Source organism: Phoenix dactylifera, chromosome 2 (assembly GCF_051530095.1).
Source record: "Phoenix dactylifera cultivar Ajwa chromosome 2, Ajwa_hap1_PhDact_Kaust_v1.1, whole genome shotgun sequence".
In the NCBI taxonomy this organism is placed as follows: domain Eukaryota; kingdom Viridiplantae; phylum Streptophyta; class Magnoliopsida; order Arecales; family Arecaceae; genus Phoenix; species Phoenix dactylifera.
Window position 1 is genome coordinate 37397246 of NC_143191.1, and position 121098 is coordinate 37518343.

Here is a 121098-nt window from a genome sequence, read left to right on the forward strand (position 1 = left end):
CACCACCCTCTCTTCTTTTTTTTTTTTTTTTTTTTTGAAGTCGGAGTATGAATGAAATTATTTTTAACCAAATGGCTGAAATGAAGTCACCCATTTTCATTTTTATTTTCAATTTAGGACTCAACTTCCTCCAACAAAATATGTTTATAGTTTATACATAAAAATATGTAGCATGTAAGTGCATCATAGGAGAACACGTGCGATTACTTATATAAACTACTATCTACAATGCACGCAAAAGAAGATATTGACTGATATTGCTTCAAGGTGACATAAAGTGGATAACGGTCGTTTGCATAAGCCGGAGCTTGCAAAAAATTATACTCAGAGAGGCAGGCTTCAAACAAAGAGATCAGACACATGAGGCTTCTCCATAAGGATAAGAAAAGTAGTCACCAAAGTAGTAGCCTGATGATAAGAGGGCGATAATTCCGCCCAAGTTGCCCGAATTCGAAATACGGGCGTTGATTAAATTAGAGGACCGGATGCCCCACACCCGAATGGCTCGTTGGCGGTTATACTTTCCTTCCACTTATACCAAGGTGGCGCTGGGATGACGTACCCACACATGAAGACGATGAGCCCAGTGGGGTGAGCCCACGGGTCGGGGAAGACATGCGAAACCTGCGACCTGTATCGAACATTTCCTGATAGAAAGAAGGCCCAGTGGAAGCTGCTACGCGGGTGGGCTAGTCTCTCCTCTCCCCCCTCTTCTATTTTTCAACCAAAAAAAAAAAAAAAAAAGGATAAAGAGAGTACCAGCCTACTTTATGTACAACGAATAGATGAGAAATACTAATGCGACACAAAAATCTCGTACCACATGTAGCATTTACGTTTCTTCCCTCAATGACAACTTGTACGACGCCATATTCCAGTTGCCGGCAAAAGCTGCAATGAACGAGTCGATCACATATGTGTAACTCTTTGCATGAGATTTGTACCTACTTAATTTCAAATGAGCGCAGAGTATGCTAAATTCGTGGCAAATAAATTATCCCAAGAAACCTGCTTTGTGGTATTATAACATGAACCACCTCCCCAGAAAAAAAAAAAATAAAAAAAAATGACACGACCAGAATTAAATTATTCAATAAGCCATAGCTGTATAGGCCAAGCGTGCATGTGACTCTTCGAAGTACAGTAAAAGGTGGGCAAATGGGATACTACTCAAATGGTTCGACTCCTGGGATAATGGATTAGGCTTGGACCAAGAAGCAAAAGCTGAAAAGGGCTCATCTTAAGCGAAGCTCCTCGCCCGAGATGTCTTCACTTTCGAGAAGACCCTGTCGCTACCAAACAGAAGTAGGGGAACCTTTAACTAGCTTACTGTACAAACGCAAAGGCATGTGGTGTCTATGATTATTAGGAGCAATCAGGAGAGGATATCCTGGATTTTACCTTAAAAAGAGGGTCGATCTTGCCTTTCGCCGCCCATGCATGCTTCATGATTTGGCGTGATGGTGGCTGAAAGAAATCCGTTATGGGGCCTTGTGAAAGCGACTAGAGAGAGAACGAGAGAGATGGGTCCTCTAGAGTCCAGACCCTGCATCACGTGGTACTCGTAAATCTCACATGAGATCGCTTTCACAAACCTTTTCCAAATTTTGCAGCTCTTCTGCGTAATGAGATCTATTCTTTTTAGAAGTGTGACTTCTTTAACTTCCTGAAATAGGTAGCCTGTTGGATGCAGTACATTAAATGATGATAATTACTAAAGCGAAGAACCAACGCAAGAGAGAGAGTGCAAGTGTTTGGTGCTCGCTTCGACATGATTCTTGCGAGTTTCCCCTGTCGCAGATTGACACCAGTGAAGCTCATGGCGCACGCATATCACTTCCAAGATATTGGCTTTATGTAGGACCCAAATGGCACAAATCTGGTGGGTTGCTCATCTCGTTTACGGTCGACAAAAAGCTCTTCTTCTGACTAGCAACAATGAGGGCAAAAGTTTTTTGAACCACTGGGTTAAAAAGATTAACAATGTTGAAATGAATTTTAAGGACAAAAGAAGGTTTTCTAAGAGGGCTGGAAAAAAAAAAATCATGAACTTTACAGAACTGAGTACTTCAGAGCGACGCTGCCTTTAGGGTTCAATCCGGTGCAGCATGTACAGTGTTTGGCAAATGCGGCTTCAAGGTGCGACCTGCACTCACAAATCAAGCACAAAGGGAACGGGTTTATCGCCGTAAAAAAATACATTATAATCAAGAATTCTAAGATACAGGTTGTTAGAAAATATAAAATATACAAATAAATCTACCTCATCCTATAAGCTTAAGCTTTTAGGATAAGTGGTGATTTTAACATGGTATCAGAGCAGAGGTCCTGAGTTCGAACCTTGTCTCCGCACTCTTTAACCCCATTATTAAAAATTTCACATGTTGGGCTCGCCCATTAAAAAAAAAAAAGTCCGGCCCACATGTGAGTGAGAGTGTTAGAAAATATAAAATATATAGATAAATCTACCTCATCCTATAAGCTTAAGCTTTTAGGACAAGTGGTGATTTTAACACAGGTACACCTAAATCTACCCTTTGCCAAGGAAACTCTTTCAAGACCTACAGAATTTGCGAGAGAGGCATTTATATTTTACAATGACTGGATCTGTGTTCACTTTTCTTAATGCTGCAAACCCACAAAATTCATTTTAATCCAACTAGCCTAAGGTTCGCTCTCGGTGATCTACTGAGATGTTGAGCATGCGTATGTATATGCATACATGCACACGCACATACAAAAAGGATTAAGTGTTGATTGGTAGTAAAAGCTAAAATAATTGGCACGAAAGTGATTTAAGATGTTCTTTAACAGAAAGAGAAAAAGAATTTACTAACGTTTACTCTAAAACATAGGTAGGCTAGGATAAACTTGATATGCTCATAATAGGAAGAGCATACAATGTCATTTTTACACACAAAGAAACTATCTATCAATTATTTAACCAAAAAATGCATGAGATAATAACACATGTTTCTCCAAACAGTCTTGACCTTACTTTTACCTTAAGCTAAGTTATTCCTAAACACCCATAGAAAGTTAATTGATGGTGATGAAGACAATAGGCTGTTTTATCTGGATTGAGTTTGATTTCTCAGTTGCATGATTTTTTTGCATTTATCAGCCTTGCAGAACCTATGCAGTAGAAAGTAGAAGTGCAAAGGAAAGATAATCATACAATTGAAGCATGATCCCCATCCAGTAATTCCCAAGATGAGGAAAAATGTTCCATGAAAAGCTTCACTAGTGCCGCTTCATTTCCTGTAAGATATTTGTTACATTTGGAGACAGCTTTGGAAGGAATTTGAATAACTGCAAAACAAAGAAAACTGTGAGGATAAATAATATTATAATTAAGACTCGTACTGATCATGATATTGCAGATAGCACTGGAATGTCAGAAAGTGACTCCCTAGACCAGTATCAAGGAATTTTAAAGTACCATGTCTTTGACCATAGAGCCTTGATGGATTATTTTGTCACTAACAAACTTAAATCATAACAAAAGGGGATCCCGTTGTGAAAGTAGAAATGTCCAGCTAGATTGCATTGTGGTTACAATTATTGATATCAAGGAGTTTTTGGCACTTTCACTTAATACGAGAGCAATTAGGACTTCAAAAACTTGATGATATGGAGTTGTACAATTTTGTGCAAGAGTAATGAGAGATACCAAGAGAAATCCTCTAAATGATCCTTTTACTGGATGATTGCAAATGCATTTTTGTTGAGCAGGTGGGGGAGGGAAGGGAGGCAATCAGTGAATATCATTTCTTTCTTTCTTTTTTTCCTTTTTTGTTGTTCTTGGAAAGTTTGAGAATTGAACAGGCTTGACAAAGAAAGGCTAAAGAAGATACTAGGGAATAAGGTCAGCGGTAGTAAACCAAACCATCTACATAAAGCATATAACTCCTAAGGAATCCTTCTCCTGCTACTATACCTGCTTATGTCATACTTCCAGCAACATCTCACACGAAGGAACTTCTGTTATTTCTGCATGCTTTCAAGATCAAGTTCTGATTTCTGAATATTTCATCTGTATAACATGAAAAAAAGAGAAGAAAATTTCAATATTTTCATTACCTCATCAGATCTGGTGCTCAATTATATATTACAGATCATTTCCTAGCACTCTAGCTTCCCAGAGTGACCAAGAGAACTGCTACCCCACTCTCACACCTGAATTCCTTCTTCACGCTGCTGCAAGCTACAAATTATTAGCTTTCTGTATTAGTTGACGGTTATTATATAACATTTCTTGGTTGCAATATGGACTTGGGACTTTCAATGAAGGCAAGGATCAAGTTGTGGCACAAATAGAAGAGCAAGGCAAAAAAAAAAAATCAGACTGAACGACACCAGTGTATGTAGACAAACTTTTGATTTATGAGAATAGTCCACTGAAGTTGAACAGTTTCGAAATTCATTTGACAACTTATAAGTTAAGGTCTAATTATTTGATTTGCTTGAAACAAAATTGGAGAGAGCAGGTTAGTTTTTAGGGCCAGCAAATGAACTCTTCTAATTAAGTTAAGATTAGACGAGCAGATCTCATATTCCACATGGAGGAGAGTTTTGATGAATGCCTAGCATGGAGGAAGCGAGAAAGAACTCTGGGGGAAGTTTCTTGGGATCAAGATCTGCAAAACCGATATGGGGAACCATGCCAACACGTTACTGGTTTGGTATAGTAGGCTTGGTATCGTACGGTACACATCCTATATTGACACCGGGTACTGCCAGAAACCGGGTGGTATAGGTCGGTGCCAGGCTGTGCGGAGCAATTTTGCTTGTTTCAAATCTGTATGGATTGGTTCGGCTCGTATGCAAAACCAAACCTCGGTATTGTACCAGTGCCTTACTGGCACAGTAGGGTGCAGTCAAGTACAGGGTGGTATGGGTTGGTACGACAGACCTTGCTTGAGATTGTTGAATTCTTCCAAGTTTCCAAGGTATATGTTAGTAATCAGTGCTCTGACATTTGTATTAGATAATCCTAAAGTATATAAAAAAGCTTTCTTGTTGAGGAGTGGCATGGGAGGGAGAAGTAAAAGTTTAATCACTACATGACTCAAAAGAGAAGTAGGATGTGTTAAAGGAGACATATAATTCTTATGGCTAAACACTTGCCTGCTAGCACAGAAAAAAAAAAAAAACATAATTTTGAGGCCTTGCAAAAAGGACTATTAAATAAAGTTGCTATCAGGGAAAAGATGAGAAAATTGGTAGAGGATTTCTAATGTCTATGCAGTTACAAAAAGATACTGCTGAAATTGGTGCTTCTGTTGAGGTACACCATGGATATAAGGCTGAGAGTAAGACCACAGTCTGATTCTTGAAAGACTAATGACAGGGAATTTGTAGTAAGAGACAAGTATATAGAGCCTTGATGCTTAATACAGGAGTGATCATTGGATGATCAAGGGTTGACAAACTATTAAAAGGAATGCAGATAATAAGAAAATTAAGGCGAAACTCTAATTGAATCATGCAGGGATTAGAACAACTGAATATAAGAAACTGTACGCATTGAATAAGAGAATACTGAACCTATTTATTCCTTTTGGATGTTCAAGCTTTACAAGTTAGTTGCGGCAAATCTTGACAAGGGGCTCAGCTGTGACAACAGGTGCCTGTTCTTTTAGAAAAGATGTTCTGCATCTCATGCTTCATTATATGTACACCTAAACATCCAATTTCAGTGTCTTAGGCAAGTCCCTCTCTTCAATTGAGAAGGTGGAATGTTGGATGCTGTCCAAAGTTTAACTATGTGGAGAATCACCCTAATGTGATACGGTAAACAATTTCGAGGATATAAATTGTAAGTTTCATGCATTGCAATTTGCATCACTTCAGCATCCTGTTCAATGAGGGAAAATCATTGCATTGTGTATCCTCTCTATAGAGTCTTTTATCTCCCTTTGATGGATTTTATTTCTTTTGTCCAGCAAGTTACCTGTAGGACTAACATCCTTTAGGTTTTGGCGTAACAATTGCCTTTACAGTATGATATAATTTCATTTCTGTTAGAGAAAAGTATGAAAAATATAGACACTGCGACCTACCCAAAGCTTCACACAAGCATCAACAGCTACCGGAAAGGAGCAGATAAAAATAGTTATTGCAGCTTGGTCAACTTCAAGCCCATAATGTTCAAGAATTATTTCTATCAAAGCCTGCCAGCCTGATTCAGAATGATACCTGCACTTCAATAAAATGATGAGCATCTCAAATATATGACATATTAACTATGAGATTCTTATTATCAGTTAGCATGGTTTGCACCTTGCACCAAGAAATTTCCATAAATAGTTAAATGTGCATTATGCAAAATATGTAAATAGACTGTAGCATTTGAATAAGAAAAACAACCAAATCCACACCAGAGTAACAAGTCCCAAAGTAGTCAATCAATTTGCAATCTTGCATAAATAGAAGAAAACTTCTATAATCAATAAATGTATTTAAATAGAAGACAAAAGAATCAAATAACAAATAATCTCTAATGGATATCATCTATGGGATAAAATTTCAACATATAAAGTTACTTTTCATTTCCAATTCTAGCTTATCAGGGTTTTTTTTAAAAACCATGAATGTGATAGCAGACTCATCATTAGAGAAGAGGATGATTCTTGGTGCACAAGTCTCATCATTTCCAAGCATACAAAAAACAATAGCAACAAAACGTGCATTATTCTATTTCCAATCATATGTAAAAAAGTGAAATTTAAGATAGTACAGATAATTGAAATATCTTACCCCAAGAAAATATCTGTAACTAGAATAACAAGAAATGCCCTCCCAGTGTCTGAGGTATCATTTAATAACTTATATCCTGTAAACTTCAGCAATGCAACCTAAGACAATTACTTGCAAACTAGAATAACAAGAAATGCCCTCCCAGTGTCTGAGGTATCATTAGAGAAGAGGATGATTCTTGGACACAAAAAGCAGTCAACACAAAATATGCATCTAAGACAATTACTTGCAAACTCTTGCATTACCATATAAAAATAGGCATACAAAGTTGCCATCAAGAAGATTGTGAACTCTATTGGCATAAGGCATGGGAACCTGGAGAAATTATCTTTTACAACTTATAGTCAATGTACCCAACCAGTTACAAGAGCACTGTAACCTCAAGAAATTATCGTTTAAAATTTATAGTTAATCTATACCTAGTTACAAGAGCACGAAAATCGAGCAAAGTTATCCAACATACCAGTAACCAATGATCAATTACTGAAGCAAGGGTGGGGTTAGCTTGCTGTGACCTCAGCTCGATAGTTGTTGGCCAAAGACATAAGGTTGTCAACCAATCAGGGTGTCAAGTTCAATTCAGATCAAAAGTTTTAGATTCAGCCACTATCTTTACTTGAATACTGATTTCATGTGCATAATGTTTGTCATTCCAATAAGTTTGGATGTATAACTGAATTCTATACTCTACCAGGTTCTCAACTTGCACTATATATTTTGGTTGTCTTTTCAAATTTGAGTTCATGAAGTTTACATAATTCAGATATCCATTATAAAATCCCCTTCTGCAGGGTCCATTTCAATTTCAGGAGTTATGATATAAATTGTGTTCCAGTTTCTTCATATGTTAGTAAGTGGAGTTATTAAAGTTCATGAACATGGTTATTGGTTATCATCATTTTATGATGAATTCCATCAAAAATGTTTTTCTAACTCTTCCTATCTGTTAATCTATATTTCCTGCATGCAAATCACTCCTACACATGATGTGATACTTGACCCATGTTACTTGGCATCACATGCAGAAAAATTAGCAAGCATGAACCAACAGAATAGCATGCACAAATTCTGGGCTTGATATGATGCACATGAACACGTTTGCGTGCGCACATGCACACACGGAGAGAAGGAGGAGGGTGAGATTTGACAAAAAGAAGCAAAATTTAACATGATGATTGCATCATAGAAAATGTCTTTCCCAATAAAAACCCCAAATAAAATGGGAATTGCAAATTTCTTTCATTGTCAATCAAGACATAGAAGAGGGCTACTCAACACAATGGACAATGAAGATCGATAATGAGGATCGCATAGACAATGAGGATCTCTACAGTCCGCAGTTCCATGACAATCATCGAGCATCTGAGTGTGAGGAATTCAAAGAATACATAGAGGTTGTAGTTGCAATTATCTTATCGCATCCACAAGAGATCATGTATCAAATACATGAAGATCATGTAGTGATGAACTTAACAGGGTACCCATGATTGGTGCAATAAACAGTCATTTAGTGATACATGCGAAACAAAAAATGCATTTAAAAAGGTATGTCAAGTTTTACCACCTTACTTTACTTTGGTAGCAGGATGCAGTCAACAGCATCATGACATAGAGAAAACACATAATGCTTAGAGTGTCAAGACCTGAACTGTGCACAGAACACATCATCTGTAATTTTAGGTCTCAGATCCTTACTTGTCCATCACTCCATATATTATCATATATAAGATTAGAAATTTTTGCAGGACAAAATTTGCACTGTTCTGGTACCTGATTCTAGTTGCTTCTGCCAAAGGATTCATTAAATACTTATTTGTCATAACAGAAAGATTAGGCAAAGCAACATAGTTTAACACAATAATTCCATATTTCCCATCCAAAGCTATTACTTGATTCTCTTCATCATTTTGTCAATTTTTCCACCATAAGAGAAGAATTCTTCCATCAATTAGAATGATTTAGTTATTATAAAAAAGGTACAAGTGTTAATAAAATATGTGATCCCAAGTCAAATAATGAGAAACAAGGATAAACCCATCATAGGTTTTGCATCCACATGTAAACTACTGAAACCCTAAAACCAATAAGAAAACATTTGTTAAGAAATATCTTCTTATAATATGAGATTGTATTAAATATTTAAAGCAAGAATAAGATAGGATCATCTAAAGACCATAAAAATTCAAATACAATGAATGCAAATTATTGATATAATAGAATATACCAATTTTCTGAAAGCAAATAAAGAATAGATTAGTAAGGTATTAGATAGCAAACTCACTTTGCACTTATTAAAATAGATAAGAATAAATAATGCAATCCCATACACCATATCTGACCAGATATTTGCAAATGTTTTCCGGTTCTCCAATCTCCATTCATCTCTTAATTCTATCCTGATAAAGCAGCACAATAGAAGCACCAAGATTATAGTAGATTTGGAAAGAATTTTGTTTTGTAACTTGTCTAAAACCATCTTCTAAGTCATTTTAAATATTTTAGAATAATCCATGAAGGAGTTAATCATGGAAGCTTTAACATCGTAGAATATCAAATGACATTTAAACCAAATTTAGAGTAACTGTTATAGTCCACAACCTTTATAATGGTTTTGACACACTGCACTAAGTTAGAACACATATGACATAATAAAGAGGAACAACCTAGGGCAGGTCAGGTTTGGAAATCTATAGCTGGGTTGGGTCCCAAACATAGTTTGCAAGGTTCTAACCATAGATCGCTAAACTGGCTAGTTTGGGATACTAAACCATGCCAAACCGGCTAGTTCGGGATACCAATTGTGCCAAACTAGCTTGTTCGGGATACCAAACTGGACTGATCGATTACCAACACAGTTCCGAGCCTCTTTTTTGAAACGTTCAATCACCCCCCCCCCCCCCCCGTTCGCTGAAATAACAATCGAATCAAAGCCTCCATGACTTCACGACTTCACATCCTTCTAAAGGGTTTGTCTCCTCCGACTCCCTTACCTCCTCCTCCACTCCCCTCCCTCTCTCTGCCCCACATTTGAATCGAAGCCTCTCTGTGACTCGTTGTCCGTTTCAGAAACTCCTACAACCCCTTTGCCTCCTCCTCCACCCCCCCCCTCCCCGAATCGAAGCCTCTTCATGACTCCATGTCCCTTCAAAAGCTCTTTCGGTCCCTTTGCCTCCTCTAGCCTCTCTCTCTCACTCACTCTCTCCCTCCCCCCTCCCTTTTCCGCATGGACCCGAAACCCTTGCCTCTCTAATTCGAGCCTGGAGCTGGACGATGGCCCCGATTTCTTCACAGATGAGTCCCCGATCTCTCTCTCCCTCCCTCTCCTTCCTCTCCCCTCTCTCCCCCTTCCTCTCTGGGCCCTCACTCTCCCTTCTCGTGGTTCTGGTACGCTACAATTCGATACAGCACATATCGGTGCCATACTGTAATGAGCACCAGCCGGCACACCTGCAAGCACCGATTCCGCCATCCATAGTTCTATCCAAGTCCTACTGTGCAAACAAAGGCAAAATGACCAAGTCCTACTGTATGCAGACAAAGGTAAACAATAACCAAGTCAGGTCCAATATCAACTTGAAATGCACACCCTCACACGCAAAATCACCCATAGGCTACTACTTTCTCAAATTACCCTCAACTCAAGGTGAGACATACAATGAGCTTGTTAAGAATAGAAGAGCCATAAGGTGTATAATATTGCCTATCGATTATTTCTGAGAAAAAAGTTGAGCCAAGCACAACAGTTTTTCTACTAACTCTAGATTATATATCATATGCTTCAATGACGAAAAAGTAGAAATATCCTTTTGGTAATGAGCAGGTTTATTTGCTTCTGTAATGCTATTGCCATTCACTCAAATGTTCACATTTCCTTAATATGACCAACTCCAAATCTTTCACTCTGTAAGACTACACATTCCAAGAATCCAAATTTTATGCAATTAAAGAAAGAGCAAAAGCCATCATGAATACAAGAAGAGTGATTTTCTGATGCAAAGTAATACGACTTATACGTAATTCTTTTAACAACAAAGGTGGGAGTAAGGACATAATATAGAGGAACATATATGCACTCATGCACATGCTTGCACACATAGAAATATGTTAAAATTATGATAGACAAGCTGAACAAAGAAAAAAAAAAGATGGAACTTACGCCTTGCGCCGCAACTCCAACCAGACTTCTTCATCAGAAAGTCGAGGAGAATTACCAATCTCTACTTCTAAGCACAATCTTGCATTCTCTACTTTAATAGTTTTCATCTCAAGTTTTTGATGTCTTCGTACATCAAGCAACTCAGCAGCAAGCAGTACAGTCTTCACATACCTATTGTACATAAAAGATTGGTATCTGAAAGCTCATAACAAAAGCAGCGGTCATATCTACATCATTGTCAATGGACCAAATGCAATCAACCAATTGCAGCATTAAGGAGAAGTTCATCAATCACATTATCCTCGTAAGCTGACCATGCTCATAGAAATTCAGGTACTATCTTGGGAACAAGGTAAAGAAATCGCAGTCTATTCATAGTGAAATGCTGCACCAATTAACAATTGGACAAGTATTTCACTTTCTTCTGTTTTTCCTAAAAGAGAGCAAAGATTTTCTTATTTTTTCGTAAAAACGAAAAGATCAAGGAGTAAGTTTATGTTCACTTAAATCAAAATGTGGACCGGCTTACATATAAGATGCTATGACATAACAATTGCACCATGATGGAGACATGATTACAAATGTGTGATGAGAAAATAGCTATAACAGAGCCATGACATTATAATTGCAACTCTGGTAGATAACAGAGCAGATTAGAATGTGAGAACAGAGAGACATGCATAAAGCTTTTTTGGAATTTCCTACGCATCAGCTTACAAGATATATCAGCATCGATAAACTTTGAGATTTAACTACCCTTATTTTATTTTTTTTTTTTGCTTAGGCGGGTTCTTCATACAGTGCATGTACGAATACACCCAATAAAATCAAAATACACTAGCTCGCGGAGTGCCAGTGACAGCTCCCCCTCCTCTGACCACAGGGTGTACCCTGAGTGGTGGGCCACGTAGGCAACCACCTAGTCGGCCGCCCCATTGGCTTCTCTGAATACATACTTGGCCTGGAAGGTCACCCCATCCCTCATCATACCAGAACTACCCTTATTTAATCTTCATTTTCTTTTCTTTTTTAGTGAGTCATGTTGAATAGAATTAGAGATACATGGAATGCTCCTTCAAAAATCAATTTGCAGCTCACATATTGGCGAGAACTTCCATTGACAGGGAAAGCAGCGCCTCCTCTGTTTCTAATATTTTGTAGAAATTTCTTTTCTAGTAAGACGACTAAATTACATAGCCCTTATAGATACATGCATTAGCATCGGTATACAAAATGTTGCGAAGCTGAAGAGGCATGGATGCACTATATCTCCAAAGCATCGATCCAGAATGATGGGCAACATGTGAAGTATCCAATTTGCGGCGCTATTAGCTTTTCTATAATTATGAAAAGCTTCAAATGCTACCAACGTAGAAATCATCTCCCTCAAATCCACCAAAATAGGATGAGAAGTATCACCCATATCAACCGGACTAGATAACTAATTAATTACTACCTCGGAATCTCCTTCTAACACAATGTTGGGTGCCTTGAGGACCATGATGGCAAATGCAAATCCTTCCCAGGCCCCTCTCAGCTCTGCCAAAGGGACCATGGAATCATAAAGATGACATCCTCCAATTGCCACTAAGTTTGAGCTAGGGTTAGAAAAACGAACCCCACCCCACCATTAGCACCACCATCCAATACGCTGCCACCGGAGTTGATCTTGAGGAAGCTAGGTGGTGGAGGCTCTCTGGTGATGAACATCATCCTTGAAGGCGCAAAAACTACTAAAAGGGAGACCCAATTTTTCCCAGCTATCTAATACCACCGAGAGGCAATTGCATGGTTGAACTCAGCATCTTACATTTGAGCATTTGATTTCTTTAAGGAATGTAATCAGAAGATCAATCGGCAAGAGTGAAAGATGTAGGTTCTTGACAAGATCTCTTAGTAACTGATAAGCGGACAAGAAATTTGGATATGAATGATGCTAATATTGTATAGTAGGTTCTTTCAAGGTTCGCCGTCTTGGTACGGTACGGTACGCGGTTCTTTTGACGTACCAAGTGTCGATACGCTAGCGGTACTGATACCGGTTCCGAACCGGTGCAGTACGGTATGCCCGGTACCATCCGGTTTGGTACGGTATGGCATACCATGGGTTCTTTTAAAGACCAATCTTTTTGAATATTTTCTCAATATATCTATTTGTTGTCCTTTAGTTTGCCTTTCAGAATTTCACTTCTTTTTTCTTGAGAATGAAGAAAGGAAAAATTAATTCCTTATCTTTCATTATCAAAATACGGAAACTTATCATTTTACCTCATTTTAACTACTCGTATTGGACTCGGCGAACATCATAATACATTTTTTTACTAATGCACCATGTATTACCCTTGTGCTCTATTTTCCTAATAGAGAACTTGTAAAATCATTAGAGTCTCGTATGACTAACAGATAACCATGCAAACAATTATCAGATCATTTTCTAAGAAAGAATTCTAGGGAAGCAATGATCATGAATAAAAACCACCATCCAGCATTTCTATGTTGGCGATTATAAATGGGTCCTCAATGGGTCCATGAAAAAGCAGATAATTCTCAGTCTGATAAATGGTTTTGTTGATATCCTACAAGCATCATGTAAGGGTCATACTTGTTATCCCCAGTTCAATAATGTTGAAAAGCACCATCCTCACGAGCATAGCACCTTAGAATGTCATCAGTGTGTGCTTTCTAACATCACTTCAGGAATGGTGGCAATGATTCTATCACAGTTCTGAACAATGTTGTCCTTTTAAACTTTTAGGATATCTAATACCACACAAGATTGTGAAAATGGATCATATCATAGATTCTAGATTTTATGTTTTAATGTTTTTCCGTTTCTTAATAATTTACAATGTTGTGAAGATTCAGCAAGAACATGAGGATAGTGTAAGTAGGTACATTTAAGTCATAAGAAATAAGTAAACGATTACCTGTCCAAAAATGGCATGAGAACATAGTCGTGCACCAGAAAGTCTAATGCCCATGGAACAAGGATCAACAAAACAATAAATTTTGCCTGAAAAAAGTTTATTTCAATCAGTGAATAACTGCAACAATTGTATGGGCATATCAATAATCTACTCATATGCATAATATATAGAAGGAAGAATTAGTCCAACAACAAACCAAATGGCAATTTGATAAAAATATCGGTCTTTGAAGTAGCAATTGTTCTCATTTAAAGAAAAATGCACAATATGCATACAGTTCTTGGTAGGAAACCAATTAATAAATTATGTTATAAGTAAATGATTATTAAGTGTCAAACGAGACATAGTGTATGGATGCATGTGCGTGGTCTGCATCTTTTTTTGCCAGTATTCTACAGGTTTTATTTCAACAAAGAAGCAATGCTTCTTATTTCGTCTTTCTTACTGTAGTCCGCATTAGCTTAGGAAAAAAATTACATAATTTTTGATTTTAATGTAATTTCCACGTTAAACTTTAGGATTATTTCTTCTTTTAGGAGTGGTTTAGAAGTTTTGTTTTGAATAGGATTAGTGAATTCAAGCCTTACATTAGGTATAGTAAGGTTAGGATTAGGAATGTCTAAAATCATTAACAACATGTTTCGAAAGATTATTGATATATTTAAATTTCAGATTCTATGGAAATCTGAACTTTAGAATTTTTGAAATTTTGGTTGTATTTGTTACACAAAGAACTTAGCTAAGCTAAAAGGTTAAGAATAGGTTTGAAGTTTGTAAAGGAGATGGTCGCTTGTTAATGTCGTATGCAGAAATTAAATCAGCTTCTTAGTTTCTTTTCTCCTGTGTGGTGCCATATAATAAGCATGTGGCTTGCAACCTTGGATGTAAGGCCAAGGTTCACAGTGACCTGAGGCCACCAGATACCTCTTCTTTATTTTTTCTGTTCTTGGATTTTTCTCTTAGTTCTTTAAGGTTTTCTTATTCTTCTTCTTTCCTAAAATCTAAATCTAGTTTATTGCAATTAATTGCAGGAGACCTACAATCCCCGTTCCCCTCTTCTTTTTCTCGAATAGTAGTTTCAAATCCCATTTAAAGCCTAGAACAAAAACAATAGACAACCATGAACTGGATTCGCAGAAAAATTAGCTCTCTTGATTGACTTCTTTCAAAATTCTGGTCCAAACCTGAAATGCAAACCAAAGGTTCAGCTATAAGCATCTAAAAGACCTTGTGCTATCCCACATTATTTTCCTTCTTAGGTTTCTATCTTCTGCGCATCTATGTAGAGAACAAGTCTTTGATATTTTTATCCATGTTACTGCACTCTAGGCACAGTTGCACTCAGTTCTCACAGCCAACTGATCACAACAATGGTGCTGAGGCAATATCTAGATGCCCCCAGTTAAGCAATGGCTGAGCCTGATAGATATCTAGGAATCTATCATTGTAGGCAGGCTTGGATTTCAGCTACCAATGTAGCAGTCCTTACATTAACCAGAAAATCATATTTGTTATTTAAAATTCTCGAGTCATCCACCTATTTGCGCTTTCAGGGACCAATGGGCAAACTTGCTCCAACTATGAGGGCCCCTAGCAAGCTGCTCAGATATCTAGATATTCCAGCGAACCTACTCAGATATGTAAGAGCCCAGACATGTCATTAATGCATGTCTCTGGCCCTTTCATATATAAGTTTGGACATACATGGCAAAACCCAAGCACAGGCAGACATACTGATGTACCTTTACATTGAAGGGGAGTGTAAGCATGCCCAATGAGTCTAAAGAGTACCATGTATCAGCTTATCGTAGCAGGCTGAGACTCGTGCATGCAGTGACAAAGACCAGAATTCATGCAAAGCAGGACATCTGCAAACACCAAACTTGACCAACAAAGTAAATGAACTCCTTTACACTAATCTGCATCATCTAAAATAGACGCAACTTTATTTTGAAATGCCAAGCGCTAATTCACCATTGCAAGTTTCAAAAAAAGAAACAACTATATCCAGATGTTCAATAAGGATGTAATTTGCTGTTTGAATTCCATCCCATGAAAATATGAATGATTTAATGGCTACACGCATCCTTTATGAACCATATACAATAAATCAAATCAAACCAGTTGAAGGGATGAGGTTGCCAATAGGTGCTTGAGTTAAGCAAAAAAGCTAATTAGGCTCAGACAGACATTATGAGTCCATTGCTGCCAAAGAACTAAGATAGCCTTTCAAAGTCCCAAAAAGAAGTTAACTAGTTCGCATGCTAACATGATATAGTAACATCCCCCTATTTAAAGATGAATATTTTGTAACAACCATGATAATTTGTAGAATGGCAGCTCAAGCATAACAAATCAAGAAAAGTCTATGAAGTGGATAGACGGGGCTTTTGGATGCCCGAGTAAGATATGTGTGGAATAAATCATATATCAATGGGCAATGAATCTGAGAATGGTAAATCAGGTTTATATAATTAATTAGTGGGAGCTGGGAGTCTACAACCACATTGGTATACAGAAATTCGCAATCCATTCAAAAGGTGATTTATGAAATCTCAAAAATCTTATGGTTGCAAACTCATCTGTCCCTCTAATTCTACCTGCTTAATTTCTAACTTCTCCTCTCAACTAACAAAAAAGAGGACTTCAAGATAGTGCAGCACCCATATGTGGGGAACCATTTAAATTATTTGGGCATTAAAATATCACCTGAGGAGAACTGTTTAATCTAAGAGTAAGTGCTAATGAAATTCAATGCAGGTGTCATGGTTCAGATGGCTTATCTACGTACCGAGCTTGTTGAAGCATGTTGGAAGACCATGTCCTCAAACAACAACTCATCATCACTTTCACCCACTGAATCTTTGTTGGCCTTAACAAGACCATTCTCCCGCATTATCACATTTGGATCATCAGATACCTCGCTGAGTGTTTCTGCTCCTGCATCCCATTCTTGATCCGTAGATGATGTATTTAGATTGGATGCCCCATTTCCCCCGAGCCAAACTTCCGATGCCCGTCCCTCTGCATTCCTTGCATCTCCTTGTGCTTCACGCAGCTCAGATATCGCCTCAGCTCTCCTCTTCCACGCTTCAAACTTTTCATCCTCTGACATCTCTTCTTCCCCATCATCTCCATCGGAGCCATAAGCATCACCAAGCACATCCTCCGCGCTCCAGCAAACCAACTGCCATCACCATCATCCGAAAAGAACTTCTGCCACCAGGTTCTCTTCCTAGTGTGTTCATGTTTCGCACAAGGAACCAAGCGGAGAACATGGTTTCTCTCAGGAGCAAAGGCAACCATGTCACAGACAAAAGATTTCCGGCGAAGTCCACCCCTTTTGAAACAGATACCACTCCCGTGGCACAAAACCATTGAAGTGCTCATCAAAATCCTGAACGAAACGCCACATTTTCAGTCTTTCCAGACTCCTAGAGTATTCGCATGCTAGAACTCGGCACCGGTGAACTCCACTGCAAGAATCTCCAAAGAGCGCAGTTGCTGCAATCCAAAACTCGAGGGGGAAATCGGATTGCTCGTCAGAAATCCTTTAAGTCCAAAAAAAAAAAAAAAAAAAAAAAACAGCTGATCTTGAACCCTAACCCCATCAAGAAGCCATCAAAGAACAAGCGGAGGATCCTGTCCCTTCAGGGAGAGTAACGTGGGTGCTGCTGGAAATTGGACCGCGGGCTGAGGAGGAGGAGCTTCGGCAGGTGGTGCGTCGGCGGACCGCCTTCTCCGGAGGATCTGCAAGAAGCCGGCGGCCGGGATTTCTGGCGTCGGCCCTCCGATGCTTAAGTCAGAGGAGGTTTTTGTGGAGAAAGAGAGAGATTGTATGTAAAGTTCTCTCTTTTAGAAGAAGAAGTTTCTCTTTTTATAGGAGTGTCAGGACCTGTGATGTGACTGTGCAAATTAATGAGTTATCGTAATAATTGGACGTGATCGTGTGAATTAATGAGTTGCCGTGGATGACTAGATGCGATCGTGTGAGTCAACGAGTTGCCGTAGATGGTCTGAAATTTTGGGCTGGCTGGAGGTTTGTTGAGATCGTGCGACAGTCGCTCAGGCGGAGATCGCGTGATTGGATCCCGGATGAGGAGGAGAGGGGCTTGATTTTCGATGGAGTGGAGGGGTATGCTTCATCTTTTGATTGAGTCTTCTTCGGACTTGAGGTTGATTGGGCTCAGCTTAGCCGAGATCAAGGCCGCAAAGCCGCGAGCTCTGAGGTTGGGCATGCTGAGGTCGGGCGCCTCGAGGTCGGGTGCCTCGAGGTCGGACGTCTTGAGGTCGGACGTCTTGAGGGTTGCTACCGCTGTACTCGTCATCATGTGCCGGCGATGTACCCATGTATTTTGGGCAATCCATTTTTCCTCCAACGGTGGGGACCTCTATACTCCATGTAACCCTAGAAAAAGCCGTGAAAACAAGGACATGGACGAGGAGATAGATAAAAGAGAAGGGAACGCGGGGTTTGGGTTCTCTTGCCTCATCTAAGACTCTTCTTTGATTCCTCCATTTCTCTCGCTCTCTGCCTCTTTCCTTGGAGCTCTCGCAGAGCGTGGAACAGACGGACGAGGGAGGGCGGGAGGGGATAGATAATGTAACGGCAGCGGGCTTGGCTTCAGGCTTCTGCCAACGTCACCGCAGTCGAGGATAGCCGATTCACGCGGGCCGTGGACAAAACCGGTTGAAGAATGATGGATTTGTGTATCCAACGGTCACGGATTGGAGTTTCTTCCCCGATCGCCGAGTTCAAATATAGATATTGAAGCCCCAAAGTAGTCATTCAATGCATCAGCCCAATTTGGCCCTCAATTTGGAACATGGGACAGATACTAAAGAAAAAAGATAGGGCAGGTATTATACTTTGCTATATTTTTGTTAATAAAAATTATATATAGCAGGCACCGGAGGAAAAAAAAGATGGGCATTATACTTTGCTGTATTTTCTTTAATATCTATTTTAAAAAAGAAATCTAAAAGTTAAAGACTCATCCTACTAACAAAGTTATTAGTTCTATAATTTAAAAAAAAAATACCGTATCCTTTTTCTTCTTCATTTTCAGAATATTTTTTTTTATGGGTACATACTACATGACTTGATAATATACACTAAATAAATTAATTATTTAGCAGATCAATATACATCTCTAGATAAATCGATAAACATTTTTCAGAACACGATGTTTATTAGTACACGGTACACGGTCAGGTGATATATATTTAGCAAATTAAACGAAGTTAGATAGCTATGTACTGTGTATTGGTACTGTAAATATCATGTTTTGGAAACTATATATCAATTTACTAAAAAAATGTGTATTGGCTTGCTAAATGACTAATTTGTTTGATGTACATCATATGGCTATGTAGTGTATATTAATAAAGGTTGTGTTCTAGAAATTATGTATCGATTTACCTAAAGGTGTGTATTGGATTACTGCTATGTGTGTATCAAAGAAGTTTGCAGTATATATCAGAAAATTGTTGAGAGTGTATCATCCAACCATATAGTATATACTGATGAATATGATGTTTCAAAAACTCTGTATCAATTTGTGTGGAGATACGTATTGGTTACTACATGACAACTTTGCGAAATATGTATCATTTGGTCGTATATTATGTACTGACGAATATCATGTTCTAGAAATTATATATAAATTTATCTAGATATATGTATTAACTTACTAGATAATCAATTTGTTTGGCTTGTATAGCTTGGGCATGTAATATGTACTGGTAGAAGCATATTCTAAATACTAAGAAGAAAGAGAATGCCGTGTTTTTTTTTTTTTGAAAGCACGAGACCTACAACTCCGTTGGCAAGAGGAGCCTTTTAATTTTTAAATTTTTTCTTTAAGATGGATACTAGAAAAAAGGTGGTAAAATAGAAAACCTATCATATATTTTTTTTATAGTGCCCATCCCATATGATTTTTACTCCTCAATTTGGACATTATAGGTAGTCATGTATGACGCATCAAGCCAGCTTCGCCCTCAATTTGGGTATTATCGGATAGTCCATAAATTCATAAAGGAGCATACTAGACTCCTTTATTAATTTTTATCTAAAATAAACTATGTTGTGAGTTTTGTATAATTTATTTATCTCTTAGAATGCATAAATGAAAAGCTTGTCGACGCGGGGTATAGAAAATATTTTTCTTAAGTGTTTGGAAGCGGCAAAAGAGACACAGGATCACCTTTGCTTATTGTTTTTATCTTAAAAATATTATCGGTAGTTGAAAAAAATACCTGATATGTTGTTTTTCTAATAGACTTTAGAAACCAAGATTCTGGCATTGCTAAAAGATTGAGTAGAATTAGAGAACAATTGATTCTATTAGAATACCTTCTTGGCATCTCAACAAAAGCGGCAACTTTTTGGAATGCGTGTAACTTTATGTTCAATATAATTATTATACCAATTTTAAAATATTTAAGGATTAGATTAAAGCCTTTCTTAAGAAATAAAAGAATGTAGCTACAAATTACCACGAGACTAAGAAGCAAAAAGTTTACAAACTATCAACCCCCTAAGAAGGTTCAGATAGTAAGAGTATTTAACCGCCTGTGTGTGTGTGTGAGAGAGAGAGAGAGAGACTTTAGACTTTTTCCGAAAGTGTGTATATTAATATTCTAGCAATCTTTGTCAACCTCCAAAATACATTTATGTCAAAGAATCTATTATACTTCAAGCTTGACTTTTAGTTCGACTCCATGCAAAACTTTCCTTAACAGCTATTTTTAAGCATAACTTTTATTTATAGTTATTTCAACTAGCTAACTTTCCTTGCATGATTTTCTTTAAACGAATGACACCTATCATGTTCTAAGTTCTAACCATGCAAACTACGGTTGTCATGCTTGAAGTTTATTAGTTATTATATCAACTCCACTTGCCTATAAACTATAAACGGCTTTTGATTTTTTTAGCCAGTGACTTAAAAATATTTGAATATTAAGCCAATAACCTTCAAATGAATGCTATGGGAATTGTTGAAATCACCACTTATTCCAAACGCTTAAACTGATAGGATGAAGTAGATTTATTTATATATTTTATATTTTCTAACACTCCTCCTCATATGTGGGTTGGATTTTTCTTAATGGACGAGCCCAACATGTAAAATGCTCTGATACCATATTGAAATCACCACTTGTCTCAAAAGCTTAAGCTGATAGAATGAAGTAGATTTATTTATATATTTTATATTTTCTAACAGAAATGATTACAAGCCTAAGCTAAAGTTAATTATAGATTATTTGAATGTCAATGGAGAAAATTAAGGATCCATGTACAGATCTACGAAGAATTCTATATCACATTTTTTTTCATCTAGAATTAAACAATAGCAGTCTCCCTGTGAAAACGTCGAAATGTTTTTATTCTGATGTAGAACATTGAAAGAAAAAATAGTAATGACCTAACTAACACCATTATTATCATTTAACATCAACCAAGTCTATGCATAATTTTTTTTTTTGATGAAGTGGGAGACAAAGCTATCCGATCTTTCTTAGAAAACTAGAGTTTACAGAAACTATTTATAAAAGGCCTATGCATAATTTTTATTTTGATCTTTTGTTGTTTTGCTAATGCTCTAGGTATTTGCTTTTATTGCTCGTAAATGGGCTATGACCCTTTTATATTAAAACAAAAAAAAAGGGCTAATCTTCTCGAGGAAATAGCTTTGTAAATAAATTATTGATCATATTTGAAAATATAAGTATGATTGAAGAGATGCAATGAGTGTTCTTTTTATTGAATTTTGATTTGCCACTAGAAATAGAATCCTGAATTTCTTGCAAATTCTTACATATTTAAAGTTTAAATGAATATTGGCATGATGGCAAGCTCCACAAGTGTAGTCCGTTCACGGTACTGTCAATCCATGCACGTTTCTAACCACCTTAGATGGATCCGGTCCTGTGGACCGGGCCAAATCCCAGACACGTGTACGGTGGATATCACGATGAATTTTTACATCTGTTTTGATCTTAAATAGTTTAAATAAAGAGGGGATAACGTCTAATGATTTCTCCCTCAGGGCCATGGTCCCGGTCCACAGGACCGGGTTCATCGAATAATTTCTCCCCAGAAGCCCCCTTCTCTCTCTCTCTACATCTCGAGGAATTATATCCTACAAAGCGGGCCCCACGAGGGTATAATTTCTCCCCTCTGCGTCTCTTCTCACCGCCGAGACCCGATACTCCCTTCCTCCTCTGCGGACGAAATCGCCGCGCTTCACCACTCGACGGAGACCCCCGGCTGTCGCACCGGCGTCGGGACCCCTCCGAGCCCTCCGACGCCACCCGGTCGAGTTCCCACCTGGCAGTCCGACGCCCCCCGGTCGAGACGCCCCATCTTTCCTTTAGGTACTCTGATAAATTTCGCCTCCCGTCTCCCCTTTGGAAATCGACAGCGTCAGGGTCTCCTACGTTGCTTTCATTTCTCTCTCAAACTTATAATAATTTCTAATCTTTAGAAAACGATCGCTTGTTTTCTTTCTGTTTCTTTATTTTGTTTTTGTTCATTCTACCAATTGCCCATTTTTGATGATCTGTTCGCAACCCTAGCAGAACGGCTTCATTAAATAAAGGGCGCAGATGATCGTTGTTTAGCATTGACAAGATGCATATGGCCAGGGGCGGCCCAATGCGTTTGGGGGCCTAAGGCGAACTCAGTAAGAGGGGCCTTTTTTTTTTTAATTATGAATTTTTTTAATAAATGCAATGAAACCCAAAGACCTCAATCTTTGATCAAAAAAGTCAAATCTTTAAAGAAACTCATCAAGAGTAAGCAACAAAAATTGCAAGCAAAAATTGCTTGTTGGAACTTGGAAGTGCCCAATATGGTGTGGCTACATCCAGCAACTATGACTCCTTTGTCCACCTAATGATAGACTTCATAGTGAAGAGGCTCGAAGTCATCATGATGCAGAAAAGGTTTAGCCAGCTGGGTGGCCTTCAACACGATAGGGAGGTGAGGGCATTGGTCAATTATTTCTTTGAGATGTAGAGACCTGTGCGAAACAAATTTGCCCGGCCCTAGCTCTCTCAGATGACAACCATTCTAAACTTTGAAAGGATGTCTGAGAGTTTGGACTTCTGGGGAGAGAATGACTTTTAAAAAAAAGCCAGCCTCAACTCAATCCAAAGCGTGATCAAAACCGTGAAGAACCCCAAAACTCTCCAGAAAAAATCAGATACAGGAAAAAAGATTCAATCTTTATCATATGAACGCCAAAAAGAAGAACAAAAAGATAACCCTGAATGTCAAAAACAAGGTATGAGAACTAAATGCTCTTACTGACCTCAAATGAAACTATTCTCTCCTTCAGCGGCCCCTGCCCCCTGGTATCTCATTCCTCCAAATCTAATATAGTTGAGAGAAGTCAGAGAAAGAAAGCATTAAAAAAATTAGATTTTTAAGACTCTCGCAGCAGAAAGAGGGGGATTTGATGGCTAAAAGATTAATGTGTGGACTGTGGACAACCCAAACAAAACCCGGATCAGAGACTTAGAGCGACGGGTATAAATTTCAATAAAGAAGGAAGGATTCAGTAGGATTAGCAAGCATAGGAAGAGGCGAAGAGCTCAACTATTTAACATTTAATAAGCACAAATTAGGGTCTCACGGTCTCACCTTCCCTGTCAAAATTGAAAATCCAGTGGAGTGGACTTTAGAGCGGAGCCGACGAGGCCGGAGCTGCGGAGCGGCGGAGCCGACGAGACCGGAAGCCGTGGAGCTCGGAATCGGAAGTCGGGACTCGGAAGGCCTCGCCACCTCGGTCGCCGCGGAGTTGGAGGTCGGAGGAGCCGAGGACGGCGACTCGGAGTCGGCGAGGAGAGGACGGGACTCTGCACGGACGCACGGTGGACCGGAGCTCGGAGCTCGGAGTCGGAGGCCGGAGCTCGGAGCCGAGGACGGCGACGTCGGCGAGGAGAGCTGGAGAGGGTTTTGCGCTCGCCGCTCTGCATCTTTGCAAGCCAATTCTGCCGACTGCCGAGTGCCAAGAATGAAGAACCGGAGAAGGTTCCGACATTAAAAAGGCAGAGAAGGGGGGAGAGAAGGGGGGAGCCGGGGAGGAAATAGCCGTTACGTTGCCCATCGCCACGTCGCCCGTCGCCATCGCCCGTCGCCCGTCGCCAGTCCCCGTCGCTCGACCACGCCATCGCCCGTCGCCAGTCCCCGTCTGCCGACTGCCGTCGCCCATTGCCAGTCCCAGCTCAGTCTCAGCCTTTCATGTCGCCGCCCAAACCCACACCCCGTCTCATCTGCGGTCTGCCATAGCGCCATGGTGGAATAAAAAAAACAAATGGCTGGGTGGGGGCCTTCCCTGGGCCGGGGGCCTTAGGCGACCGCCTCGGTCGCCTAAGGCTCGAGCCGGCACTGCATATGGCTAAAGCATGCCTCTGATGCATGCTTGTTTCATGCAATTTTAGATGAAATAAACTTATAATGGTTGATGGGCAAGAACCATCATTAATAGCTTTTTTGCCCCATATGGCCCTTAAAATTGGTACCTGTACTTCACGCCATTTCTATTGACTTAATCTCCAGTAGATGCAAGTATTGTTTCATTTTAAATGCATAATTTTGCAAGTTCAAATCCTGCATTTCTCTCAATCTCCTCTCCTCCAATTCTTCCTGTTTTATTGTAAGATGATATATTTACCGTTTTAGTCATACCTCAGTCTCTGTTAAATTGGATTTCAAAATTCTTGTTGCAGGAGGAGCCTAAATCTGATAGTGTTTTCCTTCTTGTGTGGTAAAATTCTCGTGCCATTTGACAAATCTTGGTGGCAGATGATTCAGTTAGATTATTTATATAGGAAAAAGTTACAAACAGAGGATTCAATTAGATTATTTATGTAGGCATGCTACTCGATTCTATGATACCTTATTGAATTAAACTCTCACAAGCCATGTTTCTAATTGCAGTTATGGACAGCTCTGAATATGGTGATAGCAGTTGTGGGGGCAGTCATAGGGAAGCTATTTGTCTTGACAATGGTGGAGAAGGGGAAGTTATACATGCTAACTCTAATGGCAAAGAAGCAGACAAACATGAGGAGTCTTCTGATGTTCTAAGACATGAGGAGGTGACTAAAGAATTATTGGGGCAGGTTGTGCATAGTGAGGAGGAGGCTTACAGCTTATATCGTGACTATGGGCATCGCATGGGTTTTAGTGTGCGAAAGGGAAAGCAATATTACTGGATAGGGACCAAAAAAATTCGCACAAAGGACTATTACTGCTCAAAAGAAGGGCTTAAGAATGATGAATTTCTTGATGAGTCAAACTATAACAAGCCAGATACAAGAACTGGTTGTAAAGCCATGATCCGCTTCACGGTTGATGAGGATGGGCAATGGAAGGTGACAAAGTTGGTCGATGAGCATAATCATGACTTGGCCAAGCCTGAAGAGAGGCATTTGTTGAGATCTATGAGGTCACTTATAGCTGCAAAAGCTAGTGTACTAGATTCAATGGTGAATGCTGGAATTCGAATGGTCAATACATATTCCTATATGGTTGAAGAAAGCAGCAGTGCTGAAAACTTGGAATTCACTAAACAGAATTGTGATGACTATATTAACAAGCATAAGCTAATGCTAATCGATGCAAAAGACTCTCAAAGCTTAGTAAGGCATTTCAAGCATAGGGCTAATCAAGAAGGCATGTTTTATTGGGATGTGCAGCTTAATCAAGAGGGTCGGCCTTGCAATTTTTTTTGGAGAGATGGTAGATCGAGAGTTGATTATGATTGTTTTGGTGATGTTGTTGTGTTTGACACTACTTATCGCACAAATAGATATAATCTTATCTGTGCACCATTTGTTGGAGTTAATCATCATTGGCAGAATGTGATGTTTGGATGTGCCTTTTTGTTTGATGAGACAATGACATCCTTTATATGGCTTTTTAAGTCATTTTTGGAGTCAATGGGTGATCAACCTCCTAAAACAATCTTTACCGATCAAGATCAAGCCATGGTAAATGCAATTGCAGAGGTGTTTCCCAATACACAACATTGCTTATGCTTGTGGCACATTTGTAAGAATGCTCCCTCTCATTTGGGTAGTCTCAATTCTGATCAGAATTTTCATAAATTGTTTAACAAATGTTTGCAAGGGTGTGATTCTGAAGAAGAGTTTGAAGAAACATGGGGCAAGATGATTTCTGAGTTCGATGCTCAAGAAAACAAATGGCTTCATAATCTATATAAGTTCCGTCATAAGTGGTGTACAGCTCTTAACAAAGACACTTTTGATGGTGGGATTAAATCATCTCAAAGGGGTGATTTGACAAACAATGTTTTGAATGGACTAGCCGACAAATCAACTTCTCTCACAAAGTTTGTAGTTGCATTGGAGAAATTGGTTAATGGTTGGCGAAGAAACGAATCTGAAGAGGACTTCCGTTGTAATCAGGGTGCTCCTACCTGTACTGTTGAACATAGTGGAATTTTTAAGCAATGTTCCAAAATGTTTACACACAAGATTTACAAATTAATTGAGGAAGAGTATCTTGATGAGTGTGGTGCGACATCATTATCCCAAGAAATTTCACTTGGCGCAACTTTGTACAAATTTGAGTTGATGATGCACGGAAGGGGTTCAAAAGTTTGGACAGTCCTACTTGACACATCTACAATGGAGGTCAGTTGCAGTTGTAGAAAATTCGAGAGAATGGGTTTACTTTGTTCACATGTACTAAAAGCCTTTAGCATTAAGAATGTGCAAAGAATCCCCGAACAGTACATTTTGAAACGGTGGACAAAAGATGCGAGAAAAAGAGTGTACAGGCTCAATGAAGAGGGGTCATCAAAAAAGAAGTGGACTGTTGAGTTAATTTATCATAATCAAGCAATGCGATATGCATATAACCTTGTTATGAAAAGCCAAGGGCATGAGGGAGCTAGGAAAATTCTGTGGGATACTTTTGACATGGGAGATGCAAAACTTGAAAAATTCTTTGATAAGTTAAGCTTGGACGCCCATTCAGCAGTCCAAACAAATGATTATGATGAGGCTGAAATGGTTGATGATGATGATGATGATGATGAAGAAGAAGAAGAAGAATACCCTGTGTTAGACCCTCCTCATGTGAGTACCTAAAGGAGTATCTACAAAGAAGCTTAAAGGGGATTATGAATAGGTGCTTATCATGTGTAATTTATATGTAATTTTTTACTAACTCTATGTAGCACACCCAGTAAGAATGACCTCATTTGCATAGTACTTTTCTTCCTGCATATTTGGTGATAGAGATGTCCTTTTTGTTCTGTTTGTGAATTCTTTTAATATGAACAAATGATTAGTTGTCTAGCTTGTGAATTCTTTTCTTTTTTCTTACCTTTTGATTTTTGTCCTGTTAATGAATGATATCACAATCATGTAAATGATTTCAATATCTTATATCCATGAGCATCATGATGGGGATGCAAATATAGTACCTGTAGTTGGAAATATAAATGATTTCCATATCTTAAATGATTTCCTTTTCACTCAACCGCAGCTGAGGTTCAATGGGCAGATTTAATCCAGAGGGTTATATTTCAAGCAATGTTAGCACTCCTCAGCTAGAAGCTTCACCATCTGGTGTTATCAATTATAACTCACATGAAGCAGACATCAGAATTATGTTTAAGTTCTCACATTTATGTAGTTTATTGTATTTCTTCCATGTACAAGATGCTATGACATTTTTTCTTTTCAATTATAACTCTTCTCAAAGATAAAGATGCTATAACATCAGCTTATATTTTCTATGTCATTATATTTGTGACAGTTGCTTGCTTATATTTGCAATTTACTTCTAAGCCAAGAAGTATGGCCAACATCGACTTGTGTCTCTCATTCATCTGCTACCAATGTTAGCAATATTTTAATACCGATATTAGCAAGAGAGGCTACTAATTAGCAAGCAATAATGAAATATAGGAACATGATGGTCAGCATAATTGTTTACAATTACTACATAGATAAGATTTTAACATGCTTCACATTACCAAAATGCTATTGCAATAAGTAGTACTATAATTCCAACCAAAAGCGTATATGTCATAGCACTACTCTCAGTTGATTCTTTTTAATCCTATAATACATTTTTTTGATTCTAACCTTAAATAACTAATCTCTCTTCTTATCTCCATAAGTAAATCTTCAACCACTAGAGGAGAGTGACTTCTAGATTGATTATTTATAGGCAAATACCAATCTACCAAGCGATGTTCTTCACAACTGTAGTACAATTTATTTGGATTTTTTGTGAATTTGAGACTTTGATTGAAGCCACATGACCACAATGACACTTCTTGTCGCAATAATCCAGCCAAGATGGACCACTTTGAGAACCAACACTGTTTTGAGACATTAGCGCCTTCTGCCAAAGAAGACAAAAATATATGAGATATGGTGTACGACCCAATATAAAACCAAAATACATATCATAGGTAAGGAATTAGTATTTTGATATGTTAGGGCCTCCTTGCAAATAAAAAATGTGAAGGAAAGATTCAAAAATCAAAACTAAATAGGGAAAACACATATTTACTTGACTGGATATAGCATCACCACATGACTATTGTTTGAGCTTGGTCAGACATGTAGGTGGGCTAGGTCTAGATCCAGTCCATCTCTTATGTTCACACTTTCGACATCATTTGGCTCAACCCCCCTCCCCGTGTGCTAGCATAATGCATTAAGGATGACTTAGGCCCTGTTTGGGGGAGCTTTTGGAGGGCCAGAAAGCACTTTCTGGCCCTCCAAAAGTACTTTTAGATGAAAAACTGTGTTTGGTAAATTTTTCAAAAAGCTGTTTCAGCTTTTGCGGGAAGCTGAAAACAGCTTTTGGGAGGAAGCTCTAATTTGGAGCTTTTGGAAGGAAGCTGTTTCAGCTTTTTCGGAAAGCTGTATTTTTGACAAAAATGCTCATATTAAAATAACATAATTACATAGTTTGTCCCTTTATAAACCTAAAAATCTGCTGGAGCCAAGAATCCTAGCCGTCAGACTCCCTTCCATAAGAAAAGGTATTTTTCTTTTCAATTTTTGTATGCATCTCTTGAACCACATTTTAGAAGAAAAAAATTTTAATCCTTTTCCATACCTTCCAAAATCAATCTATTGTTTTTTTTTTATCATCAACTTCGCGGCCTACGCTGAGGTCCTCCTCGAGCATGGACCACGAAGAAGAGCCCCTGGACCACGAAAAATTATTTTATGAGAAATTATTTTATACTAATAATTATAATATTTTATACTTTTATTTTTGTGTTATACTATAAATATAATATCATATTATATTATATCATAATACATTAATATGTTATGTTAAATAATTTAATATTATATTATATTATGGAAAATTATTTTATACTAATAATTATAATATGTTATACCTTTATTTTTGTGTTATACTATAAATATAATATCATATTATATTATATCATAATACATTAATATGTTATGTTAAATAATTTAATATTATGTTATATTATGGAAAATTAATTTATAATAATAATTATAATATTTATACCTTTATTATTGTATTATACTATAAATATTGTAATATATTACATTACATTATAATACATTAATATGTTATTTTAAATAATTTAATATTATGTTATATTATGAGAAATTAATTTATACTAATAATTATAATATTTTATACTTGTATTATTGTATTATACTATAAATATAATATATATTACATTATATCATAATACATTAATATGTTATGTTAAATAATTTAATATTATGTTATATTACCAAATATTAATTTACTCTAATAATTATATTACTATTATGCTATATTAACATAATATTATTTTATATTACAATAATATTATACTATATCGTATATTTATGTATTAATTTATGTTATGTTTTATTATGTTCTGTTGTATAATACTATGCAATATCCTTTATGGTAATTTTGTCATACAAAAGTACTTTCTCAGTTTGTTTACCAAACACAAAACAAAGTACCACAGCACTTTACGAATGTAGTTACCAAACAGCAAACAGCTTTTTATAACAGCTCTACTTCAGACAGCTCTACTTCCAACAGCTCTACTGCCAACAGCTCTCCCAAACAGGGCCTTAAGCTATACTTGATTAATCCCTCGATTTCTTCTTTTATATAACAACAGTGCCACTTTATTTTCCTATCAAACAGAGCTTGAGTGGGACAGCATGAGTCCAAGTCCAAAATGTTCATGAATACATGTGATGCAAATGTGATAGCTTATGCTTGCAAAGGGATCGGATTTGGATCAATTAAAAGGACACTTCAAATAAGATGAGAGCACTTGATTAAAGTATCCTGACAAGGAGCCATAAATATAGCTTTACTGTGATCTAAAATTATAGCAAAATTTCTAAATATTATCATTAATAAGCATCAAGAATTAAGTAATTATAAGGAAATGATGCAGGCATGTTTGTAGGAAATGAAACAAGCAGTAAAGTTTCAGGCTTTCAGCTGAATAAAATGGCAACCAAATGGAGATATAAAGTTCCTAGTAGCTTGAAATTGAACATGCTTAGTGTGGGATTCAATGCAAAGTTAAATTGAGCAAAGGAAATCACACAAGTAAATTGGACTGCGTTCTGAAGAGGAAAACAAGAGGGCAAGAAAGTAAATGAAGTACTATCTCTATCTTTCTCACTCGGCAGCCACATTTCTACACTATACATATATAGCACTTCCATGTAACATTGTAGGTCAATCAAACTTTCAAGCAAAAGAAGAACCAAACAAAGCTTCCCTCCATTAAATCCAGCAAAATCATTTCTTATGGATCCGGTCCATCTCTCTGGAAATATTAAAATATCTGGTGGACTATGAGACTTTGCCAGCATCCATACAGGCTCTAATGAAAGGATGATACTTCAACAAATTGTGGTCTGTCTAGAGAAGGGGAGGGGGGAGGAGGAGAGGGAGAGAGAAGGGGAGCAGAAGAGAGAGAGAGAGAGAGAAAGGAGGAGAGACAGGGGTCGGTGAGGGGAGAAAAACAAGGGACGGCCTTGGGCCATCCACCGAGCAATAGGGAGAGAGAGAGAAGGGAAGAAAAGGAAGGGAGAGAGAGAGAAGGGAAGAAAAGGAAGGGAGAGAAGAGAAGGTAGTTGGGTCCTTGGCCCCTGCTGGCGGCTTGGCCATCGGCCATGGAGAGAGAAAGAAGGGAGGGAGACGTAGAGGGAGAAACAATGGAGGTTTGGTGCCCATCCACATAGTAGAGAGAGAGAGAGAAAGAGAAAGGAAAAGGTGTCGGGTCGGTTAGATGCAGTTGGTCCGGTGCGAGGGTCTCCATCGAGCGGTGAAGTGCAGGGTCTCTACTAAGTGGTGAAGCACAGTTATTTCAACCACAGGGGAGGAGGGAAAATAGGGGGAGGGGAGTCTCGGGTCTCGGCTGTGAGGAGACATGCAAAGAGAGAAATGGAGAGAGGGAGCAGGGGGTGTGGTGGTGGTCTTTAGGCAGAGAGAGGGTTAGAGGGAGATTTGAATTTCTAATCTCCCACCGAAATTGTCGGCTTGTTTTTTTTTTCTTTTATTCTGTGGAAAGCTCAGTTGACGTGGCGGCATATTATTGGCTCGGTCTGCAGCCGGGCTGTTTGACTGGATCTACCAAATAATTTCTCCTGCTTGCCATCCCTATTGAAGACTTCCTGAAATCCTAATAAATCTCTGCCATGAAACCCTAGACCATCCTCCTCCTCCCTTGGCTGACTACGTTCGAAACAAGTAGACTCTGGCATGAACCACTGAAAATTCTTCATAATTTTTCCCAAGTCTAGTACTTTTCTTTTCCATATTTGGTTATTTTTCAGCATGCCAGGTACAGTACAAGTGCATTGCTATTTTTTTTCTTGCAAAATTTTGATGGCTAGTCATCAAATTTTTATAGGCAGGAGGCAAGGCACTTTGATATTCAACAAGTTTGGTGCTGCAAGTGCACTTTCTCATGTCGATTTGAGCTTCTATGTGTAATAAGCTTTACCTTCTTTTGTGGTTGTTTTGTGTGCACTCAACAAATGGAAGCAACAACTGACAGATATTATACATCAAAACTACATTAGCTTGGTTCTGTGCCTTCAAGTCACCATCTTGGAGGCCACTTTGATGCTGCCGTACAAGTTTTAGCTTACATATTTCACATGAATTAGGAAGTGCTGCATGGATGTTTATTTTCATAAATTCATGAAAGAGATCGTATCCTTGCTGTGCAAAATGGAGTGTTGGTCTATGCAACTGAGAGAAGTTAAATCTACTTGTTTTGTTTTGTTTTGTTTAAACCTCGTTGAAATTTTGCATGTTACGTTGATGAATGAGAATGTTAGATTTTTCAGTTACCAATTGAGTTGAAGAGTTGAAAGGAACACTATCTGTTATGTGAACAGAATCCTAGCTAACGTCTGGTACTATAGGTTTTTGTGCAGAAAGAAAGAACTATAATCTATGAGCACAGAAATCTTCAAAAATGGGCAGGTTGCGTATGAAATTGAAGTCCAGATCATTTTCCCATCAAATGATTGATACTTTCATTTTTAAATAATATTTTGTTTATAAAGCAATGTGCATTGCTATTTTTTATTTATTTATTTATTTATTTTAGAAATTTGAGATCTAGTTGCGATCTTATTAGAAAGTAGAAGATAAACTCAGGAAAATGAATGCATGTGTAGGGGAATGCAAGTTATCTGAATGGGATCTTGACATAGCAGTTTATTAGACAATCCAATCTGTCTTTGCAGGTTACTCTATGCAGTTAAACAATCAAAGTATATTGGGATGCACGAATGGATGATCCTTCTATTCGTGAAAATGGACAGCATATTTTCATTGTGCCAACAGGATTGGATTGAGTATGCCTTTGCTTTCAATTCCCAACCTAACAGTATTGAGGAATTGGTGGTGCTCTTGTTGGAGCAAGGATCTGCAGAACTTGCTCTTTTTTTTTTTTTGTTTTTTTGACAAGTTACTTGGCATGCAGAGCACAGGATCTGCTAAAGAGGAAACTGATTGTTGAAGTGGATTTCACATGGACAATATCATGGGATGACTCAAGTTCATATGAAGGTTTTAAAACAGAGAAGGTCAAGTGTATTGGTGGGGTTGATATGAGCTTCTTAATAGGGGACCCTTCTACATCATGTGCTGCTCTTGTAATTCTGGGTTCTGGTACCCCAAATGTTGTCCATGAAGAGAGTGATGTTACCAAAATGCAAATTCGTATGTTGCTGGTTTTCTTGCTTTTAGAGAGGTATGAGTTTCATGAATCTTTCCTAAAGTATTTCTTTTCTTCCAATTAGCTTTACTAATTATCTAATTTATGTTTTTCTCCCCACATGACCAAATTTATATCGTACTCAGTCTTTTTGTATTTCTTTCATCATGCGTATGAATAGCCAACAAGACTTGGGTGAGATGGATGCTGCCTTTCCCCTCGGTGTTTGCATTGGGAGATATTCCAAGTTTAAATCCTCATGGAGTTAGGTCCGGACATAGAATCTTCATGGTTTATAATCATTCTCAAGATAGTCATGCATATGCACAAGCAAGCAATGAAAACAGATTTTCCTCTATTATGCAGGAAAAGTATTGACAATGCAGAAATTGCTTGGAAAATTTTGTTGCTTGTTCTGGGATCGATAATTTTTTTGTGATGTAGTCTCTATTGCACATGGTGCAGTGAAATGCATGTCTCTAAATCCGGTTATAAAGTGATACGAATGACCTGCCTAACCAACTCTACAACTTTTGTTGGTTTTGTACCTGCAATATCTTTTGTATCTTAACCTGTGCATCATTGTTATATTATAAGCTTTATCCTGCAGTCTTAGGGACATGAGGTGGTTATAGAATGTCCTAGTAGCAGCTTTCTGGTTCATCCAAATTACCTAGTTCTAATGGGCTAATTTATTGGCCTACATGATTATTTTATAGATATGATAGCCAAAATGGTCTTGTAAGGCACTCTAAAAAATGCTCTTGTAACTTGTAAGGCACTCTAAAAAATGCTCTTGTAACTTGTAAGGCATCTTCTCCAATAAGCATAACATGCTTCTCACTTTTATTACTAAAATTAAATTGTGTATATTATGATTCAGTCCTTTCCAGGTCCTTATCTTCCAAAAACTTCCTTTGGGGCACCATTAATCAATTCATCCGGAGAAGTGGAAAGAAATAATGGCTTTCTGTTGACCCTTGGTGGGGGTCCATCACAAATATAAACTCCATGGTCAGCCCACAAATATTTCATACGTGTTGTGTGATGTCATGCTTGTATTCATGTCTTTTGTGTATAATAAACTTACTCCAAATTAAAACTTGTCATGCATAAGTTTTTCTCTTCTATAAAATTATTGTTAACCCGGGGAAGAAAATTGCCTAAATAGGCTACCTGTGTAGTAACCATTGATTGTAGCTTTTTGTTTGCTTTGTGGCTCAAGTGTTTGGTGATCAAGTAGATGATGGCATATTTTCTATGAGGTTGTGGATGATTTGGTCACTGGCCAAGTTATTATTACATGACTCTAAATGACAAACTCAGTGCATTTGTGTTGAGCGTTTACCTTGCTTGCTACTAGGGGAAGGTGGTTATGATCATGCTAAGTTGTAAACCTTAAAAGCATTATCTGCCAAACAGCATTTTATAAATTTTAAAAGGTCAGCTGTTTAACTAGACACACTTCTATGTTCCAATCTGGAGTTTTTAATGATTGAAGTTGCTAATACCACGAGAAAGAGTGAGTTAATATTACTAGAAGTATTAATGGTTTTGATCATTGTAAAGTTTGAAAGTTTGACTCTTTTGATGTCTTCAACGAATTGCTCAAGGTTGGATATATGTCTATACCTTATGTGCAAGGTTTGTAATCTCGGTACTAGACCAAGTACCGGTAACTTGCTGATACAATGTCAAGATGCCCAGTACAGCGGTTAGTTCGGCATACCGAGACTCGATATGCCGTCATGCCGAGTCTCGGTTCGGTACCAATATAGTATGATACGCCCAATGTGGGACAGTACACATTGATATGATGAACCTTTCTTGTATTTTTTCTTTTAATATATGGAATAAAAACTGGATACTTTTTCTTAACTTAGTGAAGGCATAAATTATACTGAATGAAATTAGAAAAGAACCCATTTATCCTTGTAAGCCAATCAAGGTTCCCAACAAGCTTTGGAAACTTCTTGAATCATGCCTCCTTATGACTATGAGAGCTTTTTACTTTATAAATGTGACTACTTTCATCATTTGTGATTGTTTGTTCAAAAGCTATATGGCTCTTGCTAGGTTTATTATCATGATATATTGTTGTAGGCTCCAATTCTTCTAGGACTCTTAGGTTTGAAGCATAATGCTTATCATGATATATTGTTGTAGGCTCCAATTCTTCTAGGACTCTTAGGTTTGAAGCATAATGCTTATCCTTTCTACCCCAAAGGTGAAATTCCATCTTCTTGTGATGTACTAACCTCAGCAGTCATAGTGATGCATGAATTAATTGTTTGGTTTTAGTGTAGATGTGCAAACGTATGGATCTTGCACTGAAGCTTGTTTTGATAAAGCAAGGGTTTGTAAAATTATAATAAAAGAAACGGATAGATGCAGAGAGACTCAATGGAGTTGACTACATTGTGGGTATCTGGAATCCCTCTTTTAAACTTACAGAAAGAATGGCCTTATATACCTAAAGCATACATATCTACATATCAAATGATTAATCATGACCCGGATCCATTGAATCTATAAAAATATGATGTTTATAAAAAAATAGAGTTGTTGCAAAACAAAAAAGATAGATCCTTTATCCCATTGCAATATGATCAAGAAGAAGACGAGGAATGAATACCTTGTTTTGGTATTTTGGTTTAAATATCTATACCTGGTATTTTACATATAAATAGCATTCTTTCTTCTTTTGATGACCCAAATTCAAGAACAAAAATATAGATATGCTGCATGTACAGACATCTGCTTGTTTGCGTGTGTGCGTGCCTGTGTGTGTATGGGCAAGTGTGGTTCCATACGTGCATGCATGTGTTGGAGGGGGTTGACACATACATGCTATGTATATCTGTTATACAACTTTTACATAGCATGTGATATTAATCCACGCACATTTATGCAGTTGATTTCATCTCTCTTTGACAACTATTTCTTCTTCAAACAGAATAAATGCATTCTAATAGGTTAGACTTAACTGAAATTTTAAGTTACAAATACCAAATAATGTTACTTTGATGTTATCTTTTTAGTAATGTTTTACTGCTTTAGATTTCCATCTTCAACATAATTGGTTTGGAAACTTTAGTTATACAGCTAACCCATTAGATACTGCTTATGAAGGTTTGCTTTATAGGGCCACTATTCTATAAGAAATAAATGAAAGAAATTTAACCTTTCTTTGTTTATGAAGGATGAAGACGTCACTGGAGGAACATAATCATACTTTTGTGCCCCAATCAGACATTTACTTCATAAGCAAGTTGGACTTTGTTTGAACAAAGTTCTCTTGTTGGATTAATGAACCATCATCTCGAACAATTTCTTTTTCCATGTAGTAAGTAGTCAATTAGTTATAACCATTTAATTGAACTACAATCTGGAGATTATATTTTCATGTAAATTAGTGACTATTTTGTTAAGGTTGACCTTGTAGCTAGTGAAGGTACTTCTTTGACCGATAAAGTGATACCTCCAATGTGCTATTTTGCTTGTCAGTGAAGTTGATGACTGTTTATATATCCTATATTTCTTAACATGGTAAATTGAGATTTAACCCTATTAATGTTCTTAGGGAGTCCAAAATTCAAGATGTCAAGCTGTGTACCAATTAGCAATCATTGACCCACCGGCATGCCTGTGGGAGATCTAAAAGATGATAGCAGCATTATATTGTTTTCTTATCTGTTGCTGAAGCTAAAGGATCACTTTGCCATCCTTATATGTTTCGCAGTTGGGGATTATACACTAAGCTTTAGACTTGAAATGAAGCTCTCTCATGGATGTTGAATTTTATGCATGACCAAGCTTTGATTCTCAACTTCGTGATACGAACATTTGTCTTTCTTAGCCTTTCATTCTCCATTTTTCATTTTATTATCTCATCCCAATTCAATGGAATTTAGAATGTCATACGTTCTCTTCATCACTAGTTTAAAGAGTAGAGAATGTGAATATTAAAAAAATGATTTGACAGATTGGTAAAAAGAGTACCTGATTATAGGAGCATGCTAAACTTATGGTTCTGTTGAATGCAAGTCATGCTCCTGGTGTGAAGGAAGAGCCCAAAGGGAACATCTCTCTTCTCAGCGTTAGTTGGTTCAAGATCATGGTACTGAGCGAGGACATTATTTATGGACGAATGATCTAGTGATTTATTAGGTTTCTGCAGAAAGCCTTTTGAATGCTTAAGAGGGGCACTCAGATGGTGTGAGTTGAAGTTGCAAAGTTTCAGCCATGAAAGCACCTTTTCTCCTGCTGCTGCTTCTGTTTATGGTGATGTTAGCAATCACACCTGTCTTTAGCTCATCAAGGGGGGCATCACAGTTGTCGTTTGCACCAGCACCTCAAGCATCTTTTGATGTTGACCTGCCTCAAGATGGAGAGGCTTTGATGCAGGAATATAGCTGGGAAGTTGATTTATTCGCCCAGGAGGGAGACTATGGATTCATGGATCCGGTGCCGGTTTGGTATCCTGGTGAACACGCTGCTCCTATACCCCATTTCTGACCTTGCTTGATCTCTTGGTCTTGTTTTACTGAATATTCATGCTTCACGAGTAAAGTAAACATATCTTCTAACAGTCCGTACATGAATCATGTTATTTCCAATATCTTGTATTGAATAATTACATATCCACAGTATAAAAAGATCATGCGAAGTTAAACACAGTATTGTACCTTTGCTCATGCCATTGCTGAAGGTCCTGGTAGGATTGTTCTGTAACCATGAGAACCTCCTTCGGGATAGAGGAACAGTTAACCTTTTCATGCTGCAGAAGGTTGTTGTTTTGAACGAATGGGTTTGTTTCGTATCATTATATAGATAATTCATGATAACAGAATTTGGATGCTTTAGAAAATAATTGGGAATGGCTTCTGAATCAGTGCTGTACTGCTTTCAAGATGACGAGTGCATTGAAGTTGAAGCAGGCTTTTTTCCTGAATTCTTATGTTCAAATTTTCCCATGGTTTTGATATCACAGTTGCATGGAAATTGTTTGTCAGTTGACTGCTTTCATGGTTGCAACAGATAATCGAAAATCTAAAGAAAGTGAAAAATGATATTGTATGCAACGCACCACCAAACCTTGGTATCAGCCGTATGACCCCTTGCCCAAAGGTGGGGTTTTGTTTGCAAAGGGTTACACGAAGCTTCTCAATTCCGTGGGCAGTGGCTTTGCATGGGAGCTTGGGCTCCACCTTAGATGAGGTGGAGTAGGTAGAGACTAGGGTATGTTTGGTTCACTATTGGAATCGGAATGAAAATCGGATGTTTAGTTTGTGACTGGAATTGGAAACGAAATTGGAATGAAATTTGAATATCAAAAAAGTCTTGATTGGATTTTGGAGGATTGGAGCATTCGATTCTCCTCTAGATAGAGTCGGGATGGGAATAGAACACCTTATTTTTTTTAAAAAAAACTGTAAAAAAATTGTTTGCAAGATCCATATCAGAATCATCATATTAGCCTGCAACTCTGTGTGCTGAAAATATGAGGGAGCTGCGGTGGAACCAAATCAATGGCTCACTTAAAACCGTAATCCGCAGCTGTCAGTATTCAACTACAGATCCAAATCAAGTTGATTTAGTATGAGCAATGGCTCTGGAGACCCATGCACACACCTTAGAGGGTCCGGTAGTTTGCAAAGTCTTGAGATTTTTAGAGCAGGATCTTTTCGCATATTGCACAATCATCTTAGAGGTTCAAGTAGTTGGCAAAATTTTGAGATTTTTAGAATGGAAGTGGCTTATACTTTATGGTGTGGAAATACTGGTGCCAAAGACCCGAGTCCTATTTTGATAATAAATATCATAGTCCTGTCATCGTTCCAGATTTTTGGTTGGACGAAGAAATGGAAGTGTAATTATATAATTCTGGCTTCATCATAAAAAAGAATATGATTGGTTGGTTAAGATACATTTGGTAAAGAAATGAAATAGTAATTGTGTGCTGATTCTAAAAGAAAAAAAAATCAATTCATACAAACACAACAATACTTCCATGCAGATTCTGTCATGACACTTCTTCAGAGGACAGTTTCTTTTGATTGCTTGTTCGTAGCAAACAGCATCTCTGCCTAATATAAGCATTCGAATATCTGCACATTAGGATCCATCTTATAAGTAATTTATCTTTTACTTTCTTTTCTTTTCTTATTTTTTTTTAGGATAAAAAGGTGGTGGTCCATCCAATTTGCTCCTTCATTTACCATTCTGTATGGACTCATCTTCTATGGCAGTTCCCGTAGGAAGCAGCAGCAGTTAGTTGAGTCAGCAGCACTCACCTGGCTGTCCTTGAGGGATTTACCAACTAAAATACAAAGGCATAATGTTGAAATTTTCTCCTCTTTTGATGAAAATAACAAAACTTGCTGGCTATTGCTAAAAAAGATCAAAAAAAACTTTGAAAGACTTTAGTAGTTTAAACAACTTTACATGCCCACTGAAAGACCATAAACGCCTTTAATGACACTAAAACAGTTTTATCATCTGCTAAACCACAATGAAGGAGAGAGTTTCTCATCTAAACTTGCTGTCAGAGTTTTCTTTTGCCCCTTCTTTTTGACATAAACAATGAGAAAACCCACCATCCTGTTCACTTGCTCTCAGGTTTGCAAAATAAGAAGATTTTACAAATACCACTTAACAAATAAGAAACAAGATCAACAATTCAAGGTTGAGAATAGCTTTTCTATTCCTCGCATTAAGTTGTCATTTAGATGGATCGAATATAGTTTCCAACATGATGTCTGTAGTCAGCCTGCACACTTTGTTTTTCATTTTTTCCATGGCACGTTTGTGTTCAAATCAGATCTGAAAGCCTGTATCAACAGATCAAATTCTCCTGTACTGAGCTTTCCTTTTTCAAAAAAAAATTAAGCAGCTGTACCGAGTGCTATATACTGGTACTTAACAGACACAGAACAATGAAGCCACATCATAAACACAGTATAGAAGTATCAAGATATGATCACAGTAATGTCAACAAAAGTGGAAGAAATGCATAGAACACCAGACCAACTCCCTGTCCCCCGACCGCCGCTAATCTCCAGGATGTTGCAGAACCAGCTTCAATCATGATCTCAAACCTACAAGTGGAAGTAGATGGATCTCTGTCGGTGGTCGTAGCTGTGCCTTGAAAATCACAGGCCCTGCCATCCTGATCATTTATCTGGTAGTAGCTGTTGAATGCATATGAAATATTCCCTCGTGCATCGAGATCGCTGCATGATGTCTTGTACCCAAGGCTTGTGCAGTCAGCTTTGGCACAAGCATAGCTCGCAGCCGATGCCACTCTTGAATCATCGAGGCTGACAGAAGGCGTGAACACACACCACTTCTTATCCAAGTACTTGACATTCTTAGCTCCAACCAATGTTCCAGTTTTTGATGTGGAGATATTAAGCTGATATTTCGGCTGCCCATCATAGTAGAAGACGCCCCAGTGTCTCTCAAAGTTCCCTGGCTGGATGCTCTTTTGATCTTCATCTATCAAACTAAACAGATATGCATCAATAGCTCCTGGTCTCAGGGGCGTGCCCTGCCCTGATGAGACGCGTTGCATGAAACCCTGATTAAATCTTTGAGCATACTGAATGTTTGCACTCATGTCTCCATCAGTGGGCCAACCGATCTCGCCGACGATGATGGAAAGATTTCCAAAGCCACTCTTCTGCAGGGCCCATACGAGAGTGTCATGGTTTGCGTCGAATACATTGGTGTACGTGATCGAACCATCAACCACGGGGGATGCAGTTGGTCCGTAAAGGAAAGCATAGTCCACAGGGAAGTTGGGATCATTGTAGAGACTGATGAAGGGGTAGATGTTCACAGTGAAGGGAGCGCCATTGTCGCTGAGGAATTTAACGATGGCAACCATGAGGTCGTGGATGTTTGCGCGGAAATCCCCGTCAGAAGGCTTGCCGCTTGATGATTCATAGACATCAGCATTGAGGGGCACGGTGACTTTGACCTGGCTGCTCACCCCGGCTTTTATGAGAGCACTTTGGATGTTTTGGAGGGCTGGAAAGGTGGTTTGGAGAAAGCTCCCGTTATAAGTCTCCAGGAATGGCTCGTTTCCAACAGCAACATACCTGTGGACACAGAAGCACGAGAGAAGCAACAAATCAAATCATATGACTGGTGCAGCACTGCACTGTGAATGGAAGGCTAAGGAGATGGAAACCATTTTGGTCATCGCAAGTCATGTTTATTGAACTGTAATAGAAGGCGAGTTACATTGGATTGGTCCATTACATGCAGCTTTCACCACACACACAAAAAAAAACTAATGAAACATTTCAAATTGTTCCAGGGAATGTAGAGCTATGCAAGAAATTCTCTGTCCTAAAGGCAGGACTCTAGGTTCTTGTTTATTTGTATACATTGATGAAAAGAGATTTTATTCCCCAAAGCAGATATCAAGTTACAAAAGCAGTGAGGAAAGTAGAGGAGAAGGTATGGGATGTCACACAAAACTCTAAACTTGAACCCCAATTAGAGCATCAACCAATGTTTTCTAGTCTTGGAAAAGGTGGTATCAGCAGAAATTATCGAAATAACTTAGTTGCAGAAGGTATACATTTCTGCTTGATTGTTTCCATTTTGGTTTTGACGACAGCCTTGTTGATGGAAGAGCGAGAAAAGATGTAAATAAGGAACAGCCAAGCTTGTAAAGTCAACTAGCTAGGTAGGAGAAAGAGCATCACTCTTGGTCAACAACCGGTTAAGCTTTGTCCTTAGGAATTTGTGATTAAATTAAAAAATATATGAGCCTGGTAATTCGCTTGACTCCATGTTACTTTTCTTGGATTATGCCAGTTCTAGGGATAGATGCTTCTATGTGCATCTACCTCGACCTCTTTAAAGAGACATAGAAGAAGTTAAATATATCAAACAAAAGTTTAGCTGTGGCACCTCAAGATCGAGAAATTGATTTACCTATCCAGACCAAGTTAAACATAAGATAAAATCTTATTAGAATCCTTGGTGAAGTCAACTATTGATATCAAATTTACAGACTATAACATGATTTAAAACTAGTGGTGCTCGACAAAGATTATATATACAAGGCCAGTCATATTCAGATCCTTAGTTCCGGCAGTACTCTTAATTGTTGGAGGTCCGATCGTTCCTCAGTCCTTGTGGTGTAGATGGAGTGTTGCTAGAAGTGTTGTCAGAATGTGAGATTGAAGATCATGATGAAAATGTACTAAGGAAACACTTTTGATACAATAAACATAATGCTAAAGTTGTTGAATAAACATCTTCAGTTATTATTACATGTTCTAATTGAAAAATTTTTGCACGATGCTTTTGGCTGCTAGAATCACTACCATCTCCAGCGCGACACTGTTTTGCATTTTTTTTAAAATTAGATAGAAGAACTGTTTAATAAAGATGTCATGCGAAACAGGGAAACTAACTTGCCTAGCTTAAAGACAATAGAAAAGATCAAAATTGAGATGAAAAAATAAACTGATGGTTATAATGATATTACAGACAGGAAATTAACTATGGAGAGACAAACATGTAAGCAGTGAGATATTGCATGAAAAATAAGGAACATGCGCATACAAATTCAAATAAAATAAAAAAAGAGAAAGAAAACAAATCACCAGTTGGGTGATGATTTTATAATGACCGGGAAATTACAAAGATTTGTATTTTTATTGGTATATTTGATTTTGTTTTGAAGAAACGCTTCCAAGCTCGCCAACAGTTTCTGCTTCCCCTCTCCTTATGCAAAGCAAGCACATAGTAAAAGTGAGGAAGATCTACTGTTCAGTATCTATAATTTTTGCCTTTATTTGTTTATTTATTTGCTCATTTTATTTGATGCAACAATTAGTCTCCTTATGGCACATAAAGGACAGAGCATCCTTAAAAAACATGTCCTGCTTCCTTTTGGAGGAGTTGAAATCCATTGTTGAGCTAGCGACGAATTGAATTTTGAGAAATGGAGAAAAACCAACTTCAGAATCAACAGCATTTAGCTCAAAAATCCTATCATGAAACTCAACGATTTGAGTGTGAAGAGGCAGGGCCTCACAATTTCCTGCATTTACTTGCCCATGATATCTCTGAGCCACCAAGAAATTATTTAAGATGCAAACAAACTGAAAAGAAATGGAAGTAGAGACAAAACGAAGCCATGAGAGAACCATAGCAAATTACTGCCTTCTCAGTCATAATAATAGGATGATTTTTATAGTTCGCAATTCGTGAGTTGAGTAAAGTAATAGTAATAAGAACTGTGTCGCGTAAGTTCATCCAAAATTAAATTATATCTAAGTAATTTTAGAAGAAAAATAAAAAAATTGGATTTGAAAAGAACTTCAATTTTGATCCTTTTTTTTCTTTTTCAATAAAAAAGATCTAATCCATTTTGGGGCGAACGACCTGATATTACCTTTTATTTTTTATTTTTTAACTCATTAGATTCAATACATCAATAGGTTGGTTAATAGCCCATAATAACTCAAACTTGCACAGAAACAACTATCTTTTGCCAAGCTTCCTCTCTATGAATTTGTATTAATATTTGCAATTCAAGTGATCGAAGTCAAAGTATACTGAATTAGATACTAGCAAAACAAAGAAAGGAATGATCACACAATTTCAAAACGATTAAAGTTTTGAGAGGTCTGTAAGATAACCTGATATCCACTCCATCTTTGATGTAACTGGAGATATTCTTGGACACCCAATTCTCCGCCACCTTCATACTCGACGCCAGGCCGGCGAGCATCTCGTTCGGAATCCCGACCATCACCTGAATCTGAGATTTGCTGAGGGCACTCATGGCACTATCCTCTGGATCAAACAACTTCACCTTTTGGAACCCGTTGTCGCGGAGCATCTGAACCACCGTGTTCGGCGGCAGGGGGTGGCTCGCCTGCGTCCCCCAGTTCGCGCCAATACCACTCACAAAACCCACCAAACACAGCCAAGAAACCACCTTCAGAAGCCCGGAAGACCACCGCCCCATCATTCCCCACCACCACCGGTGGAATTCTACTCCCACCCTCAACAACTTCACTTGTGGATCCGAAAATAATTCAAAACAAGTGGAATTTAGCTTAAAGTGAAGAATATTTGCAGCCTAACAAGTCCAGTGAAACTTGGCAAAAAAGAGCACTATGAAAAATACTGGAGCTTGGCAAGAGCCAAGAATATATGGGTTGCCGGCGTCGTTTTAGTAAAGCAACAACTGCGATGTGTCGCACACAAGAAACTCAAAAAGAAGTAATTATGACAAGATGAGGGAATTAAGAAGACAGATGCAGGACCATTCGAGAAGCAACGCACGCAGTACTCAACTTTGGATTTGATTCCTCCTCTATTCCGAAACTAAAACGAGACCATAGAATTGAAAGCCTTCCCAGAACGATAGTATGAAAACTACCGGTTAGTGTCTTTTGTTACAGCTTAGAATCTCATCTTAAAAAAACACGAATTCTGGCTATATGGATTCAAACCTAATCATAAACACCACGATCAGTCCGTAATCAGCCTCTATAAATCAGTATTGCAGTGTCCCTCAGTTCACATAAGCTGCGACCGAAACTCAAAGAAATTGACGGGGGCCTGCACAAGCAGTGGAGCATGTGGTTTAATTCGATACAATGAGCAAAATCTGTCCTTAACGAGATGGTACTGACTTTCATACATATGCTGCATAGCTGTCGTCAGCTCGTGTCGTGAGATGTTTGGTCAAGTCTTATAACGAGCGAAACCTTCGTTTTGTGTGGTTGATCAAGCTTGATGGATTCACCCTCTGAAACAAGAAGTTCTGGTCCTGAAGATATAATATCAATTACTTGATGTCCATCTGATATATCAACTATGCGCTGATTTTGCCCTGATACTATTTGTTATAACTCAGAACTTTATCCAAATAACCGATATAGAACTAAACAAACGCATGTACGAATTCTTATATGTTTAAATAAAAATAAATAAAGATAGAAAATAAGGGTCAGAAAAGATTATAGAACTTCGGGTTTTCCCACCACAGATGAGGTGTAAAAAAAAATATATATACACAGTAAAAAAACATGAGAAAGAAGAAAGAATTCAATAAAAACAGAAGGTCGTAGAAAAAGGAAGAAATGCGGCGCAGGAAGGGATAGAACGAGGAGATAACAGCCTTTGAGGACAAGGTAAAGCAAGGATCTTGTTCTGGAGTGCAAGTAGAGCTCAGGTATCTAAATGGTAGGTTGTTAATCTAAAGTAACGTGGGATTAAGCAACCAAGTAATCAGCCTGGCTTTTTGAGAAGGAATTTATTCATAGCTTTTCTGGATTCCCACTGGAAGAAAGAGAGAGATGGATGAGAGGCGGTGTTCGGTGAAGGATTTTATTCGGGAGCAGAGGAGCGGCCAAAAGATAGACCCAATCCACAAAGGAGGTACCGGCCTGACCCCGCGTGACGTCGCCCGATGCCTTTTGTCTGTGATCTTGTGTGCTCGTTTTCCGGTGAAAGTATCGTTTCATTCATTTGTTTCTGCTGTCCTCATCCAGACTGAAGTCTCCAGTTTTTGGACAGGCCGGATTAACGGCGGCGTTAAGAGGTTCTTGGGGCGGGAACAAAACCGTTGGCTCTCGGATTTGAACGTGGCGGTTAGGGAGCACCTGATGTGACGTGGAGATTTGCCAGGACTGCAACACGTCATCGTCGGGATAGATGTTGCCAGATGGCAATCATATTTCAATAATTTACTCAGACAAAATTTAATTAATTTTTTTTATTTAACACAGAATTTTTTTTTTAAGTACTAGATATGGACATGAATTGCACGAACAACAATCCAATCCAAGATGAGATAAAATAAGATACGATAATCAATAATTTATTCAACCAAAATTTAATTGAAAATATTTTTTTATTAAGTACAATATTTTTTTAAAAGCATTAGATAGGAGCATGAATTGCACGAGCAACAATCCAATCCAAGATAGGATGAGATAAGTGTCAATTTGATGAATCAAACTCATAAAAATGAAAATTTTGATTAGCATGATGCACCGCTGATGTGGTTCACCTGATATAGAGTATAATTTCCCAGCAAAAAGGATGTGAATTTAGTTGTGGCAAGATCTGTATGGTATTATTATTTTTTAATTTGATGAATGGTGAGTACACCGCTATATACAATGCTGCTTGATCACTTTGTCGATATGAAATTGGAAGTATATCAAAAGGCTAGTTTATAGTAAGAATGTGATGTAAAAACATCCATTCTAATACAATGATAATATACACATCAACAGAATAAGCTAGGAACAGAGAAAAAATTCAGAATACATAATTTCTGATATTTGATATTTAATTCTAGCTAATTTTAAATTTCAAGTTTTAATTTCGATACAAATGATTCGAATGGAAAGAGGAAGGTATATAATGTATAAAGTGAGAACCGTGGGCGGGCTGCTCGGGAGACTTGCAAACCGGGGAATATATAAAAGCTTAAGAAATATGTGCATTATTTTATCTAGAGATGCCTAGAAAAGAAGATAAATCTTAGAAGCTAGCTCTCCCTACTGGAAAAGGGTGGTTTTGCTGGGATTCCTTTGGAAAGTGCACGGCTGGATCATCATTATTCCAGGTAACCTTTTCAAAGAAAGCCTCTTTTATATAAATATATATAAATACAAGTAAGATTAGTATTAATAGATTAATAAGATTAGTTTGGCCGAGGCCTCCGCCATCCACACCAGCATCGGCCTTCTTCCCTCTCCCTCTTCCCCCCTTCTTCACTCGCTCTCTCTTTTTTCCTCTCCCATGATCTCTTGTGTCGGTACAGGCTCGACCCGACACAACGAGAGCTCGCACCAACTTGTGCTGTCGAATAATTAGTACGGTGTCCGGTACCGATATAACAGACCTTGATTAGTATTAATATGAGGAAAGTTAAGTGCATCCCACTTGAGAGGCAACCGATCCTACTCAATAAGGTCTGGAAGTTGTGGAAAAGTTTTGACAGCTAGGGCAAACCTACCTGAACAAAAGGAAGCACATTCTAAGATTGGTTTGACAAATACCACCGAACATATATATATTCCATAAGCGTTTGTACAAGAAGATAATAGACGAACTTTGATCCAACAAAGTCAAGAAGGATCACCAAACAAGGAAATTCAGGAACGCACGGGGTCTCCTTCTAAATTCCAGAAACCAAGAGAATTATGTGGAGCAGTTAATTATTTCATCAGAGCGAAATCAGTTGTGGAGTGGAGATTGGGGACACAACCTCCCTGATGTCATCCCAAAGGATCCGTAATATATACTTGCAAGCCATGGAAGTGATTTTCTTCAAAATGTTAAGCTATGATGATCTTGATGTTTTCCTAAGAAAAAGCATGTGTGTCATGACCAGATCGGTCCCAAGCCAGGATAGATGCAAGTTTTTTTTTTCTTTTTTCTTTTAAAAAAAAAGATTGGATAACACCATTAGGTACTCATGCAGTCTACAGTCTATTATTCGCAAGAGTAGAAGAGTTCATCATGCATCGGACTTAGGCATCAAAATATCAAATTTTAAATAAGCCCAATCCAAAATCCGACTAAAAATAAATATAGTTTAGACTTGAGGTCCAGCTCATGATCAACTCTACGCGAGACTTAAGATCTTTTTACTCTAGAAAATCACTCAAGACTCAAGACTCAACTCCTAACCTCTTGCTTGAAAGCAAGGGGATAAACCAATAAGCCAATGCTTAGGTACACTAAAACATGTAAGTTAAAATCCATTTTAGCCTTGAAATGCCAAGTTATGTTTTTTTTTTTTTGATTTTCTTATTTGATGAGCGCCAAGTTGTTGGAAGAGCTTGTATGTTATTCCTAAAACCTTACCAGTGTTTTCATTTCCAAAAATAGCTTTAGTTAAATTATTCCATAAGAGATTTAAAAACTCTATAATAATCTTAATTAGATTTCTCTATTAGAAAACAATGCTAGACTTTCAAGTGCGGAAAAAAAAAAGATACTTTTCAACCGAGAGATAAAGATGAGATATAGTACATTAGAAAAAAAGTCAATTAGAAGTTAACTATTCTCTCTTTGGAGGATTTAGAATTTAGTTATGTTATCCCAAAAATCTAGAATGTTGAGTAAGCAACTACATGTACACTGTAACTATTTAAGCAAAAGTTTAATAATATATCTATTTACAGAACAATTATGTTTTGGTTACGACAAGCTCAGCATTAGTTATATATTCCATGAAAATCCTTTTCTTCAAATTGGCTAAAACACTAGTCGTATGCTGAAATATCACCTATTTATAGGAGAGGACACTAAATGTCCCAAGCTCAAATTTGTGATTGAATCACTTTGTTTGCCATCTTGAAAAAAATAATGAGATTGACAACTTTCCATGTATCATTCTGAAAGCTTTTTGACAATAACTTTCTTTTCCAATGCAGCACAAGCGTAGAAGCAATAAAATAAAATCAAGTCGAGAAACTAGGAACAAAATCCAGATCGCCACTATTATAACCTAAATCTTTCAAAATCACAACAAAGAAAAGAAGCAAGAGTAAATATTTTACCTCATGTTCTTTCACCATAGAAACAAATTTTCTACCACCAGCCATCCCCTGAAGGATCTCACCGAACACCATTTTTAGTGACTCATAGTCCCTCCCTCCCCACCTTTAGCTTCTCCTCTCAATCTACGTACACTAGCCGTTGAACCCGATTATACACCACGATTCCTACCGGGGCTTAATTTGGGCCGGCCCACAGGATCCTAACAAAAACTTGGCCGGACCTTTGGGGGGAGGGGGGCTGTTCAGCAAAAGCTTGAAGCGGGTTAGCGGGCCCGCCAACTAGGCCCAGCTCGAAACGAAAGTGTCCATTCAATTCATCATTTTTTTTTTCCGGTACGGCCGTTTCTACTGCTCTAGAATGAGCACAATCAATAGAGTCGATAGAAAGGATGTAGCATAAGAATGAATGGGCAGCTACAAAATACGTCCAACAGACCTCTCTCAAGTGGTGAGCAGCGAAAAAGGTAACACAGTCTGCAGTCCTGTTCGTCTCCCGATATATATAAGCAATCAAAAATAAGTCATAGTCTCTCCCTATCCTACAGATATTTTTGAGCAGTAGATCACCATTGCCCTTCGGCTCTTCATCTCGAATTTACTTTGACCATCGCCGAGTTTTTTCTTGGATTATGTTGCTAGCCCCTATAATAATCCATCAGATATATAAACATCTATTTATTAGCAATAGACTTGCAGTCGACAACGGCTCCAATATATTCCTCGTCCTCTTGTTTTGCTCGATCCTAAGGGTTCGTTCCCGCTCGTCCCTCTCTTTCCAGCTTGTTGTCTTCCAACCCTAGGATTCGTTTCGAAGGAGGAAGCCAATAAGTTCTTCGTCAAGCCCAAGGCCGCCCCAGCCAGGGCTGATCCCCCTCCGTCGTCGCCGGCGGCGGTCAATCGGAGGGCGCCGTCCAGAAGCCCAACGAAGGCATCCTCGAGCACGAACGCAAGCGCCAAATCCAGCTCCGCCTCCTCGTCCTCCAGAAAACCCTAGCCGACCAGGGATACACGGAGGCCGAGATGGCCGAGAAGCTCTAGGAAGGCCGGAGGACCCTCGAGGCTGAACCGGCCGCCACCGCTGCTTCTGAGGAATGTAGCGCTTCTCCTCCTCTCTCCAGCAAGAGGTTTTGGTCGCTCTCCTCTTTGTTGCTTTCTTGTTTATATTGCCGTCTTTAATTGTCCATGAAATTTCCGTATCATCTCTTGATTACAACCCTCTGCTCTTTCATGTTTTATTGGTTTCCACCAAGATCCCGTTTTGCTTAGAAAACAAAGATTTTTTTAGGATTCTATTGAGTTTCATTTATTGGCTCCGCGGTGCTGGTTATCGAGTTTATGGCGCCGCCCACCATCCAAAAAGTCAAAGATGGAACGATTCTTGTTTCGGTCTCTATATCTTCAGTTCAATGGATGACGAGTCAATTATTGAGTCAGTGATGGCAATCAAATAGCCGATTATCGAGTCCCCCGGTCCATGTCTTAGAATGTGTCGAAAGGCAACGTCATAATTTTTTTTCTGGTTTAATTTGATGCTGACAAGCCCTATTCTGGCTATTTTTGGTTGACATTTAATAGTACTATTTCTGAGGCTGTATCTCAACATCTATGTCTGTTTTTAGGGAAATAATTCTAGATTGTGGATTGGTTTCGTATTGCAATTCTATTATATTTACATTTTGTTGACATGGGTTAAATATGTCTTCCATCAGCAGGACGGATCCGTAAGTTGTTTGTGGGACTGCTGGGTCACAGTTTAGGTCATATGGTACATGCATATGATAGACAGAGTATGATGACAATATGCCCATAGGTGAATGGACAATCCTTAGATACAGAGAGATCGTGCTATTTATCCTCTTTTGTATATATGGTTGCAAAAGGGGGAGAGAGAGAGAGAGAGAGAGAGAGAGAGAGAGAGAGAGAGAGAGAGAGAGAGAGATGGCTATTGCTCGAATTTGGATGGGTGGGAATAGTTAAGACCTATGCTTAGCTGCAGGTTAGCGTGGGTTAAGGACTATGGGTACCTAATTGAGCAAGCAGAAATTAGACCACATGATAGAAGGGCAAGTTGCTTATGGACATTGGTGGAGCTATTAAACAAAGCTATATTTCAGGTCATGCATAGCTATGTGCTAATGTCATGGAAAATAATGAGATCTTTTCTATGAGAGGAGTGATCAATTTCATTGTGGTTAGAGCATGTGGAGGCCAAGTGGTTCGGTCAGTGTCATGGAGTAAGGGCAATTGACATCTAGAGTTGCACAGGGATGCATTATGACTAGAGCTTTGGCAAAACTTGTGCATGATATTCAGAGTTAAAATACTACAAATAAAAAGACTTCAAGAGGGTTCTGGGTCCTTGGAGAGGCATTATGAATGTATCTAAGAAGTGGAAGGTGGATATCAGTGGCTTGCTGGTGAAGGCAATAATACCACCTTGCTGGATGATGTTGACATTGAATTTCAGATGGGTAATTCTGGATCCTATATTGAGATATGCAAAACATTGATCAATGCATACTTATGCTCTATTGTACCTTTTCTTTTATTTTTAAACACTGATTCATTTTGCACTTGGCTTGTTCTTTGTTGCTAATGCATTGATATTGCTGACGGCAATATGCTAAAAGCAATACTTGATTGATTGATTCTGATCATACATATATTGCTTTACCTTTATATTCGATTCCCATCCTCTTTCTTTTGCCCCTCACATTCTTGTTATTTTTTTTAAAAGTTTGTCTTATTTTCATCTGCTTCTACCTCCTTATCTGAAACAGGCTCCAAAATGATAATCTTGAATCCTAATATTTGCATTTGACAAGATGACAAATGAAAGGAAAGAAAAACGCCTCAACTTTGCACAGTAGAGGGTCTTGTTTCATATGGTCTGAATTTACATTCCTAGGATTTTTAAAGCATTAATGATTTATTTCAGAGAAGTGGTTTTGTTTGTCTTCAACTTGGTTTACTGAGAGTTACTCGAGATTATGATATTCTATGGTAATGATTTTGATCCATAAAATGATTTTAGAATGTCTTTGACTATTAAAATGATGAAGCAACTTTCTCATCAAGGTCAATGCTGTGGTAGGGTTAGCTTAACTCTGTAATTTTACATAAGCTCTATGGCAAAAGTTAGATAACATTAAGGATCCAAATACCAGTGCATAACCAGTCAAGTAAGGTACTCATACCAGTATGCCCCATACCAGTACTGTATCGACACATGTATAATGCCCTCCTTTGTGCTTCATCGGCACATGGAGGTATATTGTATGTTGGTATGGAAGTGTATCGGTCATTAACATACTGGTAGGGCACCGATACAATCATAGATGATGAGAACTGTGTAAAGTGTGTTTTGGGAAACTGATCTGAGAAACTGGTGTAAAGTGTGTTTTATGAAATGCAGAATTCGAGTTTCCCACTATTGTATTCCATGCAAATGAGAACACATACAAAAGACCTCTTGGAAAAGGGATTTTTCCCTATATTATTGCAAGCCAGAATCGATGAGAAAGAGAAAGTTAAAAGGTTCTTGATAATAACACCCCAAAAGTATTATTTTGTACTCTTCTTTTCTCACATAGGATTATGTTGGGAATGCTAATATAAAGAGGAGTTACCTTGCCAATCTCCATATAAATTGTAAATGTGAATTTTTCCAACCTGCCTTCTGCGCAAGGAAACAATGAGAAACTGATATATACTAGAATCTTCATTTTTTCCTATAATCACAATGATTTTTTCCATATGCTTCATACAATTTTCTGCCTTTATTAACGTAGGGCTTTTCATTTCCATATGAGTTTCTTCTTATCATTGTTTATCATTTCTCACTTTCGTATTCTTTCCTATACCAGTTTCTGTTATGGTAACTATGGGTATGCATACCAGTACTCTAAACCTTAGTTAGTACAGCAGAAAAGAGCACAAAGTATGAAAAGTTAATGTATCATAAGTGTAATTTATACTTTACTTATAGGCTGTTTGTTTTGAGTTTCTGAATGTTTATGTGTGCCCTGAGTTCTTTTGAAGCTTCTGTTTCAGTAGTTACTTCTCAATGTTCCTTGAAAGGAAGAAGAGGGCTGGATAGACTAAAAGTTTCTAGTTGGGCATTGCATTGTGGGTGTTAACAATATCTTAAGGTTTAATTAGTTTTACTTATGGAGCTACTATATTTTAGATTTACAGATACACAGACTCATCGTATTGCTGCTCATAAAAAGAAATAACTTGAAACTTTGAGAGCAGCCCTTAAGATAGAAGACAGGAAGAAATCATCGGAACATGAACAACAGGAGCAAAATCTGCAGGACAAAGAAAGTGAATTAGAGCCTGGAGAACTTGATGAGAAATATTGAGAGCATAAAGGAATCAGAAGGACTCTGACAGGCAACAGGAAAAATATGATGATACACATGTGGATGGTAAGAGGAAAAAACAGATGGTGGGAAGATTTGGAAGTAAAAAAAGTCTGGAGGACATAAATAAGCAGGAAAAGAACAATGTAGGCAGGAGGTCTACTAGTGGTGAGCCAAAGCAACATGATAAAGATACCAGAAAGGTAAAATACAAGGATAGTTCTGACAGTGAGCAGGAATGTTGAATTGGAAAAGAAAAAACATGGGAAAAGTGTACACAGACATGATTCTGAAGACGATTCTGATGTCCAGAACAAGAAGAAACATGGAAAAAAGTTCTTGCAGACATGATTCTGATGAAAAAATATGAAAATCGGGAAACTGGTGATTCAGATTCTGGTGACTCTGATGAGGAAAATGCCAGAAGAGAACCAGAGAAATATGTTAAGAAAACATAGGAGGCATGATACTGATTCAGATTCAGACAGAAATGCTGAGGACAAAAAAAAACATGTTGGAACCAGTGGACAAGAAATCAGAGGCATGACTCTGATGAGTCAGAACCAGAAAGTGATGATGAAAAGAAAAGCAGAAAGCAAGCAGAGTAACATCACAGACCCAGCAGAGGGCACAAGAGCAGTGACTCTGAGTCTAACGTCGGAAAGGAAAATGCCATCGGTTACAGGAAACATGGAAAAAGCAGCAGAAGGCATGATTTTGAAGATTCAGAATACGAAACTGATGATGAAAAGACAAAGAGAACAAAGGGGATGGAGAAACACAGAAAATCCAGCAAAAGGCACAAGACCAGTGATTCTGACACTGACAGTGAAAAGAAGAACGCCATCAATCTTAAGAAACATGAGAAAAGTAGAAGGCAACATGATTCTGAGGATTCAGATTATGATATTTATGAAGAAAAAAACATGAAAAAAGGGTTGGAGAGTAGCAAACCAAGAAGAAGGCATATGCATTATGAATTTGACTCCGATAATGAAAAGAAAAATAAAAGCAGAAAACCGAGTGCTGCTCATGAATCTCATCATTTTAGACGAAGAAAGGTTGCTGAAGAGAAAACTAATGATACTAATGATGAGAGCTCTGATACTGATAGTGGTAAGGAAACTACTGGCATTCAAGTTGTGAATACAATAAATCTAAAAAGAAGCAAGATCCAACGACTGATGGTAGTAGAAGCCAGAGCTCTGACTGTAGTAGTGATACAAACTATGATAACAGCAGTAGTCCAGAGAAGCAGGATAGGAGGAAGACACGCAAGGATGATTGTAAAACAGAGGACAAGAGCACCAAGAAGCACAGATCTGCTGCACAAGAACAAGACTTCCATTTTAGGGCAGACAGGTGGGATAATAACAACAATGCTGGAAGTGGCCATCAAAATGGTACTGACATTGTTAGGAGAGAACACTTCGATGCCCCAAAGAAGGCTGAAAAAACTGAGCAATTTGAATCAAGGGGAGATAGGAAGGACATGGATGATCATGGAAGCCAAGAAGGAAGGAAAAGGAGAGAGGCTGAACATGATGGCGCATCTGCTGGTGTACAAAATTCAAACTCTAGAAATGTTGGTTTAGTAGAAGAGAAGGAAAAAGAGTGAGAGCAGAGGTCATCAGAACTTCAATGGAAGCCGAGAGGACCGGAAGAGGGAGGACAACCCTTGTATGCAGAAACTTGGTGACAAACAGGCACTAGAAAAATATGTAAATGAAGATGATAAATATGGTAGCAGAAGGTACGGTAAAGATGAGAAGAGCTATGATGATGCTAATAGGAGAAGATATGAAGATTCTCGGCAGCTTCAAGGGCAGGATAGGTATGACATCCTGAAGATGCTAGCCGACGCAGGTGCTGCTGTGGCTGTTAGTGTTCCTGAAATTGTGAGTATTATTTGCTTACACTTCCAAGAAAATCTAATGTGGTCTGACCTGGATTTCCCCCATTTCAAATGGTTACACCCTTTCAAGCACAACTAAGCAAATAGGAATCAGTTGTCTATGGCATGGAAAATGAAGTGCAAGTCTATCATTCAGGAAAAAAAGGAAAGAAGTGCAACTTTATCATGAGCACTCGAAGTAGTGCATCCACATGTAGACGCTGTTTTATCATAAGTAGAAATGTTTCTTTTTGCTTGGTCCTCTTTTACACTGACAAGCTGGTCGCCATCTTGATATAATGTATGATCTGCAAATGCATTATGTACAGTTTTGCTTGAAATAGTGGATGGAGCTTCTTCTACAGCATATTTTTTAAGATAGGAGAGAACAGCTATATGATTTATGAGAAACATCTTCTGGGAGCCACGGGAATTTACTTGCTGGTTTAGCTTTCTTGTATTCTGAATCTGAAGACTCAGCTGTTTTGGCAAAGGCAGCCCCAGGAAGCTATATTTACAGGTTTCCCTCTTATCTACAATATGATTGTTCTGGCCAAGTATCTAACTTGTTATTTTTTTTTTCGCTTGTAGCTAAGGCATGGTTTGTTGTAGAGAATGCGATTTGAAGAGGACATTCCCATGGCAGTCCTCAGCTATGTACTTGATGTTGTAGTTGCTGCAAACCTGTTCCTGGCAGCTAAGAACTTTCCAAAACTTGATCAGGGTGTTCCATAAACGTTTGCACTTGCAACAATTTAATGGTCAACTTGATGGTCTTACATAAACGTTTGCACTTGCTAGCATTGGCTGTTCTTGTTTGGAATTTTTTGGGGGGTGTATGAGTTTTTGTTAAATGGAGACGTAGGTTTTGGTGCTTTCAGCTAACAATTTTAATTGCTGGTGCAAGAGAAATGAAGGTTTCACTGGTTTGATCCACCTCATTTACAACATGATGGATGCTAATAAACTCAAGATATTGGAAAATGACATTGATGCTAGAGAAGATTCTGAATTACCATGGGATTGAACCAACAACCAAGAATTGCCTATGTAAGAGAAGCATTCTATTGCCATGGATCCTAACAACAATCAAGAAATGCCTTAAAACCATGTTGTAGTGGTCCAAAGCTATCAGCGTGATATCGGTTTGAATGGCAAACGATTGTGATTACATAAATCCTGGGATTCAAGAACTATTAGCCACATGCATGAACACAGAGACTCATCTCAGGCAAAATGTTTTGAACAAACTGGTGGTTAATGCAAACAGAGACTATTAGAGTCATTAATGAATTATTGTTTCATGTGAGATAGGATTATGCTTTCAGTCATGGTTCTTTACTTAATTCAATTACTGCCTTGGCCACATCAATCCTTGTTTAGCTAAAGTTTTTTTTTTTTTTTTTCATTCATCATTATTGTATTTACTAACGAGATATTGGACACAAAGTGCCAATCTTTAAAATGTAAAAAAAAAAAAATTCAGCCATGGCACATTCACGAAAAAAAAAACAATTTGTGTCTAAATTTATAACCCATGCTGCAGTCCTTTACAAATTACAAGCATCCAGTAGATAAAAAAACATACCTGAATCTGGTATACTTTGAGGAGAGCAAAAGAAGACAAAATCTATTCTGACAGTATAGATGAAGAAATGACGTTATCAGCAGTTTACTTACTTCGAACTTGCAAACAATCACTCGAGTATGCGGCCACTGGTTTCAAAAGGGAAGAAACACACAGCCAGTCCTGAAAGGAATATTACAACTTCAAATAAAATAATTGCTGCCATCTGATGGCAGGCATGTAGCATACCAACAGCCACAAGCGGACACATAATGCCACCAATTCTTCCCACTGAACTTGCAGTTCCTATGCCAGTAGTCCTGACTGAGGTCGGGTATATCTGATAAAAGAAAAATAACAGTCGTAAGGCCGGTTCAGATCCTGCAAAAGTCTTCTACCTAGACTAATGCATATGGCATGCGATCGCAGTACAGACACACCTGGTGGCTGAAGCTTGATGAAATTTATGAAATTCCATGATCATTCAACAGTTGAGCAATTAGAAATTTTTTGGCAGTGTATACATGCCAATAAAGAAGCAGATGTTTCTATTAATCTGTTTAGAATGAGGAAGAAAAGGTAAAAATCAGAAGTTACTGGGTTTGTCGATGAATTCCCAGGAGCTGCAATACACTGGCTCATGATGTTTTTGTTTTCACTTTACCAAACAAGTAAGAGTCGCTTGGTGACAGCATTATGGAAACCAGATCATGCTGAGTAGCCAAACACAGTGGCAACGGAAGCTACATTTAAGCCATTGGATTTTTTTTCTTCCAATTTCTCTCAAGTCTCAAACAGAATAAAGGGTAGGTCAGTGTAATATAAAAGAGGAAGAATATGAATTTTTTGATTCAATTATTGTGAAAGGATTTTATGAGCATAGAATATCATCAAGATCACAAAGAACTTTGTTTATTGCATGGATTGCAGACCATGAAAATCAAATATCATGAAGCAGAGTTTTTAGTTTATACCGCTATTAAAAAAAAAATGTCAATGAACATGTTAAGGCCCATCGGGAGCCTGCACAAAATAGCAAAATTGTTTTACGGTATTCAGTAATGGTACTGAATAGCGTAACGCTATCAAAAGCATAGTATGCCGTACCGTACCAGATGGTACCGGATGTACCGTACTAGTTCGATACCGGTACCGGTGGCGTACCGACGGACCGTACTGATACTATGCTAGTGTGGCACCGGTACGGGGTCCGGTATCGGTACAGCGAACCTTAATCAAAAGATAAACAAAATGCACTCAATGCTATTCTATTAAGTCCCATTTTAGGTTATGCTAAAGAAGCTGTATTTTTGTTAATATTTATGTTAAATTGCCCGAATTACCAAAATAAATCTCTTCTCAAAACGTGCATAAGTGCTGTATTTATGGATCCATTCTTGCAATTCTTTATGCGGGACCATAAGTCCATCACCACAGTATAACAAGCTTCTTAAAATACATGTTTGCGTCATTAAAGATTGAAGAACTAAGATCTGAATTCCTGACACTAACCTCTGGAGCATAGATGTATACGACTATGAAGCTCCCTGAGATACAAATTCGAGCACCAAATGGAAGGGCTGTTGTTAATGCTTCTGTCTGATGAAACGCCAGTGGGAATACGAAAAAACAACTTAGGAAAAGAATGGCGGACATTGTAAGCTTGCGACCAATCCTATCTACAATTGCAGCTGATAAAATAAGTCCAGGAATCTCTGCGAAAAAAGGAAAAGAAAAAAGAAACCTTTCAGACAGACAAACAAGCAGGCATATTTCAAATATATATATATATATATATATATATATATATATATATATATATATATATATATATATATATATATATATATATATATATATATATATATATAAAATAAAACAGAAGCTGAAACAAATCCTACCAGCAAAGCTAGCAAGAAATACGTCTTTGTAGAGGCTGGCATCATTCGAGTGACTTGATTGCATCTCATTTGATGTGCATATCCTCTTTCCATTACTTAACTCAGAGGTCAGCAAGATGATGCCATAATATGAAAATGCATTACCAAAGAAAGCCATCCAAAGAAGAAGGGTTGATATGATAAGTTTTTGTGAAAGAAGCATAAAAAATGCACTGATGCCACCTTTTTTCGAATCCACATGCTCCTCACTGGAGTTTTGCTTCCTAACTGTAACTAATTGTGTGACTTCAGAAGGATTGGGATTTTCATCAAGCTCAAAGCCAGAAGGATTGGGTTTTTCATCAAGCTCAATTTTGTGATCAGAAATAAGCATGCCAGAAGGGAGTTTCGCATGGTTCAGCATAGCCACCTTCTCTAAGACATGCATTGCATCAGCCATTCGGCCTTTCATGCAGAGATACCTTGGCGACTCAGGTGTGACAGCATAAAATACTAGCAGAAGAAATGATGGGAAAGAAGACAATGCTAGCAACCACCTCCAGCCAAATTTTGGCATAACAGCCTGCAAATTGGAGAGCAGAACAATTATTCTTCTAGATGTTATGAAGTAACTTCTAGCTTTAAAGAGCAACCTTGATGTTCTACAACTACGAATAATTTGAACATTTAAACCAAACCTCAAATTTCTCATATGGCCAGATTTCAACATAGGTGGAAAATAACCACCAAGCAACAGAAATGCCACATGTGGTAGAAAAGTCTCATGTTTCAAGGTCTGATATATGTAAATGGGAAACTGTATATTCATATTGCATTTGAAAAGATTAAGGAAATAATTCAAATAACCTCAACCGTATTGCTTAAAAAGGAAGGCAACAAATTTGATAACTAAACTTAAATGAAGTTGTTGAAACAATTAGCAGAAAAGTCTTATAAAAGAGCTTATTGAGTGGATATCCAACTCATATCCTATGTCATTTGTTCACTAACGTGTATGATTTTAGAACTGCAAATCCATATAGGACTTATTCTTTCCAATAACAGTAAAAGAATGTGCTTACAGCAAATATTAAATTGCAAGGAAGTGTATGTAAGAGAAAATTAAAGTACAAAGAAAATTTGGCGTACCCATGCAAGTGATGCCTCCAGTAGTGTGCCAACAGTCCAAAAGGCTTGAAAAATGACCATCCAAAAGCCTCGATTTGGAGCTGGAATGAACTCCAAAAACCAAGAACAAAGCACAGGACCACCTCCCAATCCAATACCAACCATAAATCGTAGAATAATTAATGATAAATAATTGGGAGCAAAAGAACTGAGAAAACCAGCTCCAGTGGTTACTAGAGCTGTAAAAAGGAACCCATTCCTGAGAAAAGTTAAAAAGGACCGAGATATGCAAAATTATCAGAAGCATGACACATTTGGGGCTCATGTAAAATAGCAAAAAAACCATTAACAAATTAATTAAATTTAATTTTAGAGTTTCCATTTTTGCTATATGGATAAAAGTATCATTTGTTTTCTAGATTCTTAATAAGGTGCAGGCCCATTTTATTAGGCTCAGATTTATCAAAAAGGAAATAATGGAGTGAGTAGGGCTATCAACAACAATTTGCACATACTTGAACATTTGACTTGCACAATAAAGTAATCCATAAGCAAGCATCATATTACTAGAGCTAAAAAAATAGTTGGAACATTATTTGCACAAATTATCTTGGCCTAATTTTGATTCTTATAATAATCTTTTTTTTCTTCAGACACACGTAAAACCTATCTGATGGAATGGGAAAAGTGTAGTAATTGCACATATAATATAAACCAGCATATTCCAACATGGATACCTGGAAATTGTTGCACTTAAATTTTATTTTAATTGCACACCAAAATCAAGGGATTTCTGAATATATACCCTTGCACACCAAAATCAATTGCTTTCCCTGCCATCTCATTAATATGCATGTATTCCAACAACTTGGCTCATCCAACAAGTCTCCCTTTTTACCTTATTGCCCCACACCAAATCTATTAGCTAACCAATTTTGGACTAGCATCCAATTCACTTGGAAAGCTGGCTTTGACCTGATTAAAGAAATCCATCCAAATCATCTAATAGACATCTAAAACTAGTTTCATGTATCTATGTAGCAAGGAGGTTGTGAAACTTCAATTGCAGAGGATCCACCACGCCCTAGCCTTGACCATCTGAACTGAGCTATGCCCAAAGAGAAGTTTCTAGGGTTCGAGTTGCATCTTTTGCATGAAAGAATGATTGAACTTTTTTCAATCATTGGATCCCTCTCATAGATCTCAAAGCACTATGAACTCATTAATTCATCTTTTGCACTGATCTCAAAGTGACCATTGTGCAATCTGATGGTGGATTCATGCAAAGGAAGATGAATCCTTCTTTCGCATGAAAGATACAGCCCCTGTCCGTCAAACATGACCTAAATGCAAACCAATTACCCAAGGTCAAGATTGAGTCGGGTCTAGGTTTAGGTCTAGTAGAAGATACACAAGAAAGTAGACAATGGAAAACAATGAACTTTGGAGAAGCTGGTTCATAAACTCGCCTATTTGATGTTGGGTGCATTGGGTGCTACAATTGTTGATTGGTACCAAAGCCGATAATGGACCCAACTTGGGCCAGTAACTTGAACCAGTACAACTGCCCCTCAAGGCTGGCATGAGTCTAGATTGAAAATTTGGACGTGACGGCCGGCTAAGTCACATTATACTAGTTTTCTAAATCTTGGCACAAACTCGGATTAATGTTCAAGCATTAGACAAGTAGAAGAGTCGTAAGGTGGGATGCTCCATGTATTTTGGACTCGCAATAGGATTTAAGTTTTATAAATAGGTATTAATCATCTACCCGTCTTGCACGCGTTTTATGCTTCGGCAATTCAAGTATTTCAAGGCAAGGACTTCAAATTTGTTTCATCCAATGTGCGTCAATTAATCATATTATTATAGAAGTCAATGGTGTTAGCAGGCTGAGTGTGCCATACTAACACTAGTGCTATTGAGGGTGCACAAAAAACTAGCCAAACCGCAAACCCAATCCGATTCGGTATTTTTGATTCAATTTATATCATTTTTTTTATAATTCATATTGGTTTCGGCTTGAGAAAGTTTTGAATCGAAAAAATTTGGTTTATTCTTGATTTAAATATATATATATATATATATATATATATATATATTAATTTTATATTTTTTCCTTATAATTTTTTATATGTAAAATAAAATATCAATCTAATAAATCAAACCGAATTGAACCAATTTTTTTTGGATCAGTTTTAAGTAGTTTTTGGGGATGGTTGATTTAGTTTCAGTTTCGATTTTAAGAACTGGTTTAAATCAGTTCGATTTTGAGTTTCGCTCCAAACTGGCCCAATCCGATCTGTGCACATCCCAAAGTTATGCACATGCTAAATTTTAATAAAATAATAAGAAAAAACTTAGGGCATATTTGGTACTTTTTTTTTTCAATTTCTAGAAATACAGAAACCAATGTAGAAAATATAATTATTTATTATTTTTTTAACAACATCCATTATTTCTAGAAAGAGTGAAAGTGATAAATTTTTACTTCTTGTTTTTTCAAGAAATAGATTGTCACCCTCTTGGTTTCAACCCCTCTTCTTTCGCTCTCAGCCTTGTTGCCCCGGCCCAGCTACACCAACTGTCCGAAATTCATTGGCCATCTCTCCGCTTGATACTGACTCATCCCTCATCCCCGTTCGCATCCCACTTTTTTTTTCTCCTCTTCGCTCGACGTCGAGCTCTCTCTTCCCCTCAACTACGGTGTCGTCCCTATCCTCCCTCCCTCTCTTTATTGTCAACCACACGGTCATCCCTTCTATACAAAAGAAAAAAAACAAACCAAATGTATATTTAGTTATCAAAAATCAACAAAAAGTAAATATAAAATTTTTATTTTTATTTTTATTTTAAAAAATAACAATGATGCAAACCTTGCCTTTAGCATCGTTCTCAATTAGAAAATAATTTAAAAAATAATTAATAGATTTTGTGCCAATTGGCGTATCATGTTTGTGTTGGTACCAGTCCGATAGAATACCTCCATTGGCCGGCACATAAAAGCTTAACTAGTAAGTGTGTATTAATTACCACAACTAAAATCCTACCAATAAAAAAAATGTCGCATAAAATATAGGATATGCAATATAAGGGCCGAGTAATTTAGGTGGGGAGTGCTTTTTGGAGGAGTGGGTGCTAAAAAATTTAAATTTCAAAAAAAAAATAATCCTTACCCATATTTTTTTATGATAAAAGAGGCAAAAAAAGCTACCTGGCTTTTATTGAAGATTAATTATATTTACAACAAAGACGAGGGGCAGAGATGAGTTACATCGTCAAGAGAGGAGAGGAACAAATGCGAAAAAAAGAAACTAAACTGACTCCAAACCAAATATCTGATAATGAGGACAGAAAATGTTGATGCTTGTAAGAAGAAGTAGTGGAGGAAAAGATCTCATACAGGCCTACAAGCAGAAGCATTCATTGCCTAAAAGTTACAAGTAATTTTACAAAAATTTCTAAGCCAATATTTTCTTGCTATACCAGCCTCTTTTGAACATGAAGAGTTCTGTATTGTTGATTTCAAAAGACTAAGGCTCTGTTTGGGGGATCTGTTAGCGGTACAGCTTTTGAAAGTAGAGCTGTTGGAAGTAGAGCTATTTGAAGTAGAGCATTTATAAAAAATTGTTTGCTGTTTGGTAATTACATTTCTAAAATGCTGTGACACTTTAACATGTGTTTGATAAACAAACTGAGAAAGTACTTTTGTGTGACAAAATGACCATAAAGGACATTACAAATTATACAACAGAGCATAATAAAATATAATATGTATTAATACATAAATACATAATATAATATAATATTAATGTAATGTAATATAATATTATTATAATATAGTACTATAACATTGTGTACTATAGAATAATAATTTAATATAATATTAAATTATTTAATATAAAATATCAATGTATTATGATATAATGTAATATAATATTATATTTATAGTATAATATAATAATAAATGTACAAAATATTATAATTATTAGTGTAAACTAATTTTTCACCCTTCTGATTACCATTTATCTCTCTAACAAATTTTCTAGTTAGGTGGTAAAATTAGTTAAATAATTACTAATATTTTTATTTATTTATTTATTTATTTATTTATTTATTTAGATCAGATTATTTGCTAGTCACTCATTATTTTTCTATTTATTTATTTTATTTAGTTATTTATTTATTATTTTATTTCATTGAAATATATTTATTTATTATCTTATTTATTTATTTATTCGTTCATTCGTATATATATTTATTTATGCATTTATTTTTTCTTTTCTTTTATTTCCTTTTCTTTTTTTTCTCTTCTTTTTCTTTCCTTTTCTTCTTTTTCTTTCCTTTTCTTTTTTTTTTTTCTTTTTTCTTCTCTTCTTCTCCTTCCTTCCTCTCTTCCCCTATTTATTTATTTATTTTATGTATTTATTTATTTGTTTATTTTTTTTTCTTTTTATTTTTTTTTATTTTTTTTTTCTTCTCTTCTTCTCCTTCCTTCCTTTCTTCCTTTCTTCTTCTTTCTTATCCTCCCGCGAGGCCGGCGGCGCCGGAAGGGGGCCAGGCCGTGATGGCCATGGGAGGGGCGTGAGAGGGGGCCCGGGAGGGAGCCAAGCCGCGGCGGCCATGGGAGGGGGCCTGGCCGTGGCTGCGGCTCGCCATAGCCGGCGGCTGGCCATGGCGCAGCGAAGCCCCACGACCGGCCGCCATAGGGGCTTCGCTGCGGCTCGCCTCCCCGGTCCCGCGGATGGCGGAGGCCCGGCCACCCCACGGCTGAGCCCGACCGCTCCACAGGCCGGCCGCGCGCCATGGGTAGCGTCGCGATCGCCTGCGGAGGGGTCACCGGCGATGGGTGGTGGCTGCCACCATGGGCAGCCACAAGCTCCCAAAATATTTTAAAAAAAAAGAAGATGAAGGAGCAGAGGGGTGGCGTTGAGAGGAAGAAGAAGATAGGGAGAGGGAGGGGGATGGGTGAGAGAGGAAGAGGCAGGATGAGAGTTTTGGAAAAAAAAGGTGAGATTTAAATGAGGGTATTTTGGTCAAAAATACAGCTTCCTGACAAAGCTGAAAACAGTATTTTTAGAAAGCTCCAAAATGAAGTTTCTTCCAAAAAGCTGTTTTCAGCTTTCTAGAGAAGCTGAAAGAGCTTACCAAACACATTTTTTCATCCAAAATTATTTTTGGAGAGCTAGAAAGTACTTTTTAGCCCTCTAAAAGCTTCTCCAAACGGGCCTTAAATTGTTGTACCTCTTTCCACGTCCAAACCAGACTAAAAAAAAAAAAAAAGAAAGAAAGAAATTGAGGTCGGCAGCTTATCCTCTGCTTTTTAACTAACGAAAGTAGGCGCGAGCGCTGGGCTGGACCGGCCGTGCCATGCGCGTCGCGTATCCCACTTTGCCAAGCAAGACAGAGAAAGCTCTCTGAGATAGCGGCGGAGTCCGCACATGCTGTGTCCGGAAAGAATGAGAATAACGGAGGGGTGCACGAAGTCGCGGGAATCCATCAGTCGCCAACGAAATCACTCGGCAATAAAAATACGTGTCGTTTTCTTCAGCAAACAGGTGGCTGCATGCAGTATCTTACGAAAAAATCAAGGTGTCGACAATAGATGACCGACGCAAGAATAAGCCTTAGCCATGCAGTTGGATGGCTGCTATCCCTAGTTCTCCAAACGTTAGGCCTCTTTCAGGACATCGGTAGTTGGATGTACGATTCATCAATCTTGGCCACAGACGGGAGTGATGCATATTTTCCATGGTTTTTGGGCGTTGGTTTTGGTGACAACCACACCTACGAACGGGAACGATGGCTTCTTTTTCTCCATGTTTGACGACAGCTTTGGCTGTCACTTTTTATCGAGCGAGTGATTAACATCTTATAGTGCTTCAACGACCCCACTAATGGCGTGTTAGTTGAACTATGGAGGTACAAAGTTGGCAGGAGGAAAGGGATATATGTTAGAAAATTTTGCTTGCAGACTTATCTTTGAGGACTGAAGATTGGAGTTGGTGAAGAAATACTAGAGATTAGATTAGGCCTGATTAGTGGGGAGTTTGGCTTGGTTTGTGTACCTTTTCGAAGGTCAGCAAGACTGGTTTTTGTCCTTGCAAGTTGCAACTTGCAAGTCAGATGAAAATACCGAAACATGCTAGGTTTTTCTCGACTGAAAAAAGACTGCGGCATTAATAACCTTTCAGCTTCACCTCGTACATATTGGAAATTTGGAACTGGTTTAATTAGGTTGTAATATATTGCAATTGCAATATGTTTAGGGATCAAATGTGATGTATGGAATTGAGATATCACGATGCTCCCCATCTTTCTGAATCTTGCTTCAGAGATGTGCCACCAAAGTGTTCACAAAGGAGTCAAATCTTATCTCGCACTTTCATTTAGGGTCCCACATTCACCGGAATAAACCGGTATATATTAAGCTCAATTTTGAAATTTCATTACCAATGACTTGCAAAAATATATACAAAGCTTGGTGGAACCGAACTTGTTCCCTTCTATCTAAAAGACTAATTTTTGAAGTAAAATGAAAGGACAAATTGATAGATTTTTTTTTTCTTTTTTTTTGCTACACAGCAGATGGTTCATCCAAAAAAATTAAAAAACAGCAAGTCATGGAGTGCTCTAGACAATTTCTTATTTCCAAACCGCAGAGACCTCCGAGTGATCGGCCACGTACGAGGTCATCCAATCCGCATCCCATTAGCCTCTCTGTAAACATGCTCGACCTCAAAAGCAATGTAATTGATAGAAATTCTTTAAAAGAAAAAAAAATAACAAAATTCGCCTGTAGAAATGGGTTTAATGGTTGGTACATCTGTAAGATTTAAATCCTTGGATGATGTCTAAATTTTTCATTCTATTTTTGTATGTAAATAGCTCGAGGCAAACCTGATCTTACAGGGATGCCAAATTATGGATAAAAAACTAGCTAGCTAGCAAGTAGAATCTTTTTCTTTTCTTTTTTAATTTTTCTTCGCATTTGTATGATCATATACACTTTCTGATGATGCTATACCTGCATTTTCAGCATTCAAGCGAAGGGAGGAAAAGATCGAATCCAACACTCATTAGTATTGGGAATCCACCCGTGAAAAATAGTCCGCATTAGATAGTATAAGTATAGGGATTGACATACTGGTTGGACCAAAACTCAGACGACTTAAGCTTTTATGTGAACTTGAATTTGAAAGCTTCCGGTGGAGAGTTAACGAGGATATATGTGGACAGGAATTCATATCTGAAGGGAGATGTATGGTAAGCGTCACCTTCTAAGTCGTCACCTATATATTTAGAGTCATGTATGGCCATAATTTTCACTGCATGATGCACAAGCAAGCAGTGCAAGTAGCACATGCCACCTTTGAAATCCGCATCTGCTTGGGTCCATAGACAGCCATAATTTTCACTGCTTGATGCATAAGAGAGGAGTTTTCATTGTTGGAGCCCCATGCAGTACAGGGGAGATGTGTGGCAAAAGCACCATCAAAGTCCGCATGCACTTGGGATCATGCATGTATAGCCAAAGAGAGTGTTCCAGCCCCACGCTCTATATCCATATACGGGAAGGACAAATGTGTGGTAAATGTCACCTTTGAGGGTTTGAAGTCCACACCTACCAAGGCTCGTGTACGATAATTATAATTTTCTCTGCGTTATCAGCAGGCAAGAAGCATGTGCAGCAACTGCCAACCTCGAACCACAAGGAGCTTTCGTGGCTGGAGCTGCATGCTATCCGTGGGCCATGGGGATGCTCAGATTCGTCCACGCTTATTTATGGCAATGAAACGTGTGGCAAATGTCATCTTAAATTGAAGTTTGCACGTATTTAGGAGCATGCAAGGCTACCCCGGCAAGCAAGCAAGAAGTGTTGAAATCACCAATTATCTTAAAAACCAAACTTTCTTTTAATGGATAAGCACAACATGTGAAATTTTTAATAATGGGATGAAAGAGTGCCGCAATTGCCAACCTCAAACCACAAAGAGCTTTCGTGGCTGGAGCTGCATGCTATCCGTGGGCCATAGGGATGTTCAGATTCGTCCACGGTTATTTATCGCAATGAGACGTGTGGCAGATGTCATCTTAAATTGAAGTTTGGATGTATTTAGGAGCATGTAAGGCCACCACGGCAAGCAAGCAAGAAGTGTTGAAATCACCAATTATCCTAAAAACCAAACTTTCTTTTAATGAATGAGCACAACATGTAAAATTTTTAATAATGGGATTAAAGAGTGCCGCAACTGTCAACCTCGAACTACAAAGAGCTTTCGTGGCTGGAGCTGCATGCTATCCGTGGGCCATAGGGATGTTCAGATTCGTCCGCGGTTATTTATGGCAATGAGATGTGTGGCAGATGTCATCTTAAATTGAAGTTTGCACGTATTTAGAAGCATGTAAGGCCACCACGGCAAGCAAGAGCACAATATGTGAAATTTTTAATAATAGGATTAAAGAATGCGGAGACAGGACCTTTGCTCTGATACCATGTTGAAATCACCACTTGTCCTAAAAATTTAAGCTTATAGGATGAGGTAGATTTATTTATAAATTTTATATTTTTTTACAAGAAGCATTATTGAAGTTTTCACGGTGAGAAAGAAGCACGCATGGCAAGTACCACCACTGAAGTCCACACCAACTAGCTGGGGATCTATCAAGAGAGGGAGAGGGAGAGAGGGAGAGAGAGAGATGCAACTCCAACAATAAAAACTCCTCGAGGGAAAAGATTTTCACAGCTTGCATCATCTTGCACCTTTGAAGTTACCAGCTTGGGACCATGAGCAACCATAGTTTTCACCCGAACAAGGACTTGTCATTGTTAGGGCTGCATGCCATTCATAGGGACGGTCAAATACGTCCAGAAAAAAAAATATATTTCTAATTGGGGTAATATTTGAGAGTTGATCAGGGATTTTTGACGTCTCTTACCTACTTGGCATCATGTATAATCATACTTCTTGTTGATCTTCAAATTGTTGAAGTGAATCGCATCTATCAATTTACGAAAGAGCAGTTGATCAGAAAACTTGTCGGAGCTAGCTCCAGTTGAACCTCTTACGATGCTTAAGTCAGAGAAAAAATTTTTGACGTAAGAAATATAAGAAATATGACTGTAGAATTAAAGGGAGTATAAAGTCTTTTTGTTCTCATGCCTTTCATGTGCAGATTCTAGGTCTATGTATAGTTATGGAATTTGAAAATTTCTGAGGGTTGTAACGTAATGAACTAAAGTTGTGCAATAACTTACCGAGGAACATGTTGTAACTGTTCCGAATCCGTCTAAAGTCGTTAATCATATAGTCGTTTGGCACGTGCTGTAACCGTTCGGAGCCATTATTATATTTTTTAACTCTCGACATAATGGAAGGCACATTTCGACATAAAATGGTGAGACCTATTTTTGTGGTAAAAAGGCTTGGGTGGGTCTGGGATGGCTTCCAGGTTGAATGGATATTTGGCCGAGATGCAAACTTCATTCGGCATGTCAAACGATACGAAACCTTGGAGGCCGGTTGCTTCTGATTTGCTAGGCTTGTCTTTTAGATCGGTTGGAGTCAACCTAGTCCAATTGCATCAAAAGGTTGGAAAGTGTATTCTAGTGGCTACATCCGTTGGGATTCAGATGAATCTGATTGTGCCACATCATCAGATTTACTTTCTGCCACATTTATAATTTTCATTGCATATATAATGCACAAGCAAAGAGCACATGTGGCAAATACCATCTTTAAAACCCACATCTACTTGGAATCACGCAGAAATTAAATCATATCTTCACTGAATTAATGATTCATTAGCAAGCAACTTTGTTGGAATTGCATGCAATCATCTATTTTGAACGTTCAAATTCCTCCCCGGTTGCGCATGAATCATCTTACGTAGACTTGAGCCGTGCCCAGAGGTGGTCATATAAAAAAATTAACAATGGAGGAGTCGCCCTGGTTGACGCGGCCATGGATGAGAACCACACCTAACAGACGGGACAAAATGCTGTCAGATCAAAAAAAATCTTAGGTGCATCCGCACGTATGTAGAAATATTTAAATACCGCGTCACCCACGATTGCAGAGAATCTTCCGTGGTCTGTTTGCCCCTAGGTCCGCCAAATTATTTTATTGAAGCACTCATTAACAAATGACTTCAGGAGGTAAATGGTACGATGGGTCTTGCACCACGCTTGGTAGAAAAGATTCGCCCCCACCTAAAGCACCCGAAGCAGTGAAGTTTTTCTCTTCTTATTAAAATAGCACGGTACTTTAAGCAAAGGCTTTACTTCTTTAGTTATAATTTTCGTTACTTAATTCCTGTTAGATGGTTGATCAGGATTAGAATATTAGTTCTGTCACTGTCAATTTGACAACATATTCCAGTGAGAAGCTAAGAAATGTGGTCTTAAGTAAATGGATACCTCCAGGTGGAGGCAGGCAAGAGCACACCAAGTTCAAGCCAGCCCAACCCAACCCCACCAATTTGATCACATAATATGTCCAAATGCATGCATATTAACCTTGGTGGGCCTATGGTGGTTGAATTTGTTGGTTATCAAGCTATTCATCTGTGCTTTTAGTAGTGCCTGTAGTTGGTTTACCTAAGTGCATTTGGTCGGAACTAAACATCAGAGAAGGCCCTGTTTGCTTCGTTGTCAGCTTGCAGCTAGCCCGTATTTCATGAATACCGTGAGTTGGGGTTTGTTTGCTTCTAAAAGAATGGCATATTAGCTTTCTATGGGCAAAACCTAAAAAATGGTCAATGAAGTATAAAATAAGGAATGAGTCAGCTTCATGGTTGGTTTGACCCACTTGACCTAAATTTTCGGTAAAAAACCAGCTCCGAGTCTAAAATGTAAACCAAGATCTAATAGGTCATTGGGGTTGGGCAGCATCGGATTGGGTGCTCTTCGGGTTGATTTTAAGGCTATAGGCTTTGTTGGGAAAAAAACCCCAAGTCATACCGCCACGGAGGCGCTCGGCCAAAAAGCGCCGACCGGAAAGGCGCTCGGCCGAAGAGTGCCGATCAAAGAACACCAACCAGAGAGGTGCTCGGCTAGAGAGCGCCGATCTGAAAAGATGCTCGGCCCAAGAGTGCCGACCGGAGCGCCAAGAGGCGCTCGGACCAACTAACGACCAAGTAGGGATGCTCGGCTAGAAAGAGCCGACCAGAGGACGCCGACCAGAAAAGCGCTCGATTAGAAGGCGCTGACCAGAGAGGAAAGCGCGCGAAATAAAGGCGCTCGGCTAGAAAGAGCCGACCAAAGGGCGCCGACCAGGAGCATTAGAAGCGACCCCGCCACAGGGCGCCCCATTGGGCGACCAGCTCGGCTCGGCACCCCTGCCGAGCCGATTGCCTTGACCAGATGTTCAACTCCTACTGAACCCCCTGAGGGACTTGACAACTCCACTACAATCTGCCGCTATCTCCAAGCCGTAAAGGCATAAGATCTCCGCAGGTATTTGGCACGACCTGCCATTAATGCATGAGACCTCCTCAAGTCTCCGATGCGCTCAGTCATTTAATGAACACGGCTCAAGACGATCTCCGGATCACTGAACCATCAAAGCGTATGGCTTTCCCTGACCGCCGGTTCATTCGGTAATAAATGCGCTTACCATCCATGGACCCCGGGCCTACCACGGCCGGCGGTTCAACCACTCCAACAGGTCCGATCGACCGTGACAACTCCCTGGTTCCGGTCTGAGTCGGCCTTATTTTCCACTATGCCATTAATGGGCCAAATCGTGCCCAATTATTACAAAAGAGGACAAACTCCCTGTCACCTCCCGGGCAACATAAAATCCCTCTATAAAAGGGAGCCTGGGAGGAAAGAGGGAGGGGGGGACCGAAACACAACAACACAGACAATTAAGCACCAATATCCTCTTATTCTTCTTCACCCTCTGGCTTGCTCTCTCCACATATTTGCCCCCTCTGACTTAAGCATCGGAGGGCCGGCGCCGGGGAGCCCGGCCACCGGCTTCTTTTTTGCAGGACGGGACAGGACAGGACGCACTCTCCTCTCCGCTCTCTCACACACCCCAGGAGGGCACAGGAGGACGCAGCCGGCCGGCGCACCGCCGTCCGCCCTCCCCGCGGCGGAGCTCCTCCTTCCCCAGCTTCGCGGCGGCCCCCGGGTCCAATTTCCAGCAACAGGTTTGGGTTGATCCAACGATCCTCATAATCGACACCGCCACCTTTCGTGCAATTCACAAGAGTGATTGCACATAGCTTGGACAAGATTAAAAAGACATTCCTGCTCTTGTTGGAGTAGCTTTATTGCATTGTTTTGGTTCTAACATGATCGGTCCAACGGTCGCGTGATGCACATTCTATTTGGCTCAATTTTGACCCTGAATTTGGAATTTTGGCTAGCCCAGGCTGGAGAACCAAAAACACGGGAAAAGAAGTGCCTCGGCAGAGTTTAGGCGTCGTGGCAGGGTATTATTCTTTGGTAAATCTTGTCTTTTTTTAATGAGAACGGAATGAGACCCACGCTATACTGTACTTCATTCAAAGTAAGAAAAGTACACAAGAGGATCCTTCCGTAAGTCTTGTAGAGTTCGTTTTTTATTGATTTATACAAAAACTCCATGTTTCACATGGTCTTTTTTTATATAATTTTATTTTTATAGCAGTGTTCATCATGTAACGCGTGTATGAAGATATTTAATAAAATTAAAAAATACGACCTCATGAAGTGCCCGAAGCGGCTCTCTTCTTTCGATCATAAGATATATTCTGAGCGGTGAGCCGATGCCTTCCTTCACCTTATCTCCACCTTCACCCCCCCCGTCTGGCATCTGATCACCGCTCGTCTCACCTTCCTCCCATCATTTAATGACTTGCTGGGCAACGTTGTTTAAGAACATCGCCAATCATCTTTTTTTCTACGTCCCATCTGGAAATGTGGATGAGAAAGTTGTGTTACAAAACAGGGCCCTTGCTCCCTGCTGAAAGCGGGCATCATAGTTCATCAAAAAAATAGGTGACCAGAAAGCGGCGACGATTAAATTATGGACCGGAGCTCACTACTTTGGCTACTGCTTGGACTTGTGGTGTAGGACCGCTCTTGAACCGCTAGTAGCCGGGGTGGTGCCGGGTGTGACGTACTCACACGTGGGACTCGAGCCAGAGCTCAGAGGAGTAGCTGAGCCGGGCCTACGGGTGGGGAGGGTATGAGTAAAACCGGTCGGGGTGCCCAACACACGGCCATTTCTGCCCGCATCAAACATTCTCCTGGCGGGGCGGGGGCCCAGTGGGGCTGCTACGCGAGGGTGGGCTTGTCCCTTCCTCCCCTCTACCCCTTTTGTTTAGCAAAAAAAAAAAAAAAAAAAAGAAAAAAAAGAAAGGATGCATCAAATTGACTTCTCGTCCTACTTGAAGATCATGTTAATCAAAGTTGTTCTTCCATAGTACTGGAAGAATAACAATTAGAATTCCTTTTGCTATCCATCTTGGATTTCTAATGGAACCCATTAGGTTCTTCAATATGGTCTTAGCATCATTGATCGCCACCGAGCATCTAGAATGAGTGACACTGCTGGGATGAAAGTGAATCAAATAATATCTGTTAGGATTCGTTTTTGTATCCCAAACTATTCGGATATATATAGAAATTTGAGCATTTAAAAAACATCCATATCCATATCCATTTTGACGAATATGGATATGGATAGACAACTATCGATTCGTAGCCGAATATCTGATTTCATCTGTAACCCTATTTAATTTTATATATCATTCATGATTTTTTTAAAAAAAATAAATGACCATATTAATATGCTATTAACTAAATTTATCATCCACTTAGTAATATCTTTTATTCTATGGTCATAAAGTTTAATTATCCGATTTATATCTATATTTATATTTATACTTTCGGTATCCAATTTGTATCTATATCCATTTAAAACAAATATAGATATAAATTTTTGCATCCGACTAATATCCTTATCCGTATTCGTGATCGTTAAATAAAATAAATATGGATATAGACATACTAGTATTCGATTCAATTTCAGCCCTAGATGCCGCCTTTTCTGATGAATGACCATGACTACACCAAAAATCATGTTGTGTGCCCGAGTCTATAGAGAATCAAGGCTAGCTTGTCCCAACATGATGGTAGAGTGGTGGCAATCACCATGGAACTAGTGGCAAGGGGGCGGCAGTGGCAGAGGGTAGAGAGGAGGCTAGGGAGGTGAGGGCAGAGACAACATATATGTATGATGCCCAATTTTCTTGTAGTGATAGGAGGAGAGATGCGGAAGGGGGGTCATCGGAGGAGGGAAGCAAGGGCGGAGGTGAAGCGGAGGAATGCGCTCGCACTCGCAAGGTGAAGACGAAGTGACAAGGCTTTCCAGTTTCATAATTTTATTTATTTTTTAATTATGATTAATTATTGATGTAGAACCAATTCCGGAAGGAATCTTCAGTGGGATTTTAAATCAGAAACAGAAGAAGAGGGAGAAGAGAAAGAGGAAGAGGAGGGGAAGAAGGAGAAGAGAAGAAGAGAGGAGGAGAATACGTGGGGGAGAAAATTTCTTAATTCTTTATTAAACCCTAATCAAGAAAATAGTTCCCTATATATAGGGTCAAATAAACACAATTTGCATGAAACCCTCCTTACACAAAAATAACTCCTAATAAGCCCACAAATAACACAAATAAGCCCTAAAATGCAAATGAACCCAAAAATAAAATAAACCCTAAAATGCAAATAAACCCAGAAATAAAATAAACAAATATGCAAATAAAATGGGGACCTAGCTGATGTCCCCATCAACTCCTCTCGGGTGGGAAAAACTCGACCCCGTCGAGTGTAGATCTGGCCAACTGTCGTACTGCTCCAAAAGATCAGGGTCAAGGCGCTGCAACTCGGCTCGTGAAATCCACGACACATCTGATTCGGGTCGACCTTTCCACCGAACAAGGTAACGTTGGTAGCTTCCTCTCCTGGTAGATATAACCTGCTCATCTAATATATGTTCTATGTGTTCTCTGCGTGCATGAAACTGTGGAGGTGGAGGCTCAATAGCAGGTGCTGGATTAGGGTGATCAACAACAGTGGATGTATCAACAAAAGGGTCAGAAGGGATGAATGTTGATTTCTTGTATGGGACTAAATCTTCAATATTAAATGTCGCACTAATCCCATAGTCTTCAGGAAGATCTACAACATAAGCATTTGAACTGATTTTCTTGAGGACTTTGAACGGTCCCGCACTACGAGATTGCAACTTTTTGAACGTCCCCGAAGGGAGTCGTTCAGGTCTAATTTTTACCATGACAGAATCGCCTACATTCAATTCTTTATAACGTCTGTGCAAATCAGTAAGGGATTTATATTTTAAGTTATTAGAGTGAATATGTTTGCTGATCTCCTGATGCAATGAATGCAGGTGTGAAGCAAATGATTGTGCAGACTCAGAGACTCTATGTTGATGAGACATGGGAATCAAGTCTATGGGTTGCCTAGGTTTATATCCATTCACCACTTCAAAAGGACTCATGCCTAAGGTCCTATTGACCGAACTATTATATGCAAACTCGGCAGTTGGTAATACGAGATCCCAAGTCCTAGCATGCTCACCTACCAGACATCTTAAAAGATTCCCTAGACTTCGGTTGACAACTTCGGTCTGGCCATCAGTTTGGGGATGATAGGCAGAGAAAAATTTTAATTTGGTACCCATCTTGTGCTAAAGAGTTTTCCAAAAATAGCTCATAAATTTAACATCTCTATCGGATACAATAGATTTTGGGAGGCCATGGAGTCTAACGACTTCGTCAAAATAAAGTCTCGCAATCCTAGAAGCATCGGAAGTCTTAGAACATGGGAGAAAATGAGCCATTTTAGAGAACCGGTCCACCACTACAAAAATGGAATCGTGTTTGGTCGAGGTACGTGGAAGCCCTAACACAAAATCCATGCTAACATCTTGCCACGGATAATCAGGAACAGGTAGTGGAGTGTAAAGCCCAGTGTTCTATTTACGTTGTTTGGCTAGTTGACATGTGCGACACTGAGCGACAATTTTGGCCACGTCTCTCTTGAGACTCGGCCAGAAGAAACGTCTTTTCACCATTTCAATGGTTTTGTCTCTCCCGAAATGCCCAGACAGTCCTCCAGCGTGTACTTCCCATACTAGAAAATCTCTCAATGAAGTTCGAGGAATACACAATCGGTCGGAGCGAAAGAGATAATCATCTTGTAAAAAGAAATCATCTTGCTCTCTCTCTACTCCATCTCGTAAGGTCAGGTATACATCACTAAAACGGGACAGGTAGTATATTGTTCCCTGATCCTTTCAAAACCAATTACTTCAGTGCTCATCACGGATAGGAGGAAGATCCGTCGACTGAGCGCATCAGCAGCCTTGTTCTCAACTCCAGCTTTATGTTTCAGCACAAAAGTATAGGCTTGCAGAAACTCAATCCATCGGCCGTGTCGAAGGTTTAGTTTCTTTTGATAATTGAGATACTTTAAAGCCTCATGGTCTAAATACAGGACAAATTCTTGCGGTAGCAAATAGTGTCGCCAATGTCGCAAAGTTTGCACTACCGCATAGAATTTCTTATCATAGGTGGAATAACGCAACCTGCCGTCACTTAACTTTTCGCTAAAGAACGCGACAGGGTGACCTTCTTGGCTTAACACGCCACCTATGCCAACGCCAGAGGCATCACATGCGACCTCGAATACCTTAGTGAAGTCGGGTAGGCGCAAGACAGGTGCTTCGATCATCCTATGCTTAATATCTTTAAATGCTTGGGATGCCGATTTAGTCCAGATAAAGTCTCCTTTCTTCATGCAATCTGTAATGGAAGACATTATCGAACTAAAATTTCTAATGAAGCGACGATAGAAAGTAGCCAGACTATGAAAACTACGTACTTCTGCTAGGGTCTTGGGCTCGAGCCAATCGACTATCGCGCTTACTTTTTCTGGATCAGCGGAGACACCCTTGGAAGACACTATGAATCCTAAGAAAGTGACGTGATCAGTCAGGAAGGCACACTTCTTAGGGTTTACAAAGAAGCTTTCTTTCCGCAGGACATCACAAACCTGCCGTAAGTGTGAGAGATGGAGCTCTTGAGTTTGACTATAGATGAGGATGTCATCAAAATATACAACGACAAATTTATTCAAGAAAGGTCGAAAGATCTGTGTCATCACCCTCATAAAAGTACTTGGAGCATTTGTTAATCCGAAAGGCATTACTAACCATTCGTAGAGTCCATCTTTGGTTTTGAATGCGGTTTTCCATTCATCCCCACGACGAATCCGAATCTGGTAGTACCCACTCTTTAGGTCGATCTTGGAAAAAACTGTAGCACCAGACATATAGTCTAAAAGGTCGTCCAGCCTAGGAATGGAAAAACGATACTTAACTGTGATTTTATTGATAGCACGGCTATCGATGCACATCCTCCAAGTGCCATCTTTCTTGGGAGTGAGGAGTGCAGGTACAGCACAGGGACTCAGACTCTCACGAATATACCCTCAAGTGAAGAGTTCGTCAATTTGACGTTTCAGTTCAGTGTGCTCGTTTGGGTTGAGTCTATGATGTGGAAGATTTGGCAATGACACTCCAGGAATGAGATCAATTACGTGCTGGATATCACGCATCGGGGGGAGTGCAGCTGGAAGATCATTTGGGAAAACAGAGTGAAATTCCTCCAACAGGGGAACTACGGCGGCCGGATGCTCGGCATTTTTCTCCACATTGATAACTCTAACCACAAGGGCGAACACAGGTGTGTGGCTTTCGATATCTTTCATTACCTCTTTCGAAGTAATGATGTGAAGTGACTCATCTTTTCGTGGTATAGCACCCTTCTTCTCAGGGCCAGGCTCTCTAGGAGGCAATGAATTCAGTATAATTTTCCGACCCTGGAACATAAAGCTACACGAATTTGACCGACCATGAAGTGTGACGTCCCTATCATATAACCAAGGTCGTCCTAGAATGACTTGACCTACGTCCATCGGAAGGCAGTCACACCAAATCTCGTCTTTATAGGATAGAAATTGAATCGGGACAAGGTATCTTTTCGATACCGAAATGGACGTCTTATCTACCCAGGCTACTTTATATGGATTAGGATGAGGGGTAGATTTTAGGCCAAGGCGAGAAACAACTCCAGATGCAATGGCGTTGATGCAACTCCCGCTATCAAATAAGATTTTGCATGTTTTACCATTGATCTTAATAAGCGTGTAAAATAGGGAGGTTCTACGCCAGTCTTGTTCGGTCTTTGTTTGGGCTAGTGTACACCTAACCACATGGAGCCTAGGGTTGTGGTCATTCCGATCAATGGGCTCATTTTGGTATTCAGTCTGAACAAACTCTAACCCGGTCTATTCGTCTCCAAAGTCATCTACAAAATCCTCGATGTTTGGTTCATAGACTTCTTCGACACATTCAGTCTCCTGGGTTCCTGCTTCCAGTTCAGTCATTAAATAGGTCTTGGCATTACATTGGGACGCAATATGGCCAAACTTTTGGCACTTGAAACACTGGGTTTGGCTTCTTGAGGGCGGGTTGGATCCTAATATGCATTTTCCTTTATCAGTTGATGTACTTTGAGCAGGCATCGGGACCGTCCTAGTCGGCGTTTGGCTAGAACCGGGCTGGGTAGGATGGTTGGAGAGTGGTCTGGGTTGCGAGAGATAGCTTTGATTAGGTCGGGCTCCTGGGGGTAAGAACCGAGAGTCGGTACGTCTCACTACAGGGACTCGTAAAAAACTATCCACATCTTGAGCCAACTGGTATGCCTGGCCAAGGGTGGTAATCTCTCGGAGGATCAATTCTTTCTGGATCTCGTCGCGGAGTTCTGCTCGAAATCTAGAAAGAGTAACAGTCTCCTCTTCGATTACACCGCACCTCATGTGAAAACTCCTCAAATCGTGCAATGTAATCGGCAACAGTTGAAGTTCCTTGAGTTAGTTTCTGCCACCTATCCATAAGGCGTTGTCGGTAAGAGAATGGCAGATACTTCTCATTCAGTTTTTCTTTCATATCCTCCCAGGTGGTGATTCGTGGAAGCCTCTGGGTCTCACGCCGATGTTCAACGTTATGCCAGTACCAGTGAGCTTGCCCAATAAACTTCATTTTGGCAAACCGTACTTTTCTATCATCAGTCATATCGTACCACTCAAAATAATTATCCATGGCTGCTCTCTAATCAAGGTACATGCTCGGCTCTAATTGACCAGCAAATGTGGGGGCTTCTACTCGCACGGTACGAAGTAGTCGCTCGTCAAGATCGCGTTGGTGATCAGGAGGAAGTTGGTTCCTAGGGGGATGGGGAAAAACTACAGGTGGTGTGGTCAAACCAAACTCGGGATAAGCTGCGATTGGGGTTGACGGTTCAGGAGTCCTAGGGTGTTGCACTAGAGCACGGATCTCACGTTTGAATTCGTCTTGATCAGCTCGTAATGCAGCTAATTGTTCCAAAATATCTTGTATAACTCTGGGGTCCATGGTGGATAAAGGGGTCTGAGAGTCAGTGAGGAGGTACTCCCTACCACTACGGGTTGGCATGCAGAGACTACTCTAGTCGGTGATATGATATGCAATGCTACTAATGAACCCTAACTTACCAAATGCAATGCAGGACAACCTACTAATATAATCTATTATGAATTCGGAAATCAGCAAATGTTCACAAAAATAACTTAAAACTAAATGTTACTAATTTGTACTTTGGTTATTTCAGAATTAAAATAGAAAATTAGTCACTATAAGAAATTAGGTTGCAAACACGTTTTACGGTCATTCAAAGTCCGAAAGTAATCTGGTCTATGGATGTTGAGGACTATCCTATCGCTAAAGTGTGCTAATTTAATATTTAGATTTAAATGGTGGGTAGGACGGGTGTGTTGGTAAATGTTCTAGGTTTTGCAGTTTGACAAGAAAATAAGTTTCAAAATAGGGCTGTCATGCAAGAGAACTAGAACATATTTAGATAAACAAGCCCAAAGGAGGAAGAACCTATTACCTGTGGTGAATGCAGTTGACCAGAATCGTCTGCTCGTGGGCTAGGGCGACGATCATGGGCGCGGCTACAGCTGATGGGCTCTCCAACTGCCGAAGGTAGAACCTGATTACAACAGCTCCAAAGGGATCTGACGGGCCTGTGTAGTGATGGTTGGGCTCTGAAGAAAGTGCTGGATCGGGCTTGAACAGGGCCTGCGGCCTAATGGGCCTGGACCGCGCTCAAGGAAATGTGCACGGGCCTAGACCAAAGAGGAAGTTGGCCGTAGTGGAGAGAAGGGACTCGGGTGCGGAGGGAAGCATGAGCAGAGGGGGTGAGGCTCGACGGCGGTGGAGACAGGCGGTGGGTTTGATGCCGAAAGGGGAAAGGGGAGCGGCGGAGAGTAGAGGCGAAGCCGGAGGTGGCGGTGGGCTTTGGCGGCAGCCAAAGATGGAGATGGAGAGTTCGGCTAGAAGAGAGGGCGGCGTCTGGGAGCTGGATGGAGCGGGAGGAATGAAGAAGACGAAGAGGGGGGGGAGTTGAAAAGGAAACAGGCGGACGGTTCGGGTGGGCGAAGGCGGAAGCGGGCGCGGGAAACGGCGGCGGTGGAACTCGTCGGGGTTCGGCGACACGGCGGAGACGGTGGAGGTGACGAAGGCGGAGCGGCTGGAGGCGGCGCTGCAGGCTGAGCTCGGCGACGGCGGCGAAGGAAGCGGCGGAAACCCCTAGGGTTTCCTTCGGCAGAGACAGAGTTTAGTTTTTTTTTTTTTTGGGAACACGTGCAGGTCACGTGATCCTACGGGATTTTTTTTTCTTTTTTTTTTGAACCTTAACGGGTTCGGGTTATCGGTTTCGGGTTTCGGACGAAACCCGCTCCGATAACTGTGAAGACCAGCACGTGCAGATCACGTGAAATTTTTTTTTTATATACTTGTTGGATGTGGACCCGGGCTAACGGGTTTTGGGTAACGGGTTTAGACTTACCCGTTACCTACTTCGTCTTCAACCTCCCAATTGATTCGAGAGAACGGTCCGGTCGCATCGGCGGTGGTTGCGGAACGGCCGAACGGCGTGGCGATGGAGCTTGCGGCCGCAGCTCCGTGGTCGGAGGCGACAGGCGGCGGCCGGTCGTGGCGGCGGCCGGGATCCCCCTGTGCGCGGTGGTCGGCGGGTGCGTCGACAGTGCCGAGGGACAATGCTGAAAATTGATCGGCGACGCTCTTCTTCTTTCCGGCAGCGGGAGTCACTCGTGGCCCTTCGACACGCTCCGGTGTCCGTGGTCGAGGTACGGCGTAGTACTCGTGCGGCCACAGGAATCCGGGGATCCGGCGACGCTCGGCCATACACCGGCTGACGGTGGTTGCAGGTGGTGGGGGCAGCGGCGTTGCAGGAAGGGGTCCGACGGAGCTGTTGGAAATAGGTGGTTGCGGCAGGGAGGGGCACGGTGGAAATGCCCGGCCACGGGGAAGATTTCTCTTCTTTTTTTTTTTTTTAACACTGACAGAGAGAAAGAAGAGGAAACCGAGAGAAGCCCGGTGACCCAGGGGTTGGTCCCCTCTGTCCCTCCTTGTGAGACCCGAGAGAGCGAGAGATCTTTTGTTTTGGTTTTTTTTTTTGCTCTCGTTTTGGATGAAATGGCCAGGAGATGGAAGTGCTACACTGCTTTCACCTGACGGCAGCCCACAGGAACTAAGGCCCTGATGGATCGGGCTTTGGCAGCAGTGGCAAAACCCTCCAAGGCTCTGATACCAAGTTGATGTAGAACCAATTCCGGAAGGAATCTTCAGTGGGATTTTAAATCAGAAACAGAAGAAGAGGGAGAAGAGAAAGAGGAAGAGGAGGGGAAGAAGGAGAAGAGAAGAAGAGAGGAGGAGAATACGTGGGTGGAGAAAATTTCTTAATTCTTCATAAACCCTAATCAAGAAAATAGTTCCCTATATATAGGGTCAAATAAACACAATTTGCATGAAACCCCCCTTACGCAAAAATAACTCCTAATAAGCCCACAAATAACACAAATAAGCTCTAAAATGCAAATGAACCCAGAAATAAAATAAACCCTAAAATGCAAATAAACCCAGAAATAAAATAAACAAATATACAAATAAAATGGGGACCTAGCTGATGTCCCCATCAATTATTAAGGTAATAATATCTTTTATTAGCTGGTGTGTCTAATTTTTATTGAACTAGTTTATAGATGAGGTGGTAGAGTAAAGCCCTGTTTGGAGGAGCTGTGGGCAGTAGAGATGTTGGAAGTAGAGCTGTCTGAAGTAGAGCTGTTATAAAAAGCTGTTTGCTGTTTGGTAACTACATTTGTAAAGTGTTGTGGTATTGTAACATATATTTGGTAAACAAATTGAGAAAGCACTTTTGTATGACAAAACTACCATAAAGGACATTGCATAGTATACAACAAAACATAATAAAACATAATATATATTAATATATAAATATACGATATAGTATAATATTATTGTAATATAAAATAATATTAATATAATATAGCATAATAGTAATACAATTATTAGAGTAAATTAATTTTGGATAATATAACATAATATTAAATTATTCAACATAATATATTAATGTAATATGATTTAACGTATTATAATATTATATTTATAGTATAATACAATAATAAAGATATAAAATATTATAATTATTAGTATAAATTAATTTTCCATAATATAACATAATATTAAATTATTTAAAATAACATATTAATGTATTACGATGTAATGTAATATAATATTATATTTATGGTATAATACAATAATAAAGGTATAAAATATTTTAATTAGTAGTATAAATTAATTTTTCATCCTCTCAATTACCATTTATCTCTCTAACAATTTTTCTTGCGGAAGGGAGTCTGACGGCTAGGATTCTTAGCTCCAGTAGACTTTTTAGATTTATGAAGGGACAAACTATGTAATTATTATATTTTAATATAGGCATTTTTGTCAAAAATACAGCTTTCCGACAAAGTTGAAAACAATATTTTCGGAAAGCTCCAAATTGGAGCTTCCCTCCAAAAGCTGTTTTCAGCTTTCCGCAAAAACTGAAACAGTTTTTCGGAAATTTTACCAAACACCATTTTTTATCTAAAAGTACTTTTAGAGAACCAAAAAGTGTTTTTTGGCCCTCCAAAAGCGAGCCGAGCCGAGCCCGAGCCTGGGAAAGCTCGGCTCGGCTCGTTTCACAGTAGCTCGGGCTCGGGCTCGGGCTCGGGCTCGGTAACGAGCTCTATATTGGGCTCGGGCACGGGCTCGCTTGGTAAAGCAAAGGCTCGGGCTCGAGCTCGTAAAGCTCGTTTCAATTACGAGCTCCTGAACGAGCCCGAGCTCGGGCTCGGTACGAGCTCGGTGGTCTGTTTCTTGTTTCCTTGAAACAGGCATTCACCATCTGTCACAGAAAATTGAATGACCTTCAGAAGGTTTTTGAGGAAAGTAGGTGATTTCCATCCTGAGAACCTGAGAAGAGTTGCATAGAACTATTAGATCACTGTATGTGCATTTCTAGTCCATTCAAGTTCATTATACAGCTTTACTTGCCTCAAATGGCATTGATTCGGAATATTTGATGTGCAAATATTTGCAAATGAACTCATTAACCTCTCATAGTTCTCAGCTGACAGGCATATATTTTGTCATTCAGATCATATGATAGTTGAATTTTATTTCTTGGTTTTATCTTCTTGATCACTGAAATTTGCATTTGTTGCTTGTTTAACAGAAACCTCACAACTTGAAATTGGAAACATAAGTACATTAACTTATTCTGTTGTTACAGATGACAGTACATTATGAATACTAATATTGACTCGACCAGTTTCAGAATGAAGAAAAGAGGAGCCTCATGATGCTCCTTGCTCACACTAGTAGGCATTGTTGAGGTAGAAATACAAGCCAGCTAGCCCTACAACTCCAAGCACTATGGCAACAGGTAACGCTTTCCTGAAAGCACAAGAGTTTCAAGAATGATATATATAAGCGAGATATGCTTTCAAACACTCAGGATCCACCCAAAATTACTTATAGTGAGGCAATTACCCAATGGCTTCATCTCTTTTCATCTGAGCCTTCCTGGCTTTACGGGCATCTGTGTCATTTGCATCCTTGGCAACTGAAGGTTCATATGGCCTGAATCTCCGTTTGGGAGCCCCGCAGACTATAAGAAATTAATTAGAAGTCAGGAAATGCATTCTCTCTCCAATTCTAGCCAATTCAATCATGGAAAGAAATATGTAAGATTTCAACCGCTGTGGATAAAAATATCAGTAACTTTTGGTGGATTAGTGCTGATCTTTTTATCTTAAACTGGTGTTCGAGGAAAAGTTTGGTCAAACTATGTAGAAATGTATAAAGATCATGTTGCTTGCAGTTTACTTTCCTGGATGTATGGAACACCTTCTTATGAAGCAATGAGCTGGTACTTTAAAATGCCATGGGTTGAAAAGAAGAAGACAGCAGGATACTTAGAGAAAAGATCTGAAACCATGCAACAAGACTGATTGCATGGGAAAGGAATGGTGTTAAGATCAATCAAGGTGAAGCCAAATATATCAGGGACAATGCACGAAGTAATTATGTATTAAAGATGGTATTATTTTAGGACATATTAGCATCCTTAGCTTGACTAGATAAAATGATTCAGGACAGTCAGAGTTTAATGATTTAATCACATACGAGATAGAGAAAAAAGAAGGAAACTGGACATGGAGAAGAAAAGGATACAACTCACCAGGGCAGAAATACTTATCTGGAAGCTTCTCAAAGGGTGTTCTATCATTGTATATGTAACTGCACATAATTTAGAAACAAATCACAGTTAAAAGACATCTGAATGCATTAGTACTCAATGCAGTATCAGTAAAATAAAGCTGAGGAGAATGGAGAATTAGGTTGGTGGGGAGAAGGGATTATGACCCGCAGTCGCGGCAGATGTAGGCCTGCTTCGAGGCGACGCGCATGGAGAACCTCGGGGCGGCGGCAGGAGCTTGTTGCAGGGGTGACAGCACTCAACAGCATAGAAATAATTGATGCTTCAGTGAGTTTTAGCCATAAATGACCACGTTTTAAAACTGAGGAGCAAAGACTCGGAGGGGAGAAGAGGAAACTCACCAGCAAGTCGGGGTCGGCCGGTCGCCGGTCGGGGGTCAGCGCTGCAGCAACTCAGCAAGTTGGAGACTCGGAGTCGGGGAAGATCCGGGAGGAGCAAGTCGAGGGATCGCAGGGGTTCGGAGGAGGAGGGCCGGAGGGGTTCGGAGGAGGAGGTACGGAGGGGTTCGGAGGAGAAGGAGGGCCGGAGGGGTTCGGAGGAGAAGGAGGGCCGGAGGGGTTCGGAGGAGAAGTCGAGAAGGAGGGCCGGAGGGGTTCGGCGGCGCGGCGTGCGGGCGAAGGGAGGCGGAGCGCGGCGGGGCTGGGGCTGGAAGGGGGTCGTCGCCGGAAGGGGGTCGTCGCCGGAAGGGCTGGGAGGGCTGGGAGTCGAGTGGGAGACAGGGAGAGGCCGAAATCGGGGGAGGGCTGGGACTTGGGAGTTGGGAGTCGACTGTCGAGTGGGACTTGGGAGAGGCGGCCGAGACTCGAGAGGGAGACAGGGTCACAGGAGGAGTCGAGGAGACTAGGGCATGCATGAGCTGATGAGTGATGAGTGGTGGTGATTACGATCTGGGTCGATGGACGGTGGGGGCTGGTCCGGCTGGAGAGTGGGCTGGCCGGGTGGGCCCATGGCCATGGGAGACCAATCAATCAGCATTCAGCAAATAGCCAAAGGCCCAAGCTCGTTTGGGCTCGTGAGCTGCTCGGGCTCGAGCTCGAGCTCGAGCTCGGATGTAAACGAGCCTCATATTAGGCGCGGGCTCGTTTGACTAACGAGCCGAGCCGGGCTTTTACCGAGCCGAGCCCGAGCCGAGCCCGAGCAGCTCGGCTCGTTAACAGCCCTACCAAAAGCTCCCCAAATAGGGCCTAAGTCTACCTAACAAGTTCTCAACCAATCCCCATCCGTTGGGAGCATCGACTAACAAGTCTCCGTGGAACAAGCCGTTAACTTTTGCCGAGCTACAACACCTAAAATACAGAAAAAAACAATGTAAGGTAACAAAAAAAAAAAAAAAAAAAAAACAGAGACTCTTGCAGCTCCCCCTCCGCCTATAAATAAACCTTTCTCCTCCTTACAACTCCTCATCATCCGCCCGCCCACCCTCTTGTTTCAGAGCCCCACGGCAGAAAATCTGTAAAATAAAACTTCTCTACCATAAAGCTCGTATCAACGCACCCACCATATCTCTCTCTCTCTCTCTCTCTCTCTCTCTCTCTATCTATCTGTGTATCAAAGAAACTAAGAATGGGTGGAAGCAAAGAGTATGCTGTAACGATGAGGGCGAAGGAGAGAGTAGCAGCGGTGCTGCCGGTGCAGGAGCATTGGCTGCCACTGTCCAACCTCGACCTGCTGCTGCCGGCAATTGACGTGGGTGTGTTCTTCTGCTACAAAAAACCACCTGCCAAGCAGAGCAAGACCACCTTCGGGAGCATGGTCAGCGCTCTCAAGGCATCACTAGCGCAGGCCCTGGTGACCTACTACCCCTTCGCCGGCGAGGTCCTCACCAACCCGGTGGACGAGCCAGAGCTGCTTTGCAACAACCGTGGAGTGGATTTCATCGAGGCCTACGCCGATGTCGAGCTCCAAGAGCTGCGCCTCAACAACCCGGACGAAAGTGTGGAGAGGAAGCTGCTGCCCAAGAAGAAGGAAGGAGTGCTCTGTGTCCAGGTAACGTAAATTTACTTCTCTCTCTTTCGTTGAATTATGGGAGTTAGAAGAAAGACGCCAGACGAACACATCAGATTTTGGTACTTTATCACATGCATGGGGTTTACATGCATGGCTTATTACCGACAATTAAGCGTGACGAGGGTGGAAACAAGTTTGATTAGTGCTATCGATGGGGCTGGACAAAATGCACCAATCGCTTTCTTGAGAAAAATAGCAAATGCGCTGATTTCATGGTGAAAGGAATGGTTATATATAGTTGCAGGACCCTCTTCTGAAACACGTCTCAAAGACGAGCTCTCTTGGGACATCCGAGTGGCCATGCTTGCTCGGCCTTGTGCTCACGAAATATATCTTTTCCTTGAAATCTGCAACAGAAATGCTCTAACACAAAATTTATGTCCGTTATTTGAAACCTTGCCACCTTTGCGTGGGCTGTTCGATTACGACCACACCTAACTCAAGTATCACTGCAGTGGAGACGCTTAGTAAGTTCACTTCTACTTTTTATCAGCACGGTATCAATTGATTGAAAACGAACATGTGATTCAGCTAAATTTTATTATTCTTTTACACTATCTTTTCTATATATATATATATATATATATATATATATATATATATATATATATATATATATATATCCACATGTATACATATACGAATACACTTCTACATGGATACATATACGTACGTGCTACCCATTATGCTCCTGGTTCCGGACAATTCAATATGATTGCAGTCTGCCACCGCACGTACAGCTTTGCAAAGGCCCATGTAATACACTTCGTATAGAGACTAGATTAAGTCTACTAAAAAAAGTTGTAATCCTCTCCGGTCCTTAGTTGAATTGAAAAGAACCAGGCGCTCAATCATAACGTCGTGCAATCAGAACGGGTTTAGATATCGCCACCGGTTTTAAGCGCAACCGTGCATGAACAGCAATGCCGAGCACCGCGCACGGCCCGGAGTCACCGTCCGTGCGCGGGTTGCGCTCGCCGTCGACGTTGGCGAGCCAAATTGCTGCTCATGCAATCTGCTCTCTCGGTTGTTCTAATAAATCATCCTTCTTTTTCCGGAAACAGGCAACGGAGCTCAAATGTGGGGGCTTAGTGCTGGCCTGCACGTTCGACCACCGCATCGCCGACGCCTACTCGGCCAATATGTTTCTGGTGGCCTGGGCTGAGACCGCCGTTTCCAAGCCCATCTCCCTTGCCCCCACCTTCCGCCGCTCTCTCCTCATCCCTCGCCGCCCAGGCTCCTACGACTCCTCTCCGGACCGCCTCTGCGCGCTGGTCTCCTCGCGGCCGCCCCCGCTCTCGCCCGACCAGGAGGCTGCCGTCAGCCGGATCTGCTACGTTGCAGCCGACGACATCGCCCGGATCCAGGCCGCCTCCGGCGGCCAGCGCACCAAGTTCGAGGCCTTCACTGCCTATCTCTGGCGCGTCCTCGCCCGCGGCGCCCGACCGGAGGACAAGGTCTGCCGCATGGGCGCCGTCGTCGACGGCCGCACCCGGCTGGCCCGCGGTGGCGAGATGGCTGGGTACTTCGGCAACGTGGTGTCCATCCCGTACGGGATCCTCGGGGTGGAGGAGCTGAAGGACATGGACCTAGCAGAGACGGCGGCGGCGGTGCACGGGATGCTGCGCCAGGCGACGACCGAGGAGCACTTCCGGGGGCTGGTGGACTGGGTTGAGGCCCGGCGGCCGGAGCCGGCCGTGGCGCGAATCTACCTCGGGGAGGAGGACGGCGGGGTGGGGTGCGTTGTGTCGTCGGGACGGGCTTTTCCGGTAGGGGAGGTGGAGTTCGGGTGGGGGAGGGCGGTGTTCGGTTCGTACCATTTCCCATGGGGGAGCAGCGCCGGCTACGTGATGCCGATGCCCAGCGCCAGGAGGAACGGGGACTGGGTGGTCTACATGCACCTGCTCAAGAGGTTTGTGGACGTGCTGGAGGTGGAGGAGCCGCCGGTTTTCCGACCTCTGACCGCCGACTACTTCCTGGCGGACGCCAAGTGAACCCCGTCCGCAGCCACGTCAGGGGATGACCATGGTTATGTTCGCGTGTGCGAAACTCAAGTTTTCTACCATCAGCCTACCTCTATGTATGAACTATTTAACTTATTTGATGTTGATGTGTTATCTCAAGAGTGTCGTCACCATCAATCAATCAAAGAAATTCCTTTGACGTCGTTGCTAGATTATTTTAAGTTTCGGTTGTTTGTTGTGTTGTTATAGTTTCTATTTCTACTGTTTTCTTTTAGCAATCGCATGGCAATTCAGAAATACCATTTAGCAAAGTCTCTCAAGTGTCTTCCACCATCCACTTTGCTTCGTTGCGTCCGTCCGACGACCACTCCGAACGTTGGGTCTACTCCACAGTCTTTTTTTTTCCTTTCTTCTTTTTTTTTCCTGATAATAGCTCTTACTCTCTTAGTCTACTCCCCAGTCTTTGAGATGCACGTGAGGAACTAAAGGCAGAAGGCGTTCGGGGTGCCTCCGTCAGTCGGGCCTGAGATCGGGCTTGACTAATTTTGAAGCGAATTCTTTGAATTCAGCATTGTTAAGAAAAATCTTCGAACTATACCACTTTCTTTTCAACACATAATAATTTGTAATTTCTTTTTAATCAAATATCAAAATAAAAAACTAGGCAGCCTTATATAGGTATTACAATGCAAAATGAAAACGTAAATCTACTTAACTCTAAAAAAAAAAAAAAATGACTACTCATTACCACATAATTAGGCAGCCCATTACCACACAATTGTTGACTATCCATAACCACACATTTACTACATAATTAGGTAGCCTATTATCATATAATTATTGACTACTCATTACCACATATTGATTACCCATTACCACATAATTAGGCAGCCCATTACCACACTACCCATTACCACACATTGACTACCCATTACCAAATGTTTTGATTTGTTGGAACTTCCAACACGTCCCCTTGAATAAAAATGTTCTCAATCCGAGCATTTCTGTTAGCCTTCTGAAGGATTCAATCAGCAACGGCTTGGTTAAAATATCTGCTACTTGCTCCATGGTATGACAATACTCCAGCTCCACAGTTTTCTGCTTTACATGGTCTCTGAGAAAATGAAACCGTGTATCTATGTGTTTGCTCCTCCCATGATGTACTGGGTTCTTTGCAAGTTGTATAGCCGATTTGTTGTCTACCAATATCATTGTTGGTTCTTCTTGTGGATGATCCAGCTCTTTTAACATATTCCTCAACCAAATTGCTTCACAAACTGTAGATACAACCGCTACATATTCTGCTTCACATAAAGATAAGGCCACAACTCCTTGCTTCTTTGAGGTCCATGAAAATGCAGTTGACCCAAGATAGAAAACATAGCTTGTAGTGCTTTTCCTCTCATCTTGGTCACCTCCCTAATCACTATCAGAATAGCCCACTAACTCTGCAGCTTCACCATAAGCATAGAACAGACCCAAGTTGAGTAAGCCTTTAATATACCTTAAAATCCTCTTCGTTGCTAGCCAATGAGACTCCTTCGGTATCTCCATATAGTGATTCATAAGTCCGACTCCATAAACGATATCTGGCCTTGTGGTCATCAAATACCTCAAGCTACCAACTAGCCTCTTGAAGAGAGCCGAGTCCACGAAACCTCTATTTCCTTCTTTAGATAGCTTCATTCCTGTGGCTACTGGGGTGTTTACTTGGTTGCAGTTTCTCATATTGAATTTCTCTAAGATCTCCTTTGTGTACTTCTTTTGGGATATAAAGATCCCATCTTGCTGCTGCTTCACTTCGATGCCAAGGAAGTAGGACAAGAACCCATTGTCCGTCATCTCAAATTTATTGAACATGGACGTCTTCAACTCTGCAAACATCTTGGCACTATTACCTGTGTATAGCAAGTCATCAACATAAAGGCAAATTATTAGAAGTTCGCCTTGATGGTTTCTTTCATGTAGACGGCATGCTCATAGGGACATCTGGTGAAGCCATTTTGATGAAGATATTCATCGATCCGTGCATTCCAGGCCCGTGGTGCTTGCTTTAAGCCATACAATGCTTTCTTCAGGCGGTAAACTTTGTTCTCTTGCCCTTTCACTAAAAAACCTTCTGGTAGTTGCATATACACCTCTTCCTCAAGTACGCCATTGAGGAATGCTGACTTGACATCAAGGTGGTATATCTTCCACCTGTGATGAGCTGCAAGTGAAATCAATAATCTCACCGGATCCAGTTGAGCAACCAGGGCAAATACTTCTTCATAATCGATGCCATATTTCTGTTTGTAGCCTTTCGCTACAAGCCTCGTCTTGTACCGATCAATTCCACCATCTACTGTGCGCTTAATCTTGTATACCCACTTCACACCAATCGCCTTATGATTTTGTGGGAGTGCTGTCAACTCCCGGGTGTTATTCTTCTGGATGGCGTGAATCTCCTCCTCAATTGCCGATCGCCAGCAATCTTCTTCCTCGGCCTCTTGGAAGGTGAGAGGCTCGTGATCAGTATATAAACAGAAAAAATTGAGCTCATCGTCATCTTCTATCTGCTCATAAATCTTTCTGAGGCTTCTCATTCTGATGGGACCTCGATGCATGGTAGATCTGTTGCTACTAGCTCCCTCAGAAGATGAAGAGCCTCTTCCAGGAAAGGGTGTAGCTTATTAAGGAGATGGTGGTGTAGCCGGTGGTGGAACCTCCTGCGGGGGTTCATCAGGTTCATCCACCACAAGTTGCTTTTTGGCAGTTTCTTCATTGTTCCAGTTCCATGATTCTTCTTCGTTGAAGACGACATCTCTACTAACCACTAGTTTCTTGGTTAATGGGTTATAGAGCTTATACGCCTTCAACTCCTCACTGTATCCAATGAAAATACATTTTTCATCGAATTATCAAGTTTCTTCCTTTTGACATTAGGTACTTGAGCATATGCAACACACCCAAATATTCGTAGGTGTGCCTCACTAGGCTTGTAACCACTCCATGCCTCTTGAGGTGTCTTGTTCTTCACTATCTTCGTCGGGCATCGATTGAGCAAATAAGTTGAGCACGCCATAGCTTCCGCCCAAAACTGCTTCGGCAGTCCCTTTTCTTTGAGCATGGTTCTTGTCATGTCAAGGATGGTTCGGTTCTTTCTCTCTACGATGTCGTTTTGCTGTGGTGTGTAGGCAGTAGTAAACTTCCTCTTTATGCCTTGCTCCCTGCAATATTCTTGAAAGACATTTGAGATGTACTCCCATCTTGGTCAGATCGGAGAGTTAAAAGCTTGTAACCACTCTCTGCTTCAACTAGGGCTTTGAAGAACTTGAAGATAATGAAAGCGGCAGATTTTTTTTTAAGAAGGTACACCCACAATTTTTTACTGAAGTCATCAATAAAGATAATGAAATATCTATTACCTCCCAAAGAGACAAGCTTAATCGGTCCGCAGATGTCAGTGTGAACAAGTTGCAATAGTGCCTCTGCTCTCCATGACTTTCCACAAGGAAAAGAAAGCCGTAATTGCTTGCCAAGTATGCAGCCTTCACAAACATGATTTGGTGGATCGATTGCTGGTAGGCCATGCACCATGCCGGTTGTAAAAAGCAACTTCAGGCCATTAAAGTTTAGATGGCCGAAGTGAAGATGCCACCTCCATGACTCATTCTCAACGAGTCCTTGAAAACACTTCTCGAATTCCGTATTTAGATGCAAGGGGAACATATGGTTCTTTGTTATCTTAACACAAGCTATGAGGCTTCCATTTGCATTTTTCAACCAAAGATGGTTGTTCTCCATATATACTACATATCCCTTTCTGAGTAGTTGACCGATGCTAATAATATTGCTTTTTATGTTAGAAATATAGTAAATATCAGAAATATACTCGAGCTTACCATTCTTTTGATAGATTTTGATTTTTTCTTTGCCTTTAACTGGAAGTTTTGAAGAATCTCCCAAACTCACATTTCCATGAACTCCTTCTGTGAGTTCCATGAAAAATTCTTTCTTCCCGCACATGTCGTTGCGAGCACCCGAGTTAAGGTACCAAGCATCATTCTGAACACTTGAATCATCATGAGCAAGAAAAAGTGTAGAGTTGTTACCCTCATTATTTGTTGCTTCGGCGAGATTGGTTTGCTCTTCGGTTTTGTGCCAGCAATCTGATACATAGTGCCCAAACTTATGACAATTGTAGCACTGAACATTCTTGTTATTTCCACGCCCAAGTGTGAATCTTCCCTGATTGCCTCATCCTCGGCCTCTGAAGATTTGGGTCTCCATTTGATTTTGAGTGGTTTATTGTTGGGGACCACGTCCTCTACCTCTACCACGACCACGGCCTCTACCATGTGAGCCTCAATCACTTAAAGTCAACTTTGACTCTAGTGCTTGTTCCAAAGCTGTGGAGATAGTTTTCTTTTGCATGCATTGCTCATGAACTTGGAGAGATCCCAAGAGCTCCTCAATTGAGATCTCCTCCAAATTCTTCGACTCCACAATCGCCGCCACCACGTGCTCGAACTTTGATGAGAGGGATCGGAGCAACTTCTCCATGACTCAGACATCTTCTATCTTTTGTCCATTTCTCCTCATATTATTCACGATTAATAATAATCGCAAATAATAGTCGGAAATAGTTTCTTCGTCTTTCATTTGAGCGGCTTCAAAATCGCCTCTCAGAGTTTGGAGGTGAATTCGCTTCACCCGTTCGACTCCTTTGTAGATGGGAGCAAGGATATCCCATGCTTCCTTGCTCGTCGTTGCTTCGGCAACTCTCTCGAAGGTAGACTCGTCCAACCCTTGATAGAGTAGGAAACAAGCCTTGCTATCCTTCTTTCTCTGCTCTCTGAGAGCCTTCTTCTCTTCCGTGGTATTCATGGCTTCTATTGCCGATGTGGGTTCTATGAACCCATCAATGATTAGCTCCCACAAATCTTGAGAACCAAATAAGGCTCTCATTTGGATTAACCAACTCTCATAATTATCTTTCGATAGCTTTGGTACTTGAGGCTTGACAAGTTTAGTGGTGGAGGCCATGAGGAGAAGAGAAGGTGAGAAAATAGATCTAAGTGGCTCTGATACCAATATTAAGAAAAGTTTTCAGACTATACCACTCTCTTTTCAAAGCACACAATAGTTTGTAATTTCTTTCTAATCACATATCAAAATGAAAAACTAGGCAGCCTTATATAGGCATTACAATGCAAAATGAAAACGTAAATCTACTTAACTCTAAAAGAAAAAAAACTGACTACCCATTACCACATAATTAGGAAGCCATTACTACACAATTATTGACTACCCATAACCACACATTGACTATCCATTACCACATAATTGGCAGCCCATTACCACACAATTATTGACTACTCATTACCACACATTGACTACCCATTACCACAAAATTAGGCAGCCCATTACCACTCAATTATTGACTACCCATTACTACACATTGACTACCAATTACCAAACGTTTTGATTTGTTGTAACTTCCAACATGCATGAGAGAGAAGAAGTTCGCCGTTTGCGATGACCCCATCTTCTTCGTCGTCTCCGTATCCTTCCCGATGGGTACTATTGTTGAAGCAGCCGAGAGAGTGGTAGAAGAAGAGAGAAGAAGTGGGCCTTGATGTAGCCAACATGATGGCAGTAGTTTCTAAAGAGGCTGAGGGAATCGACGGTCTGGCGGCGGTGAATCAGGCCTAGTGGTCGAGGATGCATGGAGTGAGCGTGAGTTTGCCTTCTGCCGCCTTGTCGGGTCTTCAAAATTCAGGTCGAGCATGTGCTCGTTGCCCTCAAAATCCAACATGAAACCGGCTGAGTTGACTAATGGCGAGTGGTCAGTTCTGTTCGAGTTGCTGTGCATGGATGACAGGATCAGCTCGGAGTTAGAAATCCGACTTGAAATTATTTTATTTAATGTAAAAAGGAGGCAACAGGAGCTACCCGACTTTTATTAAAGATTAATCATATTTATAACAGAGATGAAGGGTCGAAATGAGTTATATTGTCAAGGGAGGAGAGGAACAGATGCGAGAAAAGGAAACTAAATGGCCCCAAACCAAGTGTCCGATAATTAGGATAAGGAATGTTGATGCTTGTAAGAAAAATCAGTGGAGGAAAGGACCTCATCCAAACCTACAAACATGAACATTCATTGCCTGAAAGTTTCAAGCAATTTTACAAAGATTTTCAGGCCAACACTTTCCTACTATACTAGCCTCTTTTGAACATGAAGACTTCTATTTTGTTGATCTCAGAAGACTAAGTTGTTATAACCCTTCCCACATCCGAACTAGACTTTTAAAAAAAGCACCAGAATCTAGAATGGCCACAAGTTCCAAATTTCACAGAAAAGTCTGACTTGAGAGAGTCCACAACCAATTTCATACCACATCTGGTACCTCTTCTGAAGCATAGTATAATCTGCTGGAAGGCATAAAAAGATAAACAAAAGCTGTTGCTGAAGAAAACTAAGTTGCAATCCTTCAGACATTGAAGTGGCTGATTGCAGCTAAGGTACAGGTCGAAGGTGGGCTGGTATGTTCTGCAGTTTCTTTCTTTTACATGATTGCCTGACAGTTGAATAGTAAACAGAACATAATATGCTCCAATCATATTTGACTTCGAGGATATCTCAGAGAAGATATAGCTAGCTGAAACTCCATCATATGCAACTAAGGCAGAACCATGCTGACACGGAAGAACAGGATCCACTGCTCGAGCAATCTGAAATGAGAGCATTCTCTGAAAAAGAAATCAACTGCATTAGTCATCTACAAGCTTAGAGACAGTATTCTTCACTTTGGACCAAATTCTTTTCAGCTCTATTTACGTAATAGGATCGCATAGCCCCGACCAATCATTGAAAATTCTAAATCCCTTAGCAGTAATTGAGGCAATTGAAGGTCTTTTATTTAGAAAAATTTTGGTGTTTCGCTTCTTCCAACAGGTCTAACAGATAGTAGCAATCAACATGAGAATGACGGACTAAGTACATTTTGTAAAATGGTTCAACCTCTAATCAATGCATAGATTTTCAAAACTTAGTTGAGGATAAAGCACCCCAAGAGACGAGCAGATGGTCTTCCATATAGTGGAAAAGAACTTACAGGTACAGAAGAGATGATCAACAGTCTCATTTGCATCATGGCACAAAACACAACCACCAAGATGCTTACCCAATTTTTTTTTCAAGGTTGTCTCTAGTGTTAAGTTTCTTTTTCCAGTACAACCAAAGAAAGCATTTGATTTTAAGTGGAATTGAAAGCTTGCACAATGAATGAGCAAATATATATTTGATATCCCTGGTGTTCAAAAAGTGGCAAGGTGATTTTGTAAAGAATGATCCATTGCTACTCAATTTCCAACATATTTGGTCTTCTACTTGATTAAGTGGCTAATCCCAAGAGAGACGAAAGATTAACAAACTGGTTTCGAGCTTCCAAGGAGGCAGAGGATGGCCTTCTAAGCTTTCAAAACATAGAATGTGGATTATAGTAATCGACAACAGTGCCATTTTTTCTCCTGCTAAGATTATATAAAGCTGGAAATAGAAATTGGAGGGGTGCATCACAAACCCAAGGATCTTTCCAAAATAGTGTATTATGTCTATTGCCAATTTTGAACTGAGTTCTATTCCAAAAGGTAGGGAGAGCATTAATGATGTCACGCCATAAATTAGAGCACCTTCTAATAAGTTTCCAACTCATAGATAATTTGACTTTTCTATGGTATACAAATTGTACCTGCTTTCTCCAAATTCCTAGGTCATTTGAAAGATACCTCCATCCCCATTTTGATAATAAGGATATATTAAATTTAGTCAGATTCTTGACTCCCAAACCTCTATCCTCCTTTTGAAGACAAACTATATTCCAATTAACCTTACATGATATACTCTATAACAACTCGAAGAGCTTGACCATAGAAAAGATCTTCGATATTTATCAATCCTCTTGATCACCCATGCCGAAAGCTTGTAAATTGACATATAGTCGATAGGGAGGGAGGAGAGTACAGAGATGATTCATGTTAACCTCCCCTCAGAAGACAGGAATTTGCTTTTCCATGTTGCCAATCTAGCTTCAACTCTTTGAATCAAGACCATCCAATTAGCTTTAGTATAGTTTTACCCCCACATAGAGGAAGCCTAAGGTGTTTGATTGGAAGGGATGAGCAACTACAATTTAGCCAACCTGCGCATCTTGTTGCATCCATGTTGTCCTGTCCAATAGCTGAGATGAAGCTTTTATGATAGTTAATAGCAAGCTCAGATATCATTTTCAGATAAAAAAGAAAATACTCTGAACTTTGTCTAACAGAAGATCCTCCTATGCCTGAAAGTTAAAATAAAAATTTTAGAGGACAATAAAGGTTTGAGAGAAAATAATATACTATCAATGAAAGTTTATAAAAATTTTAGAGGTCCTATGCCCGAAAGTTAAAATAAAAATTTTAGAGGACAATGAAGGTTTGAGAGAAAGTAAGTGTACTTGGAGGACCTACAGTATGGTTTATATAGAGGAGATTCTTACTCTTCAGTTTTTGTGTCCAATAAATCCTGATAACCTGATCTTTTTTCTTTTTTCTTTTTACTTCTTGAGTGTTTCTGTGTCCCGAACATCCCAATTATTCCTAACCTTATATAAATTTTTTCTTTTTTTGTTGGTATGATGCCTTTTTGGTCTAAAATCACCCAAATTTGCTAGCCTGTCATTGGCTATGATGATGAAGAGCTCAAATCATGGCTGTGTCACTTTAAATTCAATTAATAGGTAGAATCATATTTTTTGCAATCTAACTTATAGCCTTTTATCTGACTCTCTGCTTTAAATTTGGTGTTTGTAGTGGACCCTATCATCATGACAGTGGAATCAAGCTCCCAAATAAGCCAAAAATAATTTACTTTTTCAGCAGTAGAAAGAGAAAAACAACCAAACATTGACTAAAAAAACATTGATTATCTAGTAAATTGATAGGTGAGAGATTGAAATCTTGGATATTTGGTACCAACGAGAATGGTGGTCAATGACATCAAACCCCATCTCTCCATCATGACCATCTGCTAGAAGAATTTAGTGATAAAGGATATTAACTGTAAAAATCACAAAAATGACCAAGTTAGAAAGCCAAAACATAAAGAGAGAGACTGCATGATTAAACTAGATTTTCCTAGGCATTTTCAACTGAAGGTGTTACTCAGGTAGTACATCATCTTTTCCGGTGCATGGAGGTATCATTGAGGGGAGATTAAGCTCATTGTCATTAAGCAAAAAGGGTATGCATCCACATGGTGCTAATTCAAGTGGGATGTGTACGTCAGGGCAAGAAAGAATCTTGCAAAATTAAGAAAATAACTAGGAACATTCGATTGACTGATATTAGGAAAAAAAATCAAATTTTAATAATGTGTTCAACAGGATTTGCTATCAAATCTCGACAAAGAAGCATCTAACATTTTGTTTGAGCGAGATCAGTCTTCATGAGCACTCACACCATTGATATAAATGTCATAATCCATAAAATATCATCTATTATTACAACAGCTAATTATTATTATGAACAAAGACTATAATGTGATCATTGTAGAGTAATTTTCTGTCAAGCTTTTAATTATGTGGTCTTATTTAGCATTGAAGAAAAAAAGTGCATTCAGCATTACACACCAAAGATCAAATGTTCTTTGAGACAAGAAAATGATTCAAATGCAGAGAAGAGAGGTGGTAGAAGTATGGGGAATATGTACATTACACAGTATGAGCTATTTAAAGGTAAAAGAGAAGGACCTGCCTCCGTCCATGGTTGTCTGAAACTATGCCCCAAGCATATGCACCCAACAACATGCCAGCGAAAACAACACTAGCTATCAGGCTTTCCTGGTGGGAAGAAAGCTTCCACTCCGACTGAACTGCTGGTCCTACAAATGAAAGAAGCATCATTTCCATGGCTTCTGAAGTCCATCCCATCCCAGAATAGGCCAGCACAAGAGCTTGGAACTTCCCAAACCGCAAGGACATGAGTGCTTCATCCACAGTATATGTTAATGTTCCATCTCCCATCTACAAAACCCAAACAGAAAGATAAATATACATAACATTGTCCGATTTTCTCTCTCTCTCTCTCTCTCTCTCTCTCTCTCTCTCTCTCTCTCTCTTTCAAGTACAAACAGACTACCAAAAAAAAAAAAAAACAAGTTTCCCTGTACATAAGCACTTTAAAAATCCCTCATGCATTCTTTTTCTTAAACTCATTAGCCCGTGAATTATCCACTTTCCTCCTACTAAACATCCTTATGGCTATCGATTGTCAAGTTTTATTTTTTTATCAAAAGCTGTTTTCGTTACCTCAGATCTTGACTAATCGTAGTTTTCAGTGGTATCATATGACCAATCGTTTCTCTCTCTAGTGACAAGATGATACAACAAATTATTAAACGTAGAAAAGGCATGCTCAGAATGAAGGTGACAAATGTTAATTGTGAACCACATCAACAAGAAACGGAACTGGGGACATTTTACAAACAGGTGATGCAAACAAACTGCACAAAAAACCACCGGTACACCTGTGGCTGAAGAAGAGGTCGCTTAGAAGCCTAGTTAATTCTGTGAACATATTCAGAAGAAGAATCAAAAAGAACTACCATTAAAGAAGGAAAAAAAATGGCATCATAAAGAAAGAAAGAACGAGAGAGAGAGAGAGAGAGAGAGAGAGAGAGAGAGAGAGAGAGAGAGAGAGAGAGAGAAGGTGGGAGAGGACGAACGTTCGATAATTAAAGTTGCCAACTTTCGCGAAAATAGCTCGAACCCTAGCGACAATTATCTTTCTGCACACTTTTTGGTGGATCAAAGCGATCCCAAACGGCAAGAAGACGGAGACAGGATATAATCGATGACGCTACGAAATTTCTTCTTCTTTCGGTTCGATACGAAAGGATGAAGCAGAAGCAATTAGTGAACGTCGTCCGAAGAAAACCAAAATGATACATAGCCGCAGAAAAGGGCCGGAGTCAAGGGAGGTGGGGGCGGGCGAAAAATGTCAAAGATTACGACCAGATCTCTAGGCATGACAATAGTTTTCTGTCGTTTTGTCTGGGCGAGAGACCGCGGGAGCTCGTGGACCAGACTCCCAGACCAAGAACTTAAGCTCGTGGGCTCCTATTGAACAGATTCAGGCCCACCTTCTCCACCCTAACATTTTTTAGGGAGAGACCCCACGATTAATAAAGATTGTAACCCAAACAAGATCTAGCTGCATTACCACTTGTTACGGATTCACAACCCACAAACTTAACTTGCTAAAAGAAGGATAGAGCATGCTAATAAATCCACATGGCATTCCTTTTAATAGTCAATGTGGAACTGTGACACCTTGCATCCCTGATTGCAAGAGATTCCACTTATCAGAGAATGATATGGATTTGTATTAGTTATGCAATTTGAGCCTGCATTCAATAGATCAGGTAATTAATTTTAGATAGAAAAAATAAATTCTACAAGATTTTTATTTGTCTTTTCCAAATCTATCATGTATTCAAGTCGGAACCAACTTGTAGCGGATTTTCATGATTCTTCTTTTTTGTTGTTGTTGAAATAGACGACTCATATAAATCTAGTATAAATATATTTAATATTATCAGAAAACAAATATCCTGCAATTGGATTGGAAGAGACCCCTGGTCACCCATCCAATATTTTCTGTGTTCTACCATAAATGAAGCCACCTAGTCAATTATACTGTTCGCCTCTCGATAAACAAAGACTGCCTAGAAGTTGTCAAAACTTCTAATCATCCTCCATATGTCATCAAGAGGAGAGTGGGCTCCCCTGTATGCCGCCGGTCTAGACACCCACCTAATGACAGTGGATGAATTCCCCTCCAGAATGACTTGGTTTGCCCAAAGTACTATCATGGAAAACCCCACGCCCTCCTAGGCTATTTTTAGCTCTACCCTAGGGAATGAGACGTGGTTAAGGTGGCAACTACCTGCACTAATGAATTCCAGATTTGAGAACCTAATGACAAAAGCTGCTACTCCTCTTTCTCCTCTGTCCTTCACACTACCATCAAAGTTGATCTTGAGGTAACTAGAAGGCGGGGGTTTCCTAGATGAAGAATACTCTTTAGAAAGTCGCACCGCCTACATTGTGGTTGCCCCAAATTTTTCTAGTTGTAAGTGCCCTCCAATGGAAGTCTGATTCCAAAACTCGTTTTCCTGCACGGTGACTTGCATCAAAACCATTCTAAGTGTTTGGCTGCTATTTTCAAAAGCAGCTGCATTTCTAGCTAATCAGAGATTATAAACAATGTACGCCATTCTGATGCCCTACTTAGCCTTCTCCGGCCTCTGCCCACTGGCCCTTGTGAAGTTGAAGAAATCCTCTATGGGAGAGGTCGAGAATACCACCCGTGACTTCGAACTAACCAGTCTCCACACCTGTCACGCCCTCAGGCACTGAAATAAAACATGGGCAATAGTCTCCATCATCCCTAGGTAGCTCTCACAATCCGCCAGAATCTAGAGACCTCTGCTAGCAAGGACACCCTGCCATGGGATCCTATCCCATGCCACTTTTCATGGAAAGGGGGCCACTCTGGTATGAACACCAATTTTCCACACCCATATCACGTCCTAATTCGCTCTAGTTAAGAGTTGCTTTCCCTGCCATCTCATTAATATGCATGTATTCCAACATCTTGGCTCATCCAATAAATCTCCTTTTTTACCTTATTGCCCCACACCAAATCTATTAGCTAACCAATTTTGGACTTGCATCCAATTCACTTGGAAAGCTGGCTTTGACCTGACTAAAGAAATCCATCCAAATCATCTAATGGACATCTAAGACTAGTTTCATGTATCTATGTAGCAAGGAGGTCACGAAGCTTCAATTGCAGAGGATCCACTTCACCCTAGCCTTGACCATCATAAACGGAGCTGCGCCCAAAGAGAAGTTTCTAGGGTTCGAGTTGCATCTTTTGCATGAAAGAATGATTGAACTTTTTTCAACCATTGGATCCCTCCCTGCATAGATCTCAAAGCACTCTGAACTCATTAATTCATCTTTTGCACTGATCTCAAAGTGACTATTGTGCAATCTGATGGTGGATTCATGCAAAGGAAGATGAATCCTTCTTTCGCATGAAAGATACAGCCCCTGTCTGTCAAACATGACCTAAATGCAGACCAATTACTCTGGGTCTAGGTTTAGGTCTAGTAGAAGATACATAAGAAAGTAGACAATGGGAAACAATGAACTTTGAAAAAGCTGGTTCATAAACTCGCCTATTTGATGTTGGGTGCATTTTGTGCTACAATTGTTGATTGGTACCAAAGCCGATAATGGGCCCAACTTGGGCCAGTAACTTGGACCACTAGAGCTGCCCCTCAAGGCCGGCATGAGTCCAGATTGAAAATTTTGGATTTGACGGCCGGCTAAGTCACATTATACTAGTTTTCTAAATCTTGACACAAACTCGGATTAATGATCAAGGATGAGACAAGTAGAAGAGTCGTGAGGTGGGATGCTCCACGTATTTTGGACTCGCAATAGGATTTAAGTTTTATAAATAGGTATTAATCATCTACCCATCTTGCACGCGTTTTATGCTTCCGCAATTCAAGTATTTCAAGTCAAGGACTTCAAATTTGTTTCATCCTATGTGCGTAAATTAATCATATTATTATAGAAGTCAATGGTGTTAGCAGGCTGAGTGTGCCATACTAACACTAGCACTATTGAGGGTGCGCAAAAAACCAGCCAAACCGCAACCCCAATCTGATTCGGTATTTTTGATTCATTTTATATCATTTTTTTATAATTCAGATTGGTTTCGGCTTGAGAAAGTCTTGAATCGAAAAAATTTGGTTTATTCTTAATTTAAATGTTCAGAAAACCAAGCCAAACCAACTCAACCCGACCTATATATATCTATATATATAAAAATTTTAATTTTCTATTTTTTCTTATAATTTTTTATATGTAAAATAAAATATCAATCTAATAAATCAAACCGAATTAAACCAATTTTTTTTGGATCAGTTTCAAGTAGTTTTTGTGGATGCTTGATTTAGTTTCAGTTTCGATTTTAAGAACCGGTTTAAATCAGTTCGATTTCGAGTTTCGCTCCAAACTGGCCCAATCCGATCCAATCACATCCCAAAGTGATGCACATGCTAAATTTTAATAAAATAATAAGAAAAAACTTAGGGCATATTTGGTACTTCTTTTTCTTTTCAATTTCTAGAAATACAGAAACCAATGTAGAAAATATAATTATTTATTATTTTTTAACATCATCCATTATTTCTAGAAAGAGTGAAAGTGATAAATTTTTACTTCCTAGAGAAAAAGAATCGATCGGGTATAGAGGAGACTTTGATTTTGGACTGACAGAGAAAAGGTAGCTATTGCTCTTTGCTGTAAGAGCTAGTTCTGTTTTTTCAAGAAATAGATTGTCACCCTCTTGGTTTCAACCCCTCTTCTTTCGCTCTCAGCCTTGTTGCCCCGGCTCAGCTACACCAACTATCCGAAATTCGTTGGCCATCTCTCCGCTTGATGCTGACTCATCCCTCATCCCCGATCGCATCGCCGTTCGCATCCCACTTTTTTTTTCTCCTCTTCGCTCGACGTCGAGCTCTCTCTTCCTCTCAACTATGGTGTCGTCCCTATCCTCCCTCCCTCTCTTTATTGTCAACCACACCGTCATCCCTTCTATACAAAAGAAAAAAAACAAACCAAATATATATTTAGTTATCAAAAATCTACAAAAAGTAAATATAAAATTTTTATTTTTATTTTTATTTTTATTTAAAAAAATAACAATGATGCAAACCTTGCCTTTAGCATCGTTCTCAATTAGAAAATAATTTAAAAAAATAATTAATAGATTTTGTGCCAATTGGTGTATCATGTTTGTGTTGGTAATGGTACCAGTCCGATAGAATACCTCCATAGGCCCGCACATAAAAGCTTAACTAGTAAGTGCGTATTATTTACCACAACTAATATCCTACCAATAAAAAAAAATGGTGCATAAAATATAAGATATGCAATATAAAGGCCGAGTAATTTAGGTGGGGAGCGCTTTTTGGAGGAGTGGGTGCTAAAAATTTTAAATTTCAAAAAAAAAAAATCCTTACCCTCTTTTTTTTTTAGGATAAAAGAGGCAAAAAAAAAGCCACCCGACTTTTATTGAAGATTAATATACAACAAAGACGAGGGGCAGAGATGAGTTACATCGTCAAGAGAGGAGAGGAACAAATGCGAAAAAAAGAAACTAAACTGATTCCAAACCAAATGTCTGATAATGAGGACAGAAAATGTTGATGCTTGTAAGAAGAAGTAGTGGAGGAAAGGATCTCATACAGGCCTACAAGCAGAAGCATTCATTGCCTAAAAGTTACAAGCAATTTTACAAAAATTTCTAGGCCAATATTTTCTTGCTATACCAGCCTCTTTTGAACATGCAGCCTCTTTTGCTGTTTGGTAACTACATTTCTAAAGTGTTGTGGCACTTTAACATGTGTTTAGTAAACAAACTGAGAAAGTACTTTTGTGTGACAAAATGACCATAAAGGACATTACTAGTATTATACAATAGAACATAATAAAATATAATATGTATTAATACATAAATACATAATATAGTATAATATTAATGTAATGTAATATAATATTATTATAATATAGTACTATAACATTATGTACTATAGGATAGTAATTTAATATAATATTAAATTATTTAATATAACATATCAATGTTTTATGATATAATGTAATATAATATTATATTTATAGCATAATATATTAATGAATGTACAAAATATTATAATTATTAGTGTAAATTAATTTTTCACCCTTCTGATGACCATTTATCTCTTTAACAAATTTTCTAACTAGATGATAAAATTGGTTAAATAATTACTAATATTTTTATTTATTTATTTATTTATTTAGATCGGACTATTTGCCAGTCACTCATTATTTTTTTTATTTTATTTAGTTATTTATTTATTATTTTATTTCATTGAAATATATTTATTTATTATCTTATTTATTTATTTATTCGTTCATTCATATATATATATATTTATGCATTTATTTTTCTTTTCTTTTTCTTTTCTTTTCTTTTTTTTCTCTTTTTTTCCTTTTCCTCTTTTTCTTTCCTTTTCTTTTTTTTCTTTTCTTTTTTCTTCTATTCTTCTCCTTCCTTTCTCTCTTCCCCTATTTATTTATTTATTTTATTTATTTATTTGTTTATTTTTTTCCTTTTCTTTTCTTTTCCTTTTCTTTTTTCTTCTCTTCTTCTCCTTCCTTCCTCTCTTCCCTTCTTCTTCTTTCTTATCCTCCCACGAGGCCGGTGACGTCGGAAGAGGGCCAAGCCGCGGCGACCATGGGAGGGGCTTGGGAGGGAGGCAAACCGCGGCGACCACGGGAGGGGGCCTGCCGTGGCCGCGACTCGCCATAGCCAACGGCTGGCCATGACGCAGCGAAGCCCCACGACCGACCACCATGGGGGCTTCGCTGCGGCTCGCCTCCCCGATCCCGCAAATCGCGGAGGCCCGGCCACCCCACGGCCGAGCCCGGCCGCTCCACAGGCCGGCCGCGCGCCACGGGTGGTGTCGTGACCGCTTGCGGAGGGGTCACCGGCCATGAGTGGTGGCTGGCACCGTGGGCAGCCACGAGCTCCCAAAACAAAAAAAAAAAAGAAAAAAAAAAGAAGAGGAAGAAGGAACAGAGGCGGTGGTGTTGAGAGGAAGAAAAAGATAGAAAGGGAGAGGGAGGGGGATGGGTGAGAGAGGAAGAGGTGGGATGAGAGTTTTAGAAAAAAAAGGTTGAGATTTAAATAAGGATATTTTGGTAAAAAACAGCTTCCCGATAAAGCTAAAAACAGCGTTTTCGGAAAGCTCCAAAATGGAGCTTGTTCCAAAAAGCTGTTTTAAGTTTTCTAGAAAAATTGAAGCAGCTTTTCAAAATTTTTATCAAATATATTTTTTCATCCAAAAGTACTTTTGGATGGCATCCAAAAGCTTCTCCAAACGGGCCTTAAATTGTTGTATCTCTTTCCACGTCCAAACCAGACAAAAAAAAAAAAGAAAAAGAAATTGAGGTTGGCAGCTTATCCTCTACTTTTTAACTAACGAAAGTAGGCGCGAACGCTGGGCTGGACCGGCCGTGCCATGCGCGTCGCGTATCCCACTTTGCCAAGCAAGACAGAGAAAGCTCTCTGAGATAGCGGCGGAGTCCGCATATGCTGTGTCCGGAAAGAATGAGAATAACGGAGGGGTGCACGAAGTCGCTGGAATCCATCAGTCGCCAACGAAATCACTCGGCAATAAAAATACGTGTCGTTTTCTTCAGCAAACAGGTGGCTGCAGTATCTTATGAAAAAATCAAGGTGTCGACAGTAGATGAGCGACGAAAGGATAAGCCTTAGCCATGCATGCAGTTGGATGGCTGCTATTCCTAGTTCTCCAAACGTTGGACCTCTTTCAGGACATCGGTAGTTGGATGTACGATTCATCAATCTTGGCCACAGAGGGGAGTGACGCATATTTTCCATGGTTTTTGGGCGTTGGTTTTGGTGACATCCACACCTACGAACGGGAACGATGGCTTCTTTTTCTCCATGTTTGACGCCAGCTTTGGCTGTCACTTTTTATCGAGCGAGTGATTAACATCTTATAGTGCTTCAACGACCCCACTAATGGCGTGTTAGTTGAACTATGGAGGTACAAAGTTGGCAGGAGGAAAGGGATATATGTTAGAAAATTTTGCTTGCAGACTTACCTTTGAGGACTGAAGATTGGAGTTGGTGAAGAAATACTAGAGATTAGATTAGGCCTGATTAGTGGGGAGTTTGGCTTGGTTTGTGTACCTTTTCAAAGGTCAGCAAGACTAACTTTTGTCCCTGCAACTTGCAAGTCAGATGAAAATACCGAAACATGCTAGGTTTTTCTCGACTGAAAAAAGACTGCGCCATTAACCTCTCAGCTTCACCCACTCTGTCGGCGGAGAAGTCTCATTTCATATTTCATAAGAGAAGCAAGGTCCACAGAAGGTTAGGAAGGAGTATGCCCGGTTCACCAGGTTCTACCACTGCAGCGCCCAATCATAGTCAAAATGTAAGCACCTTTTTCAGGCTCTTTATTTTATGGATCCCTTATCTCAGACTATGCTGGGAAAAGAGGCAGTGAGATATCACGATGCCTCCTTTCACTATGCTGGGAAAAGTGAAAGGACCCCTTTTTTTTATGGACCCCCTCTCATCTCAGACTATTCTCAATTCTATGGAATTGAGATATCACGATGCTCCCCATCTTTCTGAATGTTGCTTCAGAGATGTGCCAAAGTGTTCACAAAGAAGTCAAATCTTATCTCGCACTTTCATTTAGGGTCCCACATTCACCGGAATAAACCGGTATATATTGTGCTCAATTTTGAAATTTCATTACCAATGACTTGCAAAAATATATACAAAGCTTGGTGGAACTGAACTTGTTCCCTTCTATCTAAAAGACTAATTTTTGAAGTAAAATGAAAGGACAAATTGATAGATTTTTTTTTTTTTTTTTGCTACAGCAGATGGCTCATACAATTTTAGTATGAATATATCCCAAAAAATAAAAAAAAAGTAAGTCACGAAATGCTTTAGACAATTTCTTTTTTCCAAACCACAAAGATCTCCAAGTGATTGGTTACATATGAAGCCACTCAATCCGCAGTCCCATTAATCTCTCTGTAAATATGCTGGACCAGAAAAGCAACGTAATTGATAGAAATTCTTTAAAAGACGAAAAAAAAAAACAAAATTCGCCCTTAGAAATGGATTTAATGGTTGGTACGCTAGTAAGATTCAAATCCTTGGATGTTGTCTAAATTTTTCATTCTATTTTTGTATGTAAATAGCTCGTGGCAAACCTTATCTTGCAGGGATGCCAAACTATGGATAAAGAAACTAGCTAGCAAGTAGAATCTTTTTCTTTTTTTTTTTCTTTTCTTCGCATTTGTATGATCGTATACACTTTCTGATGATGCTATACCTGCATTTTTAGCATTCAAGCGAAGGGAGGAAAAGATAGAATCCAACACTCGTTAGTATAGGGAATCCACCAGTGAAAAATAGTCCACATTAGATACTATAAGATAAGTATAGGGATTGACATACTGGTTGGACCAAAACTCAGACGACTTAAGCTTTTATGTGACTTGAATTTGAAAGCTTCCGGTGGAGAGTTGACGAGGATATATGCGGACAGAAATCCATATGTGAAGGGAGATGTATGGTAAGCGTCACCTTTTAATTAAGTCCACACATATTTAGAGTCATGTATGGCCATAATTTTCACTTCATGATGTACAAGCAAGCGCTGCAGGTAGCACATGCCATGCACCTTTGAAATTCGCATCTGCTTGGGTCCGTAGACACCATTTTCACTGCTTGATGCATAAGAGATGAGTTTTCATTGCTGGAGCCCCATGCATTACAGGGGAGATGCGTGGCAAAATCACCATCAAAGTCCGCATCCACTTTGGATCATGCATGTATAGCCAAAGAGAGTGCTCGAGCCCCACGCTATATATCTATATACGGGAAGGACAAATGTGTAGTAAGTGTCACCTTTGAAGTCCCCACATACCAAGGCTCGTGTACGATAATTATAATTTTCTCAGCGTTATCAGTAGGCAAGAAGCAGCTGCAGCAACTGCCAACCTCGAAGTCTGCTTCAGCTACTTGGGTCCAGCCATGACTTCGACTGCACGAACCACAAGGATCGAGGAGCTTTCGTGGCTGGAGCTGCATGCTATCCGTGGGCCATGGGGATGTTCAGATTCGTCTTGCACCTATTTAGGATGATGTACGGCCACAAGTTTCGCGGCAAGAAGCTTGCATGGCAGATGCCACGTACTCCTAGACTCCAACAATCACCATCTCCTTAACACCCACAATGGCATAATCTAATAACAGTTTAACAATGTTAAACTGTTATTAGATTATGGGGTCTCACGCATACAATCTGACCACCAAATTGCAAATTTTCAAAGTTAGTCATCTTTATAGGCAAGAAAATGGAGCTGCTGATCTTCTTGCAAAGCAACCCATCCTCCAACATAGGCATGGGGATATGCTGTTGCAGCCAATATCTTCCTAAGTACTCCCTGATCTTTAAAAAATACAGTAGAATATAGGAGTATGGTATAGTGTATACTGGGACTAAATATACATTATAATTGTACTTTGGCATTTCAAGATATATATATTTATTGCTTAGAAAAATCTAATAACTTGTACACAGATATAAACAGTTTAACTATTGAGCAGATATCATAGAGTGATTATAAAGTCAAAAACTATTGAGCAATCAGTTTGTTGAATGGTAATCCAATAACAATTTAACAATAGATGTTACTAACCACTATACCCTTAACTATGAAACCGCCAGTATGAGAACAAAATAAACAACGAACCTTGTCGTCCCTTCAGATACCAAAGAGAATTTTGAAATTGATAATCTACCAAACTTCTGTGAACTATATTTGTACCAATCAGTACTTTTTCTAAAAGATCGTATCATAAATCATGAAGGAGGGACGAGAGGAGGGAGATGGGGCAGTACCTCTTTCTCGGAGGGAAGGGGATGGGGTCGGCCGGTCGGTGCCGCGGAGGAGGGAGGACGAGAGGAGGTTGTGCCGCAGAAGAGGGAGGACGAGAGGAGGTCGCTCGGCGCCGGAGAGGAGGAGAATGGGGTAGTATCTTTTTCTCAAGCGGAGGAGGATGGGGTCGGCCGGTCGGCGCCGCAGAGAAGGGAGGAGGAGAGGAGGTTGCACCACAGAGGAGGGAGAAGGAGAGGAGGTTGCTCGGCGCCTGAGAGGAGGGAGAAGGACGGGACAAAGGTCGGCGCTGGAGAGGAGGGAGGAGGAGGGGACAAGCTGGTTTTCATGGGCTATTAGGGCTTGATCGATCGAGGATGGAGGAGAAGAGGGGCGGCTGCTGGTTTTGATGAGAATATGGTTTTCAACGACGCGTATAAGCGTCGTCTTAGGCAGTGTTTACGACGAGGCTAATAAGCGTCATAGATTGTAAAAAGCGTCGTTAAAAAAGCGTCAGTAAAGCCTTTTTTTTTTTATATATAGTGCAACTAGCTGGGGATCTATCAAAAGAGAGAGAGAGAGGGGGAGAGGGAGAGAGAGATGCAGCTCCAACGATAAAAACTCCTCGAGGGAAAAGATTTTCATGGCTTGCATGTTGCACCTTTGAAGTTACCAGCTTGGGACCATGAGCAACCATAGGGACAGTCAAATACGTCCAGAGAAAGAATTTTTTATTTCTAAATGCGGTAATTTTTTAGAGTTGATAAGGGATTTTTGACGTCTCTTGCCTACTTGGGATCATGTATAATCATAATTGTTGTTGTCGTTCTTCAAATTGCTGAAATGGATCGCATCCATCAATTTATGAAAGAGCAATTGATCCGAGAACTTGTCGGAGCCGGCTCCAGTCGAACCCTCGGATGCTTAAGTCGGAGAAGAAGTTTTTGATGTAAGAAATATATAAGGAACGTGAAAGGCATGAGAACAAAAGGACTCTATACTCCCTTTAATTCTATATATAGTTATGGGTTTCAAAACTCTCGAGGGTTGTATTGTAACGGACTGAAGTAGTGCAATAACTGCTGAGGGACATGTTGTAACTGTTGCAAATCTTATCATAACCATCTTAGGATATGATGTAACCGTCTAAGGTCGTTATATAGTCGTTTGGCACGTGCTATAACCATTTAGGGCCATTATTGCAATTTTTAACTCTCGATGTAATGGAAGGAGCACATTTCGACATAAAATGGTGAGAGCTGTTTTCGCGGTAAAAAGGCTTGGGTGGGTCTGGGATGGTTGCCGAATTGAATGGATATTTGGCCGAGATGCAAACTTCATTCGGCATGTCAAACGATACGAAACCTTGGAGGCCAGTTGCTTCTGATTTGCTAGGCTTGTCTTTTAGATCGATCGGTTGGAGTCAACCTAGTCCAATTGCATCAAAAGGTTGGAAAGTGTATTCTAGTGGCTACATCCGTTGGGATCCGGATGAATCTTATTGTGCCACATCATCAGATTTACTTTCTGCCACATTAATAATTTTCATTGCATATATAATGCACAAGCAAAGAGCACATGTGGCAAATACCATCTTTAAAACCCACATCTACTTGGAATCACCCAGAAATTAAATCATATCTTCACTGAATTAATGATTCATTAGCAAGCAGCTTTGTTGGAATTGCATGCAATCATCTATTTTGAACGTTCAAATTCCTCCCCGGTTGCGCATGAATCATCTTACGTAGACTTGAGCCGTGCCCGGAGGTGGTCATATAAAAAAATTAACAATGGAAAGTCGCCCTGGTTGACGCGGCCATGGATGAGAACCACACCTAACAGACGGGACAAAATGCTATTCTTAGGTGCATTCCTCCTCGTGTGCAGCGGTTCACGTATCTAGAAATATTTAAATACCGCGTAACCCACGATTGCAGCGAATCTTCCGTGGTCTGTTTGACCCTAGGTCCGCCAAATTATTTTATTGGAGCACGTATTAACAAATGACTTCAGGAGGTAAATGGCACGATGGGTCTTGTAGCACGCTTGGTAGAAAAGATTCGCCCCCACCTAATGCACCCGAAGTGGTGAAGTTTTTCTCTTGTTATTAAAAAAGCAGAGTCCTTCAAGTAAAGGCTCTTCTTCTTTAGTTACAATTTTCGTTACTTAATTCCTGTTAGATGGTTGATCAGAATTAGAATATTAGTTCTGTCACTGTCAATTTGACAACATATTCCAGTGAGAAGCTAAGAAATGTGGTCTTAAGTAAATAGATACCTCCAGGTGGAGGCAGGCAAGAGCACACCAAGTTCAAGCCAGCCCAACCCAACCCCACCAATTTGATCACATAATATGTCCAAATGCATGCATATTAACCTTGGTGGGCCTATGGTGGTTGAAATTGTTGGTTATCAAGCTATTCATCTGTGCTTTTAGTAGTGCCTGTAGTTGGTTTACCTAAGTGCATTTGGTCGGAACTAAACATCAGAGAAGGCTCAGTTTGCTTCGTTGTCAGCTTGCAGCTAGCCCGTATTTCATGAATACCGTGAGTTGGGGTTTGTTTGCTTCTAAAAGAATGGCATATTAGCTTTCTATGGGCAAAACCTAAAAAATGGTCAATGAAGTATAAAATAAGGAATGAGTCAGCTTCACGGTTGGTTTGACCCACTTGACCTAAATTTTCAGTAAAAAACCAGCTCCGAGTCCAAAATTTAAACCAAGATGTAATCCATCTTGACCTAAATTTTCAATAAAAAACCAGCTCCGAGTCTAATATTTAAACCAAGATGTAATCCATCATTGGGGTTGGGCAGGGTCGGATTGGGTGCTCTTCAGGTCAATTTCAAGGCTATAGGTTCGCATTGATCTAGCGATCGCCATGGTCGACACCGCCACTTTTCGTGCAATTGACAAGAGTGATTGCACGCGGCCTGGACAGGATTAAAAAGATATTCCTGCTCTTGTTGGAGTAGCTTTATTGCATTGTTTTGGTTCTAATATGGTCGGGCCACGCGGTCACACGTACTGCACATTCTATTTGGCTCAATTTTGTCCCTTAATTTGGAATTTTTGTCTGACCATTGGCCTTGATTTAGAGTCCGCTGACCCAGGCTCGAGAGCCTAGAACACGGGAAAGAAGTGCCTTGGCAGAGTTTAGTCGTCATGGCAGGGAATTATTCTTTGGCAAATTTTGTCTTTTTTTAATAATATTGAGAACGGAATAAGACCCGCGCTATACGGTATTTTTGTTATTCAAAATAAGAAAAGCACATGAGAGGATTCTTCCTTAAGTTTGGTAGAGTTCGTTTTTTATTGATTTTAACAAAAACTCCATGTTTCACGTAGATCACGCGAAAAAAGTGGGTTTCGTCTACCACATCCTTTATTGGCTAGCCCAATAAAAAAAATAGACATGTCTACTAATAAAAGCTACTTATTTTTTTAAAATTAACCATGCTCAGAAAGAGTTATAAAAATTCATGGAAGCTCTATATTTTCATCTTCGACTTCTTGATGTCAACACCTTCCTCCACCTCTCCGCCTTTACCTCCTCTCTCTGACGACCCTCTCCAACACTTCACCTCCCTCCTTCTCTATTGCTGCCTCTTTAGCTTTCTCTCCACTTGTAGCATATGCTGCCCTAGATATGAAGAAAAATACTTATTTAATTTTATATAGCATTTATGAACTTTTAAACAAATAAATAACCATATTAACATGCTATATATTAACTAAATTTATCATGCACTTAGTAATATCTTTGATTCTGTGGTTATAAAGTTTAATTATCTGATTTATATCCGTATTTATATTCATACTTTTGGTATCTGATTTGTATTCATACTCATTTAAAACAAATATAGATATAAATTTTTATATCCAACTAACATCCGTATTCGTATCTATAATCGTTAAACAAAATAAATATAAATATAGACATACTAGTATTCGATTCAATTTCAGCCCTAGATGCCGCCTTTCTTGATGAATGACCATGACTACACCAAAAATCATGCGGTGTGCCAGAGTCTAGCGGATCAAGGCTTGTCCCAACTTGATGGTAGAGTGGTGGCAGTCACCATAGAACTAGCGGCAAGGGAGCAGGGATGGCGGAGGGTAGAGAGGAGGCCAGGGAGGTGAGGGCAGAGACAACGTAGGAGGAGAGATGCTGAAGGGGTCATCGAAGGAGGGAAGCAAGGGCGGAGGTGAGGCGGAGTAATGCACTTGCACTCGGAAGGTGAAGACGAAGAGACAAGGCTTTCCGTTTCATTATTTTTTTTATTTTTTAATTATGATTAATTATTAAGGTAACAATATCTTTTACTAGCTGGTGTGTCTAATTTTTATTGAACTAGTTTATAGATGAGGTGGTAGAGTAAGTCTACCTAATAAGTTCTCAACCAAACCCCATCCGTTGGGAGCATCGACTAACAAGTCTCCGTGGAACAGGTCGTTAACTTTTGCCGAGCTACACACCTAAAATACAAAAAAAAACAATGTAAGGTAACAAAAAAAAAAAAAGACTCTTGCAGCTCCCCCTCCGCCTATAAATAAACCTTTCTCCTCCTTACAACTCCTCATCATCCGCCCACCCACCCTCTTGTTTCAGAGCCCCACGGCAGAAAATCTGTAAAATAAAACTTCTCTACCATAAAGCTCGTATCAACGCACCCACCATATCTCTCTCTCTCTCTCTCTCTATCTATCTATCTGTGTATCAAAGAAACTAAGAATGGGTGGAAGCAAAGAGTATGCTGTAACGATGAGGGCGAAGGAGAGAGTAGCAGCGGTGCTGCCGGTGCAGGAGCATTGGCTGCCACTGTCCAACCTCGACCTGCTGCTGCCGGCAATTGACGTGGGTGTGTTCTTCTGCTACAAAAAACCACCTGCCAAGCAGAGCAAGACCACCTTCGGGAGCATGGTCAGCGCTCTCAAGGCATCACTAGCGCAGGCCCTGGTGACCTACTACCCCTTCGCCGGCGAGGTCCTCACCAACCCGGTGGACGAGCCAGAGCTGCTTTGCAACAACCGTGGAGTGGATTTCATCGAGGCCTACGCCGATGTCGAGCTCCAAGAGCTGCGCCTCAACAACCCGGACGAAAGTGTGGAAAGGAAGCTGCTGCCCAAGAAGAAGGAAGGAGTGCTCTGCGTCCAGGTAACGTAAATTTACTTCTCTCTCTTTCGTTGAATTATGGGAGTTAGAAGAAAGACGCCAGACGAACACATCAGATTTTGGTACTTTATCACATGCATGGGGTTTACATGCATGGCTTATTACCGACAATTAAGCGTGACGAGGGTGGAAACAAGTTTGATTAGTGCTATCGATGGGGCTGGACAAAATGCACCAATCGCTTTCTTGAGAAAAATAGCAAATGCGCTGATTTCATGGTGAAAGGAATGGTTATATATAGTTGCAGGACCCTCTTCTGAAACACGTCTCAAAGACGAGCTCTCTTGGGACATCCGAGTGGCCATGCTTGCTCGGCCTTGTGCTCACGAAATATATCTTTTCCTTGAAATCTGCAACAGAAATGCTCTAACACAAAATTTGTGTCCGTTATTTGAAACCTTGCCACCTTTGCGTGGGCTGTTCGATTACGACCACACCTAACTCAAGTATCACTGCAGTGGAGACGCTTAGTAAGTTCACTTTTACTTTTTATCAGCACGGTATCAATTGATTGAAAAAGAACATGTGATTCAGCTAAATTTTATTATTCTTTTACACTATCTTTTCTAAATACATACATACATACATATATATATATATATATATATATATATATATATATATATATATATATATATATATATATATATATATATATCCACATGTATACATATACGTATACACATCTACATGGATACATATACGTACGTGCGACCCATTATGCTCCTGGTTCCGGACAATTCAATATGATTGCAGTCTGCCACCGCACGTACAGCTTTGCAAAGGCCCTTGTAATACACTTCGTATAGAGACTAGATCAAGTCTACTAAAAAAAGTTGTAATCCTCTCCGGTCCTTAGTTGAATTGAAAAGAACCAGGCGCTCAATCATAACGTCGTGCAATCAGAACGGGTTTAGATCGCCACCGGTTTTAAGCGCAACCGTGCATGAACAGCAATGCCGAGCACCGCGCACGGCCCGGAGTCACCGTCCGTGTGCGGGTTGCGCTCGCCGTCGACGTTGGCGAGCCAAATTGCTGCTCATGCAATCTGCTCTCTCGGTTGTTCTAATAAATCATCCTTCTTTTTCCGGAAACAGGCAACGGAGCTCAAATGTGGGGGCTTAGTGCTGGCCTGCACGTTCGACCACCGCATCGCCGACGCCTACTCGGCCAATATGTTTCTGGTGGCCTGGGCTGAGACCGCCGCTTCCAAGCCCATCTCCCTTGCCCCCTCCTTCCGCCGCTCTCTCCTCATCCCTCGCCGCCCAGGCTCCCACGACTCCTCTCCGGACCGCCTCTACGCGCTGGTCTCCTCGCTGCAGCCCCCGCCCTCGCCCGACCAGGAGGCTGCCGTCAACCGGATCTGCTACGTCGCAGCCGACGACATCGCCCGGATCCAGGCCGCCGCCGGCGGCCGGCGCACCAAGTTCGAGTCCTTCACCGCCTATCTCTGGCGCGTCCTTGCCCGCGGCGCCCGACCGGAGGACAAGGTCTGCCGCATGGGCGCCGTCGTCGACGGCCGCACCCGGCTGGCCCGCGGCGGCGAGATGGCTGGGTACTTCGGCAACGTGCTGTCCATCCCGTACGGGACCCTCGGGGTGGAGGAGCTGAAGGACATGGACCTAGCAGAGACGGCGGCGGCGGTGCACGGGTGGCTGCGCCAGGCGACGACCGAGGAGCACTTCCGGGGGCTGGTGGACTGGGTTGAGGCCCGGCGGCCGGAGCCGGCCGTGGCGCGAATCTACCTCGGGGAGGAGGACGGCGGGGTGGGGTGCGTTGTGTCGTCAGGACGGGCTTTTCCGGTAGGGGAGGTGGAGTTCGGGTGGGGGAGGGCGGTGTTCGGTTCGTACCATTTCCCATGGGGAAGCAGCGCCGGCTACGTGATGCCGATGCCCAGCGCCAGGAGAAACGGAGACTGGGTGGTCTACATGCACCTGCTCAAGAGGTTTTTGGACGTGCTGGAGGCGGAGAAGCCGCCGGTTTTCCGACCTCTGACCGCCGACTACTTCCTGGCGGACGCCAAGTGAACCCCGTCCGCAGCCACGTCAGGGGATGACCATGGTTATGTTCGCGTGTGTGAAACTCTTTTAAGTTTTCTACCATCAGCCCACCTCTATGTATAAACTATTTTATTTGATGTTGATGTGTTATGTGAAGAGTGTCGTCACCAGCAATCAATCAAAGAAATTCCTTTGACGTGGTTGCTAGATTATTTTAAGTGTTGGTTGTTTGTCGTGTTGTTATAGTTTCTATTTCTACTGTTTTCTTTTAGCAATCGCATGGTAATTCAGAAATACCATTTAGCAAAGTCTGTCGAGCGTCTTCCACCATCCACTTTGCTTCGTTACGTCCGTCCGACGACCACCCCAGTCTTTGAGATGCACGTGATGAGGAACTAAAGGCAGAAGGCGTTCGGGGTGCCTCCGTCAGTCGGGCCTGAGATCGGGCTTGACTAATTTTGAAGCGGATTCTTTGAAGCCGGCATTGTTAAGAAAAGTCTTTGAACTATATCATTCTCTTTTCAAAGCACATAATAATTTGTAATTTCTTTTTAATCACATGTCAAAATAAAAAATAGACAGTCTTATATAGGTGTTACAATGCAAAATGAAAACGTAAATCTACTTAACTCTAAAAGAAAAAAAAACTGACTACCCATTACCACATAATTAGGTAGCCCATTACCACACAATTATTGACTACCCATAACCACACATTGACTATCCATTACCACATAATTAGGCAGACTATTACCACATAATTATTGACTACTCATTACCACACATTGACTACCCATTACTACATAATTAGGTAGCCCATTACCACACAATTATTGACTACCCATTACCACACATTGACTACCCATTACCAAATGTTTTGATTTGTTGTAACTTCCAACACGTCCCCTTGAATCAAAACGTTCTCAATCCGAGCATTTCTGTTAGCCTTCTGAAGAATTCAATCGGCAACGGCTTGGTTAAAATATCTGCTACTTGCTCCATGGTATGACAATACTCCAGCTCCACGGTTTTCTGCTTTACATGGTCTCTGAGAAAATGAAACTGTGTATCTATATGTTTGCTCCTCCCATAATGTACTAGGTTCTTTGCAAGTTGTATAGCCGATTTGTTGTCTACCAATATCATTGTTGGCTCTTTTAACATATTCCTCAACCAAATTGCTTCATAAACTGTAGATGCAGCTGCCACATATTCTGCTTCACATAAAGATAAGGCCACAACTCCTTGCTTCTTTGAGGTCCATGAAAATGTAGTTGACCCAAGATAGAAGACATAGCCTGTGGTGCTTTTCCTCTCATCTTGGTCACCTCCCTAATCACTATCAGAATAGCCCACTAACTCTGCAGCTTCACCATAAGCATAGAATAGACCCAGGTTGAGTGAGCCTTTAATATACCTTAGTATCCTCTTCGCAGCTAGCCAATGAGACTCCTTCAGTGTCTGCATATAGCGACTCACAAGTCCGACTCCATAAGCGATATATGGCCTTGTGATCACCAAATACCTCAAGCTACCAACTAGACTCTTGAAGAGAGTCGAGTCCACGAAACCTCCATTTCCTTCTCTACATAGCTGCATTCCTATGGCTACTTGGGTGTTTACTGGGTTGCAGTTACTATCATATTAAATTTCTCCAAGATCTCCTTCATGTACTTCTTTTGGGATATAAAGATTCCATCTTGCTGCTGTTTCACTTCGATGCCAAGGAAGTAGGACATCAACCCATTGTCCATCATCTCAAATTTATTGAACATGGACGTCTTGAACTCTGCAAACATCTCGGCACTATTACCTGTGTATAGCAAGTCATCAACATAAAGGCAAATTATTAGAAGTTCGCCTTGATGGTTTCTTTTCATGTAGACGGCATGCTCATAGGAACATCTGGTGAAGCCATTTTGATGAAGATATTCATCGATTCGTGCATTCCAAGCCCGTGGTGCTTGCTTTAAGCCATACAAGGCTATCTTCAGGCAGTAAACTTTGTTCTCTTGCCCTTTCACCAAAAAACCTTCTGGTTGTTACACATAAACATCTTCCTCAAGTACGCCATTGAGGAATGCTGACTTGACATCAAGGTGGTATATCTTCCACTTGTGATGAGCTGCAAGTGAAATCAATAATCTCACCGGATCCAGTCGAGCAACCAGGGCAAATACTTCTTCATAATCGATGCCATATTTCTGTTTGTAGCTTTTCGCTGCAAGCCTCGCCTTGTACCGATCAATTCCACCATCTACTGTGTGCTTAATCTTGTATACCCATTTGACACCAATCGCCTTATGATTTTATAGGAGTGTTGTCAACTCCCAGGTGTTATTCTTCTAGATGGCGTGAATCTCCTCCATTGCTGATCGCCAGCAATCTTCTTCCTCGACCTCTTGGAAGGTGAGAAGCTTGTGATCAGTATATAAACAGAAAAAATTGAGCTCATCGTCATCTTCTATCTGCTCATAAATCTTCCTGAGGCTTCTCATTCTGATGGGACCTCGATGCATGGGAGATCTGTTGCTACTAGCTCCCTCAGAAGATGAAGAGCCTCTTCCAGGAGAGGGTGTAGCTTGTTAAGGAGATGGTGGTGTAGCTAGTGGTGGAACCTCCTGTGGGGATTCATCAGGTTCATCCACCACAAGTTGCTCTTTGGCAGTTTCTTCATTGCTCCAGTTTCATGATTCTCCTTCGTTGAAGACGGCATCAGGTACTTGAGCATATGCAACACACCCAAATATTCGTAGGTGTGCCACACTAGACTTATAACCACTCCATGCCTCTTGAGGTGTCTTGTTCTTCACTATCTTCATCGGGCATCGGTTGAGCAAATAAATTGAGCACGCCATAGCTTCCGCCCAAAACTGCTTCGGCAGTCCCTTTTCTTTGAGCATGGTTCTTGTCATGTCAAGGATGGTTCGGTTTTTTCTCTTTGCGATGTCGTTTTGCTGTGGTATGTAGGCAGTAGTAAACTGCCTCTTTATGCCTTGCTCCCTGCAATATTCTTGAAAGACATTTGAGGTGTACTCACCACCTCGGTCAGATCAGAGAGTTAAAAGCTTGTAACCACTCTCTGCTTCAACTAGGGCTTTGAAGAGCTTGAAGATAATGAAAGCGGCAGATTTTTCTTTAAGAAGGTACACCCATAATTTTCTACTTAAGTCATCAATGAAGGTAATAGAATATCTATTACCTCCCAAAGAGACAGACTTAATCGGTCCGAGTAATGAAATATCTATTACCTCCCAAATATCTATATGTACTATGGATCCCTTTCTGAGTAGTTGACCGATACTAATAATATTGCTTTTTATGTTAGGAATATAGTAAACATCAGAAATATACTCGAGCTTACCATTCTTTTGATAGATTTTGATTTTTCCTTTGCCTTTAACTGGATGTTTTGAAGAATCTCCCAAACTCACATTTCCATGAACTCCTTCTGTGAGTTCCATGAAAATTCTTTCTTCCCGCACATATCATTGCGAGCACCCGAGTTAAGGTACCAAGCATCTTTATGAACACTTGATTCATCATGAGCAAGAAAAAGTGTAGAGTTGTTACCCTCATTATTTGTTGCTTCGGCGAGATTGGTTTGTTCTTCGGTTTTGTGCCAGCAATCCGATACATAGTGCCCAAACTTATGACAGTTGTAGCACTGAACATTCTTGTTATTTCCACACCCAAGTGTGAATCTTCCCCGATTGCCTCATCCTCGGCCTCTGAAGCTTTGGGTCTCCATTTGATATTGAGTGGTTCATTGTTCGAGACCACGTCCCCTACCTCTACCACGACCACGGCCTCTACCATGTGAGCCTCAATCACTTAAAGTCAACTTTGACTCTAGTGCTTGTTCCAAAGCTGTGGAGATAGTTTTCTTTTGCATGCGTTGCTCATGAACTTGGAGAGATCCCAAGAGCTCCTCAATTGAGATCTCCTCCAAATTCTTCGACTCCACAATCGCCGCCACCACGTGCTCGAACTTTGATGAGAGGGATCGGAGCAACTTCTCCATGACTCGGACATCTTCTATCTTTTCTCCATTTCTCCTCATATTATTTACGATTAATAATAATCGCAAATAATAGTCGGAAATAGTTTCTTCGTCTTTCATTTGAGCGGCTTCAAAATCGCCTCTCAGAGTTTGGAGGCGAATTCGCTTCACCCGTTCGACTCCTTTGTAGATGGTAGCAAGGATATCCCATGCTTCCTTGCTCGTCGTTGCTTCGGCAACTCTCTCGAAGGTAGACTCGTCCAACCCTTGATAGAGTAGGAAACAAGCCTTGCTATCCTTCTTTCTCTGCTCTCTAAGAGCCTTCTTCTCTTCCGTGGTATACATGGCTTCTATTGCCGATGTGGGTTCCGTGAACCCATCAATGATTAGCTCCTACAAATCTTGAGAACCAAATAAGGCTCTCATTTGGATTAACCAACTCTCATAATTATCTTTCGATAACTTTGGTACTTGAGGCTTGACAAGGTTAGTGGTGGAGGCCATGAGGAGAAGAGAAGGTGAGAAAATAGATCTAAGTGGCTCTGATACCAATGTTATGAAAAGTTTTCAGACTATACCACTCTCTTTTCAAAGCACACAATAGTTTGTAATTTCTTTCTAATCACATGTCAAAATGAAAAACTAGGCAGCCTTATATAGGCATTACAATGCAAAATGAAAACGTAAATCCACTTAACTCTAAAAGAAAAAAAAAAAACTGACTACCCATTACCACATATTAGGCAGCCCATTACCACACATTGACTATCCATTACTGTATAATTAGGCAGCCCATTATCATACAATTATTGACTACTCATTACCACACATTGACTACCCATTACCACATAATTAGGCAGCCCATTACCACACAATTATTGACTACCTATTACTACACATTGACTACCTATTACCAAATGTTTTGATTTGTTGTAACTTCCAACAGGCATGAGAGAGAAGAAGTTCGCCGTTCGCGACGACCCCATCTTCTTCGTCGTCTCCGTATCCTTCCCGATGGGCGCTGTTGTTGAAGCTACCGAAAGAGTGGTAGAAGAAGAGAGAAGAAGTGGGACTCGATGTAGCCAGCATGAT

The 121098-nt window shown here is 40.1% G+C and overlaps 7 protein-coding genes, 1 long non-coding RNA gene and 1 pseudogene across 9 annotated transcripts; 4 read left to right on the forward strand and 5 right to left on the reverse strand.

Annotated features, from left to right (window-relative positions):
• Positions 1–626: 626 nt before the first annotated feature.
• On the reverse strand, positions 627–1540 carry LOC149768301 (uncharacterized). Its single transcript, XR_016399309.1, has 3 exons — positions 1402–1540; positions 821–891; positions 627–713 (listed from the first exon to the last, which is right to left on the reverse strand). It is a non-coding gene; the product is annotated as an uncharacterized LOC149768301 (long non-coding RNA).
• Positions 1541–1869: 329 nt separating this feature from the next.
• Positions 1870–17386, reverse strand: LOC103701438 (protein DAY-LENGTH-DEPENDENT DELAYED-GREENING 1, chloroplastic). Its single transcript, XM_089928962.1, is given in 9 exon segments — positions 1870–2146; positions 3179–3312; positions 6066–6201; positions 6763–6860; positions 9044–9158; positions 10919–11089; positions 13846–13931; positions 16637–17025; positions 17028–17386. Coding segments are annotated over 8 exon segments (1272 nt in total). The 5' UTR covers positions 17236–17386; the 3' UTR covers positions 1870–2146; positions 3179–3243.
• Positions 17387–21901: 4515 nt separating this feature from the next.
• Positions 21902–36894, forward strand: LOC103701434 (protein FAR1-RELATED SEQUENCE 5-like). Its single transcript, XM_089928963.1, has 5 exons — positions 21902–22230; positions 24589–24626; positions 24800–26967; positions 32623–33131; positions 36679–36894. Exons 3-4 carry the CDS (start codon positions 24802–24804, stop codon positions 32638–32640), a joined length of 2184 nt encoding a protein of 727 aa, XP_089785089.1. The 5' UTR covers positions 21902–22230; positions 24589–24626; positions 24800–24801; the 3' UTR covers positions 32641–33131; positions 36679–36894.
• A 3039-nt stretch (positions 36895–39933) lies between these two features.
• Positions 39934–45081, reverse strand: LOC103701435 (glucan endo-1,3-beta-glucosidase 6-like). Its single transcript, XM_008783477.6, has 2 exons — positions 43766–45081; positions 39934–41200 (listed from the first exon to the last, which is right to left on the reverse strand). The coding sequence occupies exons 1-2, from the start codon at positions 44098–44100 to the stop codon at positions 40078–40080; spliced, it is 1458 nt and encodes a 485-aa protein (XP_008781699.2). The 5' UTR covers positions 44101–45081; the 3' UTR covers positions 39934–40077.
• Positions 45082–49528: 4447 nt separating this feature from the next.
• LOC103701437 (pre-mRNA-splicing factor cwc-21-like) lies at positions 49529–55636 on the forward strand (annotated as a pseudogene). The gene is made up of 2 exons (XR_015975442.2): positions 49529–49778; positions 52859–55636. The product of XR_015975442.2 is annotated as a pre-mRNA-splicing factor cwc-21-like (transcript).
• A 928-nt stretch (positions 55637–56564) lies between these two features.
• Positions 56565–60337, reverse strand: LOC148714783 (organic cation/carnitine transporter 7-like). The gene is made up of 5 exons (XM_089928100.1): positions 60303–60337; positions 59519–59756; positions 58391–58952; positions 58002–58204; positions 56565–56829 (listed from the first exon to the last, which is right to left on the reverse strand). Exons 1-5 carry the CDS (start codon positions 60335–60337, stop codon positions 56620–56622), a joined length of 1248 nt encoding a protein of 415 aa, XP_089784226.1. The 3' UTR covers positions 56565–56619.
• A 22899-nt stretch (positions 60338–83236) lies between these two features.
• On the reverse strand, positions 83237–84523 carry LOC148714784 (uncharacterized). Its single transcript, XM_088716264.2, has 4 exons — positions 84418–84523; positions 84233–84291; positions 83542–83659; positions 83237–83445 (listed from the first exon to the last, which is right to left on the reverse strand). Exons 1-4 carry the CDS (start codon positions 84459–84461, stop codon positions 83367–83369), a joined length of 300 nt encoding a protein of 99 aa, XP_088572390.1. The 5' UTR covers positions 84462–84523; the 3' UTR covers positions 83237–83366.
• Positions 84524–85698: 1175 nt separating this feature from the next.
• LOC120111362 (coniferyl alcohol acyltransferase-like) lies at positions 85699–88439 on the forward strand. Its single transcript, XM_039128325.3, has 2 exons — positions 85699–86257; positions 87343–88439. Exons 1-2 carry the CDS (start codon positions 85835–85837, stop codon positions 88270–88272), a joined length of 1353 nt encoding a protein of 450 aa, XP_038984253.2. The 5' UTR covers positions 85699–85834; the 3' UTR covers positions 88273–88439.
• Positions 88440–113414: 24975 nt separating this feature from the next.
• Positions 113415–116311, forward strand: LOC103698511 (coniferyl alcohol acyltransferase-like). Its single transcript, XM_008780538.6, has 2 exons — positions 113415–113985; positions 115101–116311. The coding sequence occupies exons 1-2, from the start codon at positions 113563–113565 to the stop codon at positions 116028–116030; spliced, it is 1353 nt and encodes a 450-aa protein (XP_008778760.3). The 5' UTR covers positions 113415–113562; the 3' UTR covers positions 116031–116311.
• The last annotated feature ends 4787 nt before the right edge of the window (positions 116312–121098 follow it).

Bases quoted from the DNA above. Each gene is read 5' to 3' on its own strand.
- LOC103701434 (XM_089928963.1), top strand. From the start codon at position 24,802: ATGGACAGCTCTGAATATGGTGATAGCAGTTGTGGGGGCAGTCATAGG.
- LOC103701435 (XM_008783477.6), bottom strand. From the start codon at position 44,100: ATGATGGGGCGGTGGTCTTCCGGGCTTCTGAAGGTGGTTTCTTGGCTG. The intron at 41,201-43,765 runs GTTATCTTACAG...CTGTGTCCACAG, and splicing joins AAAGATGGAGTGGATATCAG to GTATGTTGCTGTTGGAAACG.
- LOC148714783 (XM_089928100.1), bottom strand. From the start codon at position 60,337: ATGGCAGGGAAAGCAATTGATTTTGGTGTGCAAGG. The intron at 59,757-60,302 runs GTATATATTCAG...AACTTTTCTCAG, and splicing joins ATTGATTTTGGTGTGCAAGG to GAATGGGTTCCTTTTTACAG. The intron at 56,830-58,001 runs GTTAGTGTCAGG...TTCTTTTATCAG, and splicing joins TATACATCTATGCTCCAGAG to ATATACCCGACCTCAGTCAG.
- LOC148714784 (XM_088716264.2), bottom strand. From the start codon at position 84,461: ATGCGCGTCGCCTCGAAGCAGGCCTACATCTGCCGCGACTGCGG. The intron at 84,292-84,417 runs GTCATAATCCCT...AATTATGTGCAG, and splicing joins TACATCTGCCGCGACTGCGG to TTACATATACAATGATAGAA. The intron at 83,660-84,232 runs GTGAGTTGTATC...AATTTCTTATAG, and splicing joins AGATAAGTATTTCTGCCCTG to TCTGCGGGGCTCCCAAACGG.
- LOC120111362 (XM_039128325.3), top strand. From the start codon at position 85,835: ATGGGTGGAAGCAAAGAGTATGCTGTAACGATGAGGGCGAAGGAGAGA. The intron at 86,258-87,342 runs GTAACGTAAATT...TTCCGGAAACAG, and splicing joins AAGGAGTGCTCTGTGTCCAG to GCAACGGAGCTCAAATGTGG.
- LOC103698511 (XM_008780538.6), top strand. From the start codon at position 113,563: ATGGGTGGAAGCAAAGAGTATGCTGTAACGATGAGGGCGAAGGAGAGA. The intron at 113,986-115,100 runs GTAACGTAAATT...TTCCGGAAACAG, and splicing joins AAGGAGTGCTCTGCGTCCAG to GCAACGGAGCTCAAATGTGG.